This window comes from Hypanus sabinus, chromosome 12, assembly GCF_030144855.1.
Source record: "Hypanus sabinus isolate sHypSab1 chromosome 12, sHypSab1.hap1, whole genome shotgun sequence".
NCBI lineage: Eukaryota > Metazoa > Chordata > Chondrichthyes > Myliobatiformes > Dasyatidae > Hypanus > Hypanus sabinus.
In genome coordinates, this window is record NC_082717.1 from 41,762,987 (window position 1) to 41,907,165 (window position 144,179).

The following is a 144,179-nucleotide window of genomic DNA, read 5'->3' on the forward strand; positions in this document are numbered from 1 at the left end:
ATATTTACCTCATTAATTTATATAGTTCTATTAGTTTTCCCCTCAGTCTAATCTAGACAACATTCTGGCGATCCTCTTCGGCACAATCTCTAGTGATTCCAGATCCTTGCTATAGTGTGGTGACCAGAACTGCACATCGTGTTCCAAATGTGACCTAAGCAAAATTTCATGCCCCAAATGACAAAGACAAGCAAACAAGCATCTAGTTTGTTGCTACTACAGGGAGCTAGCGAGTTGTACCAATAAAGATCACTTTGTACATCAGTGCTCCAAAGGGGTCCTGCTGTATACTGTATGCTTTGCTTGCACATTTGAACTTCCAATATGCAACGCCTCAACTAATCTTGCCCAACTAAACTCCATGTACTCCACCTGCTATTTCTCTACCAACATTTCCAACTTATCTTTCTGTATCCTTTGATAGCATTCCTTATTAATCATACTGCACCTCCATTAATATTTGTGTCATCTGCAAATTTGCTGGTCAGACCAATTACGTTATCATCCAAATCATTTACCTGTATACTGCATATTACAATGAACAAAGGTCCTAGCACTAATGATTGGTGTCCACCTTTGATCACAGATGCCCAGTCAGAGAAACAGCCCTCCGTCACTACCCTCCATTTCCTATGTCCAAGCTAATTTTAGATCCAATTTACCAACTCACTGTGGTTCATATGTGAGTTAATTTGCTGGACCAGTCTACCATGTCAAATGCTTTACTAAACTCCATGTCAACAACAGCATTGTCCTGCTCTCCTCAATCATCCTTGTCACTCCCTCAAAATCAAATTTGTGAGACAGGAACCCCTGCACCCAGACTTGCTGACATTTTCTGATAAGGCTATGCTTTTCTAAATGTAAGTAAATCCTGTTCCTAAAAACCTTCTTCAGTAATATCCCTACCAGTGATATAAGGTTCACTAACTATAGTCAGTGATCTTGATGATTTTTTTTTACTTCTTGTCCGATGTATTTCACAGGGCCCCTGGAATGCATAAATTCACGATCATGCTGAAAACTCAGGCACACATAAAATAGAAGTGATTTGAACAACAAATGGAAAGTGATGTGATAATTCCACTGCTATTATTTTAACTCCGCTTCTGCCTAGTTTTGCTAGTTCGGGGGAGTTAAGAACTTGCTACAGATTGTATTGCATAAAGTGAGACTCAGTTGCAGCACGATTTTGAACTGCGCACCTTGTTTTAGATGTTTATGTTACTTGCCAAGGAAGAATGTGCACATGGTTTTACTGTAATCTGTCTGATAGGCAGATGTCCAATGTTATTAACTGAAGGAGCACAGATAGTTTCTTAGGGTGACTATTCAATGGAATGTCTGTAAACTTTATTGGAGATATCATTCAGGATCACTTTTAATAGTAAGCAATGCAATTTAAATATTTTATTGGTGTTTGATGAAAAGCAGTTGAGCTTTCTCAGACAAATGGAATTAGAATAAAAAGGTTCCACATACTACATACTGATAAGTACAGCAAAAGGCTGGAAAATGGATGCAAAGTATAGCAGTGCCAGGATTAACTTGACACTACACCCACTTGGGTCATGCTGCAAAATGTTAAAAATAAGTTTATTCCATTTTTGGAATCACAATCCCCATTTTCCTCTTTCCCCCTTATTTCAAAGCCAATGACCTTATTCATTTGGGAGAGAAGGCATGGGGATCACAAATTCCTCTGCTTCTTCCAGAGCTTTTAGTACATTGTCATGCTTTCCTATGAGATCAGAGCACACAGTGCACAAAAATAACAGTGAAAGGATAAATCAATTTTATTCACACAATCATTTGATAACTGAAGCTATGTATTATGAACTACTTTGCTGGCTAGTACATTGAAGTCCTGATCTGTGTTGGTATTTCCACCTTTTGAAATCTAGAATTTATCGGGAAATTAAAGAGTAAGTTAACATAAGGCAATTTTGTCTTGAAGTTAGGGCATAGCATATTGTTTAATAGGAATTTTGGGCAAGATAGCACTGGTAACCAGCAGCAACATCTTGCAGACGGCTTACAACACTACTGGATTCTCTCCTTCTTCTAGATATTCATCTTCTTCCTCTTCTGAACTGAGATCATTTGCAGCTTGTAATTTCCCTTTTAAAGATGCATTTCTTGGCTGTCTGAACGATCTGGCGCTTCTGCAGTCTCTTACAGGATTCGGTGTAGAGTGCAACTACGGACATCACTGGGAGCGGCTGCATTGACTCCTGATAATGGAATGCAAACCCATGGTCAGCACCATTACTTCACACTGAATGACACACTGAGCAATATTAAAATAGACGAGGACAAGAGCAGTAAACGAACACATGTTCAGTGCCGCCTGCCTGCATTTGACTGGTCTCCCTTTTACTGCTTCCAGCAGAGAATGCAGGACTCTTGGATCCCATGTGTGCTGCAAGTTCGATTGCCTCGGCAACTCTTGGATGCGGATTCACTCTCAGCTGCAGTTAGACGCTTAACGTCCTCAGCACTGAACGGGTTTTACTATTTATGCAATTGGATCGAGGTGATCGAGAACTGGATCTGCAGCTGTGGCTTGTAGCCGTTGACACAGTGCTGAACTGAGTGACTCAGTGGCTGCATTAGTGACCATTGGGTCCTGGACCAGCTTCACTTGCCTTGGCGGCTAGCGGATGTGGACTCACTTTTGGGAATTCCGTGGTTTGATGTTTAATATTCTGTGTTATTTGTTTGCTTTATGTTGTTTGCATGATTTGTTCTGTTTTTTGCACATTTGTGTGGGTTTTTTCTTTAAATGGGTTCTATGGTGTTTTTTGTTTTATGGCTGCCTGCAAGAAGACGAATCTTAAGGTTGTATACTGCACACATACTTTAATAATGTATTTTGAACTTTGATGAGTTTATTCTTTGAGCCTGTCCTTGAGTGCTATTACAGCTGATGACTGGATGCCACATTACACAAATCTTCACTGGGTGACTTCCATTTTCAGGTTTGGACCACTCCAAACAGAGTGGTTACACTATACACATTGTTGTTTTGCACTTCAGCCAAGGCACGATGCTAGATAAGGTTTGCTGATGAGCCAGAAGTTATCCACTGGCCTCAAAAATCCAGCTTGCATTCTGCCACCCAGATTTTCATCCTGCTGGAATCACATCCATTCTGGTTCTGGATGTGGCTTCTCAAGGCCTATAGCCACTTCATTTTATGAGAGGTATGAGGCTTCCTGCCTGGCACCTACTAGTTAATGTTAATGAATTATGTCGAAAGCTAGTAAAACTTGCTTGCAGCAGCTTCACAGACACATAGATACCAACAAATTATCCAAGACAGTGAAGAGAGAGCAAAAAAAAGTTAATCAGAGACAAGTCCATGGTTGTACAAGAAGTATGTCATTGTGTTCCATTGCTGAGTATTGGCTCAAGAACTTGGTGGTGTTAGGAAAGTAGCTGTTCCCAAGGCCGGTGGTGTAGGACTTCAAATGCTTGGACTCTCAAAGGGGCTGGTACAACTGCAGATTTTCTCTTGTTGGCACCCCTCAGGGTTATTCAGTAACTGGCAGACTGATTAGCCATTCAAAGCTGTACTTTGGAAAATTATACTCCATAATACATCCATTTTGCAGACAGAGAAAACAAATAATGTCAAGTAGGGGATCTGTAATATACCCAGTAAAATACTCCTTGAAGGAAAATGAAATAGATCGCATAATGAGTAATTTATTATCCATTTTCTCCCTACTAAAACTATATTTGACCACCTTTGTTTTCCAAGTATTTTTCTGTGGTGACAACTCAAAGGTTAATTCACTTCATTCTTGAAAACACTTTGCTATTTTATTTTTTTAATCGCTTAATTTTCATGGATCTGATTAATGGTTCGTATGCGGAACAAACTGATGTTAGTTCAGCATAATGCATGTGTTTTTCCTTCAACACCCTCAGGGACACATAACTTGAACTAAGAAAAAGGAACTGTATTTGCAATCATGCATTACACTATTTGTAAATGACATAAGTGTACATGTATTGGAATGGCTTCCTCTTAGCAGGAATGCTGGTCGTAATTTGCTAAACTGAAAAGGTATGGCTGACAGAATTCCAGTGGTCTTTAGAGAACCAGATTATAGATAGTGTCAAACATGGTTATGTTTAAAATTACAAAATTGGTTTACAGCCTGTGGTTAACCACCCACGGTATATACAGCATGCAACATATAATGTTTTGTGACAGAACTAAACTGGTTGTCATGTCTTCCAAGAAGTTTTGCAAGACAACTTTATTTTTCTGTTTAAAAATCATTTTCAAGAACAATTTTGTGCATATTTTTCAGAAACACGTTACTATAAGCTCTAAACATGTGAGAACTATTTTCATCATATCCTGGGCTAAATGAATGTGATGGTAACACCTTTTTGCTAAAAGGATATAGCATAAGTGTTGGTTCTACTGAGTTAGTTGAACAAAATGTCTCACTTCAATGTTCTCAGAAACAAAGTATTAAATAAAGCTAGCAGTTTATTGCGATAATGGGTCTTCAATTGAAGCTGCAATCATGGTACTATAATGTTACAACATGGATGGCTTATTCTTTTCAGGTACATTAAACCACCGACTTTAAAAAGAAGTTGCATTTAACAAGACCCTAACACACCAAAAGGAAAATGGATGTGGATAAACAATAATGGGGCTATAGGAGGTAGTTGGTGGTTGGAGTTTGATGTTCTAGCTGCCATTTTCAGCATGGGATATTTGTTAGGTTTCGTGTGAGGGGGGATTGCGGTTTGGGGTATGATGGTCCCGCTGCCATTTTCAGTGTGGGCGATTTGTTAGGTTTCGTGTGAGGGAGGATTGCGGTTTGGGGTTTGATGTTCTAGCTGCCATTTTCAGCGTGGGCGATTTGTTAGGTTTTGTGTGAGGGGGGATTGCGGTTTGGGGTATGATGGTCTTCCTGCCATTTTCAGCGTGGGCGATTTGTTAGGTTTTGTGTGAGGGAGGGGTTGGGGGTTTGGGGTTTGATGTTCTAGATGCCATTTTCAGTGTGGGCGATGTGTTAGGTTTTGTGTGAGGGAGGGGTTGGGGGTTTGGGGTTTGATGTTCTAGATGCCATTTTCAGCGAGGGATATTTGTTAGGTTTTGTGTGAGGGGGGATTGCGGTTTGGGGTATGATGGTCTTCCTGCCATTTTCAGCGTGGGCGATTTGTTAGGTTTTGTGTGAGGGAGGGGGTTGGGGGTTTGGGGTTTGATGTTCTCGCTGCCATTTTCAGTGTGGGCGATTTGTTAGGTTTCGTGTGAGGCAGGTGTTGGGGGTTTGGGGTTTGATGTTCTAGCTGCCATTTACAGCGAGGGCGATGTGTTAGGTTTCGTGTGAGGGAGGGGTTGCGGTTTGGGGTATGATGGTCTCGCTGCCATTTTCAGCGTGGGCGATTTGTTAGGTTTTGTGTGAGGGAGGGGGTGGGATGTTGGACTTTGATGTTCTAGCTGCCATTTTCAGTGTGGGCGATTTGTTAGGTTTTGTCTGAGGGAGGTGTTGGGGGTTTGGGGTTTGATGTTCTAGCTGCCATTTTCAGCGTGGGATATTTGTTAGGTTTCGTGTGAGGGGGGATTGCGGTTTGGGGTATGATGGTCCCGCTGCCATTTTCAGTGTGGGCGATTTGTTAGGTTTTGTGTGGCAGAAGTTGGGGGTTTGGGGTTTGATGTTCTAGCTGCCATTTTCAGCGTGGGCGATTTGTTAGGTTTTGTGTGAAGGAGGGGGTTGGGGGTTTGGGGTTTGATGTTCTAGCTGCCATTTTCAGTGTGGGCGATTTGTTAGGTTCTGTGTGAGGGGGGATTGCGGTTTGGGGTATGATGGCCTCGCTGCCATTTTCAGCGTGGGCGATTTGTTAGGTTTTGCGTGAAGGAGGGGTTGGGGGTTTGGGGTTTGATGTTCTTGCTGCCATTTTCAGTGTGGGCGATTTGTTAGGTTCTGTGTGAGGGAGGGGATTGCGGTTTGGGGTTTGATGTTCTAGCTGCCATTTTCAGCGTGGGATATTTGTTAGGTTTCGTGTGAGGGGGGATTGCGGTTTGGGGTATGATGGTCCCGCTGCCATTTTCGGTGTGGGCGATTTGTTAGGTTTTGTGTGGCAGGAGTTGGGGGTTTGGGGTTTGATGTTCTAGCTGCCATTTTCAGCGTGGGCGATTTGTTAGGTTTCGTGTGAGGGATGGGTTGGGGGTTTGGGGTTTGATGTTCCCGCTGCCATTTTCAGCGTGGGCGATTTGTTAGGTTTTGTGTGAAGGAGGGGGTTGGGGGTTTGGGGTTTGATGTTCTAGCTGCCATTTTCAGTGTGGGCGATTTGTTAGGTTCTGTGTGAGGGGGGATTGCGGTTTGGGGTATGATGGCCTCGCTGCCATTTTCAGCGTGGGCGATTTGTTAGGTTTTGCGTGAAGGAGGGGGTTGGGGGTTTGATGTTCTAGCTGCCATTTTCAGCGTGGGCGATTTGTTAGGTTTCGTGTGAGGGGGGATTGCGGTTTGGGGTTTGATGTTCTAGCTGCCATTTTCAGTGTGGGCGATTTGTTAGGTTTTGCGTGAAGGAGGGGGTTTGGGGTTTGATGTTCTAGCTGCCATTTTCAGCGTGGGCGATTTGTTAGGTTTCGTGTGAGGGGGGATTGCGGTTTGGGGTTTGATGTTCTAGCTGCCATTTTCAGTGTGGGCGATTTGTTAGGTTTTGTGTGAGGCAGGAGTTGGGGGTGTTGCGGTTTGATGTTCTCGCTGCCATTTTCAGTGTGGGCGATGTGTTAGGTTTTGTGTGAGGGAGGGGTTGGGGGTTTGGGGTTTGATGTTCTTGCTGCCATTTTCAGCGAGGGCGATTTGTTATGTTTCGTGTGAGGGGGGATTACGGTTTGGGGTATGATGGCCTCGCTGCCATTTTCAGCGTGGGCGATGTGTTAGGTTTTGTGTGAGGGAGGAGTTGGGGGTTTGGGGTTTCATGTTCTAGCTGCCATTTTCAGCGTGGGCGATTTGTTAGGTTCTGTGTGAGGGAGGAGTTGGGGGTTTGGGGTTTGATGTTCTAGCTGCCATTTTCAGCGTGGGATATTTGTTAGGTTTTGTCTGAGGGAGGAGTTGGGGGTTTGGGGTTTGATGTTCTAGCTGCCATTTTCAGCGTTGGCGATTTGTTAGGTTTTGTGTGAGGGAGGGGTTGCGGTTTGGGGTTTGATGTTCTCGCTGCCATTTTCAGCGTGGGCGATTTGTTAGGTTTTGTCTGAGGGAGGTGTTGGGGGTTTGGGGTTTGATGTTCTAGCTGCCATTTTCAGTGTGGGCGATTTGTTAGGTTTCGTGTGAGGGGGGATTGCGGTTTGGGGTATGATGGTCTCGCTGCCATTTTCAGCGTGGGCGATTTGTTAGGTTTTGTCTGAGGGAGGGGTTGGGGGTTTGGGGTTTGATGTTCCCGCTGCCATTTTCAGCGTGGGCGATTTGTTAGGTTTTGTGTGAAGGAGGGGGTTGGGGGTTTGGGGTTTGATGTTCTAGCTGCCATTTTCAGTGTGGGCGATTTGTTAGGTTCTGTGTGAGGGGGGATTGCGGTTTGGGGTATGATGGCCTCGCTGCCATTTTCAGTGTGGGCGATTTGTTAGGTTCTGTGTGAGGGGGGATTGCGGTTTGGGGTATGATGGCCTCGCTGCCATTTTCAGCGTGGGCGTTTTGTTAGGTTTCGTGTGAGGGGGGATTGCGGTTTGGGGTTTGATGTTCTAGCTGCCATTTTCAGTGTGGGCGATTTGTTAGGTTTTGTGTGAGGCAGGAGTTGGGGGTTTGGGGTTTGATGTTCTAGCTGCCATTTTCAGCGTGGGATATTTGTTAGGTTTCGTGTGAGGGGGGATTGCGGTTTGGGGTATGATGGTCCCGCTGCCATTTTCAGTGTGGGCGATTTGTTAGGTTTTGTGTGGCAGGAGTTGGGGGTTTGGGGTTTGATGTTCTAGCTGCCATTTTCAGCGTGGGCGATTTGTTAGGTTTCGTGTGAGGGATGGGTTGGGGGTTTGGGGTTTGATGTTCCCGCTGCCATTTTCAGCGTGGGCGATTTGTTAGGTTTTGTGTGAAGGAGGGGTTTGGGGGTTTGGGGTTTGATGTTCTAGCTGCCATTTTCAGTGTGGGCGATTTGTTAGGTTCTGTGTGAGGGGGGATTGCGGTTTGGGGTATGATGGCCTCGCTGCCATTTTCAGCGTGGGCGATTTGTTAGGTTTTGCGTGAAGGAGGGGGTTGGGGGTTTGATGTTCTAGCTGCCATTTTCAGCGTGGGCGATTTGTTAGGTTTCGTGTGAGGGGGGATTACGGTTTGGGGTTTGATGTTCTAGCTGCCATTTTCAGTGTGGGCGATTTGTTAGGTTTTGCGTGAAGGAGGGGGTTTGGGGTTTGATGTTCTAGCTGCCATTTTCAGCGTGGGCGATTTGTTAGGTTTCGTGTGAGGGGGGATTGCGGTTTGGGGTTTGATGTTCTAGCTGCCATTTTCAGTGTGGGCGATTTGTTAGGTTTTGTGTGAGGCAGGAGTTGGGGGTGTTGCGGTTTGATGTTCTCGCTGCCATTTTCAGTGTGGGCGATGTGTTAGGTTTTGTGTGAGGGAGGGGTTGGGGGTTTGGGGTTTGATGTTCTTGCTGCCATTTTCAGCGTTGGCGATTTGTTAGGTTTTGTGTGAGGGAGGGGTTGCGGTTTGGGGTTTGATGTTCTCGCTGCCATTTTCAGCGTGGGCGATTTGTTAGGTTTTGTCTGAGGGAGGTGTTGGGGGTTTGGGGTTTGATGTTCTAGCTGCCATTTTCAGTGTGGGCGATTTGTTAGGTTTCGTGTGAGGGGGGATTGCGGTTTGGGGTATGATGGTCTCGCTGCCATTTTCAGCGTGGGCGATTTGTTAGGTTTTGTCTGAGGGAGGGGTTGGGGGTTTGGGGTTTGATGTTCCCGCTGCCATTTTCAGCGTGGGCGATTTGTTAGGTTTTGTGTGAAGGAGGGGGTTGGGGGTTTGGGGTTTGATGTTCTAGCTGCCATTTTCAGTGTGGGCGATTTGTTAGGTTCTGTGTGAGGGGGGATTGCGGTTTGGGGTATGATGGCCTCGCTGCCATTTTCAGCGTGGGCGATTTGTTAGGTTTTGCGTGAAGGAGGGGGTTGGGGGTTTGGGGTTTGATGTTCTAGCTGCCATTTTCAGTGTGGGCGATTTGTTAGGTTCTGTGTGAGGGGGGATTGCGGTTTGGGGTATGATGGCCTCGCTGCCATTTTCAGTGTGGGCGATTTGTTAGGTTCTGTGTGAGGGGGGATTGCGGTTTGGGGTATGATGGCCTCGCTGCCATTTTCAGCGTGGGCGTTTTGTTAGGTTTCGTGTGAGGGGGGATTGCGGTTTGGGGTTTGATGTTCTAGCTGCCATTTTCAGTGTGGGCGATTTGTTAGGTTTTGTGTGAGGCAGGAGTTGGGGGTTTGGGGTTTGATGTTCTAGCTGCCATTTTCAGCGTGGGATATTTGTTAGGTTTCGTGTGAGGGGGGATTGCGGTTTGGGGTATGATGGTCCCGCTGCCATTTTCAGTGTGGGCGATTTGTTAGGTTTTGTGTGGCAGGAGTTGGGGGTTTGGGGTTTGATGTTCTAGCTGCCATTTTCAGCGTGGGCGATTTGTTAGGTTTCGTGTGAGGGATGGGTTGGGGGTTTGGGGTTTGATGTTCCCGCTGCCATTTTCAGCGTGGGCGATTTGTTAGGTTTTGTGTGAAGGAGGGGGTTGGGGGTTTGGGGTTTGATGTTCTAGCTGCCATTTTCAGTGTGGGCGATTTGTTAGGTTCTGTGTGAGGGGGGATTGCGGTTTGGGGTATGATGGCCTCGCTGCCATTTTCAGCGTGGGCGATTTGTTAGGTTTTGCGTGAAGGAGGGGGTTGGGGGTTTGATGTTCTAGCTGCCATTTTCAGCGTGGGCGATTTGTTAGGTTTCGTGTGAGGGGGGATTGCGGTTTGGGGTTTGATGTTCTAGCTGCCATTTTCAGTGTGGGCGATTTGTTAGGTTTTGCGTGAAGGAGGGGGTTTGGGGTTTGATGTTCTAGCTGCCATTTTCAGCGTGGGCGATTTGTTAGGTTTCGTGTGAGGGGGGATTGCGGTTTGGGGTTTGATGTTCTAGCTGCCATTTTCAGTGTGGGCGATTTGTTAGGTTTTGTGTGAGGCAGGAGTTGGGGGTGTTGCGGTTTGATGTTCTCGCTGCCATTTTCAGTGTGGGCGATGTGTTAGGTTTTGTGTGAGGGAGGGGTTGGGGGTTTGGGGTTTGATGTTCTTGCTGCCATTTTCAGCGAGGGCGATTTGTTATGTTTCGTGTGAGGGGGGATTACGGTTTGGGGTATGATGGCCTCGCTGCCATTTTCAGCGTGGGCGATGTGTTAGGTTTTGTGTGAGGGAGGAGTTGGGGGTTTGGGGTTTCATGTTCTAGCTGCCATTTTCAGCGTGGGCGATTTGTTAGGTTCTGTGTGAGGGAGGAGTTGGGGGTTTGGGGTTTGATGTTCCCGCTGCCATTTTCAGCGTGGGCGATTTGTTAGGTTTTGTGTGAAGGAGGGGGTTGGGGGTTTGGGGTTTGATGTTCTAGCTGCCATTTTCAGTGTGGGCGATTTGTTAGGTTCTGTGTGAGGGGGGATTGCGGTTTGGGGTATGATGGCCTCGCTGCCATTTTCAGCGTGGGCGATTTGTTAGGTTTTGCGTGAAGGAGGGGGTTGGGGGTTTGGGGTTTGATGTTCTAGCTGCCATTTTCAGTGTGGGCGATTTGTTAGGTTCTGTGTGAGGGGGGATTGCGGTTTGGGGTATGATGGCCTCGCTGCCATTTTCAGTGTGGGCGATTTGTTAGGTTCTGTGTGAGGGGGGATTGCGGTTTGGGGTATGATGGCCTCGCTGCCATTTTCAGCGTGGGCGTTTTGTTAGGTTTCGTGTGAGGGGGGATTGCGGTTTGGGGTTTGATGTTCTAGCTGCCATTTTCAGTGTGGGCGATTTGTTAGGTTTTGTGTGAGGCAGGAGTTGGGGGTTTGGGGTTTGATGTTCTAGCTGCCATTTTCAGCGTGGGATATTTGTTAGGTTTCGTGTGAGGGGGGATTGCGGTTTGGGGTATGATGGTCCCGCTGCCATTTTCAGTGTGGGCGATTTGTTAGGTTTTGTGTGGCAGGAGTTGGGGGTTTGGGGTTTGATGTTCTAGCTGCCATTTTCAGCGTGGGCGATTTGTTAGGTTTCGTGTGAGGGATGGGTTGGGGGTTTGGGGTTTGATGTTCCCGCTGCCATTTTCAGCGTGGGCGATTTGTTAGGTTTTGTGTGAAGGAGGGGGTTGGGGGTTTGGGGTTTGATGTTCTAGCTGCCATTTTCAGTGTGGGCGATTTGTTAGGTTCTGTGTGAGGGGGGATTGCGGTTTGGGGTATGATGGCCTCGCTGCCATTTTCAGCGTGGGCGATTTGTTAGGTTTTGCGTGAAGGAGGGGGTTGGGGGTTTGATGTTCTAGCTGCCATTTTCAGCGTGGGCGATTTGTTAGGTTTCGTGTGAGGGGGGATTGCGGTTTGGGGTTTGATGTTCTAGCTGCCATTTTCAGTGTGGGCGATTTGTTAGGTTTTGCGTGAAGGAGGGGGTTTGGGGTTTGATGTTCTAGCTGCCATTTTCAGCGTGGGCGATTTGTTAGGTTTCGTGTGAGGGGGGATTGCGGTTTGGGGTTTGATGTTCTAGCTGCCATTTTCAGTGTGGGCGATTTGTTAGGTTTTGTGTGAGGCAGGAGTTGGGGGTGTTGCGGTTTGATGTTCTCGCTGCCATTTTCAGTGTGGGCGATGTGTTAGGTTTTGTGTGAGGGAGGGGTTGGGGGTTTGGGGTTTGATGTTCTTGCTGCCATTTTCAGCGAGGGCGATTTGTTATGTTTCGTGTGAGGGGGGATTACGGTTTGGGGTATGATGGCCTCGCTGCCATTTTCAGCGTGGGCGATGTGTTAGGTTTTGTGTGAGGGAGGAGTTGGGGGTTTGGGGTTTCATGTTCTAGCTGCCATTTTCAGCGTGGGCGATTTGTTAGGTTCTGTGTGAGGGAGGAGTTGGGGGTTTGGGGTTTGATGTTCTAGCTGCCATTTTCAGCGTGGGATATTTGTTAGGTTTTGTCTGAGGGAGGAGTTGGGGGTTTGGGGTTTGATGTTCTAGCTGCCATTTTCAGCGTTGGCGATTTGTTAGGTTTTGTGTGAGGGAGGGGTTGCGGTTTGGGGTTTGATGTTCTCGCTGCCATTTTCAGCGTGGGCGATTTGTTAGGTTTTGTCTGAGGGAGGTGTTGGGGGTTTGGGGTTTGATGTTCTAGCTGCCATTTTCAGTGTGGGCGATTTGTTAGGTTTCGTGTGAGGGGGGATTGCGGTTTGGGGTATGATGGTCTCGCTGCCATTTTCAGCGTGGGCGATTTGTTAGGTTTTGTCTGAGGGAGGGGTTGGGGGTTTGGGGTTTGATGTTCCCGCTGCCGTTTTCAGCGTGGGCGATTTGTTAGGTTTTGTGTGAAGGAGGGGGTTGGGGGTTTGGGGTTTGATGTTCTAGCTGCCATTTTCAGTGTGGGCGATTTGTTAGGTTCTGTGTGAGGGGGGATTGCGGTTTGGGGTATGATGGCCTCGCTGCCATTTTCAGCGTGGGCGATTTGTTAGGTTTTGCGTGAAGGAGGGGGTTGGGGGTTTGGGGTTTGATGTTCTAGCTGCCATTTTCAGTGTGGGCGATTTGTTAGGTTCTGTGTGAGGGGGGATTGCGGTTTGGGGTATGATGGCCTCGCTGCCATTTTCAGTGTGGGCGATTTGTTAGGTTCTGTGTGAGGGGGGATTGCGGTTTGGGGTATGATGGCCTCGCTGCCATTTTCAGCGTGGGCGTTTTGTTAGGTTTCGTGTGAGGGGGGATTGCGGTTTGGGGTTTGATGTTCTAGCTGCCATTTTCAGTGTGGGCGATTTGTTAGGTTTTGTGTGAGGCAGGAGTTGGGGGTTTGGGGTTTGATGTTCTAGCTGCCATTTTCAGTGTGGGCGATTTGTTAGGTTTTGTGTGAAGGTGGGGGTGGGGTGTTGCGGTTTGATGTTCTCGCTGCCATTTTCAGTGTGGGCGATGTGTTAGGTTTTGTGTGAGGGAGGGGTTGGGGGTTTGGGGTTTGATGTTCTTGCTGCCATTTTCAGCGTGGGCGATTTGTTATGTTTCGTGTGAGGGGGGATTACGGTTTGGGGTATGATGGCCTCGCTGCCATTTTCAGCGTGGGCGATTTGTTAGGTTTTGTGTGAGGGAGGTGTTGGGGGTTTGGACTTTGATGTTCTAGCTGCCATTTTCAGCGTGGGCAATTTGTTAGGTTCTGTGTGAGGGAGGGGTTGGGGGTTTGGGGTATGATGGCCTCGCTGCCATTTTCAGCGTGGGCGATTTGTTAGGTTTTGTGTGAGGGAGGGGTTGGGGGTTTGGGGTTTGATGTTCTAGCTGCCATTTTCAGTGTGGGCGATGTGTTAGGTTTCGTGTGAGGGATGTGTTGGGGGTTTGGGGTTTGATGTTCTAGCTGCCATTTTCAGCGTGGGATATTTGTTAGGTTTCGTGTGAGGGGGGATTGCGGTTTGGGGTATGATGGTCTTCCTGCCATTTTCAGTGTGGGCGATTTGTTAGGTTTCGTGTGAAGGAGGGGGTTGGGGGTTTGGGGTTTGATGGTCTTCCTGCCATTTTCAGCGTGGGCGATTTGTTAGGTTTTGTGTGAGGGAGGGGTTGGGGGTTTGGGGTTTGATGTTCTAGCTGCCATTTTCAGCGTGGGCGATTTGTTAGGTTCTGTTTGAGGGAGGGGTTGGGGGTTTGGGGTTTGATGTTCTAGCTGCCATTTTCAGCGTGGGCGATTTGTTAGGTTTTGTCTGAGGGAGGGGTTGGGGGTTTGGGGTTTGATGTTCTAGCTGCCATTTTCAGTGTGGGCGATTTGTTAGGTTTTGTGTGAGGGAGGGGGTGGGATGTTGGACTTTGATGTTCTAGCTGCCATTTTCAGCGTGGGATATTTGTTAGGTTTCGTGTGAGGGGGGATTGCGGTTTGGGGTATGATGGTCCCGCTGCCATTTTCAGCGTGGGCGATTTGTTAGGTTTTGTGTGAGGGAGGTGTTGGGGGTTTGGGGTTTGATGTTCTAGCTGCCATTTTCAGCGTGGGCGGTTTGTTAGGTTTTGTCTGAGGGAGGGGTTGGGGGTTTGGGGTTTGATGTTCTAGCTGCCATTTTCAGCGTGGGCGTTTTGTTAGGTTTTGTGTGGCAGGAGTTGGGGGTTTGGGGTTTGATGTTCTTGCTGCCATTTTCAGCATGGGATATTTGTTAGTTTTTGTGTGAAGTAGGGGTTGGGGGTTTGGGGTTTGATGTTCTAGCTGCCATTTTCAGCGTGGGCGATTTGTTAGGTTTCGTGTGAGGGGGGATTGCGGTTTGGGGTTTGATGTTCTAGCTGCCATTTTCAGTGTGGGCGATTTGTTAGGTTTTGTGTGAGGGAGGGGTTGGGGGTTTGGGGTTTGATGTTCTAGCTGCCATTTTCAGCGTGGGATATTTGTTATGTTTCGTGTGAGGGGGGATTACGGTTTGGGGTATGATGGCCTCGCTGCCATTTTCAGCGTGGGCGATTTGTTAGGTTTTGTGTGAAGGAGGGGGTTGGGGGTTTGGGGTATGATGGTCTAGCTGCCATTTTCAGCGTGGGCGATTTGTTAGGTTCTGTTTGAGGCAGGAGTTGGGGGTTTAGGGTTTGATGTTCTAGCTGCCATTTTCACTGTGGGCGATTTGTTAGGTTTTGTGTGGCAGGAGTTGGGGGTTTAGGGTTTGATGTTCTAGCTGCCATTTTCAGCGAGGGCGATTTGTTAGGTTCTGTTTGAGGGAGGGGTTGGGGGTTTGGGGTTTGATGTTCTAGCTGCCATTTTCAGTGTGGGCGATGTGTTAGGTTTTGTGTGAGGGAGTGGTTAGGGGTTTGGGGTTTGATGTTCTAGCTGCCATTTTCAGCGTGGGCGATTTGTTAGGTTTTGTGTGAAGGTGGGGGTGGGGTGTTGCGGTTTGATGTTATCGCTGACATTTTCAGTGTGGGCGATTTGTTAGGTTCTGTGTGAGGGAGGGGTTGGGGGTTTGGGGTTTGATGTTCTAGCTGCCATTTTCAGTGTGGGCGATTTGTTAGGTTTCGTGTGAGGGGGGATTGCGGTTTGGGGTATGATGGTCTTCCTGCCATTTTCAGTGTGGGCGATTTGTTAGGTTTTGTGTGAGGGAGTGGTTGGGGGTTTGGGGTTTCATGTTCTAGCTGCCATTTTCAGCGTGGGATATTTGTTAGGTTTCGTGTGAGGGGGGATTGCGGTTTGGGGTATGATGGTCTTCCTGCCATTTTCAGTGTGGGCGATTTGTTAGGTTTCGTGTGAAGGAGGGGGTTGGGGGTTTGGGGTTTGATGGTCTTCCTGCCATTTTCAGCGTGGGCGATTTGTTAGGTTCTGTTTGAGGGAGGGGTCGGGGGTTTGGGGTTTGATGTTCTAGCTGCCATTTTCAGCGTGGGCGATTTGTTAGGTTTTGTGTGAAGGTGGGGGTGGGGTGTTGCGGTTTGATGTTATCGCTGACATTTTCAGTGTGGGCGATTTGTTATGTTTCGTGTGAGGGGGGATTGCGGTTTGGGGTATGATGTTCTAGCTGCCATTTTCAGCGTGGGCGATTTGTTAGGTTTCGTGTGAAGGAGGGGGTTGGGGGTTTGGGGTTTGATGGTCTTCCTGCCATTTTCAGCGTGGGCGATTTGTTAGGTTCTGTTTGAGGGAGGGGTTGGGGGTTTGGGGTTTGATGTTCTAGCTGCCATTTTCAGCGTGGGCGATTTGTTAGGTTTTGTGTGAAGGTGGGGGTGGGGTGTTGCGGTTTGATGTTATCGCTGACATTTTCAGTGTGGGCGATTTGTTAGGTTTTGTGTGAAGGTGGGGGTGGGGTGTTGCGGTTTGATGTTATCGCTGACATTTTCAGTGTGGGCGATTTGTTAGGTTTTGTGTGAGGGAGGGGGTGGGATGTTGGGGTTTGATGTTCTTGCTGCCATTTTCAGTGTGGGCGATTTGTTATGTTTCGTGTGAGGGGGGATTGCGGTTTGGGGTATGATGTTCTAGCTGCCATTTTCAGCGTGGGCGATTTGTTAGGTTCTGTGTGAGGGAGGGGGTTGGGGGTTTGGGGTTTATGTTCTAGCTGCCATTTTCAGTGTGGGATATTTGTTAGGTTTCGTGTCAGGGGGGATTGCGGTTTGGGGTATGATGGCCTCGCTGCCATTTTCAGCGTGGGCGATGTGTTAGGTTTTGTGTGAGGGAGGTGTTAGGGGTTTGGGGTTTGATGTTCTAGCTGCCATTTTCAGTGTGGGCGATTTGTTAGGTTTTGTGTCGCAGGAGTTGGGGGTTTGGGGTTTGATGTTCTAGCTGCCATTTTCAGCGTGGGATATTTGTTAGGTTTCGTGTGAGGGGGGATTGCGGTTTGGGGTTTGATGTTCTAGCTGCCATTTTCAGCGTGGGCGATTTGTTAGGTTTTGTGTGAGGGAGGGGTTGGGGGTTTGGGGTTTAATGTTCTAGCTGCCATTTTCAGCGTGGGCGATTTGTTAGGTTTTGTGTGAGGGAGGGGGTGGGATGTTGGACTTTGATGTTCTAGCTGCCATTTTCACTGTGGGCGATTTGTTAGGTTCTGTTTGAGGGAGGGGTTTGTGGTTTGATGTTCTAGCTGCCATTTTCAGCGTGGGCGATTTGTTAGGTTTTGTGTGAAGGAGGGGTTGGGGGTTTGGGGTTTATGTTCTAGCTGCCATTTTCAGCGTGGGCGATTTGTTAGGTTTTGTCTGAGGGAGGTGTTGGGGGTTTGGGGTTTGATGTTCTTGCTGCCATTTTCAGCGAGGGCGATTTGTTATGTTTCGTGTGAGGGGGGATTACGGTTTGGGGTATGATGGCCTCGCTGCCATTTTCAGCGTGGGCGATTTGTTAGGTTTTGTGTGAGGGAGGTGTTGGGGGTTTGGACTTTGATGTTCTAGCTGCCATTTTCAGCGTGAGCGTTTTGTTAGGTTCTGTGTGAGGGAGGGGTTGGGGGTTTGGGGTTTGATGTTCTCGCTGCCATTTTCAGTGTGGGCGATGTGTTAGGTTTTGTGTGAAGGAGGGGGTTGGGGGTTTGGGGTTTGATGTTCTAGCTGCCATTTTCAGCGTGGGCGATTTGTTAGGTTTTGTGTGGCAGGAGTTGGGGGTTTGGGGTTTGATGTTCTCGCTGCCATTTTCAGTGTGGGCGATTTGTTAGGTTTTGTGTGAAGGAGGGTTTGGGGGTTTGGGGTTTGATGTTCTAGCTGCCATTTTCAGCGTGGGCGATTTGTTAGGTTTCGTGTGAGGGGGGATTGCGATTTGGGGTATGATGGTCTCGCTGCCATTTTCAGTGTGGGCGATTTGTTAGGTTTTGTGTGAGGGAGGGGTTGGGGGTTTGGGGTTTGATGTTCTAGCTGCCATTTTCAGTGTGGGCGATTTGTTAGGTTCTGTGTGAGGGAGGGGTTGGGGGTTTGGGGTTTGATGTTCTAGCTGCCATTTTCAGCGTGGGCGATTTGTTAGGTTTTGTGTGAGGGAGGGGTTGGGGGTTTGGGGTTTGATGTTCTAGCTGCCATTTTCAGCGAGGGCGATTTGTTAGGTTTTGTGTGAGGGAGGGGTTGGGGGTTTGGGGTTTCATGTTCTAGCTGCCATTTTCAGTGTGGGCGATTTGTTAGGTTTTGTGTGGCAGGAGTTGGGGGTTTGGGGTTTGATGTTCTTCCTGCCATTTTCAGCGTGGGCGATTTGTTAGGTTTCGTGTGAGGGATGGGTTGGGGGTTTGGGGTTTGATGTTCCCGCTGCCATTTTCAGTGTGGGCGATTTGTTAGGTTCTGTGTGAGGGGGGATTGCGTTTTGGGGTATGATGGCCTCGCTGCCATTTTCAGCGTGGGCGATTTGTTAGGTTTTGCGTGAAGGAGGGGTTGGGGGTTTGGGGTTTGATGTTCTTCCTGCCATTTTCAGCGTGGGCGATTTGTTAGGTTTCGTGTGAGGGATGGGTTGGGGGTTTGGGGTTTGATGTTCCCGCTGCCATTTTCAGTGTGGGCGATTTGTTAGGTTCTGTGTGAGGGGGGATTGCGTTTTGGGGTATGATGGCCTCGCTGCCATTTTCAGCGTGGGCGATTTGTTAGGTTTTGCGTGAAGGAGGGGTTGGGGGTTTGGGGTTTGATGTTCTAGCTGCCATTTTCAGCGTGGGCGATTTGTTAGGTTTTGTGTGGCAGGAGTTGGGGGTTTGGGGTTTGATGTTCTTGCTGCCATTTTCAGCATGGGATATTTGTTAGTTTTTGTGTGAAGTAGGGGTTGGGGGTTTGGGGTTTGATGTTCTAGCTGCCATTTTCAGCGTGGGCGATTTGTTAGGTTTCGTGTGAGGGGGGATTGCGGTTTGGGGTTTGATGTTCTAGCTGCCATTTTCAGTGTGGGCGATTTGTTAGGTTTTGTGTGAGGCAGGAGTTGGGGGTTTGGGGTTTGATGTTCTAGCTGCCATTTTCAGTGTGGGCGATTTGTTAGGTTTTGTGTGAGGGAGGGGTTGGGGGTTTGGGGTTTGATGTTCTAGCTGCCATTTTCAGCGTGGGATATTTGTTATGTTTCGTGTGAGGGGGGATTGCGGTTTGGGGTTTGATGTTCTAGCTGCCATTTTCAGCGTGGGCGATTTGTTAGGTTTTGTGTGAAGGAGGGGGTTGGGGGTTTGGGGTATGATGGTCTCGCTGCCATTTTCAGTGTGGGCGATTTGTTAGGTTTTGTGTGAAGGAGGGGTTGCGGTTTGGGGTTTGATGTTCTAGCTGCCATTTTCAGTGTGGGCGATGTGTTAGGTTTTGTGTGAGGGAGGGGTTGGGGGTTTGGGGTTTGATGTTCTTGCTGCCATTTTCAGCGAGGGCGATTTGTTATGTTTCGTGTGAGGGGGGATTACGGTTTGGGGTATGATGGCCTCGCTGCCATTTTCAGCGTGGGCGATGTGTTAGGTTTTGTGTGAGGGAGGAGTTGGGGGTTTGGGGTTTCATGTTCTAGCTGCCATTTTCAGCGTGGGCGATTTGTTAGGTTCTGTGTGAGGGAGGAGTTGGGGGTTTGGGGTTTGATGTTCTAGCTGCCATTTTCAGCGTGGGATATTTGTTAGGTTTCGTGTGAGGGAGGGGTTGCGGTTTGGGGTTTGATGTTCTCGCTGCCATTTTCAGTGTGGGCGATTTGTTAGGTTTTGTGTGAAGGAGGGGTTGCGGTTTGGGGTTTGATGTTCTCGCTGCCATTTTCAGCGTGGGCGATTTGTTAGGTTTTGTCTGAGGGAGGTGTTGGGGGTTTGGGGTTTGATGTTCTAGCTGCCATTTTCAGTGTGGGCGATTTGTTAGGTTTCGTGTGAGGGGGGATTGCGGTTTGGGGTATGATGGTCTCGCTGCCATTTTCAGCGTGGGCGATTTGTTAGGTTTTGTCTGAGGGAGGGGTTGGGGGTTTGGGGTTTGATGTTCCCGCTGCCATTTTCAGCGTGGGCGATTTGTTAGGTTTTGTGTGAAGGAGGGGGTTGGGGGTTTGGGGTTTGATGTTCTAGCTGCCATTTTCAGTGTGGGCGATTTGTTAGGTTCTGTGTGAGGGGGGATTGCGGTTTGGGGTATGATGGCCTCGCTGCCATTTTCAGCGTGGGCGATTTGTTAGGTTTTGCGTGAAGGAGGGGGTTGGGGGTTTGGGGTTTGATGTTCTAGCTGCCATTTTCAGTGTGGGCGATTTGTTAGGTTCTGTGTGAGGGGGGATTGCGGTTTGGGGTATGATGGCCTCGCTGCCATTTTCAGTGTTTGCGATGTGTTAGGTTTTGTGTGAGGGAGTGGTTGGGGGTTTGGGGTTTCATGTTCTAGCTGCCATTTTCAGCGTGGGCGATTTGTTAGGTTTTGTGTGGCAGGAGTTGGGGGTTTAGGGTTTGATGTTCTAGCTGCCATTTTCAGCGAGGGCGATTTGTTAGGTTCTGTTTGAGGGAGGGGTTGGGGGTTTGGGGTTTGATGTTCTAGCTGCCATTTTCAGTGTGGGCGATGTGTTAGGTTTTGTGTGAGGGAGGGGTTGGGGGTTTGGGGTTTGATGTTCTAGCTGCCATTTTCAGCGTGGGCGATTTGTTAGGTTTTGTGTGAAGGTGGGGGTGGGGTGTTGCGGTTTGATGTTATCGCTGACATTTTCAGTGTGGGCGATGTGTTAGGTTCTGTGTGAGGGAGGGGTTGGGGGTTTGGGGTTTGATGTTCTAGCTGCCATTTTCAGCGTGGGCGATTTGTTAGGTTTCGTGTGAGGGGGGATTGCGGTTTGGGGTATGATGGTCTTCCTGCCATTTTCAGTGTGGGCGATTTGTTAGGTTTTGTGTGAGGGAGTGGTTGGGGGTTTGGGGTTTCATGTTCTAGCTGCCATTTTCAGCGTGGGATATTTGTTAGGTTTCGTGTGAGGGGGGATTGCGGTTTGGGGTTTGATGGTCTTCCTGCCATTTTCAGCGTGGGCGATTTGTTAGGTTTTGTGTGAAGGTGGGGGTGGGGTGTTGCGGTTTGATGTTATCGCTGACATTTTCAGTGTGGGCGATTTGTTAGGTTTTGTGTGAAGGTGGGGGTGGGGTGTTGCGGTTTGATGTTATCGCTGACATTTTCACTGTGGGCGATTTGTTAGGTTCTGTGTGAGGGAGGGGGTGGGATGTTGGGGTTTGATGTTCTTGCTGCCATTTTCAGTGTGGGCGATTTGTTATGTTTCGTGTGAGGGGGGATTGCGGTTTGGGGTATGATGTTCTAGCTGCCATTTTCAGCGTGGGCGATTTGTTAGGTTCTGTGTGAGGGAGGGGGTTGGGGGTTTGGGGTTTATGTTCTAGCTGCCATTTTCAGTGTGGGATATTTGTTAGGTTTCGTGTGAGGGGGGATTGCGGTTTGGGGTATGATGGCCTCGCTGCCATTTTCAGCGTGGGCGATGTGTTAGGTTTTGTGTGAGGGAGGTGTTAGGGGTTTGGGGTTTGATGTTCTAGCTGCCATTTTCAGCGTGGGCGATTTGTTAGGTTTTGTGTCGCAGGAGTTGGGGGTTTGGGGTTTGATGTTCTAGCTGCCATTTTCAGCGTGGGATATTTGTTAGGTTTCGTGTGAGGGGGGATTGCGGTTTGGGGTTTGATGTTCTAGCTGCCATTTTCAGCGTGGGCGATTTGTTAGGTTGTGTCTGAAGGAGGGGGTTGGGGGTTTGGGGTTTAATGTTCTAGCTGCCATTTTCAGCGTGGGCAATTTCTTAGGATTTGTGTGAAGGAGGGGGTGGGATGTTGGACTTTGATGTTCTAGCTGCCATTTTCACTGTGGGCGATTTGTTAGGTTTTGTGTGAGGGAGGGGGTGGGATGTTGGACTTTGATGTTCTAGCTGCCATTTTCACTGTGGGCGATTTGTTAGGTTCTGTTTGAGGGAGGGGTTTGGGGTTTGATGTTCTCGCTGCCATTTTCAGCGTGGGCAATTTGTTAGGTTTTGTGTGAAGGAGGGGGTTGTGGGTTTGCGGTTTGATGGTCTCGCTGCCATTTTCAGTGTGGGCGATTTGTTAGGTTTTGTGTGAGGGAGGGGTTGGGGGTTTGGGGTTTGATGTTCTACTGCCATTTTCAGCGTGGGCGATTTGTTAGGTTTTGTGTGAGTGAGGGGTTGGGGGTTTGGGGTTTATGTTCTAGATGCCATTTTCAGTGTGGGCGATTTGTTAGGTTTTGTGTGAGGGAGGGGTTGGGGGTTTGGGGTTTATGTTCTAGCTGCCATTTTCAGTGTGGGCGATTTGTTAGGTTTCGTGTGAGGGGGGATTGCGGTTTGGGGTTTGATGTTCCCGCTGCCATTTTCAGCGTGGGCGATGTGTTAGGTTTTGTGTGAGGGAGGGGTTGGGGGTTTGGGGTTTATGTTCTAGCTGCCATTTTCAGTGTGGGCGATTTGTTAGGTTTCGTGTGAGGCAGGTGTTGGGGGTTTGGGGTTTGATGTTCTTGCTGCCATTTTCAGTGTGGGCGATTTGTTATGTTTCGTGTGAGGGGGGATTGCGGTTTGGGGTATGATGTTCTAGCTGCCATTTTCAGCGTGGGCGATTTGTTAGGTTCTGTGTGAGGGAGGGGGTTGGGGGTTTGGGGTTTATGTTCTAGCTGCCATTTTCAGTGTGGGATATTTGTTAGGTTTCGTGTGAGGGGGGATTGCGGTTTGGGGTATGATGGCCTCGCTGCCATTTTCAGCGTGGGCGATGTGTTTGGTTTTGTGTGAGGGAGGGGTTGGGGGTTTGGGGTTTATGTTCTAGCTGCCATTTTCAGTGTGGGCGATTTGTTAGGTTTCGTGTGAGGCAGGTGTTGGGGGTTTGGGGTTTGATGTTCTTGCTGCCATTTTCAGTGTGGGCGATTTGTTATGTTTCGTGTGAGGGGGGATTGCGGTTTGGGGTATGATGTTCTAGCTGCCATTTTCAGCGTGGGCGATTTGTTAGGTTCTGTGTGAGGGAGGGGGTTGGGGGTTTGGGGTTTATGTTCTAGCTGCCATTTTCAGTGTGGGATATTTGTTAGGTTTCGTGTGAGGGGGGATTGCGGTTTGGGGTATGATGGCCTCGCTGCCATTTTCAGCGTGGGCGATGTGTTAGGTTTTGTGTGAGGGAGGTGTTAGGGGTTTGGGGTTTGATGTTCTAGCTGCCATTTTCAGCGTGGGCGATTTGTTAGGTTTTGTGTCGCAGGAGTTGGGGGTTTGGGGTTTGATGTTCTAGCTGCCATTTTCAGCGTGGGATATTTGTTAGGTTTCGTGTGAGGGGGGATTGCGGTTTGGGGTTTGATGTTCTAGCTGCCATTTTCAGCGTGGGCGATTTGTTAGGTTGTGTCTGAAGGAGGGGGTTGGGGGTTTGGGGTTTAATGTTCTAGCTGCCATTTTCAGCGTGGGCAATTTCTTAGGATTTGTGTGAAGGAGGGAGTGGGATGTTGGACTTTGATGTTCTAGCTGCCATTTTCACTGTGGGCGATTTGTTAGGTTCTGTTTGAGGGAGGGGTTTGGGGTTTGATGTTCTCGCTGCCATTTTCAGCGTGGGCAATTTGTTAGGTTTTGTGTGAAGGAGGGGGTTGTGGGTTTGCGGTTTGATGGTCTCGCTGCCATTTTCAGTGTGGGCGATTTGTTAGGTTTTGTGTGAGGGAGGGGTTGGGGGTTTGGGGTTTGATGTTCTACTGCCATTTTCAGCGTGGGCGATTTGTTAGGTTTTGTGTGAGGGAGGGGTTGGGGGTTTGGGGTTTATGTTCTAGATGCCATTTTCAGTGTGGGCGATTTGTTAGGTTTTGTGTGAGGGAGGGGTTGGGGGTTTGGGGTTTATGTTCTAGCTGCCATTTTCAGTGTGGGCGATTTGTTAGGTTTCGTGTGAGGGGGGATTGCGGTTTGGGGTTTGATGTTCCCGCTGCCATTTTCAGCGTGGGCGATGTGTTAGGTTTTGTGTGAGGGAGGGGTTGGGGGTTTGGGGTTTATGTTCTAGCTGCCATTTTCAGTGTGGGCGATTTGTTAGGTTTCGTGTGAGGCAGGTGTTGGGGGTTTGGGGTTTGATGTTCTTGCTGCCATTTTCAGCGAGGGCGATTTGTTATGTTTCGTGTGAGGGGGGATTACGGTTTGGGGTATGATGGCCTCGCTGCCATTTTCAGTGTGGGCGATGTGTTAGGTTTTGTGTGAAGGAGGGGGTTGGGGGTTTGGGGTTTGATGTTCTAGCTGCCATTTTCAGCGTGGGCGATTTGTTAGGTTTTGTGTGATGGAGGGGGTGGGATGTTGGACTTTGATGTTCTAGCTGCCATTTTCTGTGTGGGCGATTTGTTAGGTTTTGTGTGGCAGGAGTTGGGGGTTTGGGGTTTGATGTTCTCGCTGCCATTTTCAGTGTGGGCGATTTGTTAGGTTTTGTGTGAAGGAGGGGGTTGGGGGTTTGGGGTTTGATGTTCTCGCTGCCATTTTCAGTGTGGGCGATGTGTTAGGTTTTGTGTGAGGGAGTGGTTGGGGGTTTGGGGTTTCATGTTCTAGCTGCCATTTTCAGTGTGGGCGATTTGTTAGGTTTCGTGTGAGGCAGGTGTTGGGTGTTTGGGGTTTGATGTTCTCGCTGCCATTTACAGCGAGGGCGATGTGTTAGGTTTTGTGTGAGGGAGGGGGTGGGATGTTGGACTTTGATGTTCTAGCTGCCATTTTCAGTGTGGGCGATTTGTTAGGTTTTGTCTGAGGGAGGTGTTGGGGGTTTGGGGTTTGATGTTCTAGCTGCCATTTTCAGCGTGGGCGATTTGTTAGGTTTCGTGTGAGGGGGGATTGCGGTTTGGGGTATGATGGTCCCGCTGCCATTTTCAGCGTGGGTGATTTGTTAGGTTTTGTCTGAGGGAGGGGTTGGGGGTTTGGGGTTTGATGTTCTAGCTGCCATTTTCAGTGTGGGCGATTTGTTAGGTTTTGTGTGGCAGGAGTTGGGGGTTTGGGGTTTGATGTTCTAGCTGCCATTTTCAGCGTGGGCGATTTGTTAGGTTTCGTGTGAGGGATGGGTTGGGGGTTTGGGGTTTGATGTTCCCGCTGCCATTTTCAGTGTGGGCGATTTGTTAGGTTCTGTGTGAGGGGGGATTGCGTTTTGGGGTATGATGGCCTCGCTGCCATTTTCAGCGTGGGCGATTTGTTAGGTTTTGCGTGAAGGAGGGGTTGGGGGTTTGGGGTTTGATGTTCTAGCTGCCATTTTCAGTGTGGGCGATTTGTTAGGTTTTGTGTGAGGCAGGAGTTGGGGGTGTTGCGGTTTGATGTTCTCGCTGCCATTTTCAGTGTGGGCGATGTGTTAGGTTTCGTGTGAGGCAGGTGTTGGGGGTTTGGGGTTTGATGTTCTTGCTGCCATTTTCAGCGAGGGCGATTTGTTATGTTTCGTGTGAGGGGGGATTACGGTTTGGGGTATGATGGTCTTCCTGCCATTTTCAGTGTGGGCGATTTGTTAGGTTTCGTGTGAAGGAGGGGGTTGGGGGTTTGGGGTTTGATGGTCTTCCTGCCATTTTCAGCGTGGGCGATTTGTTAGGTTCTGTTTGAGGGAGGGGTTGGGGGTTTGGGGTTTGATGTTCTAGCTGCCATTTTCAGTGTGGGCGATTTGTTAGGTTTTGTGTGAAGGAGGGTTTGGGGTTTGATGTTCTAGCTGCCATTTTCAGTGTGGGCGATTTGTTAGGTTTCGTGTGAGGCAGGTGTTGGGGGTTTGGGGTTTGATGTTCTAGCTGCCATTTTCAGTGTGGGCGATGTGTTAGGTTTCGTGTGAGGGAGGGGTTGCGGTTTGGGGTATGATGGTCTCGCTGCCATTTTCAGCGTGGGCGATTTGTTAGGTTTTGTGTGAGGGAGGGGGTGGGATGTTGGACTTTGATGTTCTAGCTGCCATTTTCAGCGTGGGCGATTTGTTAGGTTTTGTCTGAGGGAGGTGTTGGGGGTTTGGGGTTTGATGTTCTAGCTGCCATTTTCAGTGTGGGCGATTTGTTAGGTTTTGTGTGAGGGAGGGGGTGGGATGTTGGACTTTGATGTTCTAGCTGCCATTTTCAGCGTGGGATATTTGTTAGGTTTCGTGTGAGGGGGGATTGCGGTTTGGGGTATGATGGTCCCGCTGCCATTTTCAGCGTGGGCGATTTGTTAGGTTCTGTGTGAGGGAGGGGTTGGGGGTTTGGGGTTTGATGTTCTAGCTGCCATTTTCAGCGTGGGCGATTTGTTAGGTTCTGTGTGAGGGAGTGGTTGGGGGTTTGGGGTTTGATGTTCTAGCTGCCATTTTCAGCGTGGGCGATTTGTTAGGTTTCGTGTGAGGGGGGATTGCGGTTTGGGGTATGATGGTCCCGCTGCCATTTTCAGCGTGGGCGATTTGTTAGGTTTTGTCTGAGGGGGGATTGCGGTTTGGGGTATGATGGTCCCGCTGCCATTTTCAGCGTGGGCGATTTGTTAGGTTTCGTGTGAGGGGGGATTGCGGTTTGGGGTATGATGGTCCCGCTGCCATTTTCAGCGTGGGCGATTTGTTAGGTTTTGTCTGAGGGAGGGGTTGGGGGTTTGGGGTTTGATGTTCTAGCTGCCATTTTCAGTGTGGGCGATTTGTTAGGTTTCGTGTGAGGGGGGATTGCGGTTTGGGGTATGATGGTCCCGCTGCCATTTTCAGCGTGGGCGATTTGTTAGGTTTTGTGTGAGGGAGGAGTTGGGGGTTTGGGGTTTGATGTTCTAGCTGCCATTTTCAGCGAGGGCGATTTGTTAGGTTTTGTGTGAAGGAGGGGGTTGGGGGTTGGGGTTTGATGTTCTAGCTGCCATTTTCAGTGTGGGCGATTTGTTAGGTTCTGTGTGAGGGGGGATTGCGGTTTGGGGTATGATGGCCTCGCTGCCATTTTCAGCGTGGGCGATTTGTTAGGTTTTGCGTGATGGAGGGGGTTGGGGTTTGATGTTCTAGCTGCCATTTTCAGCGTGGGCGTTTTGTTAGGTTTTGTGTGAAGGAGGGTTTGGGGTTTGATGTTCTAGCTGCCATTTTCAGCGTGGGCGTTTTGTTAGGTTTTGTATGGCAGGAGTTGGGGGTTTGGGGTTTGATGTTCTTGCTGCCATTTTCAGCATGGGATATTTGTTAGGTTTTGTGTGAAGGAGGGTTTGGGGTTTGATGTTCTAGCTGCCATTTTCAGTGTGGGCGATTTGTTAGGTTTTGTGTGAGGGAGGGGTTGGGGGTTTGGGGTTTGATGTTCTAGCTGCCATTTTCAGCGAGGGCGATTTGTTATGTTTCGTGTGAGGGGGGATTACGGTTTGGGGTATGATGGCCTCGCTGCCATTTTCAGTGTGGGCGATTTGTTATGTTTCGTGTGAGGGGGGATTACGGTTTGGGGTATGATGGCCTCGCTGCCATTTTCAGCGTGGGCAATTTGTTAGGTTTTGTGTGAAGGAGGGGGTTGGGGGTTTGTGGTTTGATGTTCCAGCTGCCATTTTCACTGTGGGCGATTTGTTAGGTTTTGTGTGGCAGGAGTTGGGGGTTTGGACTTTGATGTTCTAGTTGCCATTTTCAGCGTAGGCGATTTGTTAGGTTTTGTGTGAGGCAGGAGTTGGGGGTTTGGGTTTTGATGTTCTCGCTTCCATTTTCAGCGTGGGCGATTTGTTAGGTTCTGTGTGAGGGAGGGGTTGGGGGTTTAGGGTTTGATGTTCTAGCTGCCATTTTCAGCGAGGGCGATTTGTTAGGTTCTGTTTGAGGGAGGAGTTGGGGGTTTGGGGTTTGATGTTCTAGCTGCCATTTTCAGTGTGGGCGATGTGTTAGGTTCTGTGTGAGGGAGGAGTTGGGGGTTTGGGGTTTGATGTTCTAGCTGCCATTTTCAGCGTGGGCGATTTGTTAGGTTTTGTGTGAAGGTGGGGGTGGGGTGTTGCGGTTTGATGTTATCGCTGACATTTTCAGCGTGGGATATTTGTTAGGTTTCGTGTGAGGGGGGATTGCGGTTTGGGGTTTGATGGTCTTCCTGCCATTTTCAGCGTGGGCGATTTGTTAGGTTCTGTTTGAGGGAGGAGTTGGGGGTTTGGGGTTTGATGTTCTAGCTGCCATTTTCAGTGTGGGCGATTTGTTAGGTTCTGTGTGAGGGAGGGGTTGGGGGTTTGGGGTTTGATGTTCTAGCTGCCATTTTCAGCGTGGGCGATTTGTTAGGTTTTGTGTGAGGGGGGATTGCGGTTTGGGGTATGATGGTCTTCATGCCATTTTCAGTGTGGGCGATTTGTTAGGTTTCGTGTGAAGGAGGGGGTTGGGGGTTTGGGGTTTGATGGTCTTCCTGCCATTTTCAGCGTGGGCGATTTGTTAGGTTCTGTTTGAGGGAGGTGTTGGGGGTTTGGGGTTTGATGTTCTAGCTGCCATTTTCAGCGTGGGCGATTTGTTAGGTTTTGTGTGAAGGTGGGGGTGGGGTGTTGCGGTTTGATGTTATCGCTGACATTTTCAGTGTGGGCGATTTGTTAGGTTTTGTGTGAAGGTGGGGGTGTGGTGTTGCGGTTTGATGTTATCGCTGACATTTTTAGTGTGGGCGATTTGTTAGGTTTTGTGTGAAGGTGGGGGTGGGGTGTTGCGGTTTGATGTTATCGCTGACATTTTCAGTGTGGGCGATTTGTTAGGTTCTGTGTGAGGGAGGGGTTGGGATGTTGGGGTTTGATGTTCTTGCTGCCATTTTCAGTGTGGGCGATTTGTTATGTTTCGTGTGAGGGGGGATTGCGGTTTGGGGTATGATGGCCTCGCTGCCATTTTCAGCGTGGGCTTTTTGTTAGGTTTTGTGTGAAGGAGGGGGTTGGGGGTTGGGGTTTGATGTTCTAGCTGCCATTTTCAGTGTGGGCGATTTGTTAGGTTCTGTGTGAGGGAGGTGTTAGGGGTTTGGGGTTTGATGTTCTCGCTGCCATTTTCAGTGTGGGCGATTTGTTAGGTTTTGTCTGAGGGAGGAGTTGGGGGTTTGGTGTTTGATGTTCTAGCTGCCATTTTCAGCGTGGGATATTTGTTAGGTTTTGTCTGAGGGAGGGGTTGGGGGTTTGGGGTTTGATGTTCTTGCTGCCATTTTCAGCGTGGGCGATTTGTTAGGTTTCGTGTGAGGGGGGATTGCGGGTTGGGGTATGATGGTCCCGCTGCCATTTTCAGCGTGGGCGATTTGTTAGGTTTTGTGTGAGGGAGGAGTTGGGGGTTTGGGGTTTGATGTTCTAGCTGCCATTTTCAGCGAGGGCGATTTGTTAGGTTTTGTGTGAAGGAGGGGGTTGGGGGTTGGGGTTTGATGTTCTAGCTGCCATTTTCAGTGTGGGCGATTTGTTAGGTTCTGTGTGAGGGGGGATTGCGGTTTGGGGTATGATGGCCTCGCTGCCATTTTCAGCGTGGGCTTTTTGTTAGGTTTTGTGTGAAGGAGGGTTTGGGGTTTGATGTTCTAGCTGCCATTTTCAGCGTGGGCGTTTTGTTAGGTTTTGTATGGCAGGAGTTGGGGGTTTGGGGTTTGATGTTCTTGCTGCCATTTTCAGCATGGGATATTTGTTAGGTTTTGTGTGAAGGAGGGTTTGGGGTTTGATGTTCTAGCTGCCATTTTCAGTGTGGGCGATTTGTTAGGTTTTGTGTGAGGGAGGGGTTGGGGGTTTGGGGTTTGATGTTCTAGCTGCCATTTTCAGCGAGGGCGATTTGTTATGTTTCGTGTGAGGGGGGATTACGGTTTGGGGTATGATGGCCTCGCTGCCATTTTCAGTGTGGGCGATTTGTTATGTTTCGTGTGAGGGGGGATTACGGTTTGGGGTATGATGGCCTCGCTGCCATTTTCAGCGTGGGCAATTTGTTAGGTTTTGTGTGAAGGAGGGGGTTGGGGGTTTGGGGTTTGATGTTCTAGCTGCCATTTTCACTGTGGGCGATTTGTTAGGTTTTGTGTGGCAGGAGTTGGGGGTTTGGACTTTGATGTTCTAGCTGCCATTTTCAGCGTGGGCGATTTGTTAGGTTTTGTGTGAGGCAGGAGTTGGGGGTTTGGGTTTTGATGTTCTCGCTTCCATTTTCAGCGTGGGCGATTTGTTAGGTTCTGTGTGAGGGAGGGGTTGGGGGTTTAGGGTTTGATGTTCTAGCTGCCATTTTCAGCGAGGGCGATTTGTTAGGTTCTGTGTGAGGGAGGAGTTGGGGGTTTGGGGTTTGATGTTCTAGCTGCCATTTTCAGCGTGGGCGATTTGTTAGGTTTTGTGTGAAGGTGGGGGTGGGGTGTTGCGGTTTGATGTTATCGCTGACATTTTCAGCGTGGGATATTTGTTAGGTTTCGTGTGAGGGGGGATTGCGGTTTGGGGTTTGATGGTCTTCCTGCCATTTTCAGCGTGGGCGATTTGTTAGGTTCTGTTTGAGGGAGGGGTTGGGGGTTTGGGGTTTGATGTTCTAGCTGCCATTTTCAGCGTGGGCGATTTGTTAGGTTTTGTGTGAAGGTGGGGGTGGGGTGTTGCGGTTTGATGTTATCGCTGACATTTTCAGTGTGGGCGATTTGTTAGGTTCTGTGTGAGGGAGGGGTTGGGGGTTTGGGGTTTGATGTTCTAGCTGCCATTTTCAGCGTGGGCGATTTGTTAGGTTTTGTGTGAGGGGGGATTGCGTTTTGGGGTATGATGGTCTTCCTGCCATTTTCAGTGTGGGCGATTTGTTAGGTTTCGTGTGAAGGAGGGGGTTGGGGGTTTGGGGTTTGATGGTCTTCCTGCCATTTTCAGCGTGGGCGATTTGTTAGGTTCTGTTTGAGGGAGGGGTTGGGGGTTTGGGGTTTGATGTTCTAGCTGCCATTTTCAGCGTGGGCGATTTGTTAGGTTTTGTGTGAAGGTGGGGGTGGGGTGTTGCGGTTTGATGTTATCGCTGACATTTTCAGTGTGGGCGATTTGTTAGGTTTTGTGTGAAGGTGGGGGTGGGGTGTTGCGGTTTGATGTTATCGCTGACATTTTTAGTGTGGGCGATTTGTTAGGTTTTGTGTGAAGGTGGGGGTGGGGTGTTGCGGTTTGATGTTATCGCTGACATTTTCAGTGTGGGCGATTTGTTAGGTTCTGTGTGAGGGAGGGGTTGGGATGTTGGGGTTTGATGTTCTTGCTGCCATTTTCAGTGTGGGCGATTTGTTATGTTTCGTGTGAGGGGGGATTGCGGTTTGGGGTATGATGTTCTAGCTGCCATTTTCAGCGTGGGCGATTTGTTAGGTTCTGTGTGAGGGAGGTGTTAGGGGTTTGGGGTTTGATGTTCTCGCTGCCATTTTCAGTGTGGGCGATTTGTTAGGTTTTGTCTGAGGGAGGAGTTGGGGGTTTGGGGTTTGATGTTCTAGCTGCCATTTTCAGCGTGGGATATTTGTTAGGTTTCGTGTGAGGGGGGATTGCGGTTTGGGGTTTGATGTTCTAGCTGCCATTTTCAGTGTGGGCGATTTGTTAGGTTGTGTCTGAAGGAGGGGGTTGGGGGTTTGGGGTTTAATGTTCTAGCTGCCATTTTCAGCGTGGGCAATTTCTTAGGATTTGTGTGAAGGAGGAGTTGGGTGTTTGGGGTTTGATGTTCTCGCTGCCATTTTCAGTGTGGGCGATTTGTTAGGTTCTGTGTGAGGGAGGGGATTGCGGTTTGGGGTTTGATGTTCTAGCTGCCATTTTCAGCGTGGGCGATTTGTTAGGTTTCGTGTGAGGGGGGATTGCGCTTTGGGGTATGATGGTCTCGCTGCCATTTTCAGCGTGGGCGATTTGTTAGGTTCTGTTTGAGGGAGGGGGTGGGATGTTGGACTTTGATGTTCTAGCTGCCATTTTCAGCGTGGGCGATATGTTAGGTTTTGTGTGAAGGTGGGGGTGGGGTGTTGCGGTTTGATGTTATCGCTGACATTTTCAGTGTGGGCGATTTGTTAGGTTCTGTGTGAGGGAGGGGTTGCGGTTTGGGGTATGATGGTCTCGCTGCCATTTTCAGCGTAGGCGATGTGTTAGGTTTCGTGTGAGGGGGGATTGCGGTTTGGGGTTTGATGGTCTCGCTGCCATTTTCAGTGTGGGCGATTTGTTAGGTTTTGTGTGAGGGAGGTGTTGGGGGTTTGGGGTTTGATGTTCTTGCTGCCATTTTCAGCGTGGGCGATTTTTTAGGTTTTGTGTGAGGGAGGGGTTGGGGGTTTGGGGTATGATGGTCTCGCTGCCATTTTCAGTGTGGGATATTTGTTAGGTTTTGTGTGAGGGAGGGGGTGGGATGTTGGAATTTGATGTTCTAGCTGCCATTTTCAGTGTGGGCAATTTGTTAGGTTTCGTGTGAGGGAGGAGTTGGGGGTTTGGGGTTTGATGTTCTAGCTGCCATTTTCAGCGTGGGCAATTTGTTATGTTTTGTGTGAGGGAGGAGTTGGGGGTTTGGGGTTTGATGTTCTAGCTGCCATTTTCAGCGTGGGCGATTTGTTATGTTTTGTGTGAGGGAGGGGGTGGGTGTTGGGGTTTGCAGGTTTTGTTTCATTTTTTTCTTTGTGCGGGGAGTGTTGATGTCTTCTAACAGTCCCATTGTTTTTCTGTATTTCATGGCTATCTGGAGAAGACGAATATCAGTTGTGTGGCATATGCATATTTTGACAATTAAATGAACCTTTGAACTGAGGAACAATACTGATGGGCACACATCTAAAACCATATAAAGTACAGTAATTGTAGTACCGAATTATCACCATGATACTGCTTAGAGTACTAGTAGTTATTGGTCTTTAACTGTAAATTCAGATTAGAAGGAGCTGGTGCAAGCACAATGTGATGTAAAGTTCCTTCAGTTATCACCATTGCATGATATCTCTCCCACATTTTACATTTTTTTGGAGGTGAACTTATCTATGTGAACTTATCTGATGCCATGAAGTGTGGTGGTAGTGAACATAGATGGGGAAGAAATATTGCTAAACAAGTAGAGAAGATGCTATCTGTAAGAAAGTTCAAAATATGTCTTTGGTTAAAATGTAATATATTTTGTCACATCGGATGGACTTGCACTTTTCAAATGCAACTTATGATGATGTGATTTTGTGATGTCATTTATGTATAATTTAACCAACTCTAATGCTATTCAAAGCATTTCTTCCCCCACAGCACCCAGCAAACCTCAAGGGCAAGATAGCTAGAAACATACCCAATACTCCATAATGAGTGATACCAAAGATTGTTCTTTGCTCCATCAGTCTACCTATTCTCTGCAGATGACCATTAAATAAACACAATCTCAAGCTATAAGCCATTTACAACATTCTGTTTGAATCACCATTTCCAACAGTCCCTCAGTGTAGAATAGGTTTATCATTTACAGTTTAGCATTCAACACCATAATCCCTTCCAGGCTTGACAAGAAGCTTGAAGAGAGACCATCACCCTGCCTTGTGTAGCTGAATCCTGGACTTCCTGGCAGATTGTCAGCAGGTGGTAAGAGTGGGCTCCCTCACCTCTGCCCTCCCTGACCCTCAACACAGTTGCCCCTCAAGGCTGTGTACTAAGCTCCTTCCTTTACTTCCTGTATACCCATGACTGTGTCGCCAACCACAGCTCCAATCCGCTAATTAAATTTGCTGATGACATTACATTGATTGGCTTTATCTCAAATAATAACTAGGCAACCTCCATAGAAGTCATCACCCTGACACAGTGGTGTCAAGAAAACAGCCTCTCCCTCAGTGTTGCAAAAACAAAGAAACTGGTTGTGGACTACAGGAGGAATGGAGACAGGCTAACCACTATTGACATCAATGGATCTGGGGTTGAGAGGCTGATCAGCTTTAAGTTCCTCAGCATAAACATCACTGAGGATCTCACATGGTCTGTACATACTGGCTGTGTGGTGAATAAAGCACGTGCCTCTTTCACCTCAGACAGTTGAAGAAGTTTGGCATGAGTCCCCAAATGCTAAGGACTTTCTACAGGGGCACAATTGAGAGCATCCTGACTGGATGCATCACTGCCTGTTATAGAAACAATCACATGACTCTGTAGAGCGGACAGCCCAGCACAACTGTAGATGTGAACTTCCCAGTATTCAAGACATTTACAGTGACAGGTGCATAAAAAGGGCCCAAAGAATCACTGGGGAAAGAATCACCACAACCATAAAGTATTCTAGCTGCTAACATCTGGGAAATGGTACCGCAGCACAATAAAAACCAGGACCAACAGGCTCCGGGACAGCTTCTCCCACCAGGCCATCAGACTGATTCATTCACGCCGATACAATTGTATTTCTAAGTTATATTGACTGTCCTGTTGTACATATTATTTATTACAAATGACTATAAATTGCACATTTATTGTATGGAGAAGTAACAAAGATTTTTACTCCTCGTGTATGTGAAGGATGTAAGAAATAAAGTCAATTCAATTCAATTTGAAGGTAGCTCCCGCATATAGTGCAGAGTCTCCTAAAATATTTGAACTTATGCCTAAGAAAATGAAAAAGGCAGTTTCACAAAATAACAACTAAGTTAATTACACTGCTATAATTTTAAGATTCTTGCACTATTTAGAATACATGAACGTGAATCAGTCATGTGAGCAAAATTTTCTTCCCAGCTATTGCTGAATACGTAACTTGCTTTGCACCAACTAGTTATACTTTGAAAGGTATGGAGATTGTAATGGTAATCTGTTGCTTCATGGGGTGATTGCTGAAATATGTATGTCTCTCATCGTGGAAGAGGAAGCATATCAAAGAAGGAAGCCATTCATTTCCTTGATCCTGTTCCATCATTTAGAGCATCATTGACTTGACACCTATCTTCATATATCCATCTTGCCCCATCCCTCTTGAAACTTTTGGTAGAAAATGGCCATCTGTTTTCAGCAAACTTATAATTGCCACATGAAGAAGAGTTTCCCAAACCTCTAGCACTCTTTCTTTGTTCATTGATGAATCACTTAATTCTTTTCTTATTACTTTTTAGTTCTTGACTCACCAATCAGTGGGAAATGGTTTCTCTCTTACTTTGCTGTCTGTTCCATTAGTAACCAACACTTCAATAAAACTTAGTCTTCAAAATTCCTGAGGATATAACCTTAATCTGTGTCATCTTTGCTTGTAATTTTAATGCTGAGAGTCCTTGGATTCTAATAAATGAAGCTTCACTCACTCCAAGGCCAGGATATTTTTCCACAAATTGTTCATAGCACTTCTAACCTGATCTTTGATTGTTTGCAGCATTAACTTTATTCACCTTGACCAAAGTGCTATGGCTACTGGAGTAGGTGAAAGGCTGAATATCCAGCAGAAAATACCTCACTCCCTGAATTCTCAGCTTAGAAGACACAAATCAAAAGTATGATGGAATCCTATTTGCTTATCTGGATAAGTGCAGCTCTAATAATGCTCAAGAAGCTTATTACTATTAAGAATCGAGTGTATATTTGACTGGTTTCACATTGTTCAATCTAACAGCTAATTCTCTGTTGCCAATATGCAAGATGCATTAGGCTACTCCGAAAGCACCTCCTAAGTTCATGGCATCTAGCACCAAGAAGATGGAGGGTAGGAAGGACATGGGAACACCATCATAATACTTACTTCATTACATAGCTTCCTGACTTGGAAAGACTATTTCTACATTGTCATTGGGTTCAAATTTAAATTCTGTCCCATGATTTGGTTGTAAAGGTCAGCATTTCATTAGCCATTTTGAATTTGTGCTTTCACCATGAGCCAGTCCTCTTTGAGGGATCGGAGGTAGAGAGGATCAGCAACTTTAAATTCATTGGTGTTCTTATTTTGGAGTATCTGTGCTGGGTCCAGCATGTAAATGCCATTACAAAGAAAACATGGCAGCACCTCTACTTTCTTAGACGCTTGTGAAGATTTGCATATCATCTAAATCGTCAACAAACATATAGGTGTCTGGTATATTGACTGGCTCCATCACGACCTTGTATAGAAATACCGATGTCCATGAATAGAAAAGCCTACATAAATTAATGGAGACAACACACACACACAATGCTGGTGGAACACAGCAGGCCAGGCAGCATCTATAGGAAAAGCACTGTCGATGTTTCGGGCCAAGACCCTTCGTCAGGACTAACCGAAAGGAAAGATAGTAAGAGATTTGAAAGTAGTGGGGGGAGGGGGAAATGCGAAACGATAGGAGAAGACCGGAGGGGGTGGGACAAAGCTAAGAGCTGGAAAGATGATTGGTGAAAGTGATACAGAGCTGGAGAAGGGAAAGGATCATGGGACAGGAGGCCTTGTGAGAAAGAAAGGGGGGGGGGGAGCACCAGAGGGAGATGGAGAAAAGGCAAACAACTAAATATGTTAGGGATGGGGTAAGAAGGGGAGGAGGGACAATGATGGAAGTTAGAGAAGTCAATGTTCATGCCATCGGGTTGGAGGCTACCCAGTCGGTATATAAGGTGTTGTTCCTCCAACCTGAGAGTGGCTTCATCTTGACAGTAGAGGAGGCCATGGATAGACATATCAGAATGGGAATGGGACGTGGAATTAAAATGTGTGGCCACTGGGAGATCCTGCTTTTTCTGGCGGACCGAGCGTAGGTGTTCAGCGAAAGGGTCTCCCAGTCTGCGTTGGGTCTCACCAGTATATAAAAGGCCACACCGGGAGCACCGGATGCAGTATACCACACCAACGGACTCGCAGGTGAAGTCGAAAGCAGGTGAAGCAGAAAGGGGGGGGGGAGGGAAAGATGTGCTTGGTAGTGGGATCCTGTTGGAGGTGGCGGAAGTTACGGAGAATTATATGTTGGACCTGGAGGCTGGTGAGGTGGTAGGTGAGGACAAGGGGAACCCTATCCCGAGTGGGGTGGCAGGTGGATGGGGTGAGGGCAGATGTGCGGGAAATGGGAGAGATCCGTTTGAGAGCAGTGTTGGTGGTGGATGAAGGGAAGCCCCTTTGTTTAAAAAAGGAAGACATCTCCTTCATCCTGGAATGAAAAACCTCATCCTGAGAACAGATGTGGTGGAGACGGAGGAATTGTGAGAAGGGGATAGCATTTTTGCAAGAGACAGGGTGGGAAGAGGAATAGTCCAGGTAGCTGTGAGAGTCTGTAGGCTTATAGTAGATATCAGTGGATAGGCCATCTCCAGAGATAGAGACAGAAAGATCAAGAAAGGGGAGGGAGGTGTCGGAAATGGACCAGGTAAATTTATGGGCAGAGTGAAAGTTGAAGGCAATGTTAATGAAGTCAACGAGCTCAGCATGCGTGCAGGAGGCAGTGCCAATGCAGTCGTTGATGTAGTGAAGGAAAAGAGGGGGATGAGTACCCGTACAGAGTTGGAACATGGACTGTTCCACAAAGCCAACAAAAAGGCAAGCATAACTGAGACCCATACGGGTGCCCATGGCTACACCCTTGGTTTGGAGGAAGTGGGAGGAGCCAAAGGAGAAATTATTGAGAGCAAGAACTAAATCTGCTAGACAGATGAGAGTGGTGGTAGAGGGGAATTGTTTAGGTCTGGAATCCAAAAAGGAGCAAAGAAATTTGAGACCGTCCTGATGGGGGATGGAGGTATATAGGGACTGGACATCCATGGTGAAAATAAGGCGGTGGAGGCCAGGGAACTTAAAATCATTGAAAAAATTCAAAGCATGAGAAGTGTCAGGAACATAGGTGGGAAGAGATTGAACAAGGAGGGGATAAGACAGTGTCAAGGTATGCAGAAATGAGTTCAGTGGGGCAGGTGCAAGCTGAGACAATCGGTCTACCTGGACAGGCAGGTTTGTGGATCTTGGGTTGGAGGTAGAAATGGGAAGTGCAGGGTATGGGTACTATGAGGTTGGTGGCAATGGATGGGAGATCCCCAGAGCTGATAAGGTTGGTGATGGTATAGGAGACAATGGCCTGGTGCTCCTTATTGGGGTCATGATCAAGGGGTAAATAAGAGGAGGTATCAGAGAGTTGTCGCTGTGCCTCGGCCAGGTAGAGGTCAGTACGCCAGACAACAACAGCTCCCCCACTTATCAACAGATTTTATAGTGAGGTTGGGGTTGGTGCGGAGGGAGTGGAGAGCAGAGTGTTCCGAAGGAACCCTCCCCACCATTGAGCACACCAACACAGAGTGCTGTCACAGGAAAGCAGCATCCATCATCCATTAATGCTCTCTTCTCACTGTTGCCTTCAGGAAGAGATTACAGGAGCCTCAGGACCCAACACCACTAGGTTCAGGTTACCCCTCAACCATTAGAGAGGATAACTTCACTTGCCCCAACACTGAACTGTTCCACACATCCTATGGACTCACTTTCAAGAATTCTAATAATATTTGTATATATGTGCACTTGTAATGCTACTGTGAGACTGTAATTTCCTTTGGGATCAATAAAAGTATCTAACTAGCTATCTATTTCATGTTCTTGACATTTATTTATTATTATTATTTGTATTTTTCTCTCATTTTGTATATGCAGTTTTTTGCATATTGGTTGTCTGCCCAATTGGGGTGGAAGTCTTTCATTGATTCTAATGTGATTATATTTATTGTGAATTCTCATGTGAAAACGAACCTCTGGATTGTATATGGTTCTTTCATTGCTTCTAGCTTGTCATCATTTAGGGAACACTTCCATCTATCCATTTTGGGTCAAAAGGCATGACTTCATATTTCCTACATTGAATTTGCTATGTCAGAGTTTTATGTAACCTTTACCTGCTGAGTTAGTCCAGCATTTGAGTGTGTGTATTGCCTAATTGTTTATTCTATTAATATCACTTAAAAAACAGGTGTACCTTTCTATCCTTTCACTCACATGATTAACAAATTCAGGTGGGTGCTAGACTATTCTAATAATTTAATCTTGTACTGAGATACTGAATAAAAAACCCACAAACTTATCTGTCAACAGTGAATGCTCACCCACATTCACTGAATGTGCTTGCCACATAATAGCATAACTCACTATGGCTCATGCACTGGGTGACAAGACAGAGAGGCTCAGAAATGGCAACAGACATCTGGGTGGAAGAGGCTTGGAAATGGACGAATGCTATATCACTATTTGAGGAAAGAATTAATCTCACTCAGCTGTACCTCCTATCCATCTTTGCAGTTGCAGCTGTTGCTTCATTACTCAGGCTCATTGCCCCTCCCTACATAGCATGCATCCCAAGGGAGCTCTTATTCTTTTATCACTGCAGCACTCTGGAAATTCCCTGAGTATTTGTTGGTACTGCACTGGTGACTTGAGAGGTGTTCCAGGTAGACTCTAATGTGTTTCAAAAGTCATCCTCAAAACTTCAATTAAAATAAATAATGATGATGGTGTCACTTTAAAGTAGTCGTCAAAATCCTCTGCCACAACTAGTTTGTTTCCCTACAGGTGTCCATCATCTGGAGAGGACATTTTCATCCTTTGGCTACCAAATGATGATTAGCCTTTTAAATGAGCAATTTTAACATCCTAATGATCTTCCGGGGTGATGGTTTCCTGTTGCACTCATAAATTCATTTAACAGGATAGTTCTTCATCATTCAATCCCATCTTGTCCACTGCAAAACTCTTTAGCATGTAAAATGTCCAGAGAAAACATTCTATGAAACTAAATGAAATGCTGAAATTTCAAGAGCTTTTTAAATGTCTAATAATTGATCTATACCTTCAAAGAAATCAAGTCAAAGATTACTACTATTAAGTAAATATTGATAATACTATAAAGAATAATTTTAATGAAAGAAATAGGGTAGTGAAATATATAAACCATTCAAATGAACAAATACTGTACTGCATGAGTTTCACATGTGCTGTTAGACATTGTACTTCAATTGACTTTTAAAAATTACTAGATTAATACTGTAGTGATTTGTGATGAGCTCCTGATTCAGAAATCTTTGGACACTGCTTGTTTTATTGTGGTTGTATAAATTAGAATCAAAGACTGATTATAATGAAAATAGAGGATAATATCGAAAATATTGCAATGATAAATCTGTAGTGGAAATAACATTTAGTCCTGGAATAACAAGAGAAGATGCAAACATAGCTCTAAGTGTTTTAACAGGGAGTTTGGAAAAACATAAAGGGACATAAAAGTTATGACATAGAGAGAGGAAAATCGGCAAATATTTGAAAAGTTAAAGGCATTAAAACTCGAACCAGAACGATAGTGTTGAGATAATGCACCAATTGAACAGTGTACTGGAATGTTCAGATATTTTCACAACCATTTTGCCCTAGAAATTGCTGGCAGTAATCCCAGACCGATGACTGTGTAGATGGATTAAATTCATGGAGAAAACAGAGATCAATCAGATCTACTAAAAACTAAAGAAGCAATTGAAATTCATTTTCAGCTGCTCAAATAATTAACAGAAAAACAATTAAACATGTTTAAACGAATGAAATTAATTAAAAAAATATGAACTATCAAAGCTCCAGTGAACAAAATGTATTCACTATTGTTCTGTTAGGCTCATGGTAAATGTTAGGGATTGCAGCAAGAATGCTCTTTAGTTGTTACTCCACAAAGTGTGTAGCAGTGGAACACAGTTGAGAAAATAGCAAGCAAGTAATTCTAGTATTCTGCTTTGGACATCCTGAACTTCTTAGCATGTATGGACAAATGGCAAAGAGAACTGATGCCATTTCCCAAAATTTGTCAGTGTTCTGTGGTATCCTTGCCTTCACTGGTGATGTTATACTGAATAGCACAACAGGCTCAATTGTACCTTCTACTTGTCAGTTTATCTCTGGAAGCAGTATACAGGATTTTAACAAGAAGCTCTAGCACAAGTTCATTTGAGTGTGTGAAGCTTAACAGCTTATGTTATGTCTGTTCATTCAGGTTACAAATTATTGCAGCAACACATGAAACTCAGCAGGTTAGGCAGCATCTATGAAGGGAACTGGATAGTCAACATTTCAGATTGAGACCCTTCATCTAAATTGGATCCATTGTCTATTCCCTTCCACAAATGTTTCCAGACCCACTGAGTCCCTCCAGCTTTGTGTGTTGCTCCAGATTCCACCATCTGCAGTTTGTTCTGTCCACAAATTATTACATCCAGTTTTAAAATGTTTAATTTTAAATTGAGCAGAACAAGTTGTGGTGTAAGTTCTTATCACTTTCTGCTACTACCAGACATTTCTAATTCTATTGCCACATTAAACAGAAAATGCTGGAAATACTCACTAGGTCAGGTCACATCTGCTGAAAGAGAAACAGAGGCGACATTTCAGGTCAGAGATGCTTCATCAGAACTTCAATGGCAACAAAAAAGTTTGTAACACTAAGGGAAGGGTGTGGGAGGGTGTCAATTGAATTGATTAGTGATTAATTATAGATCATTTTGTCAATGAGTGAATGGGAGTAATTATGGAGTGAGAACAGACAAAAAATTGTACAAAAGAGTGTGGGAGTTACAAAATGCAGAGCATGAGTCTGCAAGGTTGGGCTGGGCATATCCACCACTCAGAGAGAAAAGAAAAAGGAAAAATAAAACATCCAGGTAATACAATGGATGGATGATTGATACAGACTGAGAAATCACGTTTCTTGCAGTTACTTAGAACATAGAACAGTACAGCACTGGACAGGCCATTTGACCCATGATGTTGTGCCAGTCTTGATGTCAATTTATGCTAAATGTCCACTTCCTGTGTATCATCCATATTGCTCCATTCCCTTCATGGGTCTATGCAAAAGCCTCCTAATTTCCACCAAACTGCCTAGTTCCACAATTACCCCAGTAACCTATTACCAGGTGCATAAAAGTATACTTGCCCCTCACAATACCTTTAAACTTTCTCCCTCTAACCTTAAAACATAGCTTCTGGTGTTTGGCATTTCTATCCTGGGGAAAAGATTCTGTCTACCCTATCTATGCCTCTTATAATTAAGAAAAACTTATATAAAGTCTCCCCTTAGCCTCTGAGGTGCTAGGGAGAGCGACCAAGCTTGTCCAATCTTTCCTTATAGCTCATATGTCCCCATATCCTTCCTATCATGGGGAGACCAAAAATGCTGCCAATTGTCTAGTTTTATATTGCTGCTCCTTACATTTATATTACATTTACATTTATATTCAGCACCTGCTACCAATGAAGGGAAGCATGCCATACCACTAATCCACTTGGGTAGGCACTTTCCATGAAGAATGGATCTGGAACCCAAGATCCCTCTATGCCTCAATGCTATTAGGGGGACTATCATTAACTGTATACTTCCTCCATTCATTTCACCTCATAATGTGCAGCACCTCACACGCCTGCATTAAACTCCATCTGCCGCTTCTCTGCCCATATCTGTAACTGTTCTATATCCCACTGTATTCTATGATAGTCCTATGCACTGTCCGCAACTTCACCAATCTTGGTGTCATTCACAAATTCAGTAATCCACCCATCTACATTTTCATTCATATCATTGATATACACTTAGTGGCCACTTTATTAGGTATCTCCTGTATTTAATAAAATGGCTGCTGAGTGTACGTTCATGGTCTTCTGCTGCTGTAGCCCATGCACTTCAAGGTTCAATGTGTTGTGGGTTCAGAGATGCTCTTCTGCAGATCACTGATGAAACACATGGTTACTTGAGTTACTGTTGCCTTCCTGTCAGCTTGAACCAGTCTGGTCATTCTCTGACCTCTCTCATTAACAAAGCATTTTTTTCCCACAGAACTGCCAGTGTCGGGATGTTGTTTTTTTGTTTTTTGCATATCCTCCAAAACCAAATGATCAGAAAATCTATTTTCACATAAATCATCAAATACATCCCAATTTGCCTCTTTAAAATTCTACCTGGGGATATCAGAACCTTTCCTCTGATACACTTGTATTCCCATTGAATGGATAAGAGGGAAATGACCACCTCCCATTGTTGTATCATTATACATTTACTGGTTACACACATTTGCAAAGCATATCTTCAGATACCAGGGTTAGGTCTATAGCAGAAACAGTGTTGTTAATTAGATTTATCCTTGTACTCCTACCATCATTCAAGCACACCAAAAACTTTTCTTCCAGAAAGTCTTCCACCACCATCCCATTCATATTGGTGTTATGCAACCTCACACCAATAAGCATTAAAGTCCTCACACCATATAACCTAATTTTTCCCATTTCCACCTACTTCCCAATATATCAGCTGTGAACCTTTCTCAAGGGTTATAAAAATTATTATCTGTATTTTACTATTCATTCCCCAAATTTCAACCACAATCTCCAAAACTCGGTGTGCTATCCCATTTTTGATAAAGGTAGTCTCTTCTCCGTTATCCATTTTCTGATAATGTCTCATATTAATATAACTCTGTATCTTAAAACTTTGACAAGATTTCAACCAGGATTTCTATACATATATAACATCAGGTTTATTTGGTAAATCTTCAAAATATTTCTTAAACTCTTGACCATTAACAGGCTTCTAGCCATCTATTGTAATATTAGAAAAAGATTAACAATCCCCTTTTGAAGTCTGAACATTATGTACTCCTCCTTATAAGACATCATTCATCATTCTGTAGTTTAATCTTTTACCTCCAATGTTCTTCTGCAGCTTTTAATATAATTTAAATTTTTCTGTCCCACTTTTAATTTGTGCTGTGCAATTTACCGCATTGCCATGTAAGTGACAAACTTCAGTTTATCAACAATCATTGAATCCTTTGTTATACAATTATGCACTTCACTCACACATTAGACTATTTGTACTCTGGATATTAATAGGTCTTATTGACACTGCCTTCTGTACTTACTGCAGAACTTATGCATGTGATATGCTCATTTCCACCCGAACATGCTGCAGCTTGCTTATATAAAAGGCACCCTGCATAAGCAAAACTATGTTCTCCTCCACTGTTGTTACAATTTAGCCTATCACCTTTTTCACAATTACCATAATTATGTTCTTCAACACATCCGCCACATCACATTTTACCCTTACACACAGCCGTTACATTACCAGACTTCTGGCATTGAAAACATATCAGAGTGAGATGACACATAGACTCAATCTGGCAACTGATTTTCCATCAAATTTAATCACCACCAATAAATTAACTCGACTATGAACCCCTTCTAAAAGCTTAGCATCCACAACTACTCCTCAACTAAATTATTTTTAATTTGGTCTATGGACACATCTAGAGGCACTCCAGAGATTGCTCCCCAAAGCCACTGTCATTCAATCTAATATCTTGGTGTTACCTTCCTTCCTCCCACAGCTTTTAACCCCAAAACTTTCCCACACTGCTTACCATCTTTACAAAATTCTAAGAGTGCACTATCTAATAAAGGTTTTGCATGCATAATATCTTCTAATGCTTTTTGCAATCCTTAGTCTAATTGGATTGAAATCAGAAACAGGTTCACATTCAAAACTCAACAAAACCATAAATTCTTCCTTCCTTCGTTTATTTAAATCTTGTCTACTGTCTTTATCACTGGACGATAAGGAGATGGGATTCACGTTGAAGTTGTAGAAGACGTTGATAGAGCCTAATTTGGACTTTTGTGTGCAGTTTTGGTCTCCTACCAACTGAAAAGATGAAACACAAAAGAAAGTTGAAAGAGTACAGTGAAAATTTATGAGAATTTTACTGAGATTAGAGGACCTGATCTATAAGGAAAGATTGAATATTTTAGGATTTTATTACTTGGTACACTGAAGATTGAGGGGAGATTTGATAAATGTATTCTGAATTATGAAAGGGATATATAAGGTAAATGCAAACAAGCTTTTTCCACTGAGGTTGGGTGGGACTACAAATAGAGGTCATTGGTTAAGGGTGACAAGTGAAAACTTTAAGGGGAACATGAGGGGAAACTTCTTCGCTCAGAGGGTTATGAGAATGTGGAATGAGATGACAGCGCAAGTGGTGCAGACAAGCTCTATTTGAAGGGAAGTTTGGATAGGTACGCGGATGGCAGGGGTATATTGGGCTATCGTCCGGATGCAGCTCAATGGTACTAGGGAGTTTAGATGATGTGCTGAAGGATCTATTTCTGTGCTGTATTTTTTTTTAACTCGGTAAGCAACCACAATCCTCAGAAACTTGTCAGTCACCTTCCTCCATACAACACCTATCACCCAATACCACCTCCCGTTCACTACCTCTGCCTCTTTGTTATTTCCTGCCATTTCTAACTCCCCTTTCTGCCTGAGAGAAAACTCCAAACAGCAGGCTCAGACCTTTGCTCCAACCCTACTTGTAGCTCAAATCTCAGCACTGAATCTCTTGACCATGCCTGCGTGCTTTTATGCATTGAGTTGCTGCCACGTGATTGGCTGATCAGATAATTGCAATAATGAGGCGATGTATAGGTGTACCCAATAAATTGGCCACTGAATGTATTTACAAATTAAAACTCTGGTTAATGGTGGGAAATACCACAGATCTTGGAAATCTGAAATAAAATAGAAACTGCTGGAAATCAGCAGCTCAGGCAATATCTGTGAGGGAGAAAGAGTTGATCATTCGTTAGAGCCAGCAAAGTGAAAAGACAACTGTAATTTAAGGTGCAGGGAGAACGGAGGCTAAGGAGAACAGGGAAACTATCTGTGATAGGTGCCAACAACAACTGCATAGGTAACGAATGTGGACACAAAATAGAGGTAATGGCTGAATTCAGGCTCAAAACCCAAGCCCTGCCCTGTACCCAGATTGCAGATGAGGTGCTGTTCTTCATGATTATATTATTGAAGCAATGCAGGAGATCAAAGACAGAGAGGTTAGAGTGGAATTGAGATGTTTCCTACTGATATGTGCCAAATTTGTGGCTTTGTTATCTCTGATGGTGTTAGATTTAAATGTTGCTTCAAGGCTTTTACTTCGTTCACATATAAATACTTCATCTGTAACATATGGCACTCCAGACTCACCAACAAAGATGGAAAAGCGTAAACAGTTGAAGTTTCAGGCTGAGCCCCTTCTTCAGGATTGAAAAGGAAGGGAGAAGATGCCTAAATAAAAATCGTTCACAATTGGGTACATTTTGTTTCATTCCATATCTACTCATACTTCTCATGCTCCCTGATACAACCAATCTGCTGAACAATAGAAAATAGACAATAGACAATAGGTGCAGAAGTAGACCATTTGGCCCCTCCAGTCTGCACCGCCATTCTGAGATCATGGCTGATCATTCACTATCAATTCCCAGTCCCTGCCTTGTCCCCATATCCCTTGATTCCCCTATCCATCAGATATCTATCCAGCTCCTTCTTGAAAGCATCCAGAGAATTGGCCTCCACCGTCTTCCGAGGCAGTGCATTCCACACCTCCACAACTCTCTGGGAGAAGAAGCTCTTCCTCAACTCTGTTTTAAATAACTGACCTCTTATTCTCAATCCATGCCCTCTGGTACTGGACTCTCCCAACATCTGGAACATATTTCCTGCCTCAAATCCTATCAAATCCTTTAATTATCTTAAACGTTTCAATCAGATCCCCTCTCAATCTCCTCAATTCCAGCGTGTACAAGCCCAATCTCTCCAATCTCTCTGCATAAGACAGCCCTGCCATCCCAGGAATCAACCTAGTGAATCTATGCTGCACTTCCTCAATTGCCAGAATGTCCTTCCTTAAACCTGGAGACCAAAACTGTACACAATATTCCAGGTGTGGTCTCACCAGGGCCCTGTACAAATGCAAAAGAACATCCTTGCTCTTGTATTCAATTCCCCTTGTAACAAAGGCCAACATTCCATTTGCCCTCTTCACTGCCTGTTGCACTTGCTCATTCACCTTCATTGACTGATGAACTAGGACTCCTAGGTCTCTTTGCATTTCTCCCTTACCTAACTCAACACCGTTCAGACAATACTCTGCCCTCTTGTTCCTGCTTCCAAAGTGGATAACTTCACATTTATTCACATTGAATGACATCTGCCAAGTATCTGCCCACTCACTCAGCCTATCCAAGTCTCCCTGTATTCTCCTAATGTCCTCTTCGCATGTCACACTGCCACCCAGTTTAGTATTGTCAGCAAACTTGCTGATATAGTTTTCAATGCCCTCATCTAAATCATTGACGTAAATCGTAAAGAGCTGTGGTCCCAATACAGAGCCCTGTGGTACCCCACTAGTCACCTCCAGCCAGTCTGAGAAACACCCATTCCCTGCTACCCTTTGCTTTCTATCTGCCAACCAGTTTTCTATCCATGTTGAAACCCTGCCCCCAATGCCATGAGCTCTGATTTTACTCACCAATCTCCTATGTGGCACCTTATCGAATGCCTTCTAAAAATCTAGGTACACAACATCTACTGGCTAACCCTCGTCTAACATCCTTGTTACACCCTCAAAAAACTCCAACAGATTAGTCAAGCATAATTTGCCCTTGGTAAATCCATGCTGGCTCGGCCTAATCCTATTTCTGCCATCTAGATGTGCCACTATTTCGTCCTTAATAATGGACTCAAGCATCTTCCCCACGACTGACGTTAGGCTAACAGGGCGATAGTTCTCCGTTTTCTCCTTCCCTCCCTTCTTGAAAAGTGGGACAACATTAGCCACTCTCCAATCTTCAGGAACTGATCCTGAATCTAAGGAACATTGGAAAATGATTACCAATGCATCCGCAATTTCCTGAGCCACCTCTTTTAGAACCCTCGGATGCAGACCATCTGGACCCGGGGATTTATTAGCCTTCAGTCCTACCAGTCTACTCATCACAGTTTCTTTCCTAATGTCAATCTGTCTCAATTCCTCTGATATCTTATGACCCTGGCCCATCCATACATCTGGGAGATTGCTTGTGTCCTCCCTGGTGAAGACAGATCTAAAGTATGCATTAAATTCTGTTGCCATTTCCCTGTTTCCCATAACAATTTCTCCCAATTCATTCTTCAAGGGGCCAACATTGTTCTTAACTATCTTCTTTCTCTTCACATAGCTAAAAAAGCTTTTGCTATCCCCTTTTATATTCCTGGCTAGACTGAGCTCATACCTGATTTTTTTCTCTCCGTATTGCTTTTTTAGTTAAGATCTGCTGTTCCTTAAAACTTTCCCAATCATCTGTATTCCCACTCATCTTAGCCCTGTCATATTTCTTTTTCTTTAATGCTATACAATCTCTGACTTCCTTTGTCAACCACTGTGGCCCCTTCCCCCTCTTTGAATCCTTCCTTCTCATTGGAATGAACTGCATTTGCATCTTTTGTATTATGCCCAAGAATATCTGCCACTGCTGATCCACTGTCTTTCCTGCCAGGGCATCCGCCCATTTAACTTTGGCCAGCTCATCCCTCATGGCTCCGTAGTCTCCTTTATTTAATTGCAACACTGACACCTCTGATCTGCCCCTATCCCTCTCAAATTGTAGATAAAAACTTATCATGTTACACTACTTCCTAATGGCTCCTTTACTTCAAGATCACTTATCAATTCCTGTTCATTACACATCACCAAGTCCAAAATAGCCTCGTTCCTGGTTGGCTCAAGCACAAGCTGTTCCAAAAATACATCCCTTAGACACTCCACAAACTCCCTATCCTGGGGTCCAGCACCAACCTGATTCTCCCAGTTCACCTGCATGTTGAAATCTCCCATAACGACTGCATTACCTTTAGCACATGCCAATGTTAACTCCCTAATCAACTTGTACCCAATATCCATGCTACTGTTTGGGGGCCTGTACAAACACCCATTAGGGTCTTTTTACCCTTACTGTTCCTCAGCTCAATCCACACAGACTCTACTTCCCCTGTTCCCAAGTCACCTCTTGCTAAGGACTGAATCTCATTCCTCACCAACAGGGCCACCCCACCCCCTCTTCCCATATTTCTGTCTCTACAATAGCACGTATACCCTGGTACACTCAATTCCCAGGCCTGATCCCCTTGCAGCCATGTCTCCGTTATCCCAACAATATCGTAGTTCCCCATTTTCATCTGAGCTTCAAGCTCATCTGTCTTATTTCTGACACTACGCGCAATCAAGTATAGAATTCTTAGCCCATTCCTCCTCTCTTTGCTTAAAACACTGTCTACTGTACCTAACCCAGCTCCTTGAACTTCCATCGGTCAAATTGCACCCTGAATTTTGATGACCTTCTCAAGATCACCCAAACCTTGTACACATTTAACCCCATGCACCTTCTGACCAACCCTCTGGATCTGGATCCCTGCCCCCTGCACATCTAGTTTAAACCCCCCCGAGCAGCACTGGCAAATACTCCTGCAAGAATGTTAGTACCCCTCCGGTTCAGATGTAGACCATCCCTTCGAAACAGATCCCAATGTCCCTGGAGCAAAGACCAATTATCCAAAAACCTGAACCCTTCCTTCCTGCACCATGCTCTCAGCCTCGTATTAATGTGCATAATCATTCTATTCTTCGCCTCACTCGCACGTGGCACAGGTAGCAATCCGGAGATTGTCACCCTGGAGGTCCTGCCTTTCAGCTTCACTCCTAACTCCCTGAACTCTCTAAGCAGGACCCCTTCACTCACCTTACCTACATCATTGGTCCCTACATGGACCACTACATCTGGGTTCATGCCCTCACTCTCAAGAATAGCTTGCACCCGATCTGAGATGTCCTGGACCCTGGCACCAGGGAGGCAACATACCATCCGAGACTCCCGATCTGCCCCACAAAATCTCCTATCTGCCCCCCTAACTATAGAGTCCCCTAAAACTATCACTCTCTTCTCTTCCCTCCTCCCCTTTCTAGTTGAGGGTTCAACCTCTGTGCCAGAGGCAGGACCACTACAACTCATTCCTGGTAGGTCATCCCCATCAACAGTATCCAGTACGGTATATTTATTGTTAATGGGAATGGCCGCAGGGGTGCTCTGCTCTCTCTGCCTGCTCCCCCTGCCTCTCTGGACCGTCACCCATCTGCCTACTTCTTGGTTTTTTGGTGTGACTACCTCCTGATAACTCCTATCTATCTCTGCCTCTGCCTCCCGAATGATCCGTAGTTCATCCAGCTCCTGCTCCAATTCCCTAACTCGGTCTGATAGGAGCTGCCGCTGGACGCACCTCTTGCAGGTGTGGTCATCAGGGACAACTGTGTTGACCCTGACTTCCCACATACTGCATACGGAGCACACCACTGCTCTGACTGTCTCCCCCATACCTGAACTGGATTAATAGAATAAGTCTAAAAAGCACCTAGCGACCTTACCTTCTTCCCCTCAGCGAGCAATCACACAAGCTTACCGAAGTCCCCTTACGCCGAAGCCCACTTAGCCAAAGCCCAGGACTCTGCTTCCACGGACTCCGCTGCCCGCTCGACGCTGCCCGCTCTGAAAACAATGTCATTGTTCTTCTTAGAGAATAGTATTCACTGTTTTCTTTTCATTTTTATTAGAAGTATGTCTTGTTACTCTCCTTAGTACTATTTTTGCCCAGTGTTTTCTGCAGTTTTTGGTTTGTAAAGCCAAGTGACCAATTTTCAAGAAGTCAGACATATGTACATTCCTAACTTTCTATGGGCCAATAGGAAACTCTTCAATTTTTGAATATTTTGTATTTGGCCCTCTCATCTGAAAATTACAAATATGAGAAAAATAGGTCATGAATTTTTGTGGTAGAAACCTAAAATTCAAATATTTATAGAGTAAAACACTTAATCCTTTTGGCAAACTTAAGTGTTCTAAGACTAGAAAAGGATTCTGTTGTCTTCAGAATTCAGCTTCCCAAATCCAGATATCAACCATTATCCTCCTGATCAACCTATCAGTCTCTGCTTAGACTGCCATGAAACACAGATGTTAAATGTTACAACTAAAGACTAAAATTGGCTTATTCATCCTGTAGGCAACAAAAAACATATTGTTTTAATTTAAGATTGGAAATGTTTACAATGGAAAGTACGGAGGTTTGGCTGTTTGGTGACAAGAGTCTTGAGTGTTTTAGCACCAGTGGTTAAATATGTTACTTCTGTTATGTTTTATCACTGCAAGTATTTGGTGGAAACATATACTTAGAACAATGTTTACAAAGAACCATTTTGGTGCTTAGGCCAATGAAATTGTAGGGGGGCGCTTGCTCAAAGAAAATAAAAACCCTAATGTGGAGACTCATTGTTATAAGACTTTCCATATGATTCTAGCTTATTTTATGCAGAGCATGATGTTTAAAACTGTTGCTAGTATTTAGATTATTCCCATATCCTCTATATAATAAATGACCCCTGTAAAATTTAAGAACTTAGATATGATTTATTTGCGACTATTTAACTATTAAAGATGCCGCACATATTTAATGTTAGAAATCCAATTATTAACATTGCTTAAATTTCTCATTTATTCTCTGTTCATCATGATTATTACAGGTAATGAAGTCTAAAGCTGAAGTTAAGAAATTAATCATTATATATAATCCTGACAATATCAGATATTAAAAGATGCCTGCATTTATTTAACAATCTGCCAAATATTCTAGTTCAAATGTGTGATGGATACTCTTTTCTGTTGCTATGAACCATACGTGAAACTAAAACTCAGACAGTTAATTTGAAGTTGTGAATCATTTTCTCACCCACTCTAATATGCCTCTAGACATGATCTAGAGTGGAATATGAATTTACAGCTTATAGCTATATGACTTCAGGCATCTGTTATCCTTTACTTAATTGTTAATGTTTTCTGGTAAACTGCAAACGTGTTGAAGGGATACATCTGTTTTTGTTTCTGGGTGGAAATTAAATATTAAACAGAATTGTCTAAATGCCTTAATGAACACAAGGCATATATAAGTAAGCATCCTCTATACACACACACACACACACACACACACACACACACACACACACACACACACACACACACACACACACACACACACACACACACACACACACACACACACACACACACACACACCCCTGTATACTTTATTCCTCATCATCTTCCAATCTGTCTATTGTTCTCTTAAGATGTTTCTTAAAAACCTAGCTCCCTGGCTAATTCTTTCTGTAAATCAGTGTAAAATTTAATCTGATTTGTTTGATAATACTTCTATTATTCACGTTGAGACATTCTTAAGATGAATAACAGAAGGGCAAAAATCATATCAGTATCCAAGAAGAGAAGGGGGAGTAACTTAATAATTATTGTCCGAAAGCACACACATGAAGGTGATGAAGTGCTTTGAGAGGTTAGTTACGGCGAGAGTCAAATCCTGTCTCAGCAAGGACCTGGATCTCTGCAGTTTGCCTACTGCCTCAAAGGTCTACAGCAGATGCAATCTCATTGGCTCTTCACACAGCCTTGGATCAACTCGACAATACTAGTACTTATGTCAAGATGTTGTTTGTTGACTACAGCTCAGTGCCTGACATAATCATTCCTACAGTTCTGATTGAGAAGCTCCAAAACCTGGGCTTTTGTACTTCCCTCTGCAACTGGATCCTCCACATCCTCAATGGAAGACCACAGTCTGTGGAGATCAGAAATAACATCTCCACTTTGTTGGCAATCAATAAAGGCACACCTCAAGGATGTATGCTTAGCCCTTTGTTCTACTCTGTCTACGCCCATGACTGTCCGGCTAGGCATAGTTCTAATTCCATCTACAAACTTGGCGACAACATAACTTTCATTAGTAGAACTTATGATGGTAACAAGAGGGCGACAGGAGCAAGATCAATCAGCTAGTTGAGAGGTGACACAGCACAACACTCAATCAACATCAGTAAGACCAAGGTACTGATTGTGAACCAGAAAAGGTAAGACGAGGAAGCACACACCAGTCCTCATTGAGGGATCAGAAGGGGAAAGAGTAAGCAGTTTCAAGTTCCTAGGTGTCAACATCTGTGAGGATATATCCTGGGTCCAACATATCGATACAGTTACAAAGAAGGCATGACAGCAGCTATATTTCATGAGGAGTTTGAGGAGATTTTGTATGTCACCAAACACACTTGCAAATTTGTACATATATACCGTGAAGAGAATAAGAGAATGCTAACTGGCTGCACATCCATCTGATATGGGGGGTGGGGGATGGGTGGGGAGATGATGGGGCTACTGCACAGGATTGAAAGAGGCTACAGAAAGTTGTGAACTCGGGCAGCTCCATCGTGGGCACTATCCTCCACAGCATCTTCAAGGAGTGATGCCCCAAAAAGTCAGCATCCATCATTAAAGACCCTCATCACTCAGGATATGTCCTATTCTCATCACTACCATTAGGTGTCTGAATTCACACATTCATCATTTCAGGAATAGCTTCTTCCCCTCTGCCATCAGATTTCTGAATGGATATTGAATTGAACCCATGAACACTACCTCACTATCTTTTTTTGCACTACTTATTTAATTTAACTATTATATATACAGAGTGCAGTTCACAGTTTTTATTATTATGTTTTGCACTGTAGTGCTGCCACAAAAACAACAAATTTTACAACATGTGCTGGTGATAGTAAACCTGATTTGTGATTCTGACCATTGCATTTTGTATGTGTGTAAATGCAGCTGGTTGTACTTGGAGTAAATTTGAGTGAATGGTGTACTTGTTGAAAATTATTTTGTTAATTCTTAGACTATTCAGTATAAAGCTGTGCAGAATGTAGGGTTTTATTATCCTAAATCATTTTGACAACACAGTAGCATAGCAGTTAACTTAAGTCTATTACAGTGCCAGTCACCTGGGTTCAGTTCCAGGTGAACTAAATTTTGTTTAAATACAAAATGTTGTAAGTGTATTCATAAACACCATTTATCAGAGTCCCTTAGAATGTTGACTTTTTATTTGTTTATTCCTTTCCATTGATGCTTTTAAGTAAAATAATACATTTAGAGATCACTTATTATTCCTGTTTGAAGTAATGTTCGCTTGTATAGCATGAATTATCAAGGATTATTCAAGTATTCTCATGGTATGTGGCTGTGGCATTTTTCCCAGTGAAATCAGGATCTTGCCACTGTTAATGCCGGTTTTAGGGCTCCGTTTTTAATACTTGGCTCTCTTTTTAAGTGATGCTGCACTTTAATGGAATTCCTCACATTGAAGAAATATAATTTAAACTTTTGCCCTATACTGAAGTATTTCCTGAAAGAATGTGTTCAATTTTTCCATAATAATATGTTTAACCAAGCAAGCCTTTGTACTTTGTGTTAGTATTTATGGTATTTTGAAATAACCAACTTTTCTTCATAAAAGGTTTTAAATAATCTAAAGTAACATGCACAAAGTGCTGGATGAACTCAGCAGATCAGGCAGCATCTATGAAAAGGCATAAAGAGTGAACGTTTCAAGCTGAGACCCTTTATCAGGGTCCCTTTGAATGCAAACTCTTTATTCCTTTCCCTAGATGCTGCCTGTCCTTGCTGAGTTCTTTTAGCATTTTATGTGTGTTACTGTGGATTTCCAGCATCTTCTGTGTTAAATAATCCAGGTGGTTTTTGCATATTTATGTAATTTAAGTCCAGTGAATGATGTTATACAGTTTACAAGGTAACCAAATCTTATTTATTTTATATAAAACTTGTCAGTGGAAATTACTTTTATTGAAAGAGTCCTGGTTAATTGTTCTGATTGGACAGACCAGCACTCATCTGTTAAAAACTGTCAACTAACATGCAGGGGAATGAAGAAGTCCAAACTATTCTTAGAGGTAGGTGGTAATACATGTGTGGCTATGCTTCCAATGGACTTCAAGTAGAGACCAACAATAATGCCTAGTTTTGCAGTATGTTGACAACTCAGTATTCAGACCAGCATTGATTTTAATGAGCCATTATCGCCCTACGTGTTAGGACATATTCTGGAGTTAAGGTATATAGTAAATAGTAACTTCAGCAACTGACCTTGAGACCTGAACATGGATTGTAGGTTAAATTTAAAATGTAGCCCTGGACAATAGTTTCCTGGAGCTGTGGACACCAGTCAATGCAGACTGGCCAATACTGTTTAACAGTCATTTTGGGTGACTTGAGTGTGGGTGCAAAGAAGAAGGTGTGAGTATTATATATAATTCAAAGAAGCATTGTAGATACATTGTAATTATAGAGTGTCCTGCTGTTACTTCTGATCTTTCACATGTAAGGTGTCATGTAATATTGGGTCGAATAGGCCTCTTCCTCTGAGAGAGTCTCATTTTGTTGAACAAAGACTTCTGTATCCACTAGTGTCTGTGTCTCACTGGTGACTTTGTTCACTTTAGAACTCTGTGGATTAGGAGGAAAAGGGAAAGGTACACTTCTTAAATTATTTTACTTTAGTTCAATGTTCTTAATTATTTCTGTTTGAATTAAAGTTTAAAAATCAAAAATAAATTTATGTATTTCAACTGCAACTTCAGTTGGATAAATCTTCAACAGCCGTTAAGACCTATTGGGTTGGAGCATTTGCAGCCATTACCTGATGCCTAGTTGCTGCTTTGGTCTTGCAGCCTGACTTCACAGTATTAAGATCATTGAGATCTACCCTCTGTATCTGTGGCATGCAGGACCACAGGTGGCGATTGTGAACAATAGGCTGGGTTCAGAGTGATATGGTCAATCGTAAATTCACTATAGGTTTGTAGAATGTATTTCTGTGTTCTTCTTTGAATTGTGAAAGTATAATCATTCCAGGTTTACGCTATCTGACCACCCACAAACAATGAAAATTGCTATGCTGAAGACAATCACTTTTATTTTAGTTTTAATCCGAAATTGAACTACTTGTTTCAACTAAATGAAAGGAATTGTAAAAGACTGAATAATCTAGATTTGCATCTGTTTTTGTTTTAACTCCGTTTCAGTATAGAGAAAGATAAAACATTTAATTCAGAGATAAATGGATATACCTATAATGAAAAAATATTCGAATGTTATGCTTATTGGTGCACACAATGGGAGCTCAAGGTATTGGAGGAAGTGTGTTAGCATAGAATGAAAACTAGCTGACACATAGAAAACAAGGAGTTAGGGTAAATGGATTGTATTTGGGCTGAGGAGATGTTACAAGTGGAATAGCCCAGGAATTAGTTCCTGGCACTCTCTTGTTTTCTGATAACATTAATGACCTGGTGGAGGACGTGAAATGTAAGGTATCCAAATTAAGGTACATCTATGACATGAAAATGGGCGGAAGGGCATGTTGTGATGAGGACATTTCGATCCTACTTTAGGATCCAGATAGACTGAGTAAGTGGGCAAAACCCAGCCCAAAAGAGTTTAAAGTGGAGGAGTATGAGACCGTACTCTTCAATCTAGGAACCAAGAGGTGGATTATCATCAAAGTGGAGAGAGAATGCAGATGAACATAAGAACACAAGAAATAGGAGCAGGAGTTGGCCATCTGGCCCATTGAACTTGCTCTGCCATTCAATAAGATCATGGCTGATCTGACTGTGGAATCAGCTTCACTTAGCTGCATTTTCAAAGTAAATCTTAATTACTCCACTATGCAAAAATCTATCTCACTGTGTTTTAAATTTATTTACTGAGTTAGCCCTTACTGTTTCCCTGGCCAGAGAATTCCACAAATTCACTACTCTCAGGGAAAATAATTTCTCCTTTTGATCATTCTACTTTACTCCCCCAAATCTATAGGCTATGTCTCCTATTTCTAGTCCCACCTACCAGTGGAAACAGCTTTCTTGATTCTATCCCTTTTATCTATTAATGCAGGGGTGGCCAACCTTTTACATTCCATGTGTCAATTTTTTCACACACGAGTTCAGATGCACCATACAACTCTTGTACCTCCATTCAATTCTTGTAAAAATATGTTAATATAGACATATTTAGAATTTTTACATGATATTGATTTCATATAAAAACACGATAAACATTACTTACCTTAATGAGACTTTTGAGTCTGTTTTGATTCTGCCAAGCTTTTAATGTTTGGAGTTAAATTAGTTACTGAGAGCTGCAGAGAATTCTTCAAATTTGGATCAGTTAATCATGACCTTGTTTTGTTTTTAATCAATTTCATGGCTGAAAATATTTGTTCACATCTGTACGTTATTCCGAAATGACAGATATAACTCTGGGCAAATTTTCTTAGTTCTGGAAAATGTTCACAGGGTAATGATTACCAGAAATTAATCATGTTAGAAGCATTTGGGACTGAGGGAAGCTCATCAAATTTCATGTTCAATAATGAATTTGTTTTCAAGTCAATAAGTCTCGTTTGTATGTTACTAGGCATCTTCATGATTTTTTTGTTCACTAAGTGAAATTGAGTTTATAAATGCAAGTATGCAGTCTTCTTCTTTAGCAAAATCACGATAACAACTTTCAAATGACTCTTGCAATAACCTGATTTTTTCAATATATTTTGTAAAATTGCTGTTAACTTCAGCACATTCACTCTGCTCTTTTGTGTGGAAACTGGCTCAAATCCTCATTTTCTACTGAGAGGTGAACAGTTTTAATTTCATCTTGAATGCATTGATTTCATTTACTAAGCTAGGAAACAATTTGTCCTTGCCTGGCATTTTAAATTTAGATCATTGAGATGGCTGGTAACATCAACTAAAAATGCTAAATCAAATAGCCAATTGTTATCACATAAAAGGGCTGTTTCCTCAGGCAGCTCATTTTTCTCTTCTAGAAAACTATGAACAGTATTTTTCAGTTTCCAAAATCTACTTAGAACCTATCCTCTAGAAAGCCAGTGCACCTCACAATGAGGGACGAGATCGCCATATTCCAAATCTAACATTTCACAATATTCTCTGAATTCTCGTCTGTTTAATCTTCTTGCTCTAACTTTATTCACACATTTCACAACCAGTAACATAACATGCTGTTTTACAGTTTTTCCACACAGTGAGTCTTGATGTATAATGCAGTGACATTTTAGTAGAGGACGACCTAAAAAGTTTTCAAGCAAATGTGTAGTCCCAGCGGCTTTACCTATCATTGATGGCGCTCCGTCAGTACAAACACCAATGAGTTTACCAGAATCTAGTTGTAGATTTTCTAGGCATGATTTTACTTCGTCAAATATGTCTGATCCTCTTGTTTTTCCATGAAGTGACTCAAGACCAGTAAGTTCTTCAAAGACGCTAAAATTATCATCAATTCCTCTTATAAAGATGCTTAACTGGGCTACATCACATATGTCAGCAGATTTGTCTAAAGCTAAAGAAAAGAAAGTACAAGCATGGACAAGGTCTTTCAGTTGCTCAGATACATCATGACAGAGTTCTTCAGTGTGTCTTGTAACTGTTTGCTTTGACAGAGCAATTTTACTAGAGCAGATTAACAGAGTTATTTGCTTGAATAGGTATTGGTTAAGATCTAGTTTCACATACACTTTAATGAACAAATCAACAATAACTTGGAGTCAGGTCTTCCAATGTATGGAATTCCAAAATCCCAATAATGGGAGGCCTGGCGTGAGAAGGGGTGACATATATTTGCATAATCCAGTTCAACCCGTTCTTTTGCTTCATGATAATATTTTTTATTGGATCGTTAAAATGATGAACCCAGTGAACGGGGTTGCAAAATTGCCCATGTTAAGTTGCTGCAGGAGGTGATAATTATAATAAAACAACTATGTGATATTCCCTTGGACATAAAACAATAAATAAAGAGATGAACAAATAAATGGAATTAAATAATACAAATCCAGAAAAAGCAACATAAAAATGCAATCTTTAAACTAAAAGTCAATCTGTGGTTATTCATCCTATGATCTGAGAAGAAAATGTCTCTCAATTTTAGGAGGTGTAGTTTACACAAGACTTCATCTGTTCTTTCTCTTGGACATAAAAGATTTTATGTCATCATTTCAAGAAAGAACAAATGAATTATCTCTGGTATCTTAACCCATATCTATCTTTTGCCATGAGCATCATTAAAACAGATGATGCGTTCATTATTATTTTGCAGCTTGCAAGAGCTTGCTACCTGCAGTTGGGCTGCTGCATTTCCTACCTTGCAGCAATGACTGTACATCAAGTATGTATTTCATTGACCTGGAAGTGTTTTGAAATGTCCAGCAAAAAATATGAGAGGCATTACACTGTATAAATTCAACACTTTCATTGGCAAAAATAAAAGAATGCAGTATCTGAAACTCTAAAGCAAAAAAAAAGGAAATGCTCAGTAGGTCAGGCCACATCTATGGGAGAGGAAACAGATTTCTAGCACTGTTCTCTTCCACAAAGGCATCCTGCCCTGTTGAGTATTTTCAGTAATTATAACACTTTCATTATTTTTGAAAGGGGTCAACGTTCAGAAATGTGAAATGGAAGATAATAGTTTTAGGTAGGCTGAGAAAAGGAACACAAGGAGGTTGAATCAAAATTGAAGATTGATAGGAGACAAAGTTTAAGGACAGAACTGAAGCAGTGGGAAAGCAATGTCTCAAAGTGATGACGAGGAATTGCTGTCTAAAGTAAGCTAATGATTCTGGAGTCAGGAATCAAAAATAATGGGGATAGATGTGCAGGGAAATGACACAGAGGAAAATGATCAGCCATAATGTTATTGAAAAGCAGAGCAGGCACAGAAGGGCTGAATGGCCTACTCTTGTTTCTTATGCTCTAAGCTAAAATCTATTTCACAGAAAACATTTCTCATAAACTCAGGACATTCAAAGCAGATCACTTCAAGTGATTGATTTCTGAAGTGTAGTCAATGATGAGATGTGGGCAAAAAGGCAGGCATTTGAAGGTAAGGAAGCCAATAATATAAAATATGATACAGAATGATTTTTCAGATATACAGTATAAAAAGTTAAAAAGAATTGATAATGGATATCAGACCAGTGGAAAATGATGTGGAGAAATAACAGTGGGAGAAAAAGAAATGGTGGATGAACTTAATTTTAGCCAGTGATTGGAAAGATGTTGGAGTCTATTATTAAGGATGAAGCTACTGGGTACATGGAGGCACATGACAAAATAGACCAAAGTCAGTATGAATTCCTTAAGGGGAAATCTTGTTCAACAAATCTATTGGAATTCTTTGAGGAAATAACAGGAGGGATAGACAAAGAGGAGTCAGATGATGTTTATTTGAATTTTCAGAAGGCCTTTGACATGGTGCCAAATGCGAGGCTGCTTAACAAGGTATTACAGGAAAGATACTAGTATGTATAGAAAATTGGCAGCAAAAAATGAGAATAATGGGGGCCTTTTATGGTTGGCTGCCAGTTTTAGTCAGAAGGTGAGAGAAAGAAATTCGAGTTTAAAAAAAAGGCGGAAAATGGACAAAATGGACAAAATTCACAGGTTTATAAACAGTCAGTACCAGTTGATTATAATAATAAATAAATAAAACATAGAACTTGCTGGCTACATCAGAAAGGTAGGTATGGTGATTGCACAACACATAACTGGCTGATGTATACTGAACAAATTGAGCAGTACTTTGAAGCCAATGAAATAGTCAATGAGAAATGAGTGCCAGTTTTGCTAAGTGCAAAAGGTGGAAAACATACAGTTTGCTTGGAAGTTTAATACTTCAAGCAAATCAGCCAAAATGAGCTTTGCTGACATCGTGAAAGTAATGCAGGAGTTTTTAGAACCAAAACCATTGTAGATTGCAAAATGCTTCAGGTTTCACAAGCAGAATCAAAAAGAAGGGGAGTCCATTTCCGTGCACGTGGCCGAATTGAAGTGATTATCCGAGCATCTTCAGTTCAGTGATGAGCTTAATGGAGCACTGCGTGCTCACACAAAATGCTGGAGGAACTCAGCAGGCCAGGCAGCATGTAGGAAAAGAGTACAGTCAATGTTTCGGGCCAAAACCCTTTGGCAGGAATGGAGAAAAAAAGAGTTGAGTGGATTTAAAAGGTGGAGGAGGAGAGAGAGAAACACAAGGTGTTAGGTGAAACCTGAAGGGGAGGGATGAAGTAAAGAGCTGGGAAGTAAATCAGTGAAAGAGATGGAAGGCCATGGTAGAAAGAAAAGTGGGGAGGAGCACCAGAGGGAGACGATGTTCAGGCAAGGAGATAAGGTGAGAGAGGGAAAAAGGGATGGGAAATGGTAAGGGGAGGCATTACCAGAAGTTTGAGAAATCGATGTTCATGCCATCAGGCTGGAGGCTACCCAAACGGAATATACGGTGTTGTTCCTCCAATCTAAGAGTGGCCTCATCATGACAGTGGAGGAGGCCATGAATCCACATACCAGAATGGGAATGGGAAGTGGAATTAAAATGGCTGACCACTGAGAGATCCTGCTTTTTACGGCAGACGGAACATAGGTGCTCAGCGAAGTGGTCTCTCAAACCACATTGGGTGTCACCTCACCTGGAAGGATTGTTTAGGGCCCTGAATGGTAGTGAGGGAGGAGATGTAGGGATAGGTGTAGCACTTGTTCTGCTGCAAGGATAAGTGCCAGGAGGGAGAATGGCTCTCTTGTCCATTTGTCCCTCCTCACTAATCTCAGGATTTTATTGCTATAATAGGCTTATTGTTTGAGGAGCATCTGCACCTGCATTCTGGCTAGGTGCTGCCAGACTGCCCAGGCACTCTGTTTCTTGGATGACATCATTGTAAGGATGACAAGGCAATTCTTCAAAATTTCAAGACACTGTTAAATAGATTAGAAGATCATGGGCTCAGAGCCCAATGCGACAAATGTGAATTCTTTAACCAAGCATCACTTACAGTGGTCACACCATTGACACAGAAGCATTACACAGTGTGCTGAGAAAATTTAAGCAGTGATGGTTACCTGAAGGTTAAAGGATGTGTCACAGTTGTGATCCATACTACTGAATACGATTTGTCAATTACTGTAACAGGTTCCTGCCAAACCTGGCTAATGTGCTCCAACCCTTGAACTCATTACTACAGAAGAGGAAGAAATGGCAACAGACAAAGTGGTGTGAGGTGGTTTTCCAACAGGCAAAGGAAATGGTGACGTCAGACGCTGTACTCACACATTATGATCCACATTATCCAAAGAAGCTTGCCTGTGTTGCCTTGCCTAAGGTATAGGTTTAGTCATGTCACATGTTATGAATGATGGAAGTGAATGCCTCATAGCCTTTTCATCATGCTCCCTTACCACTTTAGAGAAAAATTATGCACAGATTGACATAGAGGCCTTGAGACTGGTTTGAGATATTAACCATTTCAACTAGTACCTGTACAGGAGAGAATTTACCCTCATTACTAATCATCAACTACTACTGTCCATTTTAAAAGCACGGAAAGGTGTTCCACTAACAGCAGAAACATGACTGCAGAGATGGGCTCGGACTCTTCGAGAACACAATTACAAGACCAAATTCAGGAAGACCGCTAATCGTGGAAATGTAGATGGATTGACCCATTTACTTTTGGAGTAGGAAACACCTGAAAAAAAATTACAGAAGAGGACACTCCTCTTGACATATTCTCCATAATACAAATCAAAAGTCACCTTGTTACAGCAGAGATAATCTACAGGGAAATCAGATAGACCCCACACTGTCTCCTATCTACATTGCAACATAAAATGACTGGAATGTGCAGCAGAAATTCCTGTTCCCCCATTGTTACTAGTGCCGGGCTGAACTTGCCCTTCACAGGGGTTGCTTTATGTGGGAATTGAGAGTTGTCGAACCATCCAATCTGAGAGTTAAAGCTCTGGCGAACTTATGTGCTAGTTGGCATGGTAAAACTTAAAGTTTAAAGCTGAGTCTGGTAGATTGACCGGCTTGCCATGCACCATTCGAATGCCAACGCATCCAAAAGATGCCAAGAGCAGTGCCTCTCCATCCCTGGAATGGCCTGCGTTGCCCTGGCAGAGGATTCATGTGGACTTTGCTGGACTATTCATGGACACAAATTACTTGGTAGTAGTGAATGCAGCTACAAAGTGGCCAGAAGGGTTCCCAGTAGCCTCCACTATCACCTCGCACACTGTCGATGTGTTGTGAGGCCTCTTCTGAAAGTCTGGTGTTCCAGAACACTTAGTCAGTGACAATGGACCACAGTTTGTTGTGGAACAGCTTCAATCTTAATGGAATAAGACATATTACATGTTGGTTTGCCCAATGTCTTAAGAACATACTGTGAGCAATGTCAGCAGAACATTATATACTGACACTACATCAGAGGCTTTCCAATTTTCTCCTTGCTTATCAAAATGCAGTACACTCCCCAACCTACAGCTCACCAGCTATTGTGTTCTGGGACATCCCTTGCATGCAAGCTTGGATCTCCTCAGACCCAGTCGTAGGAGTATGCAGGACAAACAGGGATTGTTGGCTCCTCAGACAGGGAAGTTTGATTTTTCACTCCTGGACAAGCAATCATGGTGAGGGACTACAGAAGTGATTAAAAGACAGATCTGTACCATTCTCCTACACAGTGGAGATTGTGTGTGATGTCATCTAGAGATGACACATTGATCAGTTGAGGAGTGCAGAGTCAATTGTTTGAGAGGAAAGGCATCCAGAGCTCTCAGAACCACTTTCTGCAGTCTTAGGATCAAGTCCTTCAACCATCATGGAGGAGGCTCCAGAACCTGAGGTAATTTCATAGCCATAAGTCTCACCTGCCAGCAGTGAGCCCCCCCTCCCACCCCACAAGAGTAAGTAATCCTCCACAGCGATTTTACACACACACACACACACACGTACATATTCAGTTTATATTATGTATATTGTATTGGATTCATAGCTAAACAGGGAGGTGTGTTGTGTATTTAATATTTCAGTAATATTTGACTAATATTGTAAATAAATTGATTAAGCATTCTTTGTTGTTTACATAATTCATTATGGCTTATGTGTAAAAGTTTGTGAATGGTATAGGTCATTACACCACCATGCCATATGTGAGCACCTCCTTAAAGTAAAATTAAGTGTATATGTTCTCTCGGGCTTCTATGTTTTTCTTTTGATTAGCTTCCAGAGTTACAATACATAACAGGTAGTGTTGAGGAAGCGGAGTGTCTGCAGAACAACATAGACAGAATGGAAGAATGGGCTAAGAACTGGCAGATGGAATATAGTGTAGGGAAGTGCATGAGCCTGCACTTTGGTAGAAGGAATAAAGGAATAGACTATTTTCTAAATAGGGAGATAACTCAGAAATCAGAGATGTAAAGAGAATTGAGAGCCCTCGTGCAGGATACCCTAAAGATTAACTTGCAGGTTGAGCTGGTGATAAGGAAGGCAAATTCATTTTGAGAGGACTGAAATACAAAAGCAAGGATGCCATGCTGAATTCTTTATAAGGCATTGGTAAGTCTGCACTTGTAGTATTGTGAGCAGTTTTGTGCCCCTTATCTAAGAAAAGATATGTTGGCATTGGAGAGGGTCCAGAGGAGGTTCACAAGAATGATCCCAGGAATGAAAGTGTTACAAAGAATTTTTGATGGCTCTGGGCCTGCACAATCTCGAGTTTAGAATGAAGAGGATCTCATTGAAAAATATCAAATATTAAAAGTCCGAGAAAAAGTGGATGTGGAAAGGATGTTTCCTAGAGTGGGTGAGTTTAGGACCAAAGGGCAAAGTCTCAGAATAAAAGGATGCCCATTCAGAACAGAGATAGGGGAGCATTTCTTTAGCCAGAGGGTGGTGAATCTATGGGATTCATTGCCACAGGTCGCTGTGCAGGCCAAGTCATTGTGTATACTTAAGGCAGAGGTTGATAGGTTCTTGTTACAGGGAGAATGCAGGAGAATGGAATTGAAAGGGATAATAAATCAGCCATGATGGCATGGCAGTGCAGTCTCATTAGGCCAGATAGCCTAATTCTGGTCATATATATTATGGTCTTATGGTTATTGTGAAAATGGCAAGGTCTGCCAGCAACTGAATAACTGGTGGTTCCATTTTGTGGCATTAGCTGAGAGATGCTTTCCGGTTTTTTTGTATCATGTAATTATTTATGTCCTCCTAAAAGTGCAGAAGGAAACCTGAAATTAATTGTTCTTCTAAATAATAATGGTCTGGATGTTCTATAGAGCATTTGGCATAATTTATATGTGGTATATGACTGAATATCTGAACAAAACATTTTTGTCGAGGAAGATGGAAGATTTGCGATTTGAATTGTAAAACTTAAGATTTTCCTCCTGAGGCACTACGGTGCAAGTAATGGTGTCCAGCTGTGTGTAGCTTTCAGGATTAGTTTTGCCACATGAGACTTAGTTCAGAATAGGTTCCAGGCTGTTGCAGGCTCCCTCCATGAGCAGATTCAGTCTGTGCGACATAGGAACCCCTCTTGAGGAGGTCCTTCACCTCTTATTGGCTGCATCTTGTATTGGCTTGCTTTGTACCTCCTCACTCAACCTATAGTCATGACACACATGCCTTACTTTCCCATTTGCTAGCCAAACTCTTACCATCATTTCATATTCTCTTATAATCTGATAGGACACATGAGATACTGAACTCACCAAGAATGACAGATAACTGGAACCCCTTTTACTTGGCTTCCGTCTCCCAGGACTTCATCTCATTTCCCCAACATGACTTAAATTTTAAGATATGCAAACTTTTGTGATGCACAAGGCCCATGGTGCAATAGACTTCTATAGTGCTGTGCCTTAAAATAAAGTTTGTCTGTTTTGTAATACTGGCTGAAGACATTTTTCCAGGTCCCAAATGTTCCATGTCCAATACCTTTGGCAGTGAGAGGACAACTTACTTAGTACTGCTCTGAAACCTAGGGAAACAATGGAATCCTGGTCACGAATGATAGAATCACAAGAAGCACATGAATGTTGAGACAGATGGAGCTAATGAGTGGAATGTTATTGGAATTGGAAACTATTATTCAGAGAAATATTCAGACAATATATAAAGTAGATTATGATGAGGTTCATTTAGTATTTCTTCCTGATATTTCAGAATCAGGTTTATTATCACCAGCATGTGTTGGGAAATGTATTAACTTAGTATCAGTAGTTCAATGCAATACATAATATAGAAGGAAAAATAATAATAATAAAATAAGTCAATTACAGTACACATATATTGAATAGATTAAAAATCTTGCTAAGAACAGAATTAATATATATTTAAAAAGTGAGATAGTGTCCAAAGATTCAATGTCCGTTTAAGAATCCTATGGCAGAGGGGAAGAAGCTTTTTCCTGAATCGCTGAGTGTGTGCCTTCAGGCTTCTGTACCTCCTACCTGATGGTAACAGTGAGAAAAGGGCATGCCCTGGGTGCTGAAGGTCCTTTCTGAGACACTGCTCCCTGAAGATGTCCTGGGTACTTTGTAGGCTAGTACCCAAGATGGAGCCAGCTAAATTTACAACTGCAGCTTCTTTCAGTCCTGTGCAGTAGCCCACCACAACCACACCGCCCCCCCCCCCCATACCTGACAGTGACGCAGCATGTCAGAATGATCTCCAGGGTACCCTCTATAGAAGTTTTTAAGTGTATTTGTTGGCATGCCAAATCTCTTCAAACTCCTAATGAAATATAGTCACTATCTTGCCTTCTTTATAACTGCATCGATATGTTGGGACCAGGTTAGAACCTCAGGGATCTTGACACCCAGGATCTTCAAACTGCTCACTCTCTCCACTTCCGATCCCTCTATGAGGATTGGTATGTGTTCCTTTGTCCTGCCCTTCCTGAAGTCCGCAGTCAGCTCTTTTGTCTTACTGACGTTGAGTGCCAGGTTGTTGCTGTGACAACACTCCGGTAGTTGGCATATCTCGCTCCTGTACGTCCTCTCATCACCGTCTGAGATTCTACCAAAAGCAGTTGTATCATCAACAAATGCATAGATGGTATTTGAGCTATGCCTAGCCACACAGTCATGTGTATATAGAGAGTAGAGCAGTGGGCTAAGCACACACCCCTGAGATGCGCCAGTGTTGATTGTCAGCGAGGAGGATATGTTAGCACCAATCCGCAAAGATTGTGGTCTTCTGGTTAGGAAATTGAGGATCCAATTGTGGAGGGAGGTACAGAGGCTCAGCTTCTGTAACTTTTCAATCAGGATTGTAGGAATAATGGTATTAAATGCTGAGCTATTTTCTATTAACAGCATCCTGACATAGGTATTTGTGTTGTCCAGATGGTCTAAAGCTGTGTGGAAAGCCATTGAGATTGCATTTGCCATTAATCTATTGTGGTGATAGGCAAAATGCAGTGGGTCCAGGTCCTTGTTGAGGCAGGAGTTCAGTCTAGTCATGACCAACCTTTCAAAGCATTTCATCACTGTTGATGTGGGAGCTACCAGGCGATAGTTATTACAGCAGCCCACATTCTTCTCCTTAGGCAATGGTATATTTGTTGCTTTTCTGAAGCAAGTGGAACTTCCGCTCGTAGCAGTGAGGGATTGAAAAAGTCCTTGAATACTCCCACCAGTTGGTTGGCACAGGTTTTCAGAGCCTTACTAGGTATTCCATCGGGACCTTATGATGATTAATTTATTTAAGAGTTTAAACTATAGCTTGATTTTGGTTTTATTTTTATGTAGCCATACATTGACATCTTCCAAACTCTTGGGTGGTGTCTTGTTGAGGTGCCGAGTATGCTAATAAGTCACTATATTAAGTGAGAGTAGGGGGTATATCTTCTTTGCCTTCTGTCAAAATGAAAGATTCAACACTAGTGATGAAGCACAGGATGAGTTTAAAGGTTTGAAGAGTCAGTGCTGGTAAATAGCTCCAGTAGTAGTTGCTGCGATGAAGTAGCTGTCCCAACTAAACCATTGCTTCTTAGAACAAATAAAACTTATATTGCCTGCTCTTGTTGGTTGACAAAGAAATATGTGTCTCAGTGAGTATAGGTTGGTGAATTTATGAAAGCAAATACTTGCATAGTGAATTGATTCTTATAAATGGTGTACAATTTTTTTCAGTTATGAATGCAATTTATGCATAATTTTACTGTACTTTATTCAGAATTACTTTATCATTTTATTGAGGAATTATTTATTGAGTGAGAACAGTAAAATAAGCCATAACTTTATCAAAGGTATAAAGTATACAGTTCAGCTGCAAGCATTATAATGGCAGACTTCTGCTTCAGTTCAGTCCCTTTGTCCTTGAAATCTGAACCAAGAAGTTTTTATTGCCATTCTGCATTATTATATAATGTGTCATGCTGTGCTTTTAATGATCCAAATGGATTTTCACAAGGCATTGCCCAAGTCTTGAAAAATCCTAATAAAAATGAATCAAATTGTAGTTATTGAATTTCAACATAATATTGTTGGCATTCTGAAATGGTACTTCCACAAGTGCTTATTGGGAAATTGTGGGCATAGTTTCCACGAATTTCTGTCCATTATGCAAGGAAAATAATAAGGAGAGTGTGTATGGTTTCCCAATCTGTAGCTCTTAAGGTAATATTCCATGCTGAGTGCACAGATTTATAAGTTAACTTGATAGATCAATGTACATTGGATAATAGCAATGTTTGAAGTTTATACTGCATTAGTGGTTCTTTAATAGTGTTATTCATGGTAATTTGTGAAAGGGGCAGCTTTTTTCATAACAGATGTCTGTTTTTTTCATTACAACAAGCAAAGTGAAGTAAATCCTTCATCCAGTTGGATATGAGTTTATTAAGGCCAAAATATCACTACAGATAAAAATAAATTTAGACGTGATTGTAGTTCCTTTTCCAAGCTTTATTATCCATATCCTGCATGCTATTTTTTAAATAATAGAAATGTTTATATGATTTAGTGGATAACATCATAACTGATATGTACAATTTGATTGTTGTTAAACAGTGGTATAGTCTATTGTTTTAGTTTTAAATGACATAATTTTATGAATTTTACAGTAGTGTATAGTCAACCTTTGATCTTCACTTTCTACTTTCCAGTATTATCTTTTACTATGACTCTGTCCTGATTTTCTTCTGTTACCAAGTTTTACAGTATTAAAGCACAGAAACAGGGCTTTCATCCAACAACACACACAAAATGCTGGTAGAACACAGCAGGCTAGGCAGCATCTATAGGGAGAAGCGATGTTGACGTTTCGGGCCGAGACCCTTTGTCAGGACTAACTGAAAGGAAAGATAGTAAGAGATTTGAAAGTAGAGGGGGGAGGGGGAAATGCAAAATGATAGGAGTAGACTGGAGGGGGTGGGATGAAGCTAAGAGCTGGAAAGGTGATTGGCAAAAGTGATACAGAGCTGGAGAAGGGAAAGGATCATGGGACGGGAGGCCTCGGGAGAAAGAGGGGGGGGGGAGCACCAGAGGGAGATGGAGAACAGGCAAACAACTAAATATGTCAGGGATGTGGTAAGAAGGGGAGGAGGGGCATTAACGGAAGTTAGAGAAGTCAATGTTCATGCCATCAGGTTGGAGGCTACCCAGCCGGTATATAAAGTGTTGTTCCTCCAACCTGAGTTTGGATTCATTTTGACAATAGAGGAGGCCATGGATAGACATATCAGAATGGGAATGGGACGTGGAACTAAAATGTGAGGCCACTGGGAGATCCTGCTTTTTCTGGTGAACCGAACGTAGGTGTTCCATGAAACGGTCTCTCAGTCTGTGTCGGGTCTCACCAATATATAAAAAGCCACACCAGGAGCACCGGACGCAGTATACCACACCATCCGACTCACAGGTGAAGTGTCGCCTCACCTGGAAGGACTGTCTGGGGCTCTGAATGGTGGTGAGGGAGGAAGTGTAAGGGCAGGTGTAGCACTTGTTCTGTTTACAAGGATAAGTGCCAGGAGGGAGATCGGTGGGAAGGGATGGGGGGGACGAGTGGACCCTGAATGGTGGTGAGAGACGAAGTGCAAGGGCTGGTGTGGTATACTGTGTCTGGTACTCCCGGTGTGGCCTTTTATATATTGGTGAGACCCGACACAGACTGGGAGACTGTTTTGCTGAACACCTACACTCGGTCCGCCAGAATAAGCAGGATCTCCCAGTGGCCACACAGTTTAGTTCCACGTCCCATTCCCATTCTGATATGTCTATCCATGGCCTCCTCTATTGTCAAAATGAATCCAAGCTCAGGTTGGTGGAACAACACCTTATATACCGGCTGGGTAGCCTCCAACCTGATGGCATGAACATTGACTTCTCTAACTTCCGTTAATGCCCCTCCTCCCCTTCTTACCCCATCCCTGACATATTTAGTTATTTGCCTGTTCTCCATCTCCCTCTGGTGCTCCCCCCACCTCCTTTCTTTCTCCTGAGGCCTCCCGTCCCATGATCCTTTCCTTTCTCCAGCTCTGTATCACTTTCGCCAATCACCTTTCCAGCTCTTAGCTTCATCCCACCCCCTCCGGTCTACTCCTATCATCTCACATTTCCCCCTCCTTTCAAATCTCTACTTTCAAATCTCTTACTATCTTTCTTTTCGGTTAGTCCTGATGAAGGGTCTCGGCCCGAAACGTTGACATTGCTTCTCCCTATAGATGCTGCCTAGCTTGCTGTGTTCTACCAGCATTTTGTGTGTGTTGCTTCAATTTCCAGCATCTGCAGATTTCCTCGTGTTAGGCCTTTCATCCATCTAGTCCATGCTGGCCTGGTTTTCTGCCTCACCTCACATATTTGTAGATAGATAGATAGATAGATACTTTATTCATCCCCAAGGGGAAATTCAACATTTTTCCAGTGTCCCATACACTTATTGTAGCAAAACTAATTACATACAGTATTTAACTCAGTATAAATATGATATGCATCTAAAATCACCCTCCCAAAAAGCATTAATAAATAGCTTTTAAAAAGTTCTTAAATAGTTTACTAAAGTGCATTGAGTGGTAACTTAAACTCTCAGCTGATAGCCCTCTATACTCCTCTCATGCAGGTACCTATCCAAACTTCTCTTAAATGTTACCACTGAACCTGCATCTAACACTTCTACTGCAGGTTTATTCCACACTTGCACCACATTCTGAGTGAAGAAGTTTCCCCCCAGTTTCCCTTTAATACTTCATCTTTCTCCCTAAACCTATGACTTTTAGTTCTAGTCTCACCTAAAGTGAGGGGGAATAGGCTGCATGCACTCACTCTATTTATACCCTTTATAACTCTGTGTACCTCTATAAGATCTCCCTCATTCTCTTGTGCTCTTTGGAATAAAATTCTAACCTGTTCAGTCTTGTCCTAGAGCTCAGCTCTGCAAGTCCTGGTAACATCCTTCCCTTTAACTCTCTTTTTTATTTCGTGGTTCCTTCACCGGAGGAATGTGGAGAAAAGGTTGACAAATTTATTGAAAATACAGGGAATTAAGAATTATGGTAGACTGGCACAGGAGAGGAGCTGAGGCCTGAGGCAGATAAGCCAAAATCATTTTTAATGTCGGGGTAAGATTGTAGGTGCAGTGGCCTAGTCTTGCTGATGTTTTTTTTTTGTGTTGTTCTTTTTCTGTTCAATGTTCTTTTCCCATTTAGACTTTTGTCTGGGAAATGGTAAATGGGATTGGAGTCATGCTCTTTGCTACTTGCATTCCACCTCCACTTCTTCCCAATTATTCAGCTTCCCAAGACATCCAAACTTTTCCTATTCTTTCACCATTCATCTTCTTACTCACACTTTAAACTTTTAGCTCTAGGTTTTCTAAAATTGAATCCTTCTACCTTAGGTCATGAACTTATCAATCACCCCTCGTAAATCAAAGTACTGAATACAGGAGTTGGAATTATATGTTGAAATTACATAAGACATTGGTGAGGCCTAATTTGGAGTAATTTTTGTCACCTACCTACAGGAAAAATGTGAGTATGATTAAAAGAGTACAGAGAAATTTACAGGGATGTTGCTGGACCTGAGTTACTGTATAAGGAAACATTGAATGGGTTAGAGCTTTATTCCCTAGAACATAGAAGATTGAGTGGAGATTTGATAGAAGTATACAAAATTTTGAGGGGTACAGAGAGGGTAAATATATGTTCTCAATGTTATTTATTATTTATTTATTATAATCATTATTGTTATTCTTTTTTATTGCACAGTTTTGCATATTGATTGTCAGTCTTTATGTGTAGTTTTTTCATTGAATCCATTGTATTTTTATACCTACTGTGAATGCCTGTGAAGGAGTGAACCTCAGTGTTGTATATGGTAGTGTATATACAGTATGCACTTCAATAATAAAGTTACTTTGAACTTTAAGAAGGCAAGATCTTTTTCAGCGTGTTGGCGCAAAGACTTACAAAATATCTGAAACAAAACCATTTCACTGACACATCAATCCAAAGGTCTGGCATAGCAGGCTTCTCGGGATGCCTTGAATATACCAGCGTCATATGGCATCAAATCCAGATGGCTAAGAAAGAAGGAAAGGATCGGCATGTCTTGTTCCTTGACCTGGCCAACGCCTATGGAACACTTCCTCACTCCCTACTGTGGACTGCTTTTGAATTCTTTCAGGTACCTGCAACAATAACAAATCTGGTAAAACACTACTTCCAGGATCTGCAAGTTTGTCTCACAACATCAGACTTCACCACAGCTTGGCAACCACTGGAAGTAGGCATCGTGGTGGGGCACACCATCTCCCCATTGGCCTTCACTATGGCAATGGAGCTCATTATCAGAGCCTCAAAAAGGGTTGCGGGAGGAAAATGGCTACAACTTGATCAAAGGTTACCACCGATACGAGCCTATATGGACGATATAACAATACTGACAACAACTGTCCCCTGAACCAAGAGACTTCTGCAAAAGCTTCATCAAAACATCACATGGCAGAAGCATCTCCACTGTCAAAGGTCAAGTCACGGATCAAAGATTTCATATTGATGGAACACCTGTCCCAACTGTGTCAGAAATGCCAGTGAAGAGCTTGGGTCAATGGTATGATGCTAAGCTCAAGGACACCGAGCAGCTTAAACAACTCAGAAGTTGAGCTATCATGTACATAGCTCGCACCAACAAGACCTAGCTGCCAGGAAAACTCAAGTTGTGGTGCTTCCAGTTCGGCATACTCCCAAGACTCATGTGGCCTTTAACAGTGTATGAAATCCCCATCAACGAGGTGGAAAAGCTCGAAAGAGTGATCAGCACACATGTGAAACAGTGGCTTGGACTTCCACAATGTCTAAGTCCTGTTGGACTGTACAGGAACGGCAATTTGGAACTACCAATTACAAGTCTTGTCGAAGAATTCAAATGCACCAAAGCAAGGTTGGTCATTACCCTCACTGAATCTGAAGATACTGTTATTCGAACAGCTGCCCTCCCGTGTGGCAACGGGGAGGAAGTGGACCCCATCTGAAGCCGTTCAGAGTGTTAGGTCTGCTCTTCACTTCAGGGATGTGGTTGGCCAAGTCCAACATGGGAGAGCTGGTCTCGGGCTCGTCCCACAGGCTCGTCAATGGCACAAGGCAGCATCAGTGCAGAAGAGAGGGCTCGTGGTGGAGGAGGTGAGGGGACAGGAGGAGGCAGAGCGACACGCCAGAGCTGTCTCAATGGCCAAGCAGGGCCAATGGACTAATTGGGAGAGCCTGGAAAAGAGGGAACTCATTTGGCGTGACATCTGGGAGGTGGAAGGATCTCGGCTAAGTTTCGTCATCAGAGCCACTTATGACTTCCTACCAACACCTCAAAACCTGAACCAGTGTTGGGGAAAAGACCCCACTTGCTCTCTTTGTCAAGCACCTGGATCTCTAAGGCACATTTTAACAGGATGCACCATGAGCCTCAGCCAGGGGCGGTATACTTGGCGGCATAACCAAGTTCTCAGACAGCTGGCATCAATCTTGGAACAGAGGCAAACCACCGTAAACGCTCTCCCACAAACGTTGGCAGGAAATATCCACATTACACGATTTGTACCAGCAGGCCAACCTCCAGAGCATCAAGTAACATCAAAGGATATAAGCATTCTGCATGTTGCTCAGGATTGGAAAATGGACGTGGACTTGGAGAAAAAGCTTGTGTTTCCCCCAGACATTGCTGCTACAACACTCCGGCCAGACACAGTCCTGTGGTCCACAACAGCCAAGCTGGCATATGTTGTGGAATTGACAGTACGATGAGAAGATGGTGTTGAAGAAGCTTATAAAAAGAAAAAGACCAAGTACTCTGAACTGGCAACTGAAGCTGCTCAGAATGGCTGAAAGACCAAGATTTTCCTTGTAGAAATGCAGGGGGTTCGTTGCTACATCTACGAGCAGTCTATTAAAGAAGATGGGGGTGCGGGGTGCCTCCCTCCAACAAGCAATTAAGTCCATGTCAAATGTAGCAGAGGAAAGCAGCAATCGGATTTGAATTAAAAGGAAAGACAACAACTGGGCTGCAAGATGAAGACAGGAGGGTACGGAACTGAGGGGTGTGTAACTGGGATGCCAGGTAGCACCGTTGAGCCCTCTGGAGACGTCGTGGGCTTATCAAAAAAACATCAAAGAAGGAGGGTGCTCACCTGATGACCCCGATGAAGTAGCTACCATCCTTGTCACCACTCCAAGCCTACTGCCAACATCGAGAGTGCCAACTTTATCATTGGGATTGAAACATCAAGTCCTAGTAGCTCTACTGTAACTGGTGGTGTGGGACCTAGGGCTCCTTTACCTCTTGTCTGATGGTAGTAGTGAGAAGTGAGCATGGTCTGGCTGATAGATGCTGCTTTCTTATGGTGACGCTCCTTGTAAATGTGCTTAATGATGGGGATGGCTTTGCCTGGGATGGCCTGGGCCGTGATGTAACCAGTAAGGATACTCTCCGTTGTGCATCTATAGAAGTCTGTCAAAAATTCAGATAACATGAAGAATCTACATAAACCTCTAAGATAATAGAAGCTTTGCTGTGCTTTTGTTGTGATAGCATTTACAATATATGTTAATCCAAGCACAATGATATAGTAACACTAAGGAATTTAAAGTTATTGACCTTATCTTCCTCTGATCTCCAAGTGAACACTCATTGTGTGTGCCTGCCTCTCCATCAGTACAACTAATTATGTCTATAGAAAAGAGATTTCCAGTGTGAACATCTGTAGTTAAAAAACATCTGAAGCAAGATACTTTTCAAGCAATATTTGCAAGTGTTAAAGAATCCAATAAATATTTTAAATGTTTTATAGTTCCAGCATATTAATCTACATGTTGCATATATATTTATATTTTATATTTAAAACTGCAAATTGGTAATCACAATTTATTTGCAATCTGATTATTCTTCAATCCCAAGAAATTGGCTCGGGGTCTTCCACTATATTTTTAATTTGAACTGAAACAAATCTGTGATTAATGGATCCCCAAGTGCTTTCTATTTCACCCTCAGCATTTTGTTTATAAAGAAACATTGAATTTTTCTTAAAATAAAACACTTCAAATTTGTCTGCCAAATTTTCTTTAAATAAAGTTGGAAAAACAGCTAACTATTTGGCTAACAAGTTGTTACTTGCTGAGTGTTCTGTGAGCAGAAGTATTAAGTTCAAGCTCAGTCTTTTGGGGGAGATTAAGGCCCTCAACCTAAAACATCAATGAAGATGTTAAAAGACATGAAGTTCAGTAACTAAATTTAAACTTAAACGATTGCTGCTTTCTGGAGTAAAAGTCAGGCTTCCTGGAGCATTGTGGCTGGAAAATATCACAGAGCCCATTCATCTCTGCCAGGTTTCTACACTTGCAAAACCAATGACTTTTAATGAAAGGTGGGGGTGGGGGGGGAGGCGAAAGCTTCCCTATATCTGTGATATATCTATCACAGTCTCTGTATAGCCTGTCAATACTTTTTTATAACATTTATTTGACTCCTAATCTATTTGCTGCTAAGCATAAAGCTCCACATTCCATTACCCCTCCTGATTGTTTTCTGTATTTGTTCATGACATTTAATGTGTCATAATAATTGGCCTAAGCCTCCTCAGTCTTCTACTATTTCCAGCTATGCTTCAAGTCGAATCGTTTCCTTTTTAGGTGAAACGCTGATTACAAATTTTTCCAGGTTGAAATCTATTTGCTACTGTTTGCCAATTTACTAAATCGATTACACCTCTTTGTGATATACCCAGCTTAGTTGCCTGTCCTGTCCCATCAATTCTAAATAACATCCTTGCAGATGGGAACACTTCATCTGCCACAAACGTGGACTTACCAATTTATTCCTGCTGTGTAGCTTTTTAATCACGCTGTGGGTTGGACACTAGCAGTATATCTAATTGTATTCACATGCTGAAAGCACTAATCTTTTGTACTTTCAAAGAAGAAGCGTGCCCACAACTGAAGGTCCTATTACTGTACTTGAGGCACCATCAATCAAGTCAGGCAGCATCCGCAGAGGGAAATGGACAGTAAACGTTTTGGATTGAGACCCTTACCTCGGCCAGATGAGGGTCTTGACCCAAAATATTCATTGTCCATTTCCCTCTGCAGATGCTGCCTGAACTGTTGTGTTCCTCCGACAGTTTCTAGATTCTAGCATCTGCAATCACTTGTGTCTTCCTAAAGAAACGGTTCTTAAAATGTTGCTGGTGAAGTCAACAGCTGATGTGAAGATGGAAGAGGTCAATGGCTTGATTCTAATTGAACCAGATAGTCAGCTTTCATTCTTTTTGTTTATCTCTGCCCCTTCCCTCAGGAACATCACATCAGTAGTAATATGGCACTGTGATGACTCTTAATGAAAGCATTTCCCTGCCCTCTGTAATTTTGGTTACAGACTTGTTTGAATCAAAAGCCAGTGGCCATCCCTGGAAACTGAAAAAGATATTTCATATTTTCCAATCATGCTTAGCTCATGATCAATGTAGTTATCAATAAAGTATAATGATGTGTTGATCATCCATATTTAGATGTGAACAAACTCCATCTGCAATGGATGTCTGCATTCTCTGATATAACTCTTAAAGTTTTACGATATTAATCTGTCATATATGATGGTTCTTCTGACCTTAAATACACTGAAATACTTAACAAGGGATAAGTTCCAAACAAAAACTTCAATGAAAATATTAAAAGGCATGGAAGTGGTTTCGTTACTAAATATAAACTTAAATGTTTACTGAAAAAGGATCTAGTGCTTTCTTGGTGTATATGTGATGAAATGTTTGCGGCTTTCTAGACTAAAAGCTGGGCTTCTGGTGGCAGTAAATATCACAGAGCCCATTCATCTCTGCCAAGTTTCTACACTTTCCTGCTTATGACACTTGTCAATGAAGTTTGTTAAAATGGGATAAATTTCAGTTAATATTTATGTATTTAAAGTAATTCCAAAGGTTTCAAAGGTACATTTAATGGCGCAGAAATGTATATAATGTATACATTGTATGTATGAGATGCATCCACGAAAACAGAGGAGTGCCCCCAAAGTTAAATGTTAGAACCCAAAGTTCCCCCCCCCCCAGTTCCCCTCCCTGAAACGCAGAAGTGGCAGTAAGCAACATTCCCCCGGTTTATGAAGTTAAAAGTCTGTTACATTGCTTTTTTCTGAGCTCTGTGCCCAAAGATCTCTGGTCTCTGGGCACACAGCCAGAGATCTTTCATCTCCAATGACACACCGATCTCCTGCAGAGGCACCAGCTCTGATCCAACCCATCTCCAGAGCCACAAAATATTGGTCCTCCGAAGGCAAGCCAAGTTCTTAGGCCGAGCCCTTGGCGTGGCGAACAACGGCCATTTGTGAAATCCTGGGAGAGGGCCCCATTCCCATAAAGAACCATCGTCAGCACATAACTCCAGCTCAGGGTCTTCAAAAGAACCCTGAAAGGGAAAAATAAAGATAGTAAAGATGGAAATAGAGCTGTTTCTGAAGATGCAAGCAAAGGAGTTGCCGTAAGGTGCTATTATTCCTCCTAAACTCCTTGTCAGATTAAAATGAAAATAAAAGTTGCAATTTCCTGAAATGAAACCAACCCTTTCTTTTTCCAAAATGCAAATAAGTGTCTCCTTTATAGTCAGTGATACAATAAATGGATAATAGGGTTATTATAGAGTGAATGAAACTCAGTTTATAGAAGATAGTTGATTCCTGAGAATTACTGCATTTCTTAATTCTCCCTGTCTCAATTCTGATTGCTAAAAATTAGACACATTAGTTTCCAGTAGAATCATTTGTTTAAAAAAGATATTTAATGCATGAAATCAAAGGATTATACCAAATATTAATAATACCCATTATGAAATTAGCCCAGGCATTTGCATGTTGTATTCAATCTTGCCCAAAAAATAAATAAAAGGGAATCAAAAAAATAATTAATTCAGATTAAGATAGCACTTCCAAATGCACGTGACAGCTTCCTGGCAGTCAAAAAGCTAAATAATCTGACTAAAACATCACTAAAAATGCCTTTTCTGAGGTAAATTGTATTAAATTATCGCCACAAGCATTGAAGGGGTGAGTGATGGTGAGGTGATTTCAGTGGATGAATTGTTGCAGGTGGAGTTCCAATGCCTGTACAACTGGGCTGGGAGCAAGGTGGGATTGCTCAGGGCATCTTAAAGAGCAGTCGTGGCCCAGGCAGAGGAGATTCGATTTCAATGCTCATGCATCTGGATCAAAATTGGATCACTCTGGGTGCTAAGCTGATCTGAAGAGCTTGAGAGCAGTTTTGGACTAGGCAACAAAATTTAGGCCCAGAGTGAGTCTCTGCTCAGCATGGTCTAGGCTTGGAGCAAGTTGCTGGGTGGCGAAATCTGGTCCTGGAGTAATTCACTGAGCAGTGAAATCTGGGCCTGGAGCAAGTCCTGGGAAGTGTGTTCTAGGCCTGGGGCCCTTCGCAGCAGTAGTGCCAGGGTCCTAGTGCACACAATTTCAACACTGGCCTTAGATCAGAGGGGTGAGCCAATTTTGCTCGCTATATTCACTCCTCTCTCCAGGGCATGGAGCCTTTTGAACTTCCATCATTAGGTCAATTTTAATGCTGGCCCAGATAGACAGAAAAGACAGGGTGTCGATTGGAATGAGAGCCAATTGGGCTCTCTCTCCGTGGTGGTCTTCTCCATGCCACTGAGGCTATGAAGACTGTCCCGGCTGCTGTGCTCTGTGCCCAATGATAAGCAAGGCTTTGGGCCGATGTGCTCTGGGATTCAGATCTGTGGGCTCAGTTTTGGTTTGGAATGCTGTTGTTTGCATGACTTGTATTTCTTTTCTTTCTTTTGTGCATGGAGTGTGGGCCTTTTATTGTTATTTTTATTTCTTTTTCCTGTAACTTGGGTTCTTTTGGGTTTCTTGCTTTGTGGCTACCTGTCAGCAAGCAAATCTCAAGGTTGTATAATTTATGCATTCTTTGATAATAAATGAATCTTGAATCTTGATTCATGCGAGTCATAACATCGTCATTGGGAGTACTTCCCTTCATCAGCTTTAAATACATAAACAGGGCTTTTGGAGTAAAAGGTACCACTTTAGGGATTCATCTAACATTTGATTCTGAGTAGATCATTCTAATTTGCAGTTACATTTGTGATTTTAAGGCGCATGCTGACCTTGATTTATTGGCCCTTCAGGAATTATGGAAGGCTCCTCAGATGTCTTTCAAATTTCATAGAGTGCTGAAAAGCACAGTACATGACCTTTATTGCATTTGGTGTCCTGTCATTAATAATGACCTTCGGGGCTATCTGTTACTGATTGTTCACCAACAAAAGTAGGCTGTGGACCTTATCCCAGAACAAACACAGAAATCTATAAGAGAAAGAATATTCCCAGAGACTTCTAAAGCATAATTTCCTAACCAGACTTCTCAGAAGAACAATAAGAGATCAGATTCCCTATTCCATCAAACACGCGATAAATAATTTTTTTGAAAAGTTGAATATAATGAAACCTTGCAACCATAGCTTTTTGCAAGGTAAAGCATGTTTGATAATTTTGCTTAAATTCACTGAGGATGTGATATAGAGAGTTGATAGAGGGGAGCCTGTGGATGTAGAAAATTTAGATTTCCAAATTACATCGATAAGGTGCTATGTAAGAGGCTGGTGCACAAGTTAAGTGCCTAAGGTACTGGAGGAAGTGTGTTAGCATAGACTGAAAACTGGCTCTCACGCTGGAAAACCTAGTGGACTTGAACCTCGACTGTTAACCATTTATATTAATGACCTTCAGGAGCATATCAAATGTTAACGTTCCAAGTTTGATGATGATAAGAAAAAAGCTGGAAGACACTAGCAGTATGGTGGAAATTCTAGGTGTCCTCGGGTCATAAACTGTGTGAAGTTACCATAACTAGAGAGAAAGTTCTTGGGAAACTGAGAGGCGTGAAATTAGATAAGTCATCTGGACCAGATGGTGTACACCCCAGGATTCTGAAGAAGGTGGCTGAAGAGATTGTGGAGACATTAGTCATGATCTTTCAAGAATCACCAGATTCTGGACTGGTTCTGGAAGACTGGAAAATTGCAAACGTCACACCACTCTTCAGGAAGGGAAAGAGGCAGAAGAAAGGAAACTATAGAACAGTTAGTCTGACCTCAGTAGTTGGGAAGATGTTGGAGTCGATAATAAAGGAAGAAGTCTCAGAGTATTTGGAGGCACATGATAAAATAGGCTGGAGTCAGCATGGGGAAATCTTGCCTGACAAATCTGTTAGAATTCTTTAAAGAAATGACAAGCAGGATAAACAACAGAAAATCGGTTGATGTTGTGTGCTTGGATTTTCAGGAGGCATTTGACAAGTTACCAGAGATGAGGCAGTTTAACAAGCTACAAGCCCATGGTATTATGGGAAAGGTTCTAGCATGAGTAAAGCAGTGGCTGATTGGCAGGACACGAAGAGTGGGAATAAAGAGGGCCTTTTCTGGCTGGTGTACCACAGTGGCCTTAGTTGGGATTGATAATTTGTTGCAAAGTTTGTAGACGATATGAAGATAGGCTGAGGGGCAGGTTCTGAGGAAGTAGAGAGGATACAGAAGGACTTGGACAGATTTGCAGATGGAATACAATGTCAGGAAGTGTATGGTCATGTACTTTGGTAGAAAAAATGGAAGGGTCGAACTTTTTCTAAATGGAGAGAAAATACAAAAAAACTGAGACACAAAGGTACTGGACTCCTTGTGTAGTACTCCTTAAATGTTAAGTTGCAAGATGAGTCTGTGGTGAGGAAGGCAAATGCAATATTAGCATTAATTTCTAGAGGACTAGAATATAAAAGCAAGGATGTAATTTTGAGACTTTATAAAGCACTGGTGAGACCTCATTTGGAGTATTGTTAGCAATTTTGGGCCCCTTATCTTAGAACGGATGTGCTGAAACTGGACAGGGTTCAAAGGAGGTTCATGAAAATGATTCCAGGATTGAATGGCTTGTCATATGAAAAGCGTTTGATAGCTCTGGGCATGTGTTTACTGGAATTCAGAAGAATGAAAGGTGACCTCATTGAAACCTATTGAATGGTGAAAGGCCTTGGTAGAGTGGATGTGGAGAGGCTCCTTCCTTTGTTGGGAGAGTCTAAGACCAGCGCACACAGCCTAAGAATAGAGGGGTGTCCTTTTAGAATGGAGATGAAGAAGAATTTCCTTAGCCAAAGAGTGTGAATGTGTTGAATTCTTCACCACAAGCAGCTGTGGAGGTCAAGTCTTTATGTATATTTGATTGATTTTTGATCAGTCAGGTCATGAAAGGTTATGGAGAGAGGGCAGGAGATTGGGGCTGAGAGGAAATTTAGATCAGCCATGATGAAATGGCAGAGCGGATTCAATGAGTCATATGGCTTAATTCTGCTGCTATACCCTTTATAGTCTTATGTGCATTGTGATTCTGAAGTGGGATACAGATAGATGAGTAATTAGGTGAAAATCTGGTAAATGGAATTCATTATGGAGAAGTGTGAGGTCATGCATTTTAGTAAGAGGAATTAAAAAATGGAAATGGAGAGAATGCAAATGAGTGAAGTTAAGAGGAATCTAGATGTTCTAATGTATGAATCACGACAGGTTAAACTGGCAGGTCTAACAAGTATGTACAAGAAGGTTTACTTGCAATTGCACAGGGAGTTTCTGAGGCTGCAGCTGTGGACAGTTTTTGTCCCATTATCTATTAAGAGATATAGTAACACTGAAGACACTCCAAAGGAGATTCAACAGGCTAATACCTGAGGAGAGAATGTTGTTCTATCAAGAGATGTTAGACAGTTTGGGTCTTTAGTCCTAGGAGTTTATATGAATGATGGGTAGCATTATTCAAGCATACAGTATAAGATCTTAAGGATAATTAGCAGGGTAGATATATTTTCTAGGGAGTAAGTCATAAAGTCACTAAGGACATTGCAAAATATAAGGAATACATATAGCAGTATCTATATGTAGCAATATCTACTCTCAAAGTGTAGTGTCTCTGCCATTCTCTGCCCACCTTAGGTGGAGGCAGAGCCAGATTATTAAACATTCTGTACTTAAGTTGGAGGTAAATGAAAATATGAAAATTGAGGAACTGAGGGTCATGCTGGTTTCAGCTCCTTACAGAAGAGCAGTTCAGACCAGCACAGATCAGCTATGATCATATTGAATGGTGTGGAGCCATATGGGAACAGCTTGCATGTTCCTGCTCCTAGCTTTTTAATATTTCAGTAAAATTTAAATTCAGTAAATTGTAAATATCCAGTTTTGTTCTTTATTGTTTACATGATGCATTTTGGGTTATCTGTAAAAATACGTCAATAGCGTATATCAACATTCCTTCACGTGATACATGCATCCTTGCTTAAAGTGAGCTAATTACACAGCATTTTGAACCAAATGAAATAGCCAATGAAAAGTGTGTACTAATTCCCCTGAGTGCATTGGGTTTAAAAGCATACAATGTGTTTAGAAATTTGACTGCTCGAACCAAACCAATTGAAATGAACTTCACTGATATCATGAAAGTAAAGCAGGAACATTTAGAACCAAAACCATTGTTGACTGTAGGATGTTATGGATTCCATAAGTGGAATAAAAAGGGGGAGTCCATTTCAGCGTCCATGGCTTAACTGAAGAGATTGAGCACTGCCAGTTCAGTGGTGGGTTTAATGAGCCACTGATAGATCGTTCAGTTTGTAGAATCTTACAAGAAAGCATTCAAACATGGCTCCTAACTGAAGCACAACTCACATTTAAAGGAGCAGTTTAAATTGCTGTAACAATGGAAACAATAGCCAGTGAAACAATTGAGTTGGAGTCAGGAATGAAAGTGAGCATGAACAAAGCTGCTAAGGCTATTGGGGAGATTTTAAACTTATTGGGGGGTGGGAACCAAACTGAAGAGAGGGGGGAATATTTTTTTGATCACAAAATAGAGAAAGCTTGTAGGCAGTGTGAGAGGGAGGATAGGCAGGTGGTAGAGAAGGGATGTGCTCAGACTGATGGTTTGAGATGTGTCTGTTTTATGCAAGAAGCATCATGAACAAAGCGGATGAGTTTAGAGTGTGGATCAGTACTTGGAGCTATGAAGTTGTGGCCATTACAGAGACTTGGATGGCTCAGGGGCAGGAATGGCTACTTTGAGTGCCAGGCATTAAATGTTTTAGAAAGGACGGGGGGAGGCAAAAGAGGTGGGCATGGCACTGCTGATCAGAGATAATGTCACGGCCATAGAAAAGGAGGAAGTCATGGAGGGATTGTCTACTGACTCTCTGGAGTGGAAGTTACAAACAAAAAGGGGTCAATAACTCCACTGGATGTTTTTTATAGACCACCCAATAGCAACAGGGACATCAAGAAGCAGTTAGGGAGACAGATTCTGGAACAATGCAGTAATAATAGGTTTGTCATGATGGGGGATTTTAATTTCCCCAATATTAATTGGCATCTCCCTAGAGCAAGGGGTTTAGATGGGGTGGAGTTTGTTAGGTGTGTTCAGGAAGGTCTCCTGATACAGTATGTAGATAAGCCTACAAGAGGAGAGGCTGTACTTGATCTGGAATTGGGAAATGGACCTGGTCGGAGGTCAGGTCTCTCAGTGGGGGAGCATTTTGGAGATAATAATCATTAATTCTATCTCCTTTACCATAACATTGTAGAGAGATAGGAAGAGACAAGTTATGAAAGTGTTTAATTGGAGTAAGGGGAAATATGAAGCTATCAGGCAGGAACTTGGAAGCATAAATTGGGAACAGATGGTCTCAGGGAAATGTACTGCAGAAATGTGGCAAATGTTCAGGGGATATTTGCATGGTGTTCTGCACAGGTATGTTCTAATGAGACAGGGAAAAGTTGGTAGGGTACAGGAACCGTGGTGTACAAAGACAATTGAAAATCTTGTCAAGGAGAAAAGAAAAGCTTACGAAGGGGACTAGGAAATGATAAAGATGTAGAAAATTTTAAGGCAAGCAGAAAGGAGCTTAAGAATGAATTTGGGAGAGCTGGAAGGGGCCATGAGTAGGCCTTGGCAAGTAGGATTAAGGAAAACCCAAAGGCATTCTATGTATGTGAAGAGCAAGAGGATAAGACATGAGAGAGTAGGACCAACCAAATGTGACAGTGGAAAAGTGTATATGGAACCAAAGTAAGTAGTGGAGGTACTTAATGATTATTTCGCTTCAGTATTCACTACAGAAAAGGACCTTGGTTATTGTAGAGATGACTTACAGTGGACTGAAAAGCTTGAGCATATAGACATTAAGAAAGAGGATGTGCTGGAACTTTTGGAAAACATCAAGTTGGATACGTCAGTGTGACTGAACAAGATATACCCCAGGCTACTGTGGGAAGCAAAGGAGGAGATTGCTGAGCCACTGGCAAAGATTTTTGCATCATCAATGGGGATGGGAGAATTTCCGGAGGATTGGAGGGTTGCAGATGTTGTTCCCTTATTCAAGAAAGGGAGTAGAGATAGCCCGGGAAATTATAGACAAGTGTGTCTTATTTCAGTGGTTGGTAAGTTGATGGAGAAGCTCCTGAGAGGCAGGATTGATGAACATTTGGAGAGGTATAATATGATTAGAAATAGTCAGCAGCATGGATTTGTCATGGGCAGGTTGTGCCTTAGGAGCCACATTGAATTTTTTGAGGATGTGGCTGAACAGGTTGATGAAGGAAGAGTAGTAGATGTAGTGTATATGGATTGCAGCAAGGCATTTGATAAGGTACCCCATGCAAGGCTACTTGAGAAAGTAAGAAGGCATATGATTCAAGGGGACATTGCTTTATGGATCCAGACTTGGCTTGCACACAGAAAGCAAAATGTGGTTGTGGATGGGTCATTTTCTACATGGAAGTTGTTGACCAGTTGTGTGCCTCAGGAATCTGTCCTGGGACCCCCTTCTCTTCATGATTTTTATAAATGACCTGGATGAGGAAGTGGAGGAATGTGTTAGTATATTTGTTGATGACACATTGGTTGGGGGTGTTGTGGATAGTGTGGAGTGCCGTCAGAGGTTACAGCAGAACATCGATAGGATGCAAAACTTGGCTGAGAGGAGGCAGATGGAGTTCAACCCAGATAAGTATGAAGTAGTTCATTTTGGTAGGTCAAATCTTATGACAGAATATAGTATTAATGGTAAACCTCTAGGCAGTGTGGATGATCAAAGGGATCTTGGGGTCCGAGTCCATAGGACACTCAACGCTGCTGCACAGGTTGACTGTGTGGTTAAGAAGGCATACAGTGAATTGGCCTACATCAATCATGGGATTGATTTCAAGAGCCGTGAGGTAATGTTACAGCTATATAGGACCCTTGCCAGACCCCACTTGGAGTACTTTACTCTGTTCTGATTTCCTTATTACAGGAAGGATATAGAAACTATAGAAAGGGTGCAGAGGAGATTTACAAGGATGTTACCTGGATTGGGGAGCATGCCTTATGATAATAGATTGAGTGAACTTGGCCTTTTCTTCTTGGAGTGACGTAGGATGAGATGTGAGCTGATGGATGTGTATAAGATGATGAGAAGCATTGATTATGTGGATAGCCAGAGGCTTTTCCCCAGGGCTGAAATGGCTAGCACAAGAGGGCACAGTTTTAAGGTGCTTGGAAGTAAGTACAGAGGAGATATCAGGGGTAGGTTTTTATGCAGAGAACATTGAGTGTGTGGAATGGGCTGCCAGTGACGGTGGTGGAGGCGGGTACAATTGGGTCTTTTAAGAGACCCCAGGATAGGTACATGGAGCTTAGAAAAATAGAGGGCTATGGGTAACCCTAGGTAATTTCTAAGGTAAGTACATATTCTGCACAGCATTGTGGACTGAAGGGCCTGTATTGTAGAAACATTGAGCTGAAGGTTTTCTATGTTTTTCTGTTTTTAAAGCTAAAACATCTAGATGGAGGCCTGCCTGCTGATTGAACAAAGCTACTGTTGTGGAAGGAGCTCACATTAGCCAGACCAGTGCAGATTGGAAGGTAAAACTTGCTGCATATGTAACAAAGTAGGACACATACAAAGAGGATGTTGCATAGACAAAACTAAATAGACTGCAAAGGGAAGAGTAAAGAATAAAAAGTCAACTTGCAGTTTCAAACAGAACACTAGCCTGCACTCTGTTGATGAAAAATCAAATAATGATGAAGGTGACACAGGACTGAGTAGCCTTGAGATTTATAATGTGAAAACTAACAATGGACAAGCAATATGGCTTACATCAGAAGTGAATGGCAAAAGAATTAGAATAGAATTGGACACTGGCTTGGCTGTTTCAGCTATTCCACAAAATGAGTTTTAGAGTTAAAATAATGAAGTTAGATATGTATTCTGGTCTTTCCATGTTTTCTTTGAAATTAATTTTATATTTTGGAGTTACAAAACATAACACTAACTTCTTGGGTTTTTTTGTGTCCAATGAAGTCCTTGCAGAGATATGCAAGTTTGGAAAGACAATATATTATGCTCTTGTACTCTTTTTGGATTTTCCATTAAGGTCAATGAGACTGTCACGTTCTGTCCAAGAATCATTTCAAGTTCATGGAGCAGACCTCTCCCATTTTTACCAATTTGCTGCTCACCACTGGAAGGCAATGATCACAAGGCATCAAACTGTGGTGGGATGGCTTTCTGTATTTAGTTTTGGTGATCGTTTGTGAGACCTGTTGGCCATTCGGAAACTCCACTTAATTATCCCAACCTTTTTCATCAACAGAAAATTATTTCTGATATGTATTTAATATTTGAGTCATCTTGTTTGTGTATATGTTGCTAGGTTAAGCATTCTTATATATTTAAGTAATCCATTATGGATTATTCATATAAGTATGTGGATTGCATACCTCATCACGCTACCATGTCATACGCACACATCGTGCTTAAAGTAAACTCAAAGTTAGACTCACATTTTGGACTTCCATGTCTTTCTTTGAATTAGTTTAATGTTTTGAAATTGGTGATGAGCTTTTTTAAAAATGAACTTGAGGAGCTATTGACCCATTGATGCACAGCGAGACATTCGAACTAAAAGAACACAGTGAAAGATGGTAGAATTTTAAAAAGCATCCCACTATGTGCAGAGACAGTCGAGTAAGAAAAAAGCAGCACAGTACATGATCTTTGGAAGAGAAGATATGTTCAAGTTTAAAAAAAAATGTCTGAAAATTGAAGAATTTCTGGGTTCATAAAGAGAAAGGATGGATTCACCAGTTCATAAAGATTGAGTACCGGCTGATAATAATCATAAAAAACTGCAGAAATAGCTGGCTACATCAGAAAGACTGACACTTTTAATTACACTATGGATAACTGAATTTTCTATACTGAGCAAATAGAGCAGTATTTTGAAGCAAATGAAATTACCAATGAGAAACAAGTACCAATTTTGCTAAGTGCATTGGGTTTAAAGGCATACAGTTTGCTTTGAAGTTTGACTACTCCAATCAAACAGCAGATATCTTTGCTGATATTGTAAAAGTGATGCAGGAATGCTTAGAACCAAAGCCATTTTTGATTGCAGACCACATTATTTATCATAAGTGGAATCAAAAAGAAGGGAAGTCCATTTCAGCATATGTGGCTGAATTGAAGCGATTGTCTGAGCATTATCAGTTTGGTGAGGTCGTAATGATACACAAAGAGATCGTTTAGATTGTAGAATTTGTAAAAAAAAAGCATTCAAAAATGGCTCCTAATTGAAGCACACTTACATTTAAAAGAGCGTTTGAAATAGGTGTTTCAATGGAAATCACAGAGATAGATGCAATTGAGTTGCAGTCAGCAATGAAATTAAGCATGAAGAAAATTACAAAGTCTGAAAGGATACTGGCCTGGCTGAACAAATGGTGTTAACATTGAGCACCATTATAATACAAGCACATTAGCACCAGGATCCTAATGGTGGATGTCCTTGAGAGGATATCCACTGAGGCTGATGGGCTGATGGACATATTTTCTTAACTGTCAAGCATGCTGCATATTAGATTCCAGGGTTTTTGCTGTACTTAACAATAAAGTAACCTACACAAAATGCTGGAGGAGCACACCTGTTCAGGCAGCACCCATGGAAATGAACACACAGTCAACGTTTCGAGCTGAGACCCTTCTTTAGGACTGGAATGGAAGAGGGAAGATGCCAGAATAAAGAGATGAAGGAAGGGGAAGAATGATATCTAAAAGGTGACAGGTGAAGTCAGGCAGGAGAGAAAGGTGAAGGGCTGGAGATGAAGGAATCTAATAGAAGAGGAGAGTGGATCGTGGGAGAAAAGGAAAAGGTTATAGGCAGGTGAAAAGAGGTAGAAGGCCAGAGTGGGGAATAGAAAGAAGGGATGGGAAGGGGAGGGGACGGGAAATTTTTTACCAGAAGGAGAAACTGATATTCATGTCATCAGGTTGAAGGCTACACAGAAAGAATATAAGGTGTTGCTTCTCCACCCTGCAGAGATCCTCTCAGCTACTCAAATCCCACTTCAACCATTTTGATCATTGATTAAATCAATTGCACAAATGGGTAATTCGATGTAGATGGAGGAGAGTGTGGGGTGGGGGGCACGATGAATGGCTGCAATTGTCAGTTCTATTTGGTGGAAGCACTTTGTTTCACTTAGCCCTCAACAAGTAGATCAGACCAATACACTCAAAGTTCAAAGTAAATGTGTTATCAAATTATGTATCTGTCACTATATACTACCATGAGATTCATTTTCTTTGACCACACTTGCGTTGTCTTTGAATACAATCTGCCTCTTCCCTGTACAAACCATTGCTAAAATTGCAGTAAAATAGAAAATTGAATTACTCATGTCATTGACCTAGAACTCAACTCTACCTGCTGACTGACATGCATAATAATCACACCATTTTTTGATTTTATTTCATATTTCCAGTATTTATAGCATTTTGCTTTTGACTTAACGCTACTGCTTAATTCCTTCCAAGACTGCAGGCCACGTCGGAAGGGGCACATTACGGAAAATTTTAATTCTCTGCAAGCACCCTGCCCCCCATACTTTGCTGGCTCTCACAAGCACACCTGTGTCAGTGACGACTATGACAGAGGGAGTGCGGAACAAAGACGACTGAGGTTTTGAAATAGCCCAGCATCTGTACTCAGATGTAATCAGTTGCTGGCACGAATATCCAGATCTCACAATGAAGAGTGCAGCAGCCAGTTGGCTAAATCCTCAGTGGGAAGGCATCATTCAAATGAGGAATAGCCTGGAGCACATAGCATTAATTTTTATATTAAAGTTTCTGAAGGCAGCCAGTGCAACAATGCCAACATCTAACCACAACATTCCTCATTCCACCCAACTGAAAACGGGTGCAATCAAAATAAAACAATCAATGAAAATCAAAGGAACTGCAGATACAGGAAATACTCAGAGGGTTGAGCAGCATTGCTGGAAAGAGGAACAAAGTGAATGTTTCAGTTCAGGGACTCTCTGTTCTATCCGCTGAGTGGTTCCAGCATTTTCTATTCTTCATTTTTAAAAAGAGAGACACACTTCTAATGCCTAGTCATGTCATTGCAGAAATTGATAACAAAAACAACAGGATTTAAACAAGCAACTTAACAGATTATCTAAAATATGCTATATTGGCCCTAGTATGCTGTGCATGTGGGTTTACAGTTTCAACACCAAACTACAGTGTTCCTTGTGTGTGTAGCTGAAGCCTGGCTTCTGAAAGGCCACTCCCCATTGGGTGGACTGTGAGCAAATGGCCTTGAAGACCCAGGAGTAGGACTTGTCTTGGAAAGGAGTCTAATCACAATAAAGCTGTGTGTAAGTGGAGAGCACTTGTGTCTGTTTCTGCAGGATTATTTCAGATGTGCTGTAACGATTCTGTAGGTGAGCAGACTGTTGATGTGTGGCTACTGTCTACTTGTGCTAAAGTATTGTATATCTCTGTTCATGAAGAACCAACAGCTGCTCATTGAAAACACTGCATCGCTCCTCAAGTAAGTCACGATGTTCAGTATAGCATGCCTGTATTCCCTAGGACTGGAAATCAGCTCATGAATGGTAAAAATAACTGCAGCATGGTGCTGCTCTTCTGCTAGAACACAAAGCTGCACCCATGTGGTAGAGGAGATACCCAAGGGGATGCATTCTAATTTCACAGGGCCTCTGTTTGTGCCGCCATTTCAGCTGACATCTGCTTCAGTAAGCATTTTGTGAGGGGGTTGATTCTGAGCACCCACAAGGAACTGTTCATGGTATCCAATGGGGCAGGCATAGAACCATGGCTTTGCAGAACCTGCAATTGTCATGGCGCTGATGCACCATCAATAACTCCTGGAGACGGGAGGCGAACGATAGACTTTTATTAGCAGCAAAATGGAGCACAGCATCTCGGAGACTGAGGGGGGAGCAGTGCCTCCAATCGTCTTTATACAGGGGTCTGTGGGAGGAGCCACAGGAGCAGTCAGCAGTGGGTGTGTCCAGACAGGTATACATAGTTTACCACATTCACCCCCCCCCCACCCACTTTGTTTTAAAAGAGAGTCCCCACGGGGCAAAGTTTCTTACAAGTATATTTACAGGTTAAGTCTATCAGGCGGTCGAGTCTGTCACTGCGATCTACGTAGCACCCATGGTGATTGCACCAGTGACGGTAGTTGTGCTGGCTCCGGCCTGACTTAAGGTGCCAGCCCGTTAGACGTCAGTAATCCCTCATGCGTGTGCATGGTGCCCGGTATGGGAGTGTCATGAGGAGTCTGTGTACGGCTTGATGTGCGCAGTGTCTCGTGGGTATATACATCAGTGGGTATGGGGTTCATAGTTATTGTGGAGTGTTCGGGGTAGGGGTCTGGTGCTCCTGCGGGCGCTAGGTCGCAGACGGAGACCGTGTCCTCCCGCCCATCAGGTAAGACCACGTAGGCATACTGGGGGTTCACATGAAGTAGGTGAACCCTCTCAACCATCGGGGAGTACTTATTGCTCCTCGCATGTTTCCGGAGCAGCACTGGCCCTGGGGATGTCAGCCAAGCCGGTAGGGTGGTCCCAGTGGCAGACTTACTGGGAAAAGAGAAGAGTTGCTCATGAGGGGTGGCATTGATGGACGTGCATAACAGGGAGCGGATGGAGTGGAGTGCCTTGGGGAGGATCTCCTGCCATCGAGAGACCGGCAACCCCTTTGACTTAAGGGCTAAAATTGTGGCCTTCCACACTGTGGCATTCTCCCGCTCCACCTAGCCATTACCCTGGGGATTATAGCTCGTGGTCCTACTAGTAGCAATACCCCTAGCCAGCAGGTACTAGCACAGCTCGTCACTCATAAAGGAGGACCCTCTATCACTGTGGATATAGCAGGGATATCTGAACAGAGTGAAGAGCTGGTGCAGGGCTTTTATGACAGATGTGGCAGTGGTATCGGGGCAGGGGAAGGCAAAGGTGTACCGCGAGTACTCGTCGATAATGTTGAGAAAGTAGACATTGCGGTCGGTGGAGGGAAGGGGGCCCTTAAAGTCAACACTCAGTCGCTCAAAGGGTTGGGTGGCCTTGATAAGTTGCGCCTTTTCAGGACGGTAGAAGTGCGGTTTGCACTCAGTGCAGACTTGGCAGTCCCTGGTCATCGTCCTGATTTCCTCAAGGGAGTAAAGCGGGTTCCGGGCTTTCACGAAATGGTAAAGTCGGGTGGCCCCTGGGTGGCAAAGATCTGCATGGAGGGCGTATAGCTGGTCGAGCTGCGTGCTGGCACACACTCCCTGTGATAGGGCATCAGGGGGCTCATTGAGCCTTCCAGGTCGGTACAGGATATCATAGTTGTAGGTGGAGAGTTCTATTCTCCACCGCAAAATTTTATCATTTTTGATTTTGCCCCGCTGTTGGTTGCTGAATGTGAACGTAACTAAGCGCTGCTTGGTCAACAAGGTGAACCCTTTGCCGGCGAGATAGTGCCTCCAATGCCTAATAGCTTCCAGGCTTCTTTCTCCACCACGGAGTGCCGAATTTCAGGGCCTTGAACGGTACCAGAGAAAAATGCTACTGGCCTTTCTGCCTGACTGAGGGTAGCAGCCAGCGCGAAGTCGGAGGCGTCACTCTCTACTTAGAAGGGAATGGTCTCGTCCACTGCATGCATCATTGCTTTGGCAATGTCCCCTTTTAATGCGGCTGAAGGCCGCGCAGGCCTCGGCTGAGAGGGGAAATGCGGTGGACTTGACCAGGGGGCGAGTCTCGTCTGCGTAGTGAGGGACCCATTGGGCGTAATAGGAAAAGAAGCCCAGGCACCGTTTGAGGGCTCTGAGGGTGGTGGGAAGAGGGAGTTCCAACAGGGGGCGCATACGGTCGGGGTCAGGGCCAATGACCCCGTTCTCCACAACATATCCAAGGATAGCAAGTCGGGTGGTTCCGAACACACACTTGTCCCTGTTATAGGTAAGGTTAAGAGCTTTGGCTACTTGGAAAAATCATTGGAGGTTGGTGTTGTGATCCTGCCAGTTGTGACCGCAGATGGTGATGTTATCCAGATATGGGAACAAGGCCTTCAGTTGGCACTGGTCCACCATCCAGACCATTTCCCTCTGGAAGACAGAGACACCATTCGTGACACCGAAGGGGACGCACAGGAAGTGATAGAGCCTGCCGCCCGCCTCGAAGGCGGTGTAGGGGCTGTCCTCCGGGTGAATGGGGAGCTGATGGTAAGCGGATTTCAGGTCTATGGTTGAGTACACCTGGTACTAAGCTATCTGGTTGACCATATCCGCGATGCGGGGTAGGGGGTTCGTGTCAAGCTGCATGAACCTATTGATGGTCTGGCTATAGTCCACGACCATCTTATTTTTCTGCCCGGTCCGAACAACAACCACCTGGGCCCTCCAAGGACTTGTGCTTGGCTCAATGATCCCCTCCCTGAACAACCGCTGCACCTCTGACTGAATGAAGGCTATACCTCCTGCTTTTATTTGCCACAGGTTTACAGTTAGGGGTCAGGTTGGCGAACTGCGGTGGGGTAGGGATCTTGAGGGTGGAGAGGCTGCAAGTGGTGTCAGTAGCGCAGCTGTTGGCATGGTGTTGGGTGGGATGTGCGGGTCAGTGTGCGTGTGTGGTCAGAAGCGGGGTATATGGCGAAGTCCCACAAAACTGAGGATTTCTGACAGTGATTGATGGGAGGGGCCTGTCATATGCCATAGTCACATTTTTCAGGTGGCTCTGGAAGTCGAGCCCCAATAGCACAGGGGCACACAGTTGAGGCATGACCAGTAACGCAAGGTCCCGATATTCTGTGCCCTGCACCACCAATGTCACTACACAACCCCCCCAGACGTCTGTGGAATGCGATCCAGAAGCCATGGTGACCTTCTGACTTACCAGCTATGTCACGAGTCCACAGCGTTGCACCGTGTCTGGGTGAATAAAACTCTCAGTGCTGCCCGTGTCAAACAGGCAGCTAGTCCTGTGCCCCTCCACCAGGATGTCTATCATTGACCTTGCAAGCTGGTGTGGGTCGCTTTGGTCGAGGGTCACGGAGGCCAGAGTTGCATCGCTGTCTTGGTGCCCGGTAAGCACCCATGGGCCGGAGGTGGGGCGAGGTGGCGCCGACAAAGATGGCTGCCCCCATGTCTCACATGCGGCAGGCAGGCAAGATGGCGGCGACCAAGATGGCAACCCCCATGCCTCGCACGCGGCACTGCTCGACCCCGCTCGTGGTTTGGACTTACAGGCCTTGGTGAAGTGGCCCTTCTTTCTGCAGCTGGAGCAGATAGCTTCTTGGGCCGGGCAGCATTCTCAGGGGTGCTTTTCGAGTCTGCAGAAGTAACACTGCGTGGACTTGCGACTGGCAGCAGCCATGGTTGATTCGCCAGCGGGTTGTGGGGACTTCATGGACTCGCGACTGGCAGCAGCTGAGGTCGATTGGCCAGGTGGCGGGGCCTGCAGCGTCCACGGGGCCGACGGGAGATCGCGCGCCTGGACAGCGTCAGCATCATGCAGAGCAGCCTCCAGCATGTTGGCCAGCTCGATCGCCGAATGTAAGGTAAGATCGGCGTGTTCCAGCAGCCGCTGGCGCATGTATACTGACCTGATCCCTGTAACGAAGGCATCTCTTAGTAGCAGCTCCGCATGCTGTTCCGCCATCAGTCCCCTGCAGTCGCAGGCCCACACGTGTGTCTGTAGGGCCTGGACAAACTCAGCGGCACGACTGTCCAGCCTGCTGCTGCCGCGTTGCTAAGTGATGTCTTGCGTAGACTATGTTCACCGGCCGCAGGTATTGTCTTTTGAGGGTGTCCAGTGCCCCCTGGTAGGTCGGCAGGTCCCTGATCAGGGAGTAGACCCATGGACTGACCCTGGAGAGGAGAACTCTGTGCATCGTGGCAGGCTCGGTCACACGAATCTCCTCTAGGTACGATTGGAAGCATGCAAGCTAGAGTTCAAAAGTGAGGCTGGCTTCCGGAGATTGAGGGTCAATATCCAATCTATCGGGTTGTAAAATGCTCCCCATGTTTTAAAATTGCAGCTAATAAAATTGATGCACCATCAATAACTCTCAGAGACAGGAGGCGAACGATAGGCTTTTATTAGAAGCAAAATGGAGCACAGTATCTTGGAGACTGAGGGGGGGAGCAGTGCCTCCAATCGCCTTTATACAGGGGTCTGTGGGAGGAGCCACAGGAGCAGTCAGCAGAGGGGCGTGTCCAGACAGGTAGACATAGTTTACCGCAGGTGGCATAGTGGTTAGTGTAACGCCATTACAGTGCCAGAGACCTAGGTTCAATTCCCACCGCTGTCTGTCAACAGTTTGTATGTTCTCCCTGTAAACGAGTCAGTTTCCTCTGGGTGCTCTGATTTCCTCCAATATTCCAAAGATGGGTTAATTCATCACATTGGATGTAAATGGGCAGCAGGAGCTCGATGGGCCAGAATGGCCTATAACCAGGCTGTATCTCTTGAATTAAAAAAAATTAAATGTGTTTAAAATTAAATCAAAAATTAATTTTTAAAAAAATTAAACTACTGGCTTGTGTGAATATACCCTTGCACGTTACCTCTTTTCTTCTGGCAACTCCCCCATCCTCAGTCCTGAAGAAAGGCCTTGGCCCAAAACGTTGACTGTTTATTAATTTCCATACACGCTGCCTGACCTGCTGAGTTCCTCCAGCAATTTGTGTGTGTTGCTTTGCTTGTTATGTTTTGGCACCCAAAAGTGGGTTTAGTGAAGTTCTAATATCAGTTGAAGTTTAAAAGAAAGGAAAAGACAATCTTCATGCATCTTTATCAGGTCTTCATACAATAACAGTGCTTGTTGTAAGAAGTGCCTCCATCTTTTTGGAGGCATGCCATTCAAAACCTAGCCATTCAAATCAAATATTTTAATCCTAGATGTAGATTACTTTTCATGTATGTTAGGCATCAAATGTCAATCTGTTTTTAAAGCTATTCCATTTTCTGTCTTTGTATATCAGCACTTCAGCTAGCACCATTTCATTTTTTACGTTTGTTTTCATTTAGATATCATGCAGGGCCCATATGTTCGTCGATATGGGCACTGATAAATGTACACAGGATCAGGGAAAATCACACCTTGAAGATGATTATGTTGATACTACAATCTGATGAAGAGTTATTACTTTTGCTCTCACGTAAAGGAATGCTGGCAGGCACATACATCATGCTTGCTTTGCACACAGGAATGGGAGACGTACTCGATACAGATGATTTTGGATTGCTGTAATCCTAATGCCAAGGACACATCCGTTGTATGGAATTACAAAGTTATGAGCTAATTTCACAGGAGGTAAGGAACACTACATTATTTTGTAGTGCATGTTTCCTGTAATGGCCATATCCTACAGTACAAGTTGTTATTGTTTCCAATCTGGATTCCTGTATCTTTTCCAACATCACTTTTGTATCTTTTCCAAAACCGTGTATAAGGTGTATTGCAGTTTGTTGAAGAACACCACCATGTAATAATCAGTTGAAATAATCTATTTCCCAGATTTCCAATGAGCATTTCCAATGAGTCCGTAAATGAGCATTGAACATTAGAATTAATGCCCAAAACTTGTGTGAAATAGTGGTGAGTATTAAAATACAATAATGGCATGAGATCATTGATCTAGGCCGAGCTGTGTGGTTGAATACCTGCAGTCCATGTTTTCCGCTCTGTGCCAGTTTTATGAAAACAGCATTTCACTTTTGCTTACTGCAAATCTGCAAGGTGGATATAAATTAAATGCTTCAGTTAAAAAAGCAGATATTAAGCCAGAATACGTTTTTAGTGAAGTAGTTTTGTGTAGTTATTTGTCCGCTCTGTCATTGAAAACTATTGCAACTGTTAAGTCTTATTCCATCATGTTTTGAATGTTTTCTCTGAAATTGTAAAACTGTTACTTTTCAGTTCCATTTCAGAGGTACAAAAGTTCATTTATTGCCGAAGTATAAACTCTGAAATTCTTCTTTTCCAGATAGCCATGAAATGAAGAAAGAAAAGAATGGCAGCATGCTCATCAAACCCTGCACAACAAATGAACGGAAATGGAACAGGCATATTGACCCCCAAATCCCTCTACCTCATATACCAAAAACCGACAAAGATCTGGTGAAATATACGGAACATAAAAGAATTATAAGACTGAGAAAGTCCATAGTCCAAGTCCATATCCAAAACACCGAAAACCTGTGTAACGTTCTCTGGGCACAGCAGTATGCCTTTCCCTCTGCAGTAGCAGGGCAATCCCACCAGCGATCAAAAGACAGTCTCCCTCTCTGGTAGCAGAGTGATCACCCGGCAATCAAATGGCAGTCTTCTCTCTTCGGTAATAGAGCAATCCCACCAGCGATCAAAAGACAGGCAGCCAGCGCTCACCTTCTGCATTCCCCTCAATGTTTCGATCTTCTTTCTTGCTTTAATCGGTAAGCAATGGAAGGTTTTGTTGGTGAAATGGAGTCAAACATTGGCTCGTGCCCCACATCCAACCCACAGCCTTCTCACCACAAAGTTCGTGTATGCTGCCTATGCCTCCTGGAAGACTCCCAAAGTCTGCAGGGCACTGAAACACCAAATGATCCTCCAAACTGTAAATCACAGATTCCATCAGTTCCAGAATCACACTTCAGATGAAAAACAAAGGCAAAAGGTATAAAAGAAGTGAAATATATGGTTTCATGGTCTCTCCAGAGGACGTTGACTGAAGGACCATTGTATGCAGATGCCATCTTGACCTGAAATCATAGTCTTTTAGTTTTTCTTCTCTTAATGAACTCATTTTTCCGTGTCTATTCATTTCATTTTCTGTATGTAATTTAGTATTGAACTCAACTGCTTTAATTCAACTTCTTTCTGAAGCTTCCTGTTTACCTCCAAGTCCTTATATTTCATTGTGTGAAAACATTCTGTTGGTTGTCTGATTTGCTTGGGTTTCAAAAAACCTGTCCCAATCCACGTGTCATTATCATTTTACAATCTCAGCAGTTTAGTGAGCAACAGGTTTTTGAGCTGAAGGCTGTAGGGGTAAGACTAATTGATGTTGATGATGTTTTCCTCTGTTTGTTAGTTTTATTAAATTCAAAATTTATTTAATGCACTATCTTATAACACAATTTCTATTGTAGTTGAAAGCAGGGCTGGTCACAGAAATTTCACTGGGATTGCTTATGGCTGATTTAGATATGGAGGAAGAAGTGAAATTTTTCAAGAGTGACATGAAAGATGACTATCAGACACTTTAGTGAATTACATCACAAGTTCAGCTATTATACCTTTTGGACTATGCTTCAGCATATTGTGCCACAGACAAAGTTACGGTCTGCACATGATATTCACCATGTGGGTAACACAATCTGTTGTGGTTAAAGTCAGCATTAAACTTCACTGTTGCAGGTGCATTTCGAACTATTGCTATGGATATTTGCCACATTGGAAGATATCCACAGATTGCAGCACAGTGCAGCTCCAGCAGCATTAGTTAAAAACAAAGAGAGACCATGAATTTTAATGATTCACCAACCTCAAAACATGTTAATTAAATGAAATTTAATTCAGAATTTAGGGAGGCATTCTCAGCCTGATTTAACTGAATAATAAAAATAATGAAAATCCCTTGGTAAACATTCATCTAGTGGCAGTTCGTAGTATTGTAAGATGAATGAATGTGTGGATTCAGTAACAGCTTCTTCACCTCTGCCATTCAATTTCCAAATGGACATTGAACCCATGAGCACTACCTCACTACTTTTTATTTCTATTTTTGCACTACTTATTTCATTTAACAATTATATATATACACTTACTGTAATTCATGATTTTTTTCCTTTATTTCACGACATATGCCTGATTCTGATTCAGATCTACCTGTTGTGCTGTTGTACCTGTTGAACGTACAGTATACGTCTATTAGCCATAAGCTGGAATTGAAGAAAGAAGATGCCATAAATCTTTTGATCATGTTTTTGTGTTTTGTTGTTTGATATTTTTGTGGATTCTTCATCATTGATAAAGTAGGAGCACTTCCATAACGACAGTCTGGAATGTGCTTAAACTGCATCACAGCTTTGTAAACAGTAAATTGATTTGGAAATTCACAAGGGAGATCTTTCTCCTTTCGGAAAGCACAGTGCTTCCCTGTACATGCAACAAATAAAACCATGTTCAAGCATCCAGTCAGCATTTGAGCAAAATCACAGAAAATCATCATAAGCAGTGCAGGGAAAACCTAGTTACACTTCTTGTTTCATTTCAAAAATAAAATGTTAAATTAAGGGAGGGAATATATACCGAAAGGTACTCAAAGGAAATAGCTTTTCTCAGTGGATGAACAAATAAAGATTCAAGGTTTGTCAAAATATTAAGATATTATCATTCTTGATGATTAGATTAGATTAGATTAGATTCAACTTTATTGTGATTGTGCCGAGTACAGATTCAAAGCCAATGAAATGCAGTTAGCATCTAACTAGAAGTGCAAAGAAGTGTTATTTACAAAATAATTGCAGGTAAAAAGTAAGTGCTACAGCACACAAATATAAAAGTACTGCAACAATACAATATGGATGCAATACTGCTTAGCGCTATGATGTGAGGTTCAGCAGGGTCACAGCCTCAGGGAAGAAGCTCTTCCTGTGCCTGTTGGTGTGGGAGCAGAGGCCCCTGTAGCGCCTACCGGATGGGAGGAGAGTAAAAAGTCCATGGTTAGGGTGAGATGCAACCTTGATGCAACCCTGCCCAGGCAGCGTTTATGATAGATATTCTTAATGGTGGGCAATTGGGTGCCGATAATCCGCTGGGCAGTTTTCACCACCCACTGGAGTGCTTTGCGGTCCGATACAAGACAATTGCCATACCACACTGTGATGCAGATGGTGAGTAAGCTCTCAATGGTACCGAGGTAAAAGCTCGTCAGTATCCTGGGACAGAGGTCAGCATTCTTGATGCTCTGCAGGAAATAAAGGCACTGTTGTGCCTTTTTGATCAGGAAGGAGGAGTTCAGGGAACAGGTACCATTGTTGGTAAAATTTCAGATGGAGATGAGAGGATGTACAGGAGCCTATTGCGGCTACAATAGGGTCTTTTAAGAGACTCCTGGATAAGTACATGGAGCTTAGAAAAATAGAGGGCTATGGGTAACCCTAGGTCATTTCTAAAGTAAATATATGTTCGGCGCAGCATTGTGGGCTGAAGGACCTGTATCGTACTGTAGGTTTTCTATGTTTCTAGGAGCAAGATTCACCAGCTAGTTGAGTGGTGATGCAGCAACAATCTTGCTCTCAATGTCAGTAAGACAAAAGAGTTGAGTGTGGACTTCAGGAAGGATAAGGACAAGGGAACGTGAACCAATCCTCATAGGGGGATCACTCTTGGAGTGAGTGAGCATTTACAGGTTCCTGGGTGTCAAGATCTTTGAGGATCTAACCTGGTCCCAACATATCGATGCAGCTATAAAGAAGGCAAGACAGTGGCTATATTTCATTAGGAGTTTGAGGATAATTAGTTTGTCAACTAAAACACTTGAGAATTTCTATAGATGTACTCCATGGAGAGCATTCTGACAGGCTGCATCACTGTCTGGTATGGGAGGTGGGTGCTACTGCACAGGACTGAAAGCTACAGACGGTTAAAAATAGGTCAGCTCCATCTCAGGTACTAGCTTCCATCATATCTGAGGCACCTTCAAGGAGTAGTGCCTCACAAAGGCAAAGAACAGTATTAAGGACCCCTATCACCCAAGGCTTGCCCCCTTCTCATAATTACCGTCAGGAAGGAGGTACAGAAGGTGCACCCTCAGCGATTCAGAAACAGTTGCTTCTACTCTGCCGTATCATTTCTAAATGGACATTGAATCCATGAACACTTTAAAAAGTATATATCACAAGTCCACAATCCCTTTTCTGAAATTCTGAAATCTGAAAAGCTCCGAGAACCGAAGTTTTTATCATGGAGCGTGGAGTGTGTTGTAACAAGGCTTATTTGGCGTGCCAACAGCTGACACCACTCAGGTGTGACGTGGCAGCACTAGCAGAGACCGCCAGGCATCAGTTGTGGCCCAGCGCTCATACTGGTGACACGTGCATTTGCTGTTCGCTGATATTTTGTGTTCACTGTTGACTTTGTGTTTAATTTCACTGTGAAAATGTCAAAAAGAGCTGCAGATATTCCAATGGGTAACAATGAGAAAAAGAGAAGGATGCATCTATTATTATCAATATCGCAAAAAGTGGAGTTATTGCAGAAGGTTGGTCGTGGTGTGTCTGTGCGGCGTCTTACTGAAGAATATGGTGTCAGAACTACCACTGTATATGATTTAAAGAAAAAGGCCCATCAGGTACCTGTAGAGTATTAAGCTTTGTTTGCCAGATGTAATGCAACTGAACTAGAGGTACCTGTATATATTTAGCTTAGTTTGAACCTGTATATGTATATGTCCTAGACTACTTAAGTTCTACATTTATTCCAATAAGTCATTTACCATGTATTTGATTCCATTCATTTGAAGCTGTATATTTCTATGTTTTATTGAATGTTTTTGTTGGAAATAAAATGTACTAGTGTATTTATGGTCTATAATTATCCCACTATTTCATTTATCAGTATATTACTCTAAAAATAAACTGTAATAGTATTTCTAAAAGAGCACAGATCAAGAAAACCTGGAAGTTCTCTCTCCAGCACTCATTGTTTGAGCATGTACAGACTTTTTTTCTTGTCATTATTCCCTAAACAATACAGTACAACAACTATGTACATGGCATTTACATTGTATTAGATATTATAAGTAATCTAGGGATGATTTAAAGTATACAGGAGGATGTACATAGGTCCGGAGCTCCCCCGAGTGCTAAAGTTCATCCACACTGAGACAGGTTAATTATCAATATAATTATCAGTTTTCTGAAATCCGAAGAATTCTAAGTTCCGAAATGCAACTGGCCCCAAGGATTTCAGATAAGGGATTGTGGACCTGTACTTCTGTTTTTGTACAATTTTTAGTCTATTCAAGATATATATACTGCAATCTATCTATCTATCTATCTATCTATCTATCTGTCTGTCTGTCTGTCTGTCTATCTATCTATCTATCTATCTATCTATCTATCTATCTATCTATCTATCTATCTATCTATCTATCTATCTATCTATCTATCTATCTATCTATCTATCTATCTATCATCTTTCTCTATTATGTGTTGCATTGTACTGCTGCTGCTAAGTTAACAAATTTCACAGCACATGCCAGTGATAGTAAACCTGATTCTGAGCCTTGAAGTATGTGGTCATACTTCAACTGACAGTGTCTTGGCAAGACTGGATTGAGAAGACGTTTGAGCATAAGAAGGCTAAAATACTGGGAACTAGTAGAGCAGTGCCAGAGACGGGGTGGAGGGCACATTGTGAGCTTTTAGAGGAGGGAATGTAGAGGTTTTATTGGCTGCTCGCTCGACAGAACTGACTCCCTCCTTGGCATAACAGAAATGTAAAGAGAGGAGCCATCAGGACTGTCATAGAGGCTGCTGAGCGTGCCTCCAGATGGCTATCGATCAAGGTGTGACCTGTGGACCAGTGCTGTTGGGACACAAGCCAGGGCCTGAGCAACCTGGATAGGTCACCTGGGCAGGATGTCTGATGTTGAAAGACCTGAAACTCAGGTTACATCACTGATGATGTGTCCCAGCAGGTCCTAGGATGTATCTCAGTATCAAACCTTCCAGGATGAACAGCAATTTATTTACTCACCTCTGCTCACTTCCCTGCCATTTTAATTCCCTCCATCATACTTTGGTCCTTTGAAGCTCAAGAGCCAACATCTCATTATTTGATGAGGTTCCTTTACAATTCCAGACATAAGTGGGAAAACCTCCATTTAGCCGAACTGGACTCTTAGGACTGCAGGTTGTAGATTTTACTTGAACAGTAACTCATTGTAACATTGGATGCACATGGTTATGTCCGCGATTTAGGGATGCAGCTGCTGAACATCCCTAGAGAAGTGAATATGTGCAAAAACAGTATTGACTATCATATCGACCAACGCTAAACTGACAGTTTTCTAGGGGCCATGCTCCCCTCCCCCTTTCTTTCTCCCGAGGCCTCCCGTCCCATGATCCTTTCCCTTCTCCAGCTCTGTATCACTTTCGCCAATCACCTTTCCAGCTCTTAGCTTCATCCCACCCCCTCCAGTCTTCTCCTATCATTTCACATTTCCCCCTCCCCCCACTACTTTCAAATCTCTTACTATCTTTCCTTTCAGTTAGTCCTGACGAAGGGTCTCAGCCTGAAACGTCGACAGTGCTTCTCGTTATAGATGCTGCCTGGCCTGCTGTGTTCCACCAGCATTTTGTGTGTGTTGTTTGATGCTCCAAATTTGCAGGTTCTCCTTTTGTGAAATTAATACTTTTTGCCTTGGGATTACAATATTTAATCCAGGTCCATTCCCAGGAGAATGAGGACTTTTGGAAGAATCTGTTAAGACTTTTTAATAGCTACTGCCAAAAGTTCTCACTTGGATGTTGTGCACTTGGATTTTCAGAAGACCTTTGATAAGGTGCCACACATGAGGCTGCTCAGCAAGATAAGAGCCCATGGTATTATAGGAATGATACTAGCATGGATAGAGCATTGGCTGATTGGCAGGAGGCAAAGAATGGGACTAAATGGAGCCTTTACTCATTGGCTACAAGTGACTAGTAGTGTTCCACAGGAGTCAATGTGTTGTGACCGCTTCTTCTTACTTTGTATGTCAATGATTTGGATAACAAAATTAATGGTTTTTTGGCTAAGTTTGTGAATGATACAGAGGTAGGTGGTGTTGAGGAAGCAGGGAGGCTGCAGAAGATTTAGACAGATTAGGAGAATGGACAAAGAAGTGGCAGATGGAATACAGTGTCAGGAAATGTATGGTCATGCGCTTTGGTAGAAAGAATAAACACGTAATGTTATTTTCTAAATTGAAAGAAAATTCCCTAAAGGTAAATTACAGGTTGAGTCAGTGGTGGGGAAGTTAAATGCAATTTCGACATTGGTGTGGAGAAGACTAGAATATCAAATCAAGGATGCGATGCTGAGGTTCTATAAGTATTGAAAGCAATTTTGGCCTCCTATCTAAGTAAGTATGTGCTGATGCTGGAGAGGCTTCAAAGGGGGTTCAGGAAAATGTTTCTGGGAGTGAAATGCTTATCATATGAGGGGCGTTTGATGGCTTTGGGCCTGTAGTTGTTGGAATTTAGCAAAATGAGGGGGGATCAAATGTTGAAAGGCCTGGATAGGGGGCTTGTAGAGAGGGTGTTTCCCATAGTGGGTGTATCTAGGACCAGAGGGCACAGCATCAGAATAGAGCAATGTCCATTTAGAACAGAGAGGAGGAGGAATTTCTTTAGCCAGGTGATGAATCTGTGAAATTTGTTGCCACAGGTGGTGATGGAGACAATGTCATTGGGTGTATTTAAAGTGGAGGCACAATAGATGTGGTTAAGTCAGGGTGTGAAAAGTTATGGGGAGAAGGTGGGCGAATGGGGTTGAAATGGATCAGCCATGATCGAATGGCCTGTGTCTTATAGTTCAATTCAACTGAGTATAATCTTTTTATTATTGCCTTTGAAGTTGATAGCCAAAAGCTTTGACTTCCTGAACCTTTAGGAGCTCCACGTTCTGGTAAAATTCATAAGCCTATATTTCCCTATGTTCTCTAATAAAAAAAGGGTAAGTTTCACTGTCTGGTTTGGAGAGCAGAGTAGTTTGCTGCAAATTTTGAGATGTGACAGATAAAATTGTCATTCAGAAATATCCCGAGTTTTTGATTCCAGACCTCTCTGCTGTCAGAGCCTCTGGGCACTGGTAAAGACTGGAACACAGCCTGATCGGTTGACGAATTTCAATCACCAATAGCTTGGTATATCTTCACCTCTAGATGCACATAGAGATTGGAGAGATTGAACATAGAACACAGAACAAAGAAATCTACAGCACATTATAAGCCCTTTGGACCACTGTATTGTGCTGACCATGTAACCTTTGCAAGAAACTGCCTAGAATTTCCCTAGTGCCTAGCCCTCTATTTTTCTAAGCTTCATGTACCTATCTAAGTGGCTCTTAAAAGACCCTATTGTATTGGCTTCCACCACTGCCAGTGGCAGTGCATTCCACACACCCACCACTCTCTGTGTGTGAAACCCCTGACATCCCCCCGGTACCTGTTTCCAAGCACCTTAAAACTATGTTGCCTCGTGTTAGCCATTTCAGCCCTAGGAAAAAGTCTCTGGCTATCAACGCGATCAATGCCCCTCATCATCTTATACACCTCTATTAGGTCACCTCTCATCCTCTGTTGCTCCAAGAAGAAAAGGCCAAGTTCACTCAAGGTTCTCATAAGGTATGCCCACCAATCCAGGAAACATCCTTGTAAATCTCAAGTCAAGTCAAGTCAAGTCAAGTCACTTTTATTGTCATTTTGACCATAACTGCTGGTACAGTACATAGTAAAAATGAGACAACGTTTTTTCAGGACCATGGTGTTACATGACACAGTACACAAACTAGACCGAACTACACAAAAAAAAAACACAGAAAAACTACACCAGACTACAGACCTATCCAGGACTGCATAAAGTGCACAAAACAGTGCAGGCATTACAATAAATAATAAACAAGACAATAGGGCAGTAAGGTGTCAGTCCAGGCTCTGGGTATTGAGGAGTCTGATAGCTTGGGGGAAGAAACTGTTACATAGTCTGGTCGTGAGAGCCCAAATGCTTCAGTGCCTTTTCCCAGATGGCAGGAGGGAAAAGAGTTTTCATGAGGGGTGCATGGGGTCCTTCATAATGCTATTTGCTTTGCAGATGAAGCGTGTAGTGTAAAGTCCGTAATGGCAGGAAGAGAGGCCCTGATGATCTTCTCAGCTGACCTCACTATCCTCTGCAGGGTCTTGCGATCTGAGATGGTGCAATTTCCGAGCCAGGCAGTGGTGCAGCTGCTCAGGATGCTCTCAATACAACCCCTGTAGAATGTGATGAGGATGGGGGGTGGGAGATGGACTTTCCTCAGCCTTCACAGAAAATAGAGATGCTGCTGGGCTTTCTTTGCTATGGAGCGGGTGTTGAAGGACCAGGTGAGATTCTCTGCCAGCTGAACACCAAGAAATTTGGTGATCTTAATGATCCCTACCGAGGAGCCGTCGATGTTCAGTGGGGAGTGGTCATTCCGTGCCCTCCTGAAGTCAACAACCATCTCTTTTGTCCTGTTCACATTCAGAGACAGTTTGCTGGCTCTGCACCAGTCCGTTAGCCACTGCACCTCCTCTCTGTAAGCTGACTCGTTGCTGTTACTGGTGAGATCCACCACGGTCGTGTCATCGGCGAACTTGGTGATGTGGTTCGAGCTGTGTGTTGCAGCACAGTCATGGGTCAGCAGAGTGAACAGCAGTGGACTGAGCACACAGCCCTGGGGGGCCCCCGTGTTCAGTGTGATGGTGTTGGAGATGCTGCTCCCGATCCGGACAGACTGAGGTCTCCCTCAGAGTGCATCCACATCCTTCCTGTAGTGAGGTGACCAGAACCGAATGAGGTATCTATATGGTTCCTGCAATGGATTCCTCCATCCTCCTTCATCCATCTGTACAAGGTGCGCCTTGCTTTGGAACCCTCTTCTATTGCTGGAAACCCAGCAGGTTAATGACTACAAAATACCCAGCTTAAACAAAATATAAAGCCTCAGCTCCGAGATGTCCCAAATCTCCAGTAGACCTACAAACCTACTCCAAGTTTCAATTAGCCTATGCTTATCAATCAGCAATTTACTTGACTTACCAAGAAATATGCAAGTATTTCTTGATCCTTTTAAATATCACTGATGTAAAGTTTCTGGTTCATACACTGTGGTATTTGCACAAATATACTATAGATTAGTTCCCCATACCAGGCATCAATTGTAGATTATACAAGGACAGAAGATACCTTTTGCATTCAAAATTAGATGATCAAACGTGTTCCATAACATTCCAATGAGTTTCTGCTACAATTCATAGAAGATTGAACAGTACAGTACAGGTCATTCAGTCCACAGTGTTGTGCTGACTTTTTAACCTATTCCAAGATCAATCTAACCCCTTCCCTCCAACATTACCCTCCATTTTTCTTCAATCCATGTACCTAATTCAATTCTGTGGTTTATGTAAAAATCATGTAATAAGCAACTTAATTTGTAGGCCATCACGCTTAAATCAGGTAAGGTGATCTGGTGATGTGGGGAGGTATTGGATATGATTTACATGGACTTTATCAAACTATTGCTCTGTAAATCAAGAAACATAGAAGCAAAGCAATTTGCATTACAGTGCAATTATTAATGTTTAGTCAATTCACCTTAAAAAGTGATGAAATGGAGTGGAAAAACCATGTAAATGTGTTTCAGGTCACAAGAGGGTACTACAGTTACACCTTTGTTTACATTGTCGCACAATGTGTGTAAACTCCTGAAGTGTAAAGTACTTAAACCTCTCATGGGAGCCACTGATGCTACTGAACCTGAGAAGGTAACTGTGACCTAAATTTGCAACATCAGACTACTTCATATGAATTAGATTCTGTTTCAGTAAGTAGTTATTTAGAACTGTATGAAATATCTACCAGAATTTAATTTGATAAATTTAACAATGTTTTGCTTAATAGCTTTGCACAGAAAATAGTTGTTGGTAATAGATTCCAAATGAACATTTCCATTTTGAAAATACAAGTCCTGTCTGTGTATAAATTTATCACTATGCTTAATAGTAAAATATCTCCATTCTAAATGCTAAACTTGGCTCTGTTCCTTTAAATTGTACTAAAAATTTCATGATCCTGAAAACCAATCTTTTTTCATTTAGTTGAATTTAGTTTAAGGGAATTTTCTCTCTTTTAAAGATGGCATAGATTTATATTTCCATTCCTTTTCATTGTTAACTCCCTGTGCACGTTATTTGCAAATAAGAGGGAAGACTTACGAGGGGTGATTGATAAGCTTGTGGCCTAAGGTAGAAGGAGGCAATTTTTAAAAACCTAGCATATTTATTTTTCAACATAGGCCCCTCCAACATTTACACACTTAGTCCAGTGGTCGTGGAGCATACGGATCTTGGACCTCCAGAAAGTGTGCACAGATGGGTGATTGATAAGTTTGTGGTCTAAGGTAGAGGAGATGAGTTATACAGCTCTCATTACATGCACACGCAGGTCAACTCTTTGAGTGATTATGCAAAAAGTTTGAAATTAATAATTCATCACCTTCTACCTTAGGCCACAAACTTATCAATCGCCTCTGGTATTCTTGGCCCGCCCTAAGACTTCCAGTGTTGGTATCTGCTTTTAGTGGTGTAATAATACTGGAAACCAAGATAGATAAGTTGGAGAGGGATTGTAATGCAGAATTAAAGTAACAAACAACAGGAAGCTTATGGCCATTTTTGTTGACAGTAGATGTTCCAGAAAGCAATCACCAATTTGGTGTTGGGTTTCTCCAATGTACAGTAAGACACACTGTGAACAATGAATACAGTGTAATACATTGGAAGAAGTAGAAGAAAATTATTGCGTTACTTCAAATGACCTTGGTTCCTTGGATGGTGGGAAGAAAAGAGATAGAAGGATGAATGTTACATCTGCTGCTGCATGGGAAGGTGCCATTATAGGAAGAGTGGTGCGTGGGCATGGAAAAGTGGAACAAGGAGACACAAAGTGAATGAATCCTTTGGAATGGCAAAGCAGAGTGGGCACAGGGGTTTGTCTAAGGGAATATGTGCTGAGTGGTGGAACTATATTAGAACGGGTAGGAATTGCACAAGATACTCTGTTGAATGTGGAGGCTAGTGGGATGGAAGGTAAGGACAAATGAAACTCTTTTTGCTCTCCAGGAGGAATGGGGTTGTGAGTGGAACTGTAGGAAATAGATGATTTACTCATAGGGTTATTAAGCGTGGACACAGACCCTTTAGCTCATAGAATTCATGGCAACAATTAAACAGGCATTAATCTTACTATAATGCAATTTTATTCTTTCCCACATTCCTGTTCATATCCCCATATTCTACCATCTTCCTACACACAGCAAGTAATGTAAAATGGCTAATTAATGTACTAACCTGCAGAATTTTGGGATGTTGGAGGAAACCAGAATAACTGGCATTACCTATGTATGTGGTCAAAGAGAGAAAATCATATTTCATTATGATGATAACTCATTCTTATAAAGCTCAGAGATCAGGACTTTCTGATTAATTGCTCCCCATAGGACAACACTATGCATCTTTGCACTGCTTCTGACATTCCAGAAATTAACAAGAGCCAGAGAGTTATACTACATGGTCTAGTTGGGTCTTGCAACCCACTAGACCATGCAGACCAAGATACCTCATCCCAGCTTGTGCCATTTGCTAGCATTTTGCCGAACTTGGTTATAGTTAAGATAAGTGAGGATATAACTGGTGGAATACAGTGTAATGTTGTCATATTTGAGGGCATCCAATTTGGTGCCCTTTTGTTATGCACTCTTTATTGCCGGGCATTTTTCTTTAGGTAATGAATCCAGACACAGTAATGCAGGTGCATTCCTAGCTTAGACCTATGTATCTCCAACAAGACTTTTGTCCTCTGATTCTCAGATGGGAAAGGTCAATGTGCTATTTACCTTCTTAACTGCTCAGTCAATCTGCAAGTTAATTTCTAATGATTTGTATACCATGACAGTCAGCTCCTTTGAATACCAACACCTTCAGTCTCTCACCATTTAAAAAACACTGTGCTTTTCTTTTAGCTTTTCTCAGCAAAGTGAATTGCCCTCAAAATTGACTACATTATATTCCACCAGTTATGTCCTCACTTAGCCTCTCCATATCCTCTGAAACTTTTCTGCATCCTCCCCGCAGCTCAGATGACCACACAGCTTTTCATCAACAGAAGAACTGGATGTGCATTAGAACTGGATCGCGATCAAACTTGTTGATAAAGATTATGAACCACTGACACCCTGGTACTGATTCCTGTAGCACCACACAGTCAATGCATTCCAACTTGATAATGGTCCCTTAATTCCTAATTTCTTTTTCTATCCATTAATCAATCTTCAATCCAAGTTCAAATATCATCTCCAATGCTCTATTTCAATTAAATCATCTCTATTGAGAAAACCTTATAATGAAATCCTCTTCACAAAGAAGAGAAAATCTGCGGATGCTAGAAATCCGAGCAACACACACAAAATGCTGGAGGAACTCAGCAGGCCTGGCAGCATCTCAGAAAAGAGTACAGTCAATGTTTTAGGCCAAAACCCTTCAGCAGAAAAGCCTCCTGAGAGGTTTTTTTATATTTATATAACTCAGTGCTTTGTGACCTAGCTGGTGCTTTCCTTTTTGGAGTGAAGGAGGATAAGACGTGACTTCATAGAGATGTACAAGATGATAAAAGGCATAGATAAAGTAGACAGTCAGTGCTTTTTTCTCAGAGCTTCAGTGAACATCTTTTTAAGGAGATTGAAAGAAAATTTAGGGGAGATGTTAGGAATAGGTTTTATACTCAGAGACGTAGGTGCCCATAATGTACTACTGGGGGTACTGGGGTTGAGGTTGATACATTAGTGACATTCAAGAGACTCTCAGATGAAAGAAAAATGAAGGGTTTTGGATTGTGTAGGAAGGAGGGGTAGTATTGATCTTGCAAAACACTAAAGGTTAGGCACAACATCATGGGTCAAAGGGCACATTGTTTGCTGTACTGTTCTATTTCCTAGTGTTTAGTTTTTCTGAAGGTCTTAGCACCATTAAGGACATCTTCAATAGGTGGAGCTTTGAGTTTTTATTTTACCAGAAAGCAATCAGTTTTTCTCAATTAAATATCTCAGAAAGGTTAACAAATTTTGAATACTGTTTTCTTTCCAATCTTGTAAAAGTTAAGTTTTTTTCCAAATGTTTTGATGATAAACATTTATATCATGATTTCAATTATTGTTTTGCCATTCACATTGTATCAGGAGGAGCATAGTCCAATTTATTTAAAAGTAAAATATAATTTATCATATGATGGCTCAAAACTAATTATAGCATCACTATAATGTTTAAAATATTTAATAAAGACTAAACTGTGAAACTACATTCTTGAGGGCACTTAAAAGATGTACAGTAAACTCTAATAATCTGACAGATTAGAAATACCAATAGTTTACATCCAGCTCCTTGCTGTTGCCTCCCACCATTCCTTTAAGGCATTGTGAATCCAGTCCCGTGTGTAGCAGAGCAAAGGACATATAATGACGACAGAACCAACTTATGTCTGGTTCTGAAATATAAACAGAAAATACTGGAAAACTCTCAACGGGTCAGGCAATGCCTTTGGAAAGAAAAACAGAGCAAATGTTAGAGGTAGAAAAACTTACAACAGAACTCAGTCTTCAGAGCTGACAAATCTAAGGTGAGTTGTCACATTGAGTTCTGCTCTATGGTATCAGTTTTGATGCTTTGTTCATTCTGTCTGTAATATTTCATTGGACAAATATGTAGTTCTGGAGTTGGGTCTACATTTTATCACTGTATGTCCTTTGCTCTGGCATACACAATGCCTTAGAGGAATGGATATGTGATGAGTTTCGTCCACTGCACCTGCAGCAAGACTCTACATGTTTGTCCCAAAGCTCTCTGAATGTTGTGCTTCACTAATGCATGGTGAAAGTTACAAATCCCAGGTAACATCTCCCATAAAGAAATACTATGCTGATGGAGGACTTCCTTTTCAAAGTGGCTGAATTATTTCATGAACTGTCATAGTGTATTTGGAAAGTTCAGAATGTTGAAGTTCCTGCCAGTGGCTGCACAGATAAATGTGAAATTTCCACTGAAATGTTAGACTTCAAAGAGCAGGACAGGTCCTCATTTGCTGGAGAATAATTTCTTGCAGGCATTTCTGATACTAAACAAATAACTACATGAGTGAATTGGTCATTTTTCAGAAATATGTAATTGTTTTTGTGTATTTATATAAGAAATCCACCCTAAAACACTATCATTAGTATTGTTGGAAACATGGTATCCCTGCAGGAAAATGGGACTATTTATTTCCTCGATATCTTGCATCCATCTTCATCCAGTGAAAGGTTCCAAAAATCAGAATCAGGTTTATTAATACCAGCATGTGACATGAAATTTGTTAACTTAGCAGCAGCAGTTCAATACAATACATAATTTAGCAGAGAGAGAAAAAAAGTAATAATAATAAATAAATATATAATAATAAATAAACAAGTAAATCAATTATGTATATTGACTAGATTTAAAAGAATGTGCAAAAGCAGAAATACTGTTTTTTAAAAAAATGTGAGGTAGTGTTGTCCAAAGCTTCAAAGTCCATTTAGGAATCGGATGGTAGACGGGAAAAAGCTGTTCCTGAATTACTGAGTGTGTGCCTTCAGGCTTCTGTATCGCCTACTTGATGGTTACAGTGAGAAAAGGGCATGCCCTGGGTGTTGGAGGTCCTTAATAATGGACGCTGCCTTTCTCAGACACAGCTTCCTGAAGATGTCTTGGGTACATTGTAGGCTAGTCTCCAAGATGGAGCTGACTAGGTTTACTACAAACTGCAGCTTCTTTTGGTCCTGTGCAGTAGCCCCTACATACCAGACAGTGATGCAGCCTGTCAAAATGCTTTCCATGGTACAACTATAGTTTTTGAGTGTATTTGTTGACATGCCAAATCTCTTCAAACTTCTAATAAAGTATAGCCACTGCCTCGCCTTCTTTATAACTACATCGATATGTTGGGACCAGGTTAGATCCTTAGAGATCTTGACACTGAAGAACTTGAAGCTGCTCACTCTCTCCACTTCTGATCCCTCATACTAATATGTGCTTCTTCATCTTACCCTTCCTGAAGTCCACAATCAGCTCTTTCGTCTCAATGACAGTTTTTGCTGTGGCACCATTCCACTAGTTGGCATATCTCACTCCTGTACACCCTCTCGTCACCACCTGAGATTCTACTAACAATGGATATATTATCACCAAATTTATAGATGGTACTTGAGCTATGCCTAGCCACACAGTCATGTGTATACAGAGAGTAGAGCAATGAGCTAAACACACACCCCTGAGGTGCACCAGTGTTGATCGTCAGCAAGGAGGATATGTTATCACCGAAAAGGGTGGAGAATGAAGAGGCAGTGGGCTGGATGCTTCTAATACCCCTGCAATGTCACCTCTGTGGTTTGTGGCATTATTTCTGCCTTTTATGAATTAGGTTTTCTCGTCTGAAGCAGGTGTGAGAATCAACATTCCTTGTGTGTCTAGTTGGTTTCTCAAGCAGGTTTTCTTAAAGAAACTTTTTAAAGATTAATGGGATAGATAATTATAAACACATGAAGAAAAATATGTCTGTAGTTGAACGTGAATCCTTTGCCACACTTTTTTTTGGATAGTGCAACTTTCTCCTCACAATCTTTGCAACTGCTGACTCCTCCAAGTGACAACTGTACAAGCAGGTATAGGCATGATTAGAGTCAGTCTGACAATGATTAAGATGTTGCGTATGATCTCAGTAAATTAATTTTTTTTCCATTTAGCCATTTCCCATTGATATGATTTTTAAATTAAGTTTTATTTTAGGCAAAAGTTTGATTAATTAAAATTGCTTTAAATTAAAACCGTGAATTGAATAGTTAAAAGTGATCACTTCTCAATGTTCCTTTTGCATGAACTAACTTTGTGCAATAACAAAAATAATCTGTTTTTCCATTCTATACTTGGGTTGATTCTGAGAATTTGTTATTGTTTTATTTAAGATTAATTCCGGCAGTATGATAATCTTTTAAAATTGCCAAAATGTTTTGAATACCATTACCAGTACATCAATTTCATTAGAGTTCTGCATATGACAAAATAAAGATAGAGATTACTCAAAGCTCTTAAACTTAGCTGCTCATCAACTAATGCATTTGCAGATTTACTTATTTGTTTCACCCCCTTTGGATTTTGATAGATCTACCCTGCGGTGAAAAATAAAAACACATTAAATGGAAAAATAACATATACCAGTCAAGTAAGCATTTATACAGCTGCCTCTAGTCTTCCATCACAAATTCCCCCCATTACTCATTGATTGTAAAAATCTCCAAAATGCTCCAACTTGCATACTTTGCCAGCCATTTCAGGATGATTATGGCAGGAGGAATTTCATGCACACCTTTTTTTTTTGGAACCTGGATAAAAATAAGGGCATAACAATGCTAGTACTTGCATACTAGACAGTATGGATATGCTGGTGAGATTTGATAGGGAGATATAATCACAATAAATTATATATTGATCTGGTACAGTGATTATTAAATATGTCCTGCAAAACAAGGTAGTTGCTTTTTAAAGGTGTAAGTTAAACCATTTCTTATGCATCTCCATGAGAGCAAACTAATTGTCTGAATTTGATGGACAGCTGTCTCATGATGATGCCTTAACAGTATTGTACTTTGTTCCTAAGACCTGTATATGCATTTTACCAGCGATGCTTCAAAAATATAAAGCTAAGTACTTCCTTGAGTGGAGTTTTATCCTGTGGGAGAGAAGGAGGTGAACATCATCAATCGCTACTGCTCTTTTTACTTCCCGTCAAGGCTGGAGATTTCTGCAACATCAGCCTAGGGGCCAGCATTCATCTTGTAAACTATGTCTTCTACTTCATTTAATCTATTAAAAAAACATAATCTCATGAGTCCAACAAAGGAATAGGTCTGTAATTTCCACAGAGTGACTGGTTTCCTCTGGACACAGGGCACTGTTGATTGTACCCATACAGTTCTGAAGAATGTAATTTGAGATGCCTTGTTTTCTTCAAAAGATAACACTTGCTAAACAATTTCCAACAATGAATCCTGAACTTCACAAAAGCTGAAGTTTTAATGCCTATAGCCTATGTGAGAGTGGCCTATTGCCAGAAGCAGAGTTATTAAGCACAATCTCTAAGAGACATCGGGAGCTTCTAAACAGGGGATACACTCTTCATTGCAGACTGACATGTGCTTATATGGCTGAGTGATGAACAATTCTTTCAGTGCAAGTGTAACTTATCTACACATATACACAAATATACACCTCACTACATTCCCTCTGTACAAAGTATTTCACAAATCTACAAATTGATCTAACGAATGTGTAACATCTTGGCTCAGTTTGTTTTTGACTTCTGTCTCTTCAGTAGCTAGTTCTGTATCATATAGAGTATTTTTCAGTATCTTCTGATGCGTGTCTTTCTGAAATCATTTGGTCAAAGTGAACACTTCTGACCTTTCTTCTCAATAGTAAGAGTATATGACATAGGAGCAGAATTAGACCATTCGGTCCATCAAGTCTGCTCTGTCATCATAGATGATTTATTATCCTTTTCAACCCCATTCTACTGCCTTCTTCCTTTGACCTTATTAATCAAGAAACTATCAACCTCCGCTTTAACTATACCCAATGACTTGGCCTCCACAGCAATCTGTGACAATGAATTCCACAGATTCACCACCCTCTGGCTAAAGAGGTTGCTCCTTATCTCTGTTCTAAAGGGACATCCTTGTATTCTGAGGCTGTGCCCTCTACTCCTAGCCAGCTCCATTATAGGGACCATCCTCGTCACATGCACTCTATCTAGATCTTTCAATAGTCAACAGGTTTCAGTGAGATCACCCCTCATTCTTCTAAACTCCAGCAGGTATAGGCACAGAGCCATCAAACATTCCTCACATATTAACCCTTTCATTCCTGAGATCATGCTTGGAACTTCCTCTGGACCTTCTCCGAGTTCAGCACATCCTTTCTTAGATGAAGGGTGTAAGACTACTCACAATATTCCAAGTGCAGTCTGACCAATGTCTTACAAAGCCTCAGCATTACATCCTTGCTTTTGTATTCCTGTTCTCTATAAATAAATGCTAACATTCCATTTGCCTTCCTTATCACTAACTCAACCTGCATGTTAACTCAAGTTAACTTTTAGGGAATCTTGCATGAGGACTCCCAAGTCTCTTTGCACCTCTGAATTTACTCCCTGGATAGAAAATAGTCCAAGTCTTTATTACATCTACTAAAGTGCATGACTGTACACATCTTTAGCTCCCCCCCCCCCACCCCGTTTCCACAGGGGTCCTCCCACCATAATTCCTTTGTCTATTCGACCCTCTCTATTAATTTCCCTCCTGGCACCACTCCCTACATGTGACAGATATGTTACAATGCCCATTCACCTCCTTCCTTACCTCCACTTATGGCCCCACATTGTCCTTCCTGGTGAGGTAACCCTTTGCCTGTGAATCTGTTGGGATTGTCCATAGTATCCATTGCATTGATCCACTTTTCTGCATTGGTCAGATCCAGCGTAAATTAGGGGACTCCATTTTTGAGCACCTCTGCTTCATCTGTCAAAACTGGAATTTCCCATCACCTGCCTTTTTAATTCCTATCCCTATTCTGGTTCTAGTCATGTTAGTCATGGCCCTCTCTTTTGCCTCTCAGTGTGAAGGAGCAACACCTCATATTCCATCTAGGTAGCTTCTAACCTGATGGCTTGAATATTGATTTCTTCTTCAAGTAATTTTTTCCCTCTCTGCCTTTACTCTTCTTCTATTCCTCAGTCTTGTCTCTTACCTCTTTTCCTCATCTATCTATCACCTTGCCGTTTTCCTCCTTATTCCCTTTCTCCCATGGTTTATTCTGCTCTCCTATCAGATTCCTTCTTCTCCAGTCCTTTACTTTTCCCACCCACATCACCTACCACTTTCTAGCTATCTGTCTTCCTCTCTCCCTATCTTCTTATTCCGGCATCTTCCCCTTTGCTTTCCTGTACTGAAGAAGGGTCTCAGCTTAAAATATTGACTGTTTATTCATTTTTTGTAGTAGCTGCCTAATGTGCTGAGTTCCTCCAGCATTTTGTGTGTGTTGGTCTGGATTTCCAGCATCTGCAGAATCTCTTGTGTTCAATCCATTTAGAAAGTGTTGAAATGGCAAGGAAGTTATTGTTGCCATTTGGATAAAAATCATTGTGGACTCTCCAAAATGGTTGTGCCCTCCACCTCCATGTTTGTAGCAGTTTCCTCTGGTGGTTTTGCTTTTCTCCCATAACAAGCTGTAGAAGAATAAGTCTTATAGGTTTTTGTCAGAAGCAGCCCAGTAGATGAATCTTCTGGATTTATACTGCCATGCTGAAATATAAGCAATGGCTTATTTTGGACTTGAAGTGACTAATAGTAGCTTGATATTTCCAACAGAAACTGGTGAAACTGCTTCAATCTCTTATTCAGTCAATCTCTGTACCATTCCCAAAGCAATCACATTCTCCTGGTCACATTGGCATTGGTTAAAGTCTGGCAGGATCTTATCAATTGTAGATGGGAAATCTTCACTGATTCACTGTAAGAGTATAGACCCTCTACTCTTCACTGGAGAGGTATAGTGGGCTCTCTCTGTTTACATTCAGTTGATATACCTGTACCAAATCTAACTCAGTGAAGAGTGTGGCTACTCACAATTCCATGGAAGATCTTCCACTATTGGCAAGAGGTTACTGCTCATCAACATCCATCTGGTAGAGGGTCATTTAGGATGTTGCCCCATAATCTAACCACCTTGAAGTACCACATAATTGGCATTGTCCATTCACTTACAGTTGTTCTGAGTAAGTTTTCATTCTTCTCTGACTTAACTAGATCTTCCTGAACCAATGCTCAGTGAATGTAATGCTGCTTCAAGTTTACAATAGACTGGTTTGTTTATGTGTGTGTTGTGTATATAATATTTCAGTAATACTGTAAATATATTGTTTCATTAAACATTCTTGGTAGTATAAATAATTAATTAAAGATTATATATTTAGAATAGTGAATTGCGTGTGTCATGATACTACCATGTGATACATGCACGCCTCGCTTAAAGTAAACAGAAGATAGACTGGCACTTTGGATGCCTTTGTTTTCCTTTCAATTAATTTTATGTTTTTGGATTAAAAAAACATAACAGTGGTGACAAAATGAGCCCAGGCCAACTACCTACCTGCGAAAGTGCTGTGAGACATTCAAGTTAAAAAAAAACGGTAAAGCACTTCAGAAGGGAAGACATTATTGAATTAAAAATGCAAAAACAATGGAAGAATTCACAGTTTCATAAACAGTGAATACTAGCTGATAACAATCATAAAAAAGAACAGAAATAGCTAGCTACATAGGAAAGATTAATGCACTTCATTATACAACAGATAACCTGATATTAGGTATGGAAGAGATTGAAAAGCATTTTAAAGCAAATAGAATAGCCAATGAGAAACAAGTACCAGTTTTGTTGAGTGTATTGGGTTTAAGGGCACACAGTATGCTTCAAAGTTTAACTGCTTCAATCAAACCAGCTGAAATTAGCTTTGCTGATGTGAAAGTCATGCAGGAACATTTAGAACTGAAACCATTGATGATTGAAGAACATTTCAGGTTTCATAAGTGGAAGCTAAAGGAAGGGGAATCCATGGCAGTGTATGTGGCTGAATTGAATAGAAAGGCATGAAAGAGAAAGGAATGAGAAAAAAAAGAATGGGATAATGAGAGAGATGGAAGCTGGGACTGGGAGAGAAGCGAGGACTAAAGAAGATCATGAGACAAAAGCTGAGAAAAGTAGAAGAAAGCTGTCCTGAGCTGTCAGAACTGCTTCCTGCGGTCTGCGAGCCAACTCCTACAGCCACCATGGGTGAGGGCCCAGAACCTGAGCTGTTTGCCAGCCACAAGTCTCTCCTGCCAAGCAGAGTGACCTCCCTTGTCAGGAAAAATGTTATCCCACAAACGTAAGAAACCCTGCACAGTTATTAAACCTTTAGGCCAGAATGGGACAATTTTAAAATGTATTATGCTATTAATGTTTATATAGTAGTTATATAGTATACTGTGTATAGTTGAGATACATTCTACTTTGTATTTTGAGTTGGAGTTTCTAGATAGACAAGGAGGAGTACTGTGCATTTAATATTTTAGTAATATTGTAAATATATTGTTTGATTATGCATTCCATGTTGTTTAAATAATTCATTCCACATTATATATGTAAAACTAAGAGAACTGCGTATGTCATGACACTACCACATGATACATGTGCTTCTTGCTTAAAGTAAACACGGAGTTAGACTTGCATTTTGAGCTCCTTCGTTTGCCTTTTAATTAATGTTATAGAAACATAGAAAACCTACAGCACAAAACAGGCCCTTCGGCCCACAAAACTATGCCAAACATGCCCTTACCTTAGAAATTACCTAGGGTTACACGTAGCCCTCTGTTTTTCTAAGCTCCATATACCTATCCAGGAGTCTTTTAAAAGACCCTATCATTTCTTCCTCCAGCACCGTCGCTGGCAGCCCATTCCATGCTCTCACCACTCTCTGAGTAAAAAACTTACCCCTGACATCTACTTCCAAGCACCGAAAAACTGTGCCCTCTTGTGCTAGCTATTTCAGCCCTGGGAAAAAGCCTCTGACTATCCACGTGAACAATGCCTCTCAACATTTGTACACCTCTATCAGGTCACCTCTCATTCTCCGTCGCTCTGAGGAGAAAAGGCTGAGTTCACTCAACCTATTCTCATAAGGCATGCTCCCCAATCCAGGCAACATCCTTGTAAATCTCCTCTGCACCCTTTCTATGGCTTCCACATCCTTCCTGTAGTGAGGGGACCAGAGCTGAGCACAGTACTCCAAGTGGGGTCTGACCAGGGTCCTATATAGCTGCAACATTACCTCGCGGCTCTTAAACTCAATCCCACGATTGATGAAGCCCAATGCACTGCATGCCTTCTTAACCACAGAATCAACCTGCACAGCAGCTTTGAGTGTCTGATGGACTCAGAACCCAAGGTCCCTCTGATCCTCCACGTTGCCAAGAGTTTTAACATTAAAACTATACTCTGCCATCATATTTGACCTCCCAACATGAACCACCTCACACTTATCTGAGTTGAATTCCATCTGCCACTTCTCATCCCAGTTTTGCATCCAATCAATGTCCCACTGTAACCTCTAAGAGCCCTCCACACTATCCACAACACCCCTAACCTTTGTGTCATCAGCAAATTTACTAACCCATCCCTCCAATTCCTCATCCAGGTCATTTATGAAACTCACGATGAGTAGGGGTCCCAGAACAGATCCCTGAGGCACTCCACTGGTGACCAACCTCCATGCAGAATATGACCCCTCTATACAACCACTCTTTCCCTTTTGTGGGCAAGCCAGTTCTCGATCCACAAAGCAATGTCCCCTTGGATCCCATGCCTCCTTACTTTCTCAATCAGCCTTGCATGGGGTACCTTATCAAATGCTTTGCTGAAATCCATATACACTACATCTACTGCTCTGCCTTCATCAATGTGTTTAGTCGCATCCTCAAAAAATTCAATGAGGCTCATAAGGCATGACCTGACTTAATCAAAGCCATGCTGACTATTCCTAATCATATTATACCTCTCCAAATGTTCATAAATCCTGCCCTCTCAGGATCTTTTCAATCAATTTACCAACCACTGAGGTAAGACTCACTGGTCTGTTTTTGAGTTACAAAATATAATAGTGTGCTTTGAAGCCAGTAATGGCAGTATATGCATCCTTAAGAATTTTTTCATGATTTGTGTAATAACATTTTCAGGTAGGTTGTCACAATAATGCAAGGATACTAAAAACTTGTATTTCCACCTAATCTTTAATGTGTTTAACCAACATTTGCCCAGTAATTAACTACTTTTCTGTGTGTTTTGTTCATGTGTCCTGATTTGTCCTACATTATGAACCTAAGAAAGTAATTGAACATGTAGAGAACTGCTGTCCCTTAAGTAGTGCTGACCTTACCACCATCAGGTAAAGTGCCCATAGAGAAAAGCATGAGGGTTATGACTAAAGGAGCAAGCGTGTGGGTGCTGGAACAAATATTGACAAATACCAAAACTGAGCAATCAGAAAATATGCTGTCTATATCAATGAGAGAAGTCAGTTGCAGCAATTGAAAATCTTGTGGTTAATTGAGGTTCTTAATTTGTGATACATTATTGTGGAGGATATGTGAGGCTAAGGGAAAACTGTCCAGTACTGACTGTCACGGTCCAGTCTGCTGACTCCTTATCCCCGTGTTTTGCCTGGCTCCTTGATTGAGGCACCTGATCCTCATTTGAACCAGCAGTATGAAGGCTCCAGCTTACATCGACTCGCTGCTGGTTCATCTCCTCAGCAGTGCGGCTATGCTCGTTACAAGTTGCCAAGAATAATGGACTGTCTTCCGAGCTGCCATGAATAAGGGACCATCTTCCGAGCCAAGGTACAAATGGACTGTCATTGTTTTTGTCGTCTCATGTCCAGCTGAGTGTTGCCGGCCGTTTTGCCGCGGCTCTGAGCCGGGATGCGAGTGGCCTGTCATTGTTTTGTTTTGTTGAATCCAAGTCAAGGCGTCGAGTCCCAGTCCAGGATCAAGGCTTCGAGTCCCAGTCCAAGTCTAGGCTTCATGTTCCAGTTCCAGGCTCGGTGTTCCAAGTCAAGTCCAAGTCCAGGCTTGGTGTTTCAGTCAAGTCCATGTCTCGGCTTCAAGTCCAAATCATGTCCAAGTCGGTCTCCGTGCCTATGTCCTGCATCTGGGTTCTCCTCAGTCGCTCCTTGAAACACTGACCAGAGATAGTTGTGCTAATCTGTTTAATGAATGACCATACATTTACCAAAAGGTCAGTGTGCTGAACACAACTCATAGCTCTATTCAGATTCCCAAGGGAATGAAGACATCCTCATGAAGGAAGATTTGGTCATGATCAGGAATATGGTAATAAACCCCACATAATTAATAAAAATGGTGTAATCGGATACTAGAAATTAACCCAGACCACTCACATGAATATTGCAGTTACTGAAGCAGGATATTTTGCAGTAAATTACTCACTCCTGACTCCAAAAAACCTCTCCGCCATTAACAAGGCTTACATTAAGATTATGCCTGGATAACTTTAACATTATCCTGAACAAAGCCAGTTCATGGAGCAGTTCTTTATTCACTGATTTGGGATATCTCTAGTATTATATTATTCCTTTAAAAACAGTAAAACTTTTATAAATAGTGTAATTTTCAGTACTGCATTTAAGATAAGAATAAGTTCATAATGATAAAGATTAATGATACAACCATGAACATGTCCCCATCATTACAAATCTAAGTTGCAGAATTTGATATCAATATGATATTCTAGCCATTATTTCACCAATATCAACCTGTCACCTAGGACAAGTATCATAGTATCTCTGGAGCTTTATTGTTCTTATAGGTGATTGACCTCTTTTAAACAGGTAATACCACCATCATTCTTTGCATCCTTCCAGATACTATTTGCCCTGAAGCGAGATGATGGGCAATAGGAAGGTTCTGTGGAGAAAAGCAGTTGGTAATTTGACTGAATTTATCAGAAATTGCAATCTTTGTTTTCAGCACAGCCTTGACAATCAAGTTCAGCAGCTGCCTATCCTGTAATATTTGGCTCTTGGGACCATTAAAATTCTTGACTTTGGGTTACGCCTGAAGGAAATGGAAAATAAAATTCACTTTCATACGAAATGAACATCCCTTATTTACCAAGTCACATTTGAAACTACAATTCAGTCCCAGCACTTGCTTTGTTTTAAAGGAGTTTGCTACAGAACCAGTCAACTTCTGAGAATGGAGATGAAGAAGACCACTGACGCTGGAAACTGGTGCAACAAACAATGTGGTGGAGGAACTCAATAGGTCCGACAGCATCTATGGGAGGAATGAAATTGTTGATGTTTCAGGACCTGAATCTCGATGTCGGTTTTACGAAATCTTTAAATTTCTTTTCCTCCACAGACGCTACATGTCGTGCTGAATTCCACCAGCACATTGTATGTAATTTCTGAGAATGCTTTTTATCTACTCATATACACATTTGCTTTATTCCCATCACCCCTCCCCCTTCTCTACAAATCAAAAACTACTATTTTCTCTTACTTCTAGTTCAGGTGAAAACTTATTGAGCTGAAATAATAGATCTGTTTTCTCTCCTCAGAAGCTGCCTAACCTGCTGAGCATGTTCAATATTTTCAAACTTAAAGCAGCTGGACTTTTTTTTCACTTGTGTAAATTTGGCCATTTAATGACCAGATGCAATTAGAACCAATGAACTACTTTGCTAATTTACAGGAAAGAGTAGAATTGCTGGCAGTACCTAACCAGCCCTATTAAAGCACAGTTCGTCAATCAATGAGTCATTCTCAATCCAAGCATGGAAACATCAATGCTCACTGTGTCTTGCTGTTCCACTGAGCAATGTGCTCTGGCTATCAGACACTACGGCAATGAGCTTTAGTGGGAAAAAAAACTGATGGGATGTGTGTTTCAAAGCTGATTTTCTTCAGCTATGTAGTTTTGCCTGCTAAGTAGGTAGAATAAGCCCATTGACTTCTAGTATTGAATATAATAGGACTGCATAACTACATCAAGTGAAGTCATGCTGGTTTTAATATGGACCCCAATTCATAAAGAGTCTGACAGTGCTTCTTATCTTGGCTTCTCACTCCTCATTATTCATTTTTTAAAATTTATTGAGATACAGCATGGAGTAGGTCCTTCTACTCCTTTGAGCCACGCCAGCCTGATTTAACCCTAACCTAATCACAGGACCGTTTATAATGACTAATTAACCTACCAACTGGTACGTCTTTGGACTGTGGGAGGAAACCGGAGGAAACCTGTGCGCGGAGAATGTACAAACTTCTTACAGGCAGTATCGGGAAATGAACCCAGGTTGCTGGTACTGCAAACCATTACGCTAACCACTATGCTACTGTGCCACCCTGTTATTGTTCAACACAGCTATATTTAAAGTGCTGAATTATATTCAGCTCATGGTCTCATGTACGAATGGCTCTATTAATTGAGGGAGGTTGCAGAAATAGGAAAGGGCAAAGTTAGAGGAAATATTGTAATATTATCAGATCATAAACAAAGATAATCAAGCACAGGATGATAGAAGATTAGGACAGGATATGGACTGCAAATCTTTAGATAAACTAAGGTTTGTGAAATAGTAAAGTCCAGGAAATAAGGTAATAGTTGTTTCTGCTGCTGAAAAATCAATATGGAAGCCACCCAGGAAGTCTACAATGTTCAGAAAAAGACTGCGCAGAACTAGAGCATCCTACAAAAAAAAAAGATACAAGTAGAACCCACAGAACTATTCATAGTGACACATTTTATTTGGAGCATTACAAATGAGCTAAATGAGACCACTCATCCAGGTGGACGAAGGTAATGGTTGTTGTAGGCAAGTGGGGCCTTACTTCATAGAGGAGGGAGAGGTCCCATAGGTCTTCCTACTGAGCATGGGAGGTGTAGAGAGAATTGCATGTCTGTAGTGAAAACGAGACTGTCAGGAAACTGGATATGGTTAATGCGGAGGAGCCTATTGGAAGAGATGGAATCAGAGAGTAAAATATTATATTCTCATTGGTAAATGTTTGAATGTGGGGCTTTACTTTGCATGCCTTTCTGTTGAATATTTTCCAAATACACCTGAGATCAGATGTTTGATCTCAGGCCTAGCAGAATCATTTTCATGCTACTTACATATGTTTGATTAAGTAAAAAAAAGGCACACTTATATATAAGATTTTTATAATTAGATTAAATAAAATATTTGAAAAAATGGGAATTGATTCCTTTTTATTGAAAAATGTATATACATACTAAATTCTTTAAAAATTAAAATAGGTTGAATGGCTGTATAAACAAGGACATTTGGCAGTCCATATATCTACTCAGGCTTTTCTCTAATAGTGTTTTCTTTTCAATTTTCTGATCATTCCCTTGCTAATATTTTTAGATTCAGATCCATGCTTGAACTGCTTCTTGTTTTCCTTCAATTCAGATGTTGAAGATTCAACTTGTCCTTCAGCCAGCATGATCATTCTGCTTGCATTTACTGCCATAAAGATTCCTTCTGCATTCACTGTTTCCCAGTTAACACACAGACAGACTATATGGTGACTTTTTTAATAAACATACTGCCTCTAACAGCTACTTTGACTAAACCTCCTCCCACCCTTTCACTTACACAAACACCATTTCCTTTTCACAGTTACTCTGTCTCTGCTGCATCTGTCTCAGGATGAGGCTTTCCATTCCAGGGAATCTGAGGTGTCCTCCTTCTTCAAAGAATAGGGTTTTATTCTACTGCCATCCATGCTGTCCTCACGCGCATCTTTTCCATTTCCCAAATATCTGCCCTCACCGTATCACCTCACTGCCATAACAAGGATAGGGTTCCCTTTGTCCTTACCTTCCACCCCATGAGCCTCTATATCCAGCACATTATTATCTGTAAATTCTGCCATCCTCCATGGGAACCCACCACTATGCACATTTTGTATTCCATATGGGTAGCCTCCAACCAAATCGCATGAACCTTGATTGGTCTAACTTCCCACCCACCTTCACTCTTTCTCCATTCCCTGTTTGGTTCCTTCATCACTCCTTCTCTTCTCCCTACGTGCCTATCACCTGCACTCGATGCCCTTCCTTCTTCTCTTTCACCCACTGTCTACTGTCCTCTCCTATCATATCCCTTCTTCTTCAGCTCTTTGACTCTTCCACCTCCCAATTTCTTACTTGAATCCTTATCCTCTGCCCTCCTACTTTCTACTCACCTGGTTTCACCTATCACCTGTCAGCTTGTCCTTCTTCCCCTCCCCCCACCTTCTTATTCTGGCTTCTTCCTTCTTCCTTTCCAGTCCCGATGAAGGATCTCAGCCCGAAGTGTCAAATATTAATTCCTCTCCAGAGATGCTGTTTGACCTGTGGAGTTCATTCAGTGTTTTGTGTATGTTTCTCTGGAATTCCAGCATCTGCGGAATCTCTTGTGTTTATAATATATTGTGGATTCTATCTTTTTTAGAAATAATTGCTGTGAAGGAAGTAAAACCACACGCAAGCATTTGCTACTTTATACTAGAATATTGCCCCCATGTCCAAATAGTCCAGATCTGATTTGAGCTTGAGAGTATCAATTTAATTGTTCATCATCAGATCTGGCCTGCAACCATTATTCAACCTTACTTTACTCAGAAAAAATTGTCACTTCTGGAAGCTAAAAATAACTTGTGCTTCTTTCTACCACTGTGAACCATTTATTTTAGGTCATGAGAAGGAAGGATTCAAAGAGGGGGAAGGGGCCACAGTGGTTGACAAAGGAAGTCAGAGATTGTATAGCATTAAAGAAAAAGAAGTATGACAGGGCTAAGATGAGTGGGAATACAGATGATTGGGAAAGTTTTAAGGAACAGCAGATCTTAACTAAAAAAGCAATACGGAGAGAAAAAATCAGGTATGAGCTCAGTCTAGCCAGGAATATAAAAGGGGATAGCAAAAGCTTTTTTAGCTATGTGAAGAGAAAGAAGATAGTTAAGAACAATGTTGGCCCCTTGAAGAATGAATTGGGAGAAATTGTTATGGGAAACAGGGAAATGGCAACAGAATTTAATGCATACTTTAGATCTGTCTTCACCAAGGAGGACACAAGCAATCTCCCAGATGTATGGATGGGCCAGGGTCATAAGATATCAGAGCAATTGAGACAGATTGACATTAGGAAAGAAACTGTGATGAGTAGACTGGTAGGACTGAAGGCTAATAAATCCCCGGGTCCAGATGGTCTGCATCCAAGGGTTCTAAAAGAGGTGGCTCAGGAAATTGCGGATGCATTGGTAATCATTTTCCAATGTTCTTTAGATTCAGGATCAGTTCCTGAAGATTGGAGAGTGGCTAATGTTGTCCCACTTTTCAAGAAGGGAGGGAAGGAGAAAATGGAGAACTATCGCCCTGTTAGCCTAACGTCAGTCGTGGGGAAGATGCTTGAGTCCATTATTAAGGACGAAATAGTGGCACATCTAGATGGCAGAAATAGGATTAGGCCGAGCCAGCATGGATTTACCAAGGGCAAATCATGCTTGACTAATCTGTTGGAATTTTTTGAGGGTGTAACAAGGATGTTAGACGAGGGTAAGCCAGTAGATGTTGTGTACCTAGATTTTCAGAAGGCATTCGATAAGGTGCCACATAGGAGATTGGTGAGTAAAATCAGAGCTCATGGCATTGGGGGTAGGGTTTCAACATGGATAGAAAACTGGTTGGCAGATAGAAAGCAAAGGGTAGCAGGGAATGGGTGTTTCTCAGACTGGCTGGAGGTGACTAGTGGGGTACCACAGGGCTCTGTATTGGGACCACAGCTCTTTACGATTTATGTCAATGATTTAGATGAGGGCATTGAAAACTATATCAGCAAGTTTGCTGACGATACTAAACTGGGTGGCAGTGTGACATGCAAAGAGGACGTTAGGAGAATACAGGGAGACTTGGATAGGCTGAGTGAGTGGGCAGATATTTGGCAGATGTCATTCAATGTGAATAAATGTGAAGTTATCCACTTTGGAAGCAGGAACAAGAGGGCAGAGTATTGTCTGAACGGTGTCGAGTTAGGTAAGGGAGAAATGCAAAGAGACCTAGGAGTCCTAGTTCACCAGTCAATGAAGGTGAATGAGCAAGTGCAACAGGCAGTGAAGAGGGCAAATGGAATGTTGGCCTTTGTTACAAGGGGAATTGAATACAAGAGCAAGGATGTTCTTTTGCATTTGTACAGGGCCCTGGTGAGGCCACACCTGGAATATTGTGTACAGTTTTGGTCTCCAGGTTTAAGGAAGGACATTCTGGCAATTGAGGAAGTGCAGCGTAGATTCACTAGGTTGATTCCTGGGATGGCAGGGCTGTCTTACGCAGAGAGATTGGAGAGATTGGGCTTGTACTCGCTGGAATTGAGGAGATTGAGAGGGGATCTGATTGAAACGTTTAAGATAATTAAAGGATTTGATAGGATTGAGGCAGGAAATATGTTCCAGATGTTGGGAGTACCAGAGGGCATGGATTGAGAATAAGAGGTCAGTTATTTAAAACAGAGTTGAGGAAGAGCTTCTTCTCCCAGAGAGTTGTGGAGGTGTGGAATGCACTGCCTCGGAAGACGGTGGAGGCCAATTCTCTGGATGCTTTCAAGAAGGAGCTGGATAGATATCTGATGGATAGGGGAATCAAGGGATATGGGGACAAGGCAGGGACTGGGTATTGATAGTGAATGATCAGCCATGATCTCAGAATGGCGGTACAGACTCGAGGGGCCGAATGGTCTACTTCTGCACCTATTGTCTATTGTCTGTGTCCCTTCACAATTCTCCCTTCCCACAACCATCAAATAATAAATACAGTTCTGATGAAGGGTCTCAACAAAAAGTGTGAATTGTTTATTCCTCTCCATACATGCTGCCTGACCTGCTGAGTTTTTCCAATATTTTATCTGTGTTGCCCCACAGCTAACAAATCTTTGGACCTTCCTCAAAAATAATGCCCCATCCAAACGATTGGCTGTACATTGTAATTTTTTTTTATTATACTTCTCTGAAGTGCTTTGTGATGCTATGTACATTAAAGTCACCAATTATTTGTAGTTTGATATTATATTTATTATTCATATTACCATTAGAAATTACCTTTTGATCAGGTATGATTAGTTGATCATGACTCTCAGATTGAAATGAAGTATAGACATAAACAAATGAAGCAGATACTAAGAGGCTTGGATTAAAGATGCACAATTTATTTTGTGGAAACATGTCCTAATGGCCAAAGATAGTATTTTGCTTTTAATTTTCCATGGTCAGATCAGCCATAATCTTATTGGATGGCGGAGGAGGCTGGACAGACCAGATGGCCTAGTCTTTATGTTGTTTCTTATGTAAATACATATTGTGTCATAAAGTGTCTTATTAGAGCCCATGAAACACTTCAAGAATAAAACCAGGCAGAAATACATATGTTGAGAATATTACATTTAAATACAAGTTCGAAGTTATTTATGCTTTGTAATAATGAAATTAAATCTCTTTACAGATCTGTCCCTCAATTAAAGTGTCCTAATCCTGGCAGGAAATAAAAAATAGAAAATGCGATATCTTAAACAGCAAGGACATTATAATAGCAAAGTATCTTTGCCAATAACATATGTTTATGTAATAATCTTAGTCCAAACAAAATGCTAAATAATAACACCTCTTAAAATTACAAAAACAGGTGTTTGAAATAAAGGCATAAACTACCATTTCGATACTATAATTGTCAGTGTCTCAAATGACTTTCAGGCCAGGGATACTTCATATCAATGAAAGTATGCTGGCATGTGAAGGATATCTTTTCAGCTAAAATAACCAGTTTATTGTTTCAAAGTGTGCCTGAATTTGGTTTTATTCAATGCAACTACTTGAGGGCTGGGTACGATATAGCTAGGGAGACTGTAAGAGAGCAGTTTTCAAAAAATCTGTATTATGTTATGAATTCAGGCAACCTAAAATTCTGAGATCACCCTGACTTGTGTCATAGGGGAGAAATAAACATTGTGACTGTTTGTTTTATGCCCAAGAAACAAGTGATCTGCAGTTGACATGGGATAACTGCCTTTCCTTGACACCTGACAGACAGTTTTCATACTATAGCAAGTTTACTTGAAGCAAATGAATTAGTGTTTAAATGAAAGTGGTGAACTTTAGTAATATTGGAAGATTTGAGAGGTTTAAAGTTCTTGTACTTACATTGATGATATACGTAGAAAAACAGAACGTGGGAGGTAAAAAGTTATATTATAGTCATTCTAAACTTTGATTAATTCACATCTGGAGTACTGTGGAAAGTTCTGGGTAATATACCTTACAAAGGATATACTGGCTATCCTGGGTTACAAATGAGTTCAGTGTTCACAGATGTTCATAAATCGATTTTATCCTTAAGTCAGAGCATGCACAAAAGAACTTAATATGGTATAACCATATCTTAACATTATTGTAATGAATGGTGTCAAAAACATGAAGTCTGATGAAGAAAAACTACTACTTCGGGGAAAGTAGTTCTGTCATTTTTAGGGACAGATATATGTAGTTTCCCTCAGATTTTTGAACTTGATAGCATAATGGGAGCTCATTTGTATGACAAAGTCAAAGTTAAAATTGAGTTTATTGTCATATGTACAATTACATGTATGCACAGTTGCAATGAAAAGACTTACTTGCAGACTCACTGCAGGCACATAATATCGTCTCAGTCAAATTCACAAGAAAAACATAAATTAACCATAAATGATACATATGTTATAAGAAAATAGAATTAGAACAAATAAAAAGCCTATTTTAGTACAATGATGTCAGTGTTCATAGTGTTGCTAAACTATTGTGTTGAGGGTTTTGCTGGTTGGTTCAAGAACCAATTGGTTGAAGGGAATTAGCTGTTCTTGAAGCTGGAAGTGTAGGACTTCTGGCTTCTGTCCAATGGTAGCAACCAATGTTGGGGAGAGATATGCTTGTGATGTATTGGTCAGATTCTGCAGCTTCTTACATTCATGCACATTTGAATTTTTCATACCAGACCATGATGCAACCAGTTAGGATACTTTCAACAACATGTCTGTAGAGGTTTGTTAGGATGTTCATTGACAAGCCGAACCGCCTTAACCTTAGGTTGAGTCATTTGATATGTTAATGCCCAGGAATTTAAAGCTGCTGGCTTTCTCCACTGCCAATCCCCCAGTGTAGAATAGTACACGTTCACCCTCCTTCCCCATCCTGAAGTCAGCAATTGGTTCTTTCATTTTTTTGGTGCTGAATAAGAGATTTTTGCAGCACCACTCTACCAGGTGAGCTATGTCACTCTGATAAGATGATTTATCACTAACTGTGATTCATCCAGCAACAGCTGTGTCATCAGTGAACCTGATGACTGTATTGAGGCTGTGCTTAGCCACCGGTCACATGTGGATAGAGCGTAGAGTAGGGCTAAGCACGCAGCCTTGATGTGGACCTGTGTTGATGGTCAGTGAGGAGGAGATGTTGTTAATGAATCCTCACTGATTAAGATCAGTTGATGAGGAAGATGAATATCCATATGCAGAGGGGGTCCAAAGGTTGGTTCTTCATCAACAAAGGATGGCCTGTATTATTCCTGCATTTTCTAGACTGTGGCTGAGGGAAAGATATAGCTAAGAGCTTAACATCCCAGGATACACATTTTATCAAAGGGGCAGGCAGGTAGGTTGAGGGGTTGGTGGGGCTCTGTTAGTAAAAAATGAAATTGAATCTTTAGAATGTAGTGACATAGAAGGTGCAGAATCCTTGTGGATAGAGCTAAGAAAATGCAAAGATAAAAAGACCCTGATGGGAGTTATATACAGATCTCCAGACAGTAACAAAGATGTGGGACAGAAATTACACCAGGTGGTAGAAAACGTTTGTCAAAAGGGCAGTGTTACACTAGTCATAGGGAGTTTCAATGTGCAAGTACATTGGGAAAATCAAATTGGCGCTGGAAACTAAAAGGATGAATTTGATGAATGCCTATAAGATGGCTTAGGTGTAGTTTAATGAATTGGAATTGATTAGTGAGTTTAAGATAAAGGAACCTTAAGGAGGCAGTGATTATAATATTCACCCTGCAATTTGAAAGGGAGAAGATACAGTCAGGTTAATCTGTATTACAGTGGAGTAAAGGGAATTACAGACACATGGAAGAGGAATTGGCCAAAATTGTTTGGAAGGGGACACAAGCAGGATTGATGGCAAAGCAACAAAATCTGGAATTTCTGGAGGCAATTTGGAAGGTGCAGGGTAGATACATCCCAAAGAAGAAGACATGTTCTAGAGGCAAGATCACAACCATGGCCGATAAGGCAAGTCAAAGCCCACATAAATGCAAAAGCAAGGGCATATAATAGAGAAAAAAAATAGTGGGAAGTTAGAGGATTGGGAAGCTTTTAATAACTAACAGAAGGCAACTAAAAATTTCATAAAGTGGAAAAAGATGCAATATGAAAGTAAAATAGCCAAAAATATTAAAGAGGATACCTAAAGTTACAAAGAGTAAAAGAGAGGTGAGAGTAGATATCAGAATGTTGGAAAGTGATACTGGAGAGGTACAAGGAAATGACAGACAAACTGATTAAGTACTTTGCAAGAAACACACACAGTACTTTGCATCAGTCTTCATTGTGGAAGACACTAGCAGTTTGCCAGAGGTTTGAGAGTGTCAGGGGAAAGAAGTGAGTGAAGTTGCCATTACGAGGGAGAAGGTACTTAAGAAGCCGAAAGGCCTGAAGGTAGACAAGTCACCTGGACTTGATGGTCTACACTGCAGTGTTCTGAAAGAAGTGGTTGAAGAGATTGTGAATGCATTGGTAATGCTATTTCAAGAATCAATTGACTCTGGCATGGTTCCAGAGGACTGGGAAATTGCAAATGTCACTCCACTTTTCAAGAAGGGAGAGAGGCAGAAGAAAGGAAATTGTCAGTATGGCTGTTGGGAAGGTGTTGGAGTGGATTGTTAAAGATGTGGTTTTTCAGGCATATGGTAAAAATAGGCCAAAGTCCCATGGTTTCCTTAAGGGAAAGTCTTACCTAACAAAACTGTTGGAATTCTTTGAAGAAATAACAAGCAGGATAGACAAAGAAGAATAGGTTGATGTTGTGTACTTGGATTTTCAGAAGGCTTTTGATAAGGTGCCACACACAAGGCAAGTTATGCGCCCATGGTATGATGAGAAACAGACTTGCATGGATAGAGCATTGGGTAATTGGCAGGAGGCAAAGAGTGGGACTAAAATGAGCTTTCTCGGGTTGGCTGCCGATGACTAGTGGTGTTCCATAGGGGTCTGTTTTGGGACTGTTTCTTCTTATGTTATATTTCAATGATTGGGATGATGGAATTGATAGCTTTGTGGGCAGGTTTGCCAGCAATACGAAGATAGGTGTAGTATTGAGGAAACAGGGAGGCTACAGAATGATTAATTCCAGATTTGGAGAATGGGAAAAGAAATGTTAGATGGAGTACAGCATCGGATAGTGTCTGGTCATGCACTTTGGTAGAAGAAATAAAAGCATGGACAATTTTCTAAATGGGGGGAAAATTCAAGAATCCTTGGTGCAAAGGGACTTGGGAGTCCTCGTGCAGGATTTCTTAAAGTTTAATTTGCAGGTTGAGTTGGTGGTGAGGAAGGCAAATGCAATATGAGCATTCATTTCAAAAAGACTAGAGTATAAAAGCAAGGATGTAACGTTGAGGCTTCACTTGGAGTATTGTGTACAGTTTTAGGCACCTTATCTGAGAAAAGATGTGCTGACATTGGAGCGGGTTGAAAAGAGGTTTATGAGAATGATGATTCTGGGAATAAAAGGGTTACCATGTGAGGACTGATTGATGGCTCCGGGCCTGTATTGGAATTCAGAATGGGTGGGTGGGGATCCCATTCAAATTTATCGAATGTTGAAAGGCCTTGATTGAATGTATATGAAGAGGATGTTTTCGATAGTTAGGGAGTCTAGGACTAGAGTGCACAGCCTCAGAATGGAGGGAAGTCCATTTAGAAAGGAGTTGAGAGAGGAATATCTTTAATCAAGGAGTGGTGAATCTGTGAAATTCCTTGCCACATGCAGCCATGGAGGCCAAGTCACTGGGTATATATTTGTCAGGAGTTGACAAGTTCCAGATTAGTCAGGGCATGTGAGGTTATGGAGAGAAGACAGGAGATTGGGGCTGAGAGGGAAAAGGATCAGCCATGATGAAATGGCAGAGCAGATTCAATGGGCCAAATGGCCCAAATCTGCTCCTTTATCTTATGGTCTTATGGTGTTTTTTCGTATCAGGTGTTCAGGTGCCTACCCTTTAAAAAGACTGTCAATTACAAAACAAATATACTCCAGAAACCTTGAGTTTGAATGTTCCAAGTAACTGCTGGCTGCTGAATCCTTCTCTTACCAGTATTTACTGTTGACTGACTCACCATTGAAGCTGAGTTCGCATAACTGGCAACTTGCAATGGGACAACTGTTTGGGTCCTCTAGTTCTTTGGCAGTATTTAAATTACTCTAAACATAAATTTTCTTCTAAGATACACTGTCTTAAAGAGTAGGTGTGGTGCCTACTTCTCTAATTTGGTGCCTGTTTTCTGCAGGGGTCATATTTCTCAACCCTTGATTTTTACAGAGGTTATATTGTCCGCGCCATGAGTACACACTTGGTAACTAGGCTTCTGATAAGTCAATACAGGGCATAGCATCTTAAGTAATCCACAGCCATATTTTATAATGTTTTAGAACTTTCACTGCATTAAAAGAAAAGATTATAAATATCTTAAATACTTGAGTCACCTGCATTGACGTTTTGTTATTTTTAAGTGAGGTATTAAAATTTCACTTCCTGCTTTGTCCTGTACAGTAGTTCATCGTTACATTTAGAGCTGCTCTTCCGAACAGTAGTGAGGAAAGAAGTAGACACTAGAAATGATCGTAACAATGATGTTAATCATCAGTCATTTCAGCATTCCACCAAGTATAAAGAAGGCTGGTTTCTCCCACACCTGAGATGTGAGGAGCTTTAAGTAATTGGTTTATTGTTGGCAAAAGATACAGTGAAAAGCTTTTGTTTAGATGCTTTGCAGACAGATCATTTCCATATATCAATACATTGTGGTAATACAAAAGAAAAAAGAAAACAATGGAGAAGGGGAAAAAAACATTTATATAGAAAGTACAGGACAGGTCCATAATGAGGTAGAGTGAGAACTCAGGAGTTATATATGAGTTAATATATGAGAGGTCCACTGAAAGAGGCAGGAGGGTTGTAGATTCAGCCAGCTCAATCACAGGCACAATCCTCCTCCCATGGATGGCATCCATCTTTAAGTACCCTCAGCATCTGGGACATGCATTCTTCTCATTACTACACTACAACTTTAAATATGATATAGCCAGCAACTGAACTGTGAAATAAAAATGTGAGATGGAGGGATTTCTAATATATGCATCGCCTGATATCAGAGGTGGCTGACGTAAGAAATTCCTACCTGGGCTGGGGGGACAGCACAGAGGCGCTGAGCACAGGAGCAATAGAAGCAGGGGTCTGTCACACCACACAAGCCCCAAGATGCAGACTGTGCAATGAATCTACTGAAACCATCCAGCACATAGTAGCAGGGTGCAAGGTGAAGGCAGGGACAGCATACACTAAACAGCTCGACCAAGTTGCAGGAATTCTGCACAGGAACATCTGTGCTGAGTATGGATTAGATGCTCCAAAGTCCAAATGGGAAACACCATAGAGGGTAGTGGAGAATGACAGAGCTAAGACTTGATGGGCCAAATGGTCTAATTCTGCTTCTATGTCTTACGGTCTTAAACTTTATAGCAGCCATTAACTAACATACTGTACATCACTTTGCTCAATGGGCAGGCACTCCTGCATTTTGTCCGAGTTTTCAACCCTGAGATCATCCGCATTTAGGGAAAAGGTTTCTGCTCTGCCTGTGCTTTCAAAAAAGAGTTACTTCTGACAACACTTTATTCTGTGCAAGGAAGCATCTTTCACTCCCTGGGCTGTGTAACGATAAAACATTTTTTCACCTCCCCTCTAAGCTTAGGACATCAGCATCTAGAAAAAGTTTTGACATTCAAAAATTTACAGATGCTGAAATGTACATCAAGTGACATGCTTCTCTCATTGCCATTTCTTTCAATTATGCTTTCACATCCTCCACGCCCCCATCTAAGAGATTGATGGTACAATTTAAGGCATGATGCTTGGTTGCACATAAATAATTTTTTGGACAAGGGAATTTAAATTACTACATAGCAGACCACCCCAGTGCACAGTGGCCCCTCTTGGGATCTGTAGTACATTCATACTTGCCTATAAAAGTCAAAATAGCTGACAAATACATCCAAGAACATTAACATGCTCCTAAAAGAACTGACAGACAAAATGAGAAATTGAGAACTACAAGAGATTCTGCAAATGCTGGGACCATGAGTCCCAGCTATGCCTGCCTTTTTATTGGCTACATAGAACAGTCCATATCCCTTCCATGCCTTCCCTGGTAATACTCCACAACTTTTTCTGTGCTACATTGTAACTACATTGGTCCTGCTTCGAGCTGTCTGAACCTACTGAGTTTCTCCATCATTTTGTTTGTGTTGTGAGATTCTGCAGATGCTGGAAATCTTGAGCAACACTCACAATGTTGAAGGAACTCAGCAAGTCAGGCAGCAGTTGTGGAGGGAAATAAATTCAGGGTAAGGTCTTTCAACAAAATTGGAAATGATGTGAGCAGAAGCCAGTAAAAAGAAGGCTGGGGAAGGGGAAGGAGGACACACTAGCAGGTGATAAGTGAAACCTGGTGAGAGGGAAGGTGGGTGGGTGCAGTTGAAGTAAGAATTTGGGAGGGGGAAGAGGTAAAAGGAATCTGATAGGAGGGCACATTGGACCATGGGAGAAAGAGAAGAAGGAGGGGCACTGGAAGGACATGATGGGCAGATGAAGAGAAGAGAAGAGGAGGGGGGAAAGCCAGATGACAAATAGAAAAAGAGTGAAGGGGGGAGAGGGAAGAAACAGAAAAAGTTAAAGAATTTGATATTCCTGCTATCAGGTTGGAGGCTAGTCAGATGGAATATAAGATGTCTCATTATGAGATGGAGGAGGCCATGGACGGAAATGTCTGAACGGGTGGCTGCTGGGAATCCCACATTTTGTAGCAACGGAGCAGAGGTGCTCAGTGAAATGATCCTCCAATCTTTGACGGGTCTCACCAATTAGAGGAGGCCACAGCAGAAACACCAGATAAAATCGATGGCCTTGACCTTGACAGTCTTGCAGGTAAAGTGTTGCCTCACTTGCAAAGACATTTTGGAGCCCTGAATAGCAGTGTTGGAGGTTGGAGTTCAACAGCTGGAAGGATCTAATGCAAATGTGATCTAAAGGAATTGTGAACCACTATTGGTTAGTAACACACACAAAGTGCTGGAGGAACTCAGCAGGCCAGGCAGCATCTATGGAAAAGAATACAGTCGACATTTCGGACCGAGACCCTTCAACAGGACTGAAATGTCTCGGCCCGAAACGTCGACTGTACTCTATTCCACCGATGCTGCCTGGCCTGCTGAGTTCCTCCAGCACTTTGTGTGTGTTACTAACCAATTTCCAGCATCTGTAGATTTTCTCTTGTTCACTACTGTTTAGTTGCTGGTTTATTCCTTTTGGGTTTCCTTACCAAATTATAAAAGAAAATTGTGTGCTCAAGCTGCTGCAAGTCGCACATGTCCACAGGAAGTGACATGGCATGTCATTGGGGACATTTTAGCTCAGTTAGAGTTGTATTATTAGGCCCTTACCTCTGGGTACAAAATGAATGGGACAATATGTAGAAGCCAAAATAAGCTAGACCAGCTCTTGAAAGGCGAAGAGTAAAGTAAGAGGGAAAAAATAAGCTTGCAGCAACAATATGGCCATATTCAATGTATAAGGAATTTATGTTTCCATAGAAATGTCTTGAAATCTGTCACCAACAACATCTGCCACTGAAACTTCACAATGACAAGGAATGCATTGACTCTTAACATGGTTGTAGCAATTAATTTTTGTGCATGTGCCCCCTTCATATCTGAATTTGCCCATATGGGAAATACCCTGGAGTAGAAAGAGGTCAATGCTATTCTCTAATCAAAGGAAGGTAAACCTATTCCTTTCTCTCTTGCTAGAGAACAGCAACCTGGGAACAATTGATCTGATCAATTGTGCATAATAACCATCAACTCTTCCAGATTCTAGAATGGAGAGGAATTCTGCACTTTCAATGCCCAGTGAATGCATAACCATAGCCAAAGAACCATATTTCTTAAGGTCTTGTGCTTTGCCACGGCTGTGATATCCTCAGTTGATTATGCTAGTTGATCTGAGTCAGCTGACAAGGTCTGTCTGTCGATGCTTCTGTATGTAGGTTTCATATCTGTCTGCAACCACACAACGTGTGATGAAGATCATCTTTGGCATAATGAAGCAATTCATCTGCTACCTGGACCACTCAGCAAATACTGCATTTCTCTGCAAAGTGTCCAGATTTTATGATGTCTAAAGCTTGCTGCACATTTGTCACATTAACCTTACTGATTTTATCTGTTGCTAACTTTCATATTATCTGTATGTTAATAACAAGGACTTTCAAGTTCGAGTTCAGTTTATTGTCATCCAACTATACACATGCATACTGACAAACGAAACAACGTTCCTCTGGACCAGGGTTCACATATAACTCACACATATAACATATAAAGTAATATTACCTCAAATAAATTAACAAATATTAAGGTGTATATAAATACAGGTTAAAAAAGTAAACAGTATAATGCTACCAGCACTTCATAGGTGATGAGACCATAGTACGAGATTCATACTATGGTAGTGGGAATTGAATAGCCTTATTGCCTAGGTTTAGATGCTGTTTCCCACCTTAACAGTTCTTGTCCAAATGTTACAGTACCTCCTGCCTGATGGCAGTGGGTCAGAAAGATTATTGGATGAATGGGAAGGATCATTGACAATGCTAAGGGCCCTGTGTACACAATAGTCCTGATAAATATCTCTGATGGGTGGAAGGGAGACCCCGATGATCATCTCAGTAATCCTCACAAGCCTTTGCAGGGACTTGAAATCAGATGCCTTGTAGTTCCCTTACCAGGCAGTGATGCAGCTATCACTCTTAATGGGTGCTCCAGGGAAAAAAAAAATTGGTTAAAATACGGTGGGGGAGCGTCACTTGCCTCAATCAGCTGGCCGGTGGTATCGAAGCGTTAGCACTGGCAAATTATCCCAAGTTCAAATTCAGCCGGCTCCCTGCATGCTTTCTATCTGTGCTGGGTTGAGCTTCGAGTTAGCCAGCTGGCCTTGTAAAAAAAAAACATTAAAATGCTATGGAAATGGCAAAAAAGACATCCAACGTGCTACAAGTCGTAGAAAGGAGCAACAACTCACCTCAAACTCCTCAGGAAATAGAGATGCTGCTGTGCTTTCTTGACCAAAGAGATGCTTTTGAGGAACCAAGTGAAACCATCTGCACTCCCAGAAACTCCCAGGTGCTTCTAACTTTATGCACCGTGGAGCCGTGTATGGTCAAAGTAAATTTATCATCAAATGACACATACGTCACCATATACAACCCTAAGATTCATTTTTGCGGGTATTAATGTAAACACAAGAAATGTAATAGAATCATTGACAGACTAACTCCAACATGACGGGCAAACTATCAATGTGCAAGTGACAACACACTGTGCAAATACAAAAGAAAAGAAGCTTATAAAAGAATATATATATTCACTCTGAGTGTGTGTGTATATATATAGAGGGAGAGAGACAGAGAGAGAGAACATGAAATGAAGAGTTCTTGACAGTGAATCCATTGGTGTGTGAACAGTTCAGTAATGGGGTGAATGACATGGAGTGAAGTTATCCCCTCTGGTTCAGGAGCCTGATGGTTGAGGGGTAATAATCGGTAATAACTGTTCCTGAACCTAGTGGTGTGGGTCCAGAGGCAGCAGTGAGAAGAGAGTATGGTCTGTGTTGTGGGGTCTTTGATGGTGGATGCTGCTTTCCGGTGTCAGTACTCTGAGTAGGTGTGCTCAATGGTGGGGAGGGATTTACCTGTGATGGCTTGGACCTGCACGTCTTTGTAGGCTTTTCCTGCACGTACAGTGAGGAGTGATCAGCCTGTACCTTCCTAAAGTCCTCAATCATCTCTTTGGTCTTGTCTGCAATGAGACTCAAGTTGTTGTGCTCGCACCATTCTACAAGCCACTGTACACTGTACACTATGTATGCCTCGCCATCGTTGCTGATGAGGCCGACTACTTTTTTGTGTCATCAGTGAAGTTTATAATACAGTTTGAACTGGATCTAACAATGCAGTCGCGTGCCAGCAGCACAAACAGTGGCGGGCCAAGCACAGAGTCCTGGGGAGTGCTGGTGCTCTGCGTGATGAAGCTGGAGATCTTTCTGTCAACACGGGATGTCTGTGGCCTATAAACGAATGTATCATAAATGCATGAACTCTAACCGTTTGATGAATATCTAAACACTAATTGTTGATTTACAAACATGAAGGTAGATTTGTATGTAATCCATTTGAATATACATAATATAATCAATAAATTGGTATATTTAAATGTTATGTACAAACCATCTTGTGAAAATTACATAAAAACACACAAAATGCTGGCAGAACTCAGCAGGCCAGACGGCATCTATGGGAGGAGGTAGTGACGATGTTTTGGGCTGAAACCCTTCAACAGGAGTGATGAAGCTCCTCCTCCCATAGATGCTGTCCGGCCTGCTGAGTTCTGCCATCATTTTGTTTATTTATTTATTTCCAGCATCTGCAGATTCACTCATGTTGCCTTGTAAAAATTACACTTGGGAATAGTCCTCAAAAAACCTAAAGGGCATTTCATCCTGTTTTCAGTTTAATTTTAACAGTATGTTTTGATTTTCCTTAACTTCAACAATGATTATCACAATGATCCATCAGTTTACTGCAGTAGCACATTCCAGACTGAAAATGCATGTCAGAATGGCATACTCCACACAGTTTTCCAACTGTTCATGGTAAAGCTACTTTAAATAAAAAGATATTTGATGTTTTCCTTACCTATAGACGTGTCAACAGGAAGAGAAATAATGGTCTATCAAAAATCAGGCTTAAGCACATTTTGTGATCTAATACTTATTGATATTTGATGTTCATTGATATAAAAATGTCATTGTCAACAAGCATGGCACTCATCTCTCCTTTACTAAAAGTTGTTTTATATCTAATATGCTGCTAAAACTATACAATGGACTTCTTTTGTTCCAGCAATATCAGCAGTGTGTTGCAACCAATTTATTTGTCAGACTACTGGCCAGGGAACTGGGCTAAATAAGTTAGGATTTCTAAAAATAAAAAATATTCATCTGCTGTAACATTTGACAGGATGGCATCCTTTTTCACAACTGAAGGAATAAATGCAGAAGTTGCTTTCACAAAAGAGAAATTAAAAGTTAAATGAAGGGGGTAGAATAACTTGAAGGCGGCGTTCTTATGTTTTTAAATAATTGCAACCAAACACAATTGTTAACTGTCATAGTTACAATTTAAAAGTTCAGGGATTGAACCTACTGTCAAGAAAGTCACTTGATTATTATGTTTTTTGGGGACTGATCACCGCCTCCTTGTGCAACATAACGATAACATAACATAATAGTCCATGGGGGATTCACCAAACCTATTTCCTACAAATTAGGAGGTTTATCATTTATATTCCTGAAATCAGAGTAATGTGAGAATTCATTTTAAGTTTCAGATCATCTAAAATAACAGTAATTGAAACTTTAAGCAGCATGAAGCTGTTAGGAACATTTTATTAAATTATAAAAAGCTATTAAAGAGCAACTGTCCATTATAAAGCTGTTACCATCAGAAATTTCTTGTTAGATTCCCTCACAGTCTTTCTGCACTCTGAAACAATGATTTAACCTCGTGTGACCATTTTGGATGCAAACTATTTATAATTTAACCATATGAGTAACCATAAAAGTAACACATATGAGAAAGCTGATCTACAAACATGGATTTTCAAAGTCAATTTGAATGCACTGAAATGTTTGTAGGCTAGTCCCAGCAGGCCAATATTTCAGGAGGTTCAAATCCAACATTCCTCAACACACCGCGCATTTTCAGCTTTTGATAACATCTCTTGATGTTAGACAAATATCAAATAATCATACACAGCAGATAAACATTTTGTATTTTTTGTCTTTAGCTGCAAAACATTTTCAGTTTTGTTTGTACTACCTTAAGACCTACCTGATTCTCAAGTGCTACCATTCAAATTTCCAAGTACAAATTCCACAGATTTTATGATGGGAAGATATGAGATATTTATGAAAAGTCAAATTAAAGTACTATGTATAATTGAAGGGGAATGCCTCAAAATTTAAGAAGCATTGGTTAAAGAGGAATAGAATTAAAATGAGACAGAGCAAGAAACAAGTGATAAAAGACTCAACACGTCAGAAACAAGCAACACTACTTGCCAACATATGGCATCCTTGTTAAGGATGTTGTTGAGTCGCTGCTTTCCTTCATGCTGTTTTATAGTTACATCCTGCAGGTCAAAGTTCAGGATACCTGCAAGAACAAGCAGTCAAGTTTGAATGGTGTTGCTATGGTGCAGTATCTATACAAAGCCCAAGCTGCATGATAGTTATTGATAATCTTGCAATGCCCTGCTGGAGGGCTTTCAGTGAGTACTTCCCCTTTGTCAATACAGAAAGTGAGCAGGCACCTTACACATTCATTCTCTCCTGGCTATTATTCATCGTTGCGTGCTTTCTCTGATACATTACAATATATATAGTTCGCAGCAGATATTTAGGGAGTACCTGAAGCACTTTCCTGCATGGAAATCAGAAAGAGGATTTTACTGCATCTCGTCATGATGTCAGTGGAAGGTGCGCTGCTTTGGTTATCATTGTGATACGAAGCTTCTACCGTCACCATCTGTCAAAGCGATGCTGGTGTCCGAATGGAGATATAATTAGCCGAGAGCCCCTGGGGCAGCTTGACCTGCTTGCTGTTCTTTTTCCAGTTCCCTTTTCCACTTACAGGCCATTAAACCTTCTCTTATCACCAAGGGAAGTCCAGGGCAAAGTAAGTTCCTATCAGAGAGTGCTGATAAAATGAGTACAGGCAGAACTCTAAAAAAATTCAATGCATGAATCTCAAAACTATGCCTATCTTCTAAATACTTCTCCATTCCCCACTTCAGCTGGGAGCTTCTCACTGCCCAGCTTTTTAGTACTAGCGATCAGCTGCTACCATGTATCTGGGCCAAAGGTGAGGGCTCTGATTTATACCAATTGGAGCTTCAGACTCCATTCTTAGGCTCAATTCCAACATAATGTGACAGTGAGAGTGCAAAATGAGGTAGTTGGATAACAAAATTCCCGCTTCCCTACCTCCACTACTATACCCTATTTCACTGGTAATGCGTTGGGTTTCTGGAGTGATTGCTCATCTATTGACAAACCGATTTCAGTGCCAGAGGTGGACAGAAGGACACATAAAATTAAATGTATTTGACCAAAGTGCAATGGAGTGCACTTGCTAAACGCACTCCTCACACACGTGCATTCATTCATGCACAAATATTGACTTATTATTCTGCTGTCATTGAGGAGAGTGTATGCCCTTCAATGTCTTGCTGGTATACCTATCACTTTCCCTCTGCATTGCTACATACATTCAGAGTCAGTTACCAAAGGTTATTTTAATTCTAAACCGAGCTGATGTGCTTGGGTTGGCTTTATGGTACCTTTCCTGCCATACATGGCAGAATATTCCATTTCTTTAGTAATGGGGACATGTAAATGTGTATATGTTCTTTCTATAAGATCATAAGACAATAAGACATAGGAGCTGAATTAGGCCATCTGGCCCATTGAGTCTGCTCTGCCATTTAATCATGGCTGATCCTTTTCTATTTCTCCTTGTTAACCCCATTTCCTGGCCTTTCTCCCCGTAACCATTGACACCATTTCCAATCAAGAACCAATCAATCTCTGCTTTACATACATCCAATGAACTGGCCTCCACAGCTGCATGTGGCAATAAATTCCACAAATTCACCATTCTTTGGCTAAAGAAATTTCTCCACATCTCTGTTATGAAAGGGCGCCCCTCTATCCTGAGGCTGTGCCCTCTTGTCCTAGACTCTCCCACCATAGGAAATATCCTTTCCACATCTACTCTGTCTATGCCTTTCAACATTCAAAAGGTTTCAATGAGATGCCCCCTGATCCTTCTGAATTCCAGCGTACAGTCCCAGAGCCATCAAATGTTCCTCAAATGATAACCTTTTCATTCCTGGAAATATCCTTGTGAACCTCCTCTGGGCCCTCTCCAATGCCAGCACATCTTTTCTAAAATGAGAGGCATAGATCTGTTCGCAGTACACAAGGCGAGTACACTCACCAGTGCCTTATAAAGCCTCAGTGTTAAATCCTTGCTCATGTATTCTAGACCTCTTGAAATGAATACTAACATTGCATTTGCCATCCTTACCAGCAAGTTAACATTCAGGGTGTTCTGCACAAGGACTCCCAAGTCCCTCTGAATCTCTTATCCCTGGATTTTCTCCCGGTTAAGAAAACTGTCCGCACATTTATTTCTACTACCAAAGTGCATGAATAGGCATTTTCCAACATTGTATTTTATTTGCCACTTCCTTGCCCATTCTCCTAAGTCCTTCTGCATCCTACTGTTTCCTCAACACTACCTGCCCCTCCACCAATCTTTGTATCATCTGAAAACTTGACAACAAAGCCATCTATTCCACCATCTGAATCATTGATATACAGCATAAAAAGAAGTGGTCCCAACACTGCCCTCTGTGGAACACCACTACTCACTGGTAGCCAACCAGAAAAAGATCCTTTTATTCCAACTTGCTGCCTACTACCAATCAGCCAATGCTCTAACCATGTTCGTAACTTTTCTGTAATGCCATGGGCTCGTAATTTGGTAAGCAGCCCCATGTGTGGCACCTTGTCAAAGGCCTTCTGAAAGTCCAACTATACAATATCCACTGCATCCCCTTTATCTATCCTACTTATAATCTCCTCAAAGAATTCCAAAGGGTTGATCAGGCAGGAGTTTCCCTAAAGGAAACCATGCTGACTTTGTACTATCTTGTCCTGTGTTACCAAGTACTCCATCACCTCATCCTTAACAATTGACTCTAACATCTTCCTAACCACTGAGGTCAGGCTAACTGGTGCACAGTATCCTTTCTGCTGCCTTCCTCCTTTCTAAAAGAATGGAGTGACATTTACAATTTTCCAGTCCCCTGGCACAATGCCAGAGTCCAATGATCTCTGAAAGAACATTTCTAATGCCACCCCAATCTCTAACGCTACCTTTTTCAGAAACCTAGGTGCAGTTTATCTGGTCCGGGTGACTTATGTACCTTTATGTCTTTCAGCTTTTTAAGCACCTTCTCTCTTGCCGTAGTAACTGCACCCACTTCTCTTCCTTCATGCACTCCAACATCAGGTATACTGCTAGTGTCCTCCACAGTGAAGACTGATGCAAAGTACTCATGTAGTTCATCAGCTATCTCCTTGTCCCCCGTTATTATTTCTCTGGTCTTATTTTCTAGAGGTCCTATACCCACTCTCATTTCTCTTTTATTTTTAACATACTTGAAAAAAATCTTTTAATATCCACAGTTTCTAAGGTAGATACTAATGTTTATATTGTAATATGATTGTAACTGCATAGTGGAGTGCATCATATTGTAATTCATGCCTAGTCTTAAGTTAATTTTGTTGGTAGTTGAAGATGGCATGACTTGTAAATAAAGGAGCTGATCACCCTCAGTAGGAGAGAGAGATAAGGACTGCCAGGGGTTCACACTAGACAAGAATAAATATGGAGCTACTATTATACTTTCTGGAAGATAT